Genomic DNA, 144,179 nt, shown 5'->3' with positions numbered 1-144,179 from the left:
CAATGGTGGCGGGAGGACTCAGTTGGCCCTTTTTCGATCTTTTTTCACTCCTCCATGAGATATTTCTTCCATTGCTTTCCAGTTCATCCCCTAAAGTGTGAGACACAGAATCAGAAGGTTAGGGTCCTGGATGTCTATGAGGAATCTCAGGGGGAAACCAGGTAGGGATCCTAGACTAGGTCTTTTTTCTCTGGAGCCCATGATCTCATTCCCATTTCCCTGGGGTGTGGGGAATAGAATGCCCCATTCACTTTATCTGAATAGAGAGAGGCACAGTTGTAGAAGAGAGAATGCCCACAGCCTGGCCCTTGGCTCTCAGCACTGGGTTGGGGAATGGAGGAGCCAGGAGATGGGCATGGAGTGGAAATTGACTTGGAAAAAGCACACCCTTCTCCCCACAGGCCATGCCTTCCAGCCATTGCCCCACGTGGGTGAACGGAAAAGCTGAATACCCTGCCACAGGTGGAGGCTCAGCTATTATACACGTCTGGGCAAAAGCAAAATTGGGGCAGAGAATGGACTTTAGGCAGGACTTTCAAAAGGTTTGGTGCCCACGCTGATAGTTTCTGCTGGCACAAACAATGTCTGTTCAGTTGAAACTGAACCTCTCCATAAACTCTGTTTCCTCCTACCCACTTCCCCTGTCTCTCTTTTCTTATACTTTACAGAACAATAAAAAAAAGTACATTTTTTACCCAATTTCTGATGGAAATACACTAGATTCTTGACAGTGGTGTGCTCGAGTCAGCTCATAAGCTGATGGTTCAATTTTTAAAAAATTTTTCAAGTTGGTTGTTAAACACAGCCATTATTAAAAATTAAATTATAGAACTTACAATTAAATAAATTATAGTGAAAACAACAGTAATAAATACTCAAAATTATCACTTCCTAATTATTTTACTACATTTTATCTTTATCTATGCTCTTGAGGTTACTTACGTTCCATCATATCTGTGCAGTGAAAATACTATACAATGGTGTGTAAATATTTTTGTAATTCCATATTCAATGAGCTTATCGTGGTAGCTAGAAAGTGGTCATGGTTGAACGTATTTACACCATGGAAATCTGAAAACATCACAAATCAGGGCTTGATTTATTAATTTGATTGCCTTGACATAAGAGAGTGATGGATAAAATGTTAATAATGTAACTTAACCTAAAAGTGTGCCAGGTCGGTAGCCATTACATTGTGAATAACATACAAATATTGAGGAATGCTATTTTAGTTTCCAAAAACAATTATCTGAATCAGCAAAGAAGTTGCTCATGTCATTGACAAGTGAGATTCCAACACACACCTTCATTATTTCACTTTCATCTTCCTTGTTAACTAAAATGAAAATATCAACTAACATTCATGTCTAAACTACATGCATTGTTCATCCATAGCATTATAGTTTGGCAACAGATGCGAGAGTTTAGCAAAAATCAATGAAGTGTTCTGTGAGAATCAATTGGCTATATGGAATTTACAATAAAGAATGTATTTATATTTTATTATCATTTGTGAATTGTGTACTACACATACTTTAAGTTAGTAAAATTTATAATCAACTATGTACAAATATATATGCAACATATATATTATATATGTTCTCAATATATACTTTTCTCCTCAGAGAGCTGGTTGGGAAATAGTCACCAGCATACTATTGGCTCTTGGGGTCATCACTTGACTGACAGGAAAATGGAGGTTTGTATTAAATGTCACAGTTTGTGACATTGGGTACAGACAGCATTGGGCCCAGAGTAGATACTCTGGTTTAGTGACTTGGAGACTACATCAAGATTCCATAATGTTATTAGATCATATTAAAGTACTCTATCATTTTTATCTACAATGTTTTCTACTGACTTCCTAACACAGTCGTTCACTCCTTATCTCCTAATAAAAATTTCTGACAGTAGTCTTTGACACTGAGGACTCCCAGCAGGATAGAAACGTGGCATGTGTTTGGAGCCAGGGGGGGAGCTCAGAAAGAGGGCGCAGGCTAGGAGCGCTCTCCCTTGACAACTTGGTGTCCCGGGAGGGAGATTCCACGCGAGAACAAACGGTGGACATTTTTAAAAGGCTAGCCTCCTGGCAACCCACTGACACAAATCTATTTTACCTTTACCTGGGTATACACTAAGTGCTCTATAAATGCAGAGTCCACAATGAGTTAACACAAGACATATCAATCAAAAGTAGCTATTATTTATTAAAAGCATGCTCTACGTCTTACTCAGTGCCTGGTGCTTTATAGCCATTAACTTTCACCTTTAAATAGCTCTCCACAGCTATTATTATTATCTGATTCCATTTTACAGGTAAGTAAACTGAGGCGCAAGGATGCTAGATAACTTTTAACTAATATTTGGCAGATCCATTATTAGCTGGTCTTTGTTTATGGGCCTCTCTGATTCCAGTACCTGTCTTCTTGCCTCATACCATCGTGACAGAGGTAGGGAGGTGAGAGCTGGTGCACACGGAGGGAAGGACGTGCCTGTGTATCCATGCCCTGTGGTCTGCATATGAAGGTGAAGATTAGAGTTGGCACTGCTAGAGACTCTTCTTGAAGCATCAGAATGACTTAGAGAAGCTCTGGGAGGAACTGTTTTCCAGGAAGCTTCTCTGTTGGCACAGAAACGGAAGCTCTCAGAGAAGCTCACGTGATCACGATGTGCCTGAATTTGCTAGGATCTGACAAGGGAGGGTTCCAGAGGCCTCCTAAACCACCCACTGCAGCACTGGCTGGAAAGACTAGGGGTGCTTCCCAGTTTGTATCTTCAGTGAACTCTCTGAGGGACCAGAATAAAAACTAAAACAATAACACAAATATTTATGTGGCATTGACCAGGTGCCAGGCGCTATTCCAAGCGCTTCGCAGATATTAAACGAAGGTCACCCTCAGGACACCCTACATCATAGGTCGTTGTGACAGAGACTGTTGGCTCTGATCCATTCTCCTCTTCTTCCTGGGCAACAGCTAAGACTGGACTCCCAGCCTCCCCTGGGTCAGGTGTGGCATGCCTCTCAGCGCTGGTCAATGGAGTGTGAGTGGAAGGGACTAGGGCCTCTTCACGGCCAGGCCATGGAGCTCCTTAGGTCCCCTCCCCCACCCCCCTCCCAGTTCCTCCCCCTCACGGGGTCTTTGGAAACCAACCATTAGCCTGAGTCCTCTGAATTACTGGAACAGAATTCCCTGCTCATCTGAAACTTCTCTGGACTATTTTTGTGAGTGAGAAATAAACTTCTTTTACGTTGAGCTACTGCGAGTGTGAGTATATTTGTTACTACCGCCTAGCTGACTCTAATGAAACTTCATACTATGATTATCATCGTCTCCATTTTACAGATGAGGAAACTGAAGCACAGGCCACTTGCCCAGGGTCACACAACAGGTCACACATCTAGACCGTGGTACAGGTGGAATTTAAACCCAGGCAGTCTGGCTCCAGAGTTCATGCTGTTTTTTTAAACTGTTTTTCAACATCTTTATTGGAGTATAATTGCTTTACAATGGTGTGTTAGTTTCTGCTGTATAACAAAGTGAATCAGCTATACATATACATATATCCCCACATCTCCTCCCTCTTGCGTCTCCCTCACCCCTCCCTATCCCACCCCTCTAGGTGGTCACAAAGCACCGAGCTTATCTCCCTGTGCTATGCGCCTGCTTCCCACTAGCTATCCATTTCACATTTGGTAGCGTACATATGTCAATGCTACTCTCTCACTTCGTCCCAGAGTTCATGCTGTTGATCATCACACTATACATGGGGCTGGGGTGGAGGGGACACAGGACACCAGGTGTTCCCAGGTCCTTTCTGTCCAGCTTGGATGGATGGGTAAACTGAACTGTTGGGAGAAGAGGCTTCCCCAAGGTCCCTCAACAAGATTAGGATTCATGTTTCCTGATTCCCATGTCTCTCGGCTGCACCATTTAGCCTGGCTGCTAAACACACTATAACCATATGTAACCTACAGCACTACAAAGCTGCAGGTACTCCAGCAACATAGCTTTTGTAAAGCTCCTCTTTCACAGATGGGGGAATGGAGTCGTGGGAAATGAACTAGCCTGCTCAAGGTCACCGAGTTAGAAAGTAGAGTAGACCTGAGGTTCAAATCCAGCCTGACTCGGGGCTGTTTCATTAACCAGCCCCACTGTGCCCGAGATACGTGGTATGGAGCGAAGAGCTGAGATACCAACCCTATAAACTTAAAGTAAAATAATGTGTTGTGAAAGGGGCTTTAAATCCAAGCTCAGTGGCCCTCCTTTAAGAGGTAATAACAATGTGCACAGCTGCCGTGCGGTTTCCAGGCATTCCCACCCGCTTTATTCTCCCTAGAGTCCCTCCTCTCACAACACTCTAGAGCCCTGGGCGCGCCTTCTGTCCCTGTTTGGCGCATCCGCGGGCCTCTCCTGGGGCAGGGCTGTCTCACTCACCAGGGAGGTCCCGGAACCCAGCGCTGCTTGTGGGCGTGGGCAGGAGAGCGGGTAAGGTTTGCTGACTGCAGAATCGAACAAGGGTGGTGGGGGTGGGGGAAAGACATCCATGGCCCCATTTCGCAGATGGGGAGACTTAAGCTCATGGCGTTGAAGGGATGTGCCCAGGCCCTATGGCTGTCATGTCCTTTGCAGTCCAGAATCTGTGGCTCAATAATCAATGAACGGGTGGCAGCCAGAGGCATGAAGGGATGGCGAGTGGCACGAAGGGGGGCTTTCCAAAACGCAGCCGCCGCCAGGGCCTTGCATGAAGGAGAGGCTCATGTCACTGCTCTCCAAAGACCCCCTGGCCAGCTCAATTCACCTGCTTCCCTGCAGGGGTGGGTGACAGGCGGGCGGGGGCTGGTGGGGGGACTGGAGCAGCCCCGATTTCCCATCCCACCCCCCTCCCCAGCCCCGCCCGCTCCGTCTCGCCCGGTCCGGGCTCGAGTCGCGCCTCCCTCTCCGAGGAAGCCGGAGGTCCGCATTGCAGGGGTCCCTGCGGGCCCCGGGTCGCCGCGCCCCCGCCGGTTCTTCCTTTGTCCCGGCGCGTCTGCGGCAGCAGCTGAGCTTGGCGGCAGGCGGGGCGGCCGCGCGCTGCCCGGTGCACCAGCACCATCTAGGGGCGATCGGGGTGGCACAGGTGGCGCCCGGAAAGGGGGCAGAGCGCTCCGCCGGCAGCCGTGGATCACCGCGCGCCTCGGGCAAGTCGCTGCTCCAGCGAGGCCTCAGTTCCCCTAATTGGGGTAGAGGCGATAATCAGGCCCACCCCTTTGGGCGCGCCTAAAGGTGTGATGCCATTTCACTCCCCTGATCGCGTTTGATGGTCCCAACAGCCACTGTCAGGCAAGGAGGGCAGCTGAGGCTCTGAGAGGTTGAGTAACCCCAAAGGGCACAGCAGGTCGGAGCAGAACCAAGAATCAAAGCCAGGCACTGTGTGAGCCCCAGATGTGTGCTCTGACCTCCTCTACTGCACTGCAGGGCGCGGGGGCAGTTTCCCCTGATGTCTACGGCTACGGGAAAGCTTCTCTTGCTCGTTCCTTGTCTTCTGCCAGCTACTTCCTGTGTGATCTTGGCCAAGCCACATGACCTCTCTGGTGTGGTAACCTTTCTCCCCAAAGCTTCCTGGAGCCCATCCTGTCTTCCTGAGGCCACAGCCCACTATGCCTGGCTCCTCTGACATCCCTGTATACCTTATTCTCAAAGGGGTCCTGACTATATAGCCTGTGGCTGACAAAAGCAGGTGCAGGACGTATGAAGAGGATTTTGACGCCTCTCCTGCGAGGGCAGGTTTGTTCTGATGTGCAGTGTAGCCCAGGCCTCCCTGGCAACTACCGGGCCCTGTCATTTGTACGGGCTTCCCAACTCCCGTCAGCTCTGAACAATCCCTGTCACTTCCGGTGACCAGAGAGTGTATCTCTTACAACTCAAGAGCCTGACATGCACCTCACAGTGATGTGTCCTTTCTCAGAGCCATGGCCTGGGTGTGACGCTTGTTCTCCAGGCACTGGGACCTCTGGAAGTCCTGGACTGTTCATTTTCTGCCCTGCCTTCCCCACTCCTACCCCAGCACAATGCTGACAATCAGAGAGGAGTTTTCTAGAAACACCATTGAAGTGATAGCACTTTACCCCTTCCTGCCACCTATAGTCACTCCAGGGGCTTCTTGCCGCAGATGTTGGCTGAGGATCTGCTATGTGCCAGGCACTCTGCCCGACCCAGATGACACACTGGCAAAGTCCCCCGACACATCTGTCCAGGCAGATTCATTAACCCCATTACACATGTGACTGGGAAGTACCATTTCATCAGTTTAGGAGTGGATACAGTCACATATTTCTCATTTTTCCAGTTAATCTCCCAAGTCCATTTGCCCAGTTTAGTGCCTTTGACTCTAGATTGCGGCAAGGGGGAAAGGACTCAGGGCTGGTGTCATAAAGACTGAAATGAAAATCCCGACTCTATTTCTTACCACTCGAGTGATCTTAGCCACCATTCTTCGAACCAGAGTGTCATTTCCGGTTCCCAGACGCTAACAAATGTCTTTGTTTCTTGACCTTTGTTGCTTGATGCTAGTTGCACTGTTCATGTCTGTGCGCTGAAATTTCAGTGTCTGTATCTAGACCTGGGGTTTGTTCCGAACCCCCAAGGGGCCTTCCTCTGGAAGCTTTAGTGTAAAGCTTTGGGCCCAGCAGGCACAGAACCCCAGTTGACATTGTTCTGTCTGAGTTTCACTGAACATAGGAGTCTCTTAGTCCTGGTTGCCGATGAGTGGACCAGGACTTTGTTAATTTCCAGATCAAAAGAGGCATATTAGTTGTTCCCTGTAAGACAACCCTTTTGGTCCAAACTTAAGATGGTTGCTCAGCAATAAAAGCTAGCACCTTTTCCATGGCTGCAGTTGCTGCCATTGACCTTTGGGGCCTTCTAGACTCTGACCTACCTGGAGACTATACCCAGGTGGGGTTGAGGGCAACCACAGGTTGCTCACTCAGCGCTAGGTCACCCATCCCTCCAAACATCTTTTTTAAAATTTGTTTTGCAGACCTTCGTCAGTACAAGGGTTGGGCTTATGCATTAGCCAGACAATAAAGAGATTTAAGGCAAATTAGAAGGAAGAACTATACTTTAGCTTGCAGAAAGTAGAGTGAACCAAAGAAGTTAATGAGAGCTAATGATTATTTGTAAATGGACTGTATTGTACACAATTTTTTTAACCTTGCACTTTAAAGTATCTTCAAACATGAGGCTTTCAAAATGTTATATGTAGCTAACTAAAAATATTCCACTTTTTTTTAAAGGAAAGACAAGTGTAAATTCTTTTTTTTTTTTAACATCTTTATTGGAGTATAACTGCTTTACAATGTTGTGTTAGTTGCTGCTGTATAACAAAGTGAATCAGCTATATGTATACATATATCCCCATATCTCCTCCCTCTTGCATCTCCCTCCCACCCTCCCTATCCCACCCTTCTAGGTGGTCACAAAGCACTGAGCTGATCTCCCTATGCTATGCGGCTGCTTCCCACTAGCTATCTATTTTACATTTGGTAGTGTATATATGTCCATGCCACTCTCTCACTTCGTCCCAGCTTACCCTTCCCCCTCCCCGTGTCCTCAAGTCCATTCTCTACGTCTGTCTGCGTCTTTATTGCTGTCCTGCCCCTAGGTTCTTCAGAACCTTTTTTTTTTTTTTAGATTCCATATATATGTGTTAACGTACGGTATTTGTTTTTCTCTTTCTGACTTACCTCTTGTTCTGATCTAAATCTCAAATTAAAGCACGAGCCTTGTAGTTTATAAGGCATATCAGGCAATTAAGGTTCGTGGTTGCTTCTTTATATTGAGCCTGCAAAGATAAGCACCTAAGTTAATTACAGAAATGTCACTAGTTTGTTTATTAAACATCTTCAAATATGATTTTTTAATGGGGATGAAAGGCAGATTCAACTGTATATGAAATACACTAAGCAGGGCCTGTCCCAGGCTGGGTATCAGGAATCAGAGAAGAATAATTGACAATTCATTTATTGAGCCTATATTCATGTTTCCTTGGGGAAGGGTCATCCTTCCTTAAATCAGGTAGAAAGTTTGATGTCTTGATCGTAGGTTGTCAGTATGAGAAAGTCTTGGCTGAGCCCTGGTCCCTCTTGGGCAAGGCAGGGTGTGTGAGCTGCAGATGGACACGTGCCCATCATCTTACTCCCTCTATTGATTGTCCAGAAGTGAGTTTAATGAAGACAGAATGTCTCCTGTAAACACATCATTATCCCTGATCAAGGAAGTGTAAACAGAACCTGGCCTGGGAAGCAGGCTCTTTGTCTCTCCCTACCACAGACATGAAAATGCCCGGGCTCCAGGGATTTGCCGGAGTCTGGAGTCAGTAAGGAAACTTCCTGGAGCATAGGGGGAGGACCCAGAAACCAGACATGCCAAGAGCTCCGACAGTGTCTTCAACATCAGATCTTATTCCAAAAGTTGGAAAGATGGAATTAAAGCATGAATAGGTGAGCCTTATCAAAAAGAATTCAAATAATCTTAAATGCTTAAAACGATGATATAGAAGGAATGGAAATATATCACAGAAGCATTTGCTATAAGAATACTTTGAATGATAGGAACTAGAGTGGGATTCCGTTTACCTGATCTTACTAAAATCAACATTTATCTCTCAGTGTCCTCAAAAAAATCATTAGGGCTTCTTTTTTTTTTTTTTAAGTTTAATTTTTATTTATTTATGGCTCTGTTGGGTCTTCATTTCTGTGTGAGAGCTTTCTCTAGTTGTGGCAAGTGGGGGCCACTCTTCACCGCGGTGCGCAGGCCTCTCATTATCGCGGCCTCTCCTGTTGCGGAGCACAGGCTCCAGACGCGCAGGCTCAGTAGTTGTGGCTCACGGGCCTAGTTGCTCCGCGGCATGTGGGATCTTCCCAGACCAGGGCTCGAACCCGTGTCCCCTGCATTGGCAGGCAGATTCTCAACCACTGTGCCACCTGGGAAGCCCCTCATTAGAGCTTCTTGATTCTTCATTTATAATATGTAATCCATCTACTTCGTATTTATAATATATACTCTAAACTTTGGTGAATTTGCTTTTTTTTTTGATGAAGGTAAAGCTGCTTAGACAACTATAAAGTGCCAGGTAAATATAAGGGGTTATATTTATACAATGTCTAGCACATCAGCCCTTAATAGGTGGTTGCTCTTATACTTGTTATTATAATTATCATGATCTCCATCATTCGCACCATTTAATTACCTCTGTGTAAAGTGAAGGGTGTAAGTATGTTTTAATTAATAATGTAATAATGGATACCTCTTATTGATTGTAAACTATGTGCCAAGTCCTACACTAGGTGCTTTGCATACAAATTAACATTTTAGTTATTGCAGAGACCCGGAGACAACGACATTATGAGCATCATTTTACTGAGGCTTGGGGAAGTCAGGCATCTTGTAGACAGTCCACAGGGTCTATTTGGAGGAGCATTGGTTCAAAGCCAGATCTGCCTGACTCCACACACCTTGCTTGTCCTGCCATCTCGTGCTCCCTGTTTTGAAGAGATGGACAACGCATTTTAGAATTATTTCAGGTTGGTTTTTTTCCCCCTCTAAATATATGTCAACTGTAAAACCACCTGAAATATAGGCTGATCCTCCTTCCTGAAAGACAATGCAAGCCTAGAGAAGTCCCTTGGAAGGTGAAGATCACTCTCCCCGTTTCATCAACCTCGTCCTGATTGTTGCTGTTCTCATAGGCACGGACTCCAGCTTCGTTCCATTAGCGTCTCCTGCGCACCATCCCTGCTCCAGCTATTTGTGGGCATTTTACATTGTAAACCTGCCTTCCCACCCTAGACCAGCCCACCGATTGCTTGAAAGCGGTCCTGTGGCTCTAGTGTCTCCCTGCGGTCATAATTAGCCAGGACCACAGGCGGGATAGAGCAGAGATGCTTTCTGTGTCCTGCACTTTCTCCCCAAACCCACAGAGTGGCTGCATATCAGTTACGCTCAGCAAAGTGCTCTTTAGATACACTTGATCACCTCCAGTAACAAGAAGCTCACTACCTTCCAAGGAAGCCCATTCAATTATTGAAAAGCTCTGGTGATTTGGAGATTGGATACAGGCATTTCTTCTTCTTTTTAAATTGATATATAATGGACATACAACATTGTGTCAGTTTTAGATGTGCAACATAATGATTCGACACAGGACATAGGCATTTGTGTAAAAAAATAAAGGAACACAAATTGGTACACACTTTCTAGGTACAATTTATCAATAGGTATCAAGAGCTTTAAAATTGTTCTTTCTTTTCAATCTGCTGATTCTAATTCAATCAGCTAATTTTCTTCCTCGAAATTCACGTTACCAAAAGAAACCAAGATGGTGGAAGAACTGTTGTAGTTTTAGATGTCAGCATTATATTATTTATAATAGTTTAATGAATACATGCAATAATTAAGGATTTCAGTGATCTTAACTCTTACTCAGACAGCATGGCGTGTAGATCCTGAAAGATGACTTACAAGAGGAATGGTACTTCACCGTAATTCCTCACTAGAATGTCCCAGACCAATTAAATGAGAAACTTTAGGAATAAATCCAGACATTAGTCTTTTTTTCTTAAGGTACCCTAGTGATTCTCATTGTGTAGCCAAGGTCAAGAACCTTTCTTCTAGAAGTTATATAGTCATCAAAATGGCTTGTTAAAGTCGCTAAAGCTCCTAGTTTTGAGAAAGGGAAGCAGGTGAGAAAGCAGGCCACCCGCTTTCTACTGCTGTGGTAGGGAATCACTGTTTGGCCCTGCTACCCCAGGGGCTAAGGGGTTCAGCACTTGGACCTTCCCATTGCATCATACTCACATCCAACCATCCAAGGGCCCTCATGAGCCCCTCATCCAGATGAGGCTGCAGCCCTGCTGGGAGGTCCAGACAATTTTGAAGAGAGAAGGCTCCGATGTGACAGGCAGGCTGGGTCTTTTTAACTTGGTTTACCATCATGATCATGCATATGTCACTTCGAAACTCTGGGTTTCCATTTCTTTTGTAAAATGAAGATAATGACTCCTGCCTTACAGAGGGCTGTGAGGTTGGAAGCAGAGAGTGGGGATGGAGCCATTCTATGCTCTGGACCAGATGAAGTACCCACACCGCCAGAAGTCAGCTGTGTGGAGGAGGAGAGAGAGCGCTTCACATGCACCTGAGTGTGGGAAGCGGACAGGACAGACTGAGCTCACCTGGGGGGCTTTACTGAGATCAGCCCCTCCCCGCCCCCCCCCTTCGCCTGTGAGACCCCTGTGCCTGCCCATTTCCTCCAGGAAACTGACCAATGGTGGTTTCTGTGCTAGTCAGCCAGCCTTCCTGGTCCTTCACTGCCATCTGCATTCCTTAGAGGTACTGGCCTCTCTTTTAAATGCCATCCAGGGGGACCAACATTCCCACTTTTATCCCCTCTGGTGATTTCTTTTGCACAAATTGGAAAAAGCATCAAAAAAAAAAAAAAAGAAAAGAAAAGAAAAAGAAATCCACCAATCAAACAGCTCTTTCTTTCTCTTCAAAAATAGCTCTTCTGGTCCCATACCACAGGTAGGGGTGTAATTCACAGCTTCTGTTCTTTTAGCGTCTATGTCCCTCAAAGTGGCAGGTTAAGGCCAGTGTGAGATATTTGGAAGGATTTCTCTGAGAACCAGTATTTAGATCCTCCAGATCTGGTTCATTTGTTTGTTGTTTGTTTACTCATTCATTCATGTATTGAGAATAAAAAATGTTACCATACCTTGCAGAGGGCAGCATTCTTGGACAGACACTTTCCTGAAGTCAGAGGCCAGGCACTTGGGAAGTAGACAGCAACATACATCCAGAATCCGACCATTCCTCAGCACTGCCACCACACTTCCCCTGGTCCCAGCCACCGCCACCTCTTCTCTGGTTGACCGTGGTAGCCTGCTAACTCCTCTCTCCATTCTCTCCTTTTCTCCTGCCCACCTCATGGGCCAGTCTCAAAAAAAGTCAGAGCACCCTTTTTTTGTAACCATTTTTAAAAATTGAAGTATAGTTAACTTATAATGTTGTTAGTTTCAGGATGCTCTATTTAAAATGCAATTTAAAGTATGTCGCTTCTCTGCTCAGAATTCTACAGTGACTCACCATTTCGCTCAGAGTGGAAGCCCAAATCCTTACTATGACCTGGCAGGTCACTGGATCTTGCCCTGCCCCGGGACGGCTCTTAGCTCTCTGGCCACTGTCCTCATGCCCACCCACTCCAGCCACGTGGCTCCTCGCTCACCCCCCCATCACCTCGGGTGTAAGTCTGGGGGTGCTGTGCACTGCCACCCCTTCACTCTTTTCTTGCAATCCCAATTCAGTGCCCTTGATGTGCAGTCTATTTCAGAATGCTGAGTTCCCTGCAGCCTCAGCACAGGAGACAGCAGGGCGGTCTGGAGTTTGGACATGTTCAGAAACACTAGTCTCTTCATTAAGGATTTCCTCGTCTGCTTCTACCTGAAGCCAAACATCTGGATGGAATATGCAAAAGCCAGACCACATGTCTGGGGGTTCTTCACATGCTAACAGAACACAGACCATCTGGGGACTGTTGCTGTTTCACTCTTTATCCTTGTTAAGGTTCAGTTACTTTAAGTTCAACAAACGTTTGTTTACTCCAGCTTTTTGCTTTTTTTTTTTTTTTTTAATCTTTTCAATAGAGAGATGAACAAGTCCCACCATGAAGGAACTGGCAGGCTAGAGGAATGGGTGACAGGTCACAGGTGATTCTACCCAGTTCTACCCAGTGCCACATGAAGGTCCCAGATCTGGATCCAGCGGCTGCTTCATGGAGGGACGCCCGAAAGACAAATCAGAGGCCATCAGTGAGCTGGAACCTCGGAAGTTGTAGTCTGTCAAGGCGATGAAACTGAGCTCAAAGCTCAGTTGTTGCCTCTGTAGAATGAGGGGAACACCTTTGGGTTGTCCAAGGCTGGAGTGGACAGTAAGGAAAAGAATTTGAGGTCATGGTATAGGGACACTGCTGCCCTTATCAGCAAACAGGGGAGATGCGCATGTAATTTAAAAGTTCTCTGACTTTAAAAGTACAGTTTAACCCACGGGCTAATCAAACAGAGGGGTGTTACCACTTTTGAAAGTGGATCCTCCCTTGCTGTCTTTACTGGGTAAACATTTACTCATCACTTAAGAGGCAGCGTAATTGCCCTCACTCTCCTGGAGAAGTCTTCTCAACTGTGAGTACACTGGCCACCTTTGTCTGTCTGTGGCCACCTCTCACCAGGCTAAGCTCTGCCATGCTTTCGACCCCACCATGTTCTCACTGTTTATGTCTGGGACCTGACACAGACCAGATGGAAGGGAATGCACGTCCCCCTCCCTGGATACTTCAGGGCTGAGCATCTTTTGCACTCCAGTATGGCACCTTCTCCAGACACTCTCCAGGGAGCCAGTCCTGAAGGGATGATGGGGAAGGGACAGAAGGACCCTGCATGGCTGAGATGGGAGGTATAGGAAGACAGGGACAGTGCCCAGGGGCACACGTGGCCAAGCCCTCGGGCTTTCTCTCTGCACAGAGGATGTTTCTGGACATGCACCGCTCTGCCATGGGTAGATATGGGACATCTGGGGTGCTCCTTCCTTTGTTTTCCAAGCCTTCCATGACACGTGCACTATTTTTTTAACTGTTTATTTTGTATTGGAGGAGTATAGTTGATTAACAATGCACCATTTATGATGATAGTTTTAAAAGACACGAGACAAAATTATGATGCTCCCAGACACATAGATTATTGTTCTTTGGTCTTGCAGGAAACCATTCTCCCTAGTATCAGCGTCTCTATTCCTGAGAAGGCAGTCGAATAATCAATTTCCTATAAGGTTGCTTTGCACAGGAAAAAGAACTTGATTGAAAACCAAAGCAGATGATTCTATCTCCCATCTGCTCTGAGCAGGCTTTTCTTCCTGGTCCTTTGGAGTCTTTGGCCAGGATGGCTTCTTGGTAGCCAGGGTCCATCTCTATGCTGGGAATGGCGAAAGGCAAGTTCCTATGCTGATGCCAGATCTTTTCCTACCCCAAATGCTGCCATGTAACATCTCAGAAAGTTTCTCCTCTTGTTCTGTCTAGATTTAGAGACTGGTTTCAGCTGCTGATGTGGTGCTTCTACTGTCTGCCCAATCTGGATGTTGAGTGTGGTCAAACCCAGCTGTGTTGATGGGTCAAGTCTGCTCAGTCACAGGGAAGGGGGTGATTGGACCAATCTGTCACTTCAGTGCTTTTCCCTGAGGGCATTCTATGCACTGAGGCTTGTGCTAGGAGCCTGGGGGAAACAGAGAGGGACATGACTGAGTCCCTCCACGTGGGAGCTGGGGGTGGCAGAAATAACATAACTCAGGCTGAACATGTTCAAAAGCAAGATGCATTTGTTTTGCCTACAAACTCACTCCTATTTTGTAAATGATCCTGCCCCGTGACCCACTCACTCACTCATACCAGAGACCTGACGTTCATCCTGGATTTTTCCCTCTCTCTTCCCCCCACAAAATGATCCTAAATTCTCTAGATTCTTTTTCTGTTCCTCCTTTTCCATCTCATGAGCTCTGCCTCCATCCAGCCATTTCTTTGATCTCCCTGAATCTCTCATGCCATCCCTTCTAGATGACAGCTCATGACAATTTCCATTTAAAAACTTGCCAGTGACTTTCCATTTCCTTCTGGGTCAAGCCTGTCCAGGCATTTGAAAACCAGGTGACCTCCATGATGCAGCTCCATGGGACATTTCCCATCTCATTTCTCCCTCTTCTCTTTTGGGAGTCAAAGCAAGTTCTTTACACCCTCCAGGATTCAGTTCGCTTTCCCAATGCCTCCCCCTTTCTTTGGTGACTTTCATTCTGTCTAGAATGTATCTCTTTTTGTCCAAATACTACCTGTCACACCTAGCTCAAATGCCACTTCCTACAGGAAGCCTTCCCTGATCTTCCAATCCGAGGGCATCTTTCTCTCCTCCAAATCTCTTGAAGACTTTGAAACTGAGCAGGACCCTGTGAGGCCCTCCCGGGTACGAAAGCCTTTCCGTGTCCCCTGTTTCTTAATTACAGGATAAAGGCTTCAGCCTCCTAGACCTTCCCTGAGTTCCAAAGAGCAGATTCAAACAGTTGCTAATCAGGGAAAGGAGGGAACACAGAAACAAAGGAGGAATAATTAAGAACCTATAGTGCAGCGATTAAAGCAGGATCCTGGTTTCTTCTCAGGGAATATACATAATACCTTTGAGTTCTTCTGCAGGAACTAAGGCCCCCCACCCAGGTGGAGGATGGCAACTTCAAGTTGAGCACAAGATCCCTGGAGCACCACCCTGTTACCTCACTACCAAGCAGTCAGAAGAAAGTCACACATCCTGCAGCCCTCACCCCAAATTTTGCCTACAAAAACTTCTCCCTGAAAACCATCGGGGAGTTGGGGGTTTTTTCGAGCATGAGCCACCCCTTCTCCTTGCTTGGTCCTGCAATAACCCTTTCTGTGCTCCAGACTCTGACATTTCAGTTTGTTGGCCTCACTGTGTGTCGGGTACACAAACTTATGTTTGGTGACAACTGTTTGCAGAAGCATTGTAACTAGAGCAGAAGCTTGAGATAAAACGAGCTTGGGCTGGAAATTTAATTAAGCCACCGAATAAGCAGGTGCTCTTAGGGAGTTAACCTCTCTAAGCCTCAGTTTTTTTACCCATGAAATGGAGAATCCTCATGCTTCCTACATTTGTTGTGAGGGTGAGAGATGATATATGCAAAACACTTAGTGCAATGTCCATTAGTAGGTGTTTGCTAAAGGGTGAGTATTGTTATTATTATTCGAGGCCATAATTATGCACTCACTCTCTTTAAGTTATGTGGGTATTGGCCAAGTCTCCTGCCCGAGACTTGAGTGCTTCTCAAGGGGTGAGGGGTGGCTGTTCCAGGGTCGGCCTGGTGGGTGATGAACCGCTGGGGACATGGCAGGGGGGCTCTGCTCTGGGGCTGCTGAGGGCACAGAGCAGTCGCAGAGAACAGCAGGCTCAGGGCTCACACTATCAAAGGCCTGAGGCCCCAGAAGGACCAGCTTGTTTCATTAAAACAAAGAGAAGGGTTTCCTTGAAAATCCCACTTCTTCCCAGATTTCCCTCTCGGCTGCTTCTGTGGTCACACATGTTTCCGATGAATCCACATTCAAGTGAATTTCGGTCGACAAATAACTCGATACAGCTCTTTGGTGGGAGAGAATTCCTTCGGGATGAGGTCATGGTTTGGCTACAGTAAAATTAAAAATAACCCAGAACCCCCCGCCGCCCGGGCTGGCATCAACCCAGGACAGTGCATTTGGGAACCATTATCGGGTTTATCGGGGTAACGTATCGCAGAAAACCTGCTTCTGTTTATAGACCATTTTATTATTCCGTTTTGACATTTCCCTTTTTTCTTCAACCTTTTTCCCCCTTAAGCAAATATCTATTAGACTGAGTTGAAATGTGAGCCAACCAAATATACTCTTTTTCAACTTCAGGCTAAAGCAGGTCTGACTAGAAGCAGAAATGCTTAAATGAAAAGTTATGATTTACTTTCTTCCTAAAGGGAAACAGTGTCAGAAAGAGAATTTTATGTGACAAGGGAACATTCGGAGCACAGAATGACAGCTGGCAGCTGACGCAGGCCTTGCCTGGGAAAGGAGTGACACTTAGAAGGCTGGACGTGATCGCACCCGGCACCTCCCACCCCCAGGCAGAACGGGAGCCATGCACAGGCAGAACCTCAGTTACTTCCAAAATGCAAAGCTCCCAGATTGGATTGTAGGCATAACGACGGTCAGATCAGGAAGAGAACTTCGCAGTAACACGCCAGTCTTTGTCCCCATTATCTTACTATTGGATAAACTGAGGCCCACAAGGCGGCAGTGACTTGCCCAAGGTAACTCCACTGAGGTATGGTATTAACGGGGTTGGGTCTTAGGCCAGAGCTCAGATGGCATGAGCTTGAGGACCAGCTCTGCCCCGTGATCTTAGGCAAGAGACTTGACTTTATTGTGCCTCCAGTCTATTGACTGACTGTAAAATGGGATAATAATTTCTGTCTTGTTTGTATCATACAGCTATGGAAGATCCAAAGAAGACCCAGCTAGTATAGCAAATATTTACCAAGTGCTTTCTATGTGCTCTGCAACTGTTCTAAGCCTTCACAAAACCCACTTACCACTCACAGCAATCGCACCAGTTAGATACCAGAGTGATGCCCATCCTGGGGATGAGGGAGCTGAGTGAGACTCAGAGAAGTTCAGTTACATGACCAAGGTTACGTCGCTGGAGGATGATAGAGGCTTGATTTGAACCTGGAGCGTCCCACACCAGAGCCTGTGCTCTTGACTCCAACCAATTGGTCTCTGGGACCTATTAACTCAGAGCCCAAATGCAAAGGTGAAAGACCAGGATTCCTGCCTCCTGCTGCATGTCCTTTACCAGGACCCTGAACTGCCCCAACTTCTGGAGGGGGAGATGGTCAGGCTACTTTCCTACCCTTTCTCTCAGGCCTGGAGCAACAGATTAAATGATGACATGGAAAGATGGTTTGAATTCTCTTTGCATGCATCTGAGTACAGACCTGAAAGGAATGTGTGCTGGTGAGGGTTGGGAGTTCGAGAGGCGGGCCTTTCCTGAAGGAGGGCCCCCCTCCACCCCCCCAACCGTGGCTGCTGAATCGGGCTCTGCCCTTGCGTTTGCTCCCCTCCCCTCTTCCTCTTTCATTTCGATTTATTGCTCCCAGGCCTGACTACCTCCTGGCTTGCCTCTTCACAAGCCCCTGGATTCTTGGATGATCTGATGACCTGGCCCCCAACTTCCTCTTTAATCTCCACCTTCCTCTCCCTTTCGCCCTCTGGGGGTGTGTGTGTGTGTGTGTGTGTGTGTGACCAGTTCTTGAATGCATCAAGTTCTCCCCCCACCTAGGAGCTGTTACCTCTGCCCAGAATGTCCCACACCCAACACTTCACCCTTCTGACCCTGGTCCAAATAGCTTTCCTCAGACACAACTTCCTTGACCCTCAGTCTTAATTAATCTCCCCCAACATCTCCGTACTTCTCTCATAGAACCATTTCTTTTCCTTTGTGCCCTTCTTACCCTTTGCACTCATACATGTATTTTTTAAATCTATCTCTTTATTTAGACCAGGGATCTACAAACTCTCTATTACTGTCATAAACTTTTAATTACAACCCACATGGCCTACGAGTTAAAAAAAAAGATTTTTACATTATAAATGGCTATGTAAGCACCTACATAGTATCTTTGATTTTGCTTCTTCACCTTGCAAAACCTGAAATATTTTTATTTATATTTATCTTTTAAGATGAAGCTTGCTAACCTGTTCTAGACTGTGAGCCCATTACAGCAGAGACTGGATGTCTATTCTGCATATCCAGTAGCTGACCCAGTGCCTGGCATGTAGTGGATGTTCAATAAATATTGGTGTCCTGAAATTATCAATGGATTCTTCCTTCCTTCCAGCTCCCCCCAGGGGGAGGCAAGAAGTTCAGTAGGAAGAATTCATGCTGCATCCAAAATCTCATTTGAACTCCAAATTTGAACTCTGCTGTTTACTAGCTGTGGGACTCGATAAGTCAATGTCTTTGAACCTCAAACCTATTATCCTTTAAGTGAAGTTAGTAATTGGAAGGATGCTATAAGGTGATAAATGTAAAGATCACTTAACAAAATGTAAAGACCATATAAAATATTAATTACTGTCATAATAATTTATGTTATTGTGCCAAATGTCAATTTATCACCTCTCAGCTCCCGAGCACTTTTCATTGCTTGCTCTGTGATAATGGAGAAGGACCCTGTAAATATTTTCTCTTTGCCAGTTCACACAGCGCTTAGTTCTCTCAGTACAGGGTGCTCAAGAGACACGTCAGAAGGAAGGGGCTCCTCCTCTTGCTTCTGATGTGCTGCTTCTTGCTCCTGTCATTCTGCTGCCAGCATCACATTTGGGGACGTTCACCAGTGCTTACCCCCAGCAACATTTGGTTGTACCTCTACGGACAATTTCCCTTTGATTTTCAGTGGTAGCTCTGTGGGCAGATCCCCACTGAGTCCCCCAAGACGTCCAGTGGCCAGCTTCCCAGCCTGGTCCACACACAGTAGGTTTCCAGCTTTCCAGTCATGGCTGTGGGTCCCCACCCATCTGTTTCAACCTACCTGTTCCTAGACGGGGTATTTCCTCTTGGCCACTTTCAGCTGAAGTTCCCTACTCACCAGCCTCAGCCTAGTGTCTGTGGACCAGCGTTGACTTGGGGTAAAACAGTGAACTTCCCTGACATCCAGCAGAGTATAAACGGCACCTTCCCCAGTGAGGTGAACCCCATCCCTGGAGAGGGCCTCTGCCTTCCAAGTTTATTTCTTCCTTAGGTGCTCTCCATCAACCTTAGGGAATTCTTTAGAGTACTCTTTACTCCTTTATAGATTAATTATAACTGTTATAGTTAATAATTCCTTATATTTTTTCTGTTCAAATAACTTTATGCCATCTATCTCCTGATTCAACCTTGACTGAGACAGAATTGTTATCGGGAATGATCTCAGGAGATAGACACACAAAGTTGGGGTTCAGGGATTGGCTTGGTTGTGTCTTTGAACTTGAGTGTAGTGCTATTTTTTTTTTGCCAATAGGAAATGAGGTGCTAGCAATCCATGGCATGCAGTGGCATCACCATTAGTCCAGCTGTCGCCTGTGGTTGAATGTGATAAAGTGCCAACTGAAGACATGCCTTGGAAGCCCATGGCCTTTGCGGCAGTAATGATGACAATTGGGACTGTGGTGTGGGAGGATTCTTCAGAGTGCACTTGAGCAATTATAGAAAGAAAGTGACAAACTCTAGTCCTTTCACTGTCAGCTCAAATCACAGATTGAGGAGCAGAGAGCTTCCAAGACGGTTCTAAAATATGTTCTCATTTCTTACAGCTTCAGGGCTGATATTGTGGAAAAAATCAACAAAAAATTTATTATGCAAGTTACTGAGTTACAATAACAGTTGAATTCAGAGCCTTGCCAAGTTTCTCATGCGAAAGTGAGGACACTTATTAGGAAAGATTAGGAGACTAAAACTAGAATTGAGAACATCTGGTTGGCCGCAGATGAAACTGACAATCTTAAGCCTCCAAATCACTCTGGATTTCCCTTGGCACTGAAATTAGCTTGTTCTCCTGTACGCTGAAGTTAGACTCACATTCCTGTACCTGAAAACCTTATTATTTAATTTTACCTGGGGTAGATGACTTAATAGTGGACCATCAGTCTCTTTAAAATCTACCACAATCGTCCTCTGTTGCCAACAGACCCATAGTTAGAGTCACATCTTTTTATGCCCCAGAGATAAGTACATATTAAGGCCCAGGTGGAAACAGCTTACACCCAGAAGAATGGAAGTTGTGCTACTATATTGGCAGAAACTTGGGGAACGTGAGTAGGAATGAATTTTATGGGTGTTCAACCAGGGAGGGTAGACTATAGCAATAGATTGGATCAAATTCATTGGTACTACTGGAAGTTCCACGTAGCACGTTAACTCATGCATCCAGGGGTAGCTCTAACAGCTTACTTGGGAGCTGTGAGCCAGCAGGAGAGGTGGGGTTTGTACAGTGAAGAGATACAGAGAATTTCTGATCTCATCTCCACCCTCCAAAAATCCATGACTCTGCTGGGGAAAAAAAACACATAGATCCATGTGAAAACGAATCAAAAATAATCTCTCAGCCACCTTGAAACAGCAGGAAAATAAGCAGCATCAACAGTCAGAATTGTGGTGCTCAGGGAAGAGGAACTCTTACAGGCTGCAGGACTGTTCCATGGAAGGAAGGAAAGGGCTTTTTTGGGAGCTGGAGATGCCTAGGTTTGAGGAGGCCAGGAGAATAGTGGTAAGTGAGAGGGAGAGGCAGGTTGTTAGATCAAGACTGAAAGTGTGGCCACAGACCAGGGCTCATGAGATCTGTGGAGCTCAACAAATATCCCATAGATGCTTAGGGCAACTCAAGGCCCCAACAGGGCACTGACTCCTAATGTGTAAAGCGCACCCTATGAGCTCAGCATCTTCAACCTGTGCCCAGGGCTGTAATGCCTCCTCTCCAGATCCTAACACGTTAGGCATGAACTTTACACTTTCCTCCCAGAGCCCATACATCCGGGCATTTACTATCATCAGTGTCTGGATCCAAGAGCGTTCGGGCTCTGAAGAGTAGGAGTCACCACAGCTGTGTGTTAACCTTCTTGTTGATTCTAGTTTCCTGTCTGAGGAACAGACCTCTTTCCTGAGGTGGCTGGATGGAAAGTCTGCTCTTTTTAGGAGACATGCTGCTCCTATCCTAGAAGTGTGGCCAACACTCATAGCAATGTCTGACGATCACAGTAATTGGATTTTGACAAGATACAGTAGACCTCTCAGAAGAGGTTACCCACATATCATCAGCATGGAAAACAAAAAATCAGTGGACTTTCTTCGTTCTGCCTTTTGGACACTGATGTTCACGGTATTGTCTTGCTTTAGCCTTCTGAGCATTTGTCATGGTTGGCTAGTCAAAAATGCCACTAAAGGAACTAAAACCCTCCCAGGGCAAGGTGCCTGGCAAAGAGGAGGATACGCGCTGTGTCTGGCTCCAGACTGGGGTGTGTTAAAACCTGCTACCGCCTGATGCTGGACCTTCTCTCCGGAAACTGAGCAGCTCTCCAGCTGGAGACAGTCGGATCAGCGCGAGGGGAGAGTGACTCAGTGGGGCAGGTGGGGTCAGAAAGTCCAGCTGACCTTCCCCACAAGGAGATTCTCCTTCCATTCTTGTCTTGGATGATCTGATTTATATCTTTGATGTTGAAGGAAGTTCCCAATACAGGCATGTTGTGTTGGAGACAGCAGAAAACAGGCAGGGATCTAGCCTTCACCAGTGGGTTGGTCACCATCACAAACTGAAGGAGAAAGACCAGGAGGTGAAGGAGTTGGACAACAGGGCGCATGAAGGAGAGCCGAAGAAATGGGGGGAAGTAGAGAAATGTAGAAAGGGCTTAGTCAGTGTCTCCGGACCTCTGGGAACTGGGGGTAAATGCACTTTGTTTGGTTTCAGTTTCTATCCATTCCATTCCTTCCAAAGGAATGTAATGGAGAGTAAATACGTGTTTGAATAATGAATGAAGATCCAAAAACTAGATCCAGAATCAAGTGAATGTAAGGTAAAACCAAGATATATTTTAGTTGAATATAAAGAATGCATTAAAAATCAATGTCAGCTAGCTAATTGAGCAGTGTTCCTTTGGAGGTATAAGCTCCTCACCACTGGGGTGTGCAGGCATGAGCAGAATGGCCCTTTCCTAGGAGTGCCATGAAAAGGCATTCTGAATGGCATAGCACCCAGGGACACAGGCGAAGCTGTCGCCCTCTGGATTTATGCTGGTCAAGCTGTGAGATACACAGGTGAGGCGGTCACTTGGGGTTGCCAGACTCCACAGACCACAGCAGGGAAAGGAGGGCTTCCCTTGTTCATGGATATTAACAACCCTGATTGATCAGTATCTCAAGCTTTTCTCTTAAGTAAAGCACAGACCTGTAAAAAGAAACAAGAGAAGACACAGAAAGCTGGGTGACTGCCACAAGGCTAAATTGGATATGCCATGAATAATAAAATAAAGATGAAATATGCCTTATTATTTGCAAATTTTAACTAAATCTATTAGAAATATTTAATTGCAGCTATAAAAGTTGCCATCAAAATGGCCTACTCTAATGTGAACATAAAAAGGGTAGACAATGAAATCTTCATTAGTTAATTAAAATTTCTTAATTGAATGAAGTGTCATCCTGATAGATTAAGTTATATAAATATGGTTTGCTCTGTAGTTTACAAATGAAACCCTGAAAATAAAAATGGTTCAAAAGAATAGCATTCTGTCTGTGTTTTGCTCATTCATTCATTCCATGCCCTCACTATAGTTCCTGCAACACACAAGCTGTCAAATGTCAGCGCCGGAAGGACCCATGGCAATGCGTGAGACTCAGTAAACATATCTACATGCACAGATGATTATCAATGCTCAACCATGGCTCATTCAGAGGAAGAAACACTGGGGACCAAAAGCACTTGCACTTTATTAAGGATACAAAATTTCATCTACAAGGATCTTGCTTTAATGACAGCATTACTGTCATTATCTGTCCTCACTGGGGGAACTGCTCAGTGTAGATGCCAGTGACTGTGTTAAATTGAACATGGGGTGAAAGAATGAGGATGATTGGTTGCCTGTCTCTCCCACGACTGCATGGCACTCATTCCTCACAGATCTCAAAGTGAGTTTAGAAACTTCATGAACTGATAAAAGTCCCAGCACAGGACTTGCTGCACTCAAATGCCATAACATCGGCCCCGGTGAAAAGGTGGACCAACCCCAACAACCCAGCAGGTGGCATTATTCCGACCTTAGGACATGGGCTGTGTTAACCAGCTGGTGTGTCCAGATCCACTTGGTTAAGGATTCCCTTTCCCCTCCCATCACACCTCTACTTTGATTGAGTGATAGTCATGCACACCATCTGAGCTGAAATCGATCCTGGATCTAGATCTAGTCTTCAGAGATTGACTGACATCATCATTTCTCAACCCTCCATTCATATCCCCTCACCACCTCATGAAGCTGTGTCTTCCCTAGCTCTGAAACATATCGGTCCCTAGATTGTGGAGTCCCCAAGGCCCAAGATCCAACTTTGACTTTACTTAGGGCCATAGCAACTGGCAAGAGCTGGCATGTAGAGAAGAACCCCACAAGATGATGAGAGCCACGCACGCTGATGGAGAAGCAGGGTGACCCAATCCCTCACTTCTCATCCACACCATGGTGATTTATCACTGAGCCTGGCTCACTGCAGGACACTTCAACCTTTAAACCTTCATACATATTAGCTGTGCAGACACCCATGTTCAAAATATCGCCCACGTTTCCAGGCCCGGTTTATGTGTGTGATCACAGGCGCTGGGGAGGTGGCCCTGATGACCCCATCTTCACATCATCTATGTTCCCATTCTTTAGGGAGTCAGAACCATAGAGCTCCTGGGAAGCTGCCATAACCTCTGAACCAGTAGTTTTCAAAGTGTGAAGTTCAGTGTCTTCGTTCTTTAGTGCTCCACAGAGATCAGGCAGAGATCACACCTGCCCAGGTAGGTGTCCCGACCCATCACCCCCGCCGTGTCAACAAGCGTGACTTATGCTTGTTTACCGGCTGGGATTCTAGTTAAGTTTTTATTTGAACAAAGGGGTTTTTAGGCAAAAATATGGAAATCCGAAGGTCTAAATCAGTGTTTCTTAAAATAAATCACATAGATGCATATGGAAAATGAAGATTTCTTGGCTCCTTGCAAAGAAATTCTGATTCAGTAGGTCTGAAATAGAAGCCAGAAAACTGCTTTGCAGAAAATTGTCCAGGAGGTTTTGACACTGACGTTTCAAGGACTGGGGAACGTGCAAGCCCTCTTCCATAGAACTTTCGGCCATGTAATTCCTCTTCAGTAGAACTTTCTGCCATGATGGAAATGCTCTCTCTCTCTGTGTCACTACAGTAGTCATTATATGTGGCTACTGAGCATTTGAAATGTGGCTGGTAAGACTGAGGAACTAAATTTTAAAATTTACTTAATTTTACCTAATTTAAATTTAAGTAGTTACATGTGGTTAGTAGTTACCACCTGGATGGTACAATACTGATGTTCTCCCTGTGAAAAAGTCTGCCCTGGAACATCCTTAACGGTTAGACATACATTTTGTTTTTTCAAAGACCCCTTTGCCTACGACGAAACATTTTCGGGTTGGGGTGCATTAATTAAGTTGCTTATCTCCTATTTAATATGTATCTGGAATATATGGATAAACAAATTAGTGTCCCTTTCTTCAAAAAGCTCAGAATCTAGTGAGGAAGATTTTAGTCAGGGAAATCAGCAAGTCCAGTCACATCAAAAGAAGTAAAGAGATTCCAATCTTGGCAGACTGATTTTAATTCATTCTGAATCCTTCAGTTTCTAACATCCACGAGGGCTTTATATCAGGTAAGTTTCTGCTTCAATAGTTAGAGCCACTATGGAACTCCAGCAATCACCTGCTGATGGGGAGGACCACGGCAATTAAAGGCATAGGCTCTGGAATGAGACAGCTTGGGTCCTAATCTTCCATCTGACCTTTATTAGCTGTGTGCCCTTGGGAAACTTATCCAACCTCTCTGTGCCTCAGTTTTCTCATCTGTAAAATGGGGATAGTACTATCACCTACCCACAGCTATTGCTATGAAGAGTAATTGGGATAAAGTATGCTAAGTGCTGAACCCACTGCCTATACACACACACAGTGAGAGCCCATAATCGGGCAAGTTTCTATAGCACAGTGATTGACAGCATGAACTCTGGAACTCGGCTGCCTGGTTTAGAATCCCAGACCTGCCACTTACAGCTCTGAGAACCTGGAGCATTTACTTTACTTCTTTGTTCCTCAATTTTCTCCTCTGTAAAAATGGGATTTATTAAATGGCAGGGATCGTGTAGAGAGGTTAATATGCATAATTAACTTATGGGCTAGCTCCTGGTGCAATGCATAAGCATTTATATTTATTTGTACCCTTACTACTAATTGTTGGTTTTCTCTCTTCAGTCTATATTTTCCAAGTCATCCTCCCACACATCAGTCAGAATAATCTCTGAAAGGCAGAAATTTGACCGTGTCATGTTTCAGTTTAAAGTCTTTCCATATCTTCCTATCACCCTCATAGCCTTTCACTTTCTTGTTTGGCCTCACCTCTCATTGGGTTCCCATCTTTTATCTCCCACCTTCATGAAAAACAAAACCCATACGCTCCATCCATATAAAGCCCCTGATGGTGTTATGGCCTCTTGCCTTTGCACGTGATGCTATTTCTATCTGAAACAGTTGCCCTCTATCCCTTGCCCCTCTGCGGGGTATCAAAGCTCTTCTGGTCTTCAAAGCTCAGCTGCCTTTGCCAAGATAACCTCCTTGACTTCCCCCCAACCAGGCTAGGTTAGGTTTCCCATGTCCTTCCTGTCACATGACTTTGTGTTTATCTCTATCATAATACTTATCGAATTGAATCATATTTATGTCCCCCCAGTAGAATGTGAATTCTCTGACTTTCATCACCATATCATTGGCAATTAGCACGTGGGCTTTATACTCAGTGTAAGTCAGTCAGTAAGTGAGAAATAAAAAAAAAAGGGGGGGGACCGAGTTCTGGGCAAGAAATAAAGGATATTTTCGTAGAGAACTTCCTCCTTTTTATCCCTGGGTCAATGATCTTCACTTATCACCACAAGAATTCAGAGATGTTAATTTGACACCCCTTTGAAAAAACTGTACATGTGAAACTATAATTCCACAGGTACAGTCTAATTATCCTGAGGTTGCAAAATGAGCTAATAACAGGTAGTTTAAATCAACATACCATGCATGGCTGCTTCTCAAACAGCCCAACTCTGTCTAAGGCTAGAAGGGGACATTTATTAAAAACACTGGCAAAGTCTGTCAGAGTGAGACCTTTCATGTCCATAATTCCTACCATCTGTAACATCTTATGTTACATAAGATCCCAAATTACCAGTAGTAGTGTTAATCCATCATCTGTCCTAAATATTTTTAGATGTTCTTTATATACTCTACTTAGCTCCCCTTTCTGTTTTTATAAATGTATGTACTTTACTTGCCACAATTAATTTTATGCTGACTTTATCATATCATGGGACAATCCAAAATCCTTTGGGATGATTTTTCAGAAGTAGTATAAGGTATGAAAACAATTTATATTGAAACCAAAGAAAAAATTCCAAGCCTCTTAACTAAAAAGAGGCATTCAAGTTTTCTCCTCCCACCATAAAGTATTACAAATATAATTTCCTACAGGGTTATTATTTCTATCTAGATAAGAAGTTGCTCTATAAAATCTGTGTTATTATTTGTAATAAAAGGAAAAAATACACTTCCAGTAAATTATTAATGCTAACCATTTCATATTGCATCTATTCTATGTTCTTAATCTGCATGAGAGTTACTTACTCTTCAAGTTACACTTTGACATAAAGAAACTCTTAGTCAAATAAATATGGGCTATTATTTACCAACTGATAAATAAGAAGGTTCTACACCTGGGCATCTCTATGTCTTTTGTAATGGTAATACGATCTCATATTCCTGAATAGAATTGTCTGCCTTGTGAAGTACTGAGCTACTCTTTGATACAAATTTAGAAGCAAAGGCTGGAAATTATACCCCAAAGAGCCTTAAAAAAATAAAACCTTATCACTGGCACACTTTACAAATGGATGGAGATGATTTTGTGTGTAACATACAAGATGGGTTCCCACACCAGATCCCCTAGGCCTATCCAAGATGTCACGGGCAGCTTCAGTGGGCAGTTCCCATACGCATTGTCAGTGGCCTGCCAGAGGTTGGACTATCTCTCTCCACTTTTCTGTTTCCTGGCTTTCTCTGAAATGAAGGAAGGTTGCTCAGTCCATTCACAGGTGCAGCCCAGGAGGCTGGCAAACTGTGGATGGATGCTCCAGAATCCAGTCTTCAAGGAGATGATATTTAGGAGTTTCTGTACAGTTCCTTAGAGAGTTTTCAGAAGGATTGGGCCCTACTTGTCCTCAGAAGTAACTTGCTCAACAGTGCATCTGTTATTGGGTCCTTCTCCTGCCCTGTCTCTTTCTCTCTGTTCTCCTGCCCCTGCTCCCTGGGTTCATCTCCTAAATAAACTACTTGTGACTAAGTCCTAGCATGAGGCTCTGCTTCTGGGGGGAATTCAAACTAAGATATCAGGCTACAAAGAAAACCTCGATTAATTCCAAAATGACAGCAATGGTATAGGTCACACATTCTGATCATGATACAATAATACTAACATTAATGACAAAAATTGGAGTACAAAACCCAATAAAATCCTTAACTCTTTAGATATTTAAAATTACTCCTAAATTATGCATAAATGGAAGAAAAATTACACTCAGAGTATAAAATAACCTAGTAAAAATGATAATGAGGTGAAGCTAAAGGTATTATCATAGAAAAATGCATTTCCTAAAAGAGTTTTTTCATGAACAGAGGAAAAAAAAAACCACTAAATATTCCACATAAGACATTATAAAAATAAGAAAGGTAAAAAATAAAATACGGAACTTTAACAAAGTGGGAAATAATGAAGATAAAAAATTACTACAATAGACAATAAATATGACTAACGATTGGTCACTAGGTGCAAGGCCCTTTGTCACATTTTTATAATTAACATAATTTCACAGATGATAAAATTGAGGCACAGGGCCTCCCTGGTGGCGCAGTGGTTGAGAGTCCGCCTGCCAACGCAGGGGACACTGGTTCGAGCCCTGGTCTGGGAAGATCCCACATGCCGTGGAGAAACTGGGCCCGTGAGCCACAATTGCTGAGCCTGCACGTCTGGAGCCTGTGCTCCACAACAAGAGAGGCCGCGACAGTGAGAGGCCCGCGCACTGCAATGAAGAGTGGCCCCCGCTTGCCACAACTGGAGAAAGCCCTCGCACAGAAACGAAGACCCAACACACCCAAAAATAAATAAAGAAATAAATTTAAAAAAAAAAAATTGAGGCACAAATAAAGTTGCCCAAGATTACACATTTAGTAAGTTATGTGACCTGAATGAAAACCTAGGCTGCTGTTTGGACTTTGAGTGCCTTCCCTCTCTTAAATCGTGAACTGCTATTCAATAGCTACTTCTTACAACATACACACACATGCACGTGTGCATACATGTATACACAAACATGAACAGATAAATCATGTATTTGTCTAGTCAAGGTAAAAAAATAGAAACACAAATTCAAAAATGTTAATTCTAAGGAAGTAGATGTAACCACAGGTAAAGAGAAAATAATAAAATAATGAATAATTTCTAAAAGGTTTTGCTAAATATTTTTAAATGTGGATAAAATGTACCATTTTCTATGAAAATGCAAACTACTTAAATCAAAAGAAATGTATAGAGTACATGAACAAACCTCACAAATATGGAAAAATTCAACACTATTTACTGAGAATACCTGCCTAAAAATGTCAGTTGAGATGGTTTCTTAAGTGACTAGTGACTAGTTTTAGATCTTCAAATGGTACATAATTATTATTTTTTAAATTACAGAGTTGATTGAAAAAAAAATAGATTCTTTTAAAGAAGTCTCAGATGTGGATTACTATTTCTATGACATATTTGGGCAAGAGAAAAAATGAGACCTAAGCACAGCTGTTCACCACTAGTCTCTCTGGTACTACCTAAATCTGAGACTGGTACAATGGAGATGGGAACATGGTAACATGCAGGAAAGAGTAACTAACTTCGCTTGGGTAAAGCATGGAAAGAGTCAAAGAAGAAGAGCCATTTGAGCAATGTCTTAAAGGATGAACAGGATTTCACAAGACAAATTAGGGGAAGTAGAATTTCAGGCAGAAGGAACAGTGTTATTAGCAATGTTATAAAAATGAAGAAAATAGATGTTATATCAGAAAACTATGAATGTTTTTTATAGCATGGAAAAATGGGATGCATGTTTGATAGAAGGTAAGTGAGATGGGAAAATTAAGTTGTTAGGTTTGATTAAGCAGTGTTTCTGCAGAATGCTAATGTCCATGAGAAATCATAGATGTTCTGTGAAATATGAATTCTGTAGACAAATACATTTGAGAATTTCTACATATCACATGCTCTACCCTCCTGTGGAGATTTACAATGAATAAAAAATTCTAGTAGAAAAAAGAATAAGTAAATAAAATAATCTGTTTAACCTGTTTCACAAGTACTTGAAAATTGATTTTCTTTTCATGGAACACCAATTAACATCTCCAAGACTATACTTCAGGGAACTTGCTAAAGGCAATAGTATGGCACAACATTGTCAAACATATGTCACAGAAAGGTGTGTTTGTTAGCTGTATGCAGAATGGATTAGAGGAGGGAGAAAGTAAAGGCTGAGTGATCTTCTAAAGAAGAGATGGTAAAGCTTGGAGTAAATAAAGCAAAATGAACTGAGGAGAATTTGACAGATTTTGAGAGCTCTTTAAAAAGGATATTTGTTAGGTCTTAATAATCAGCTGGAGGAATAGGGGTAAAGAAGAGGAGAGATTTATTTTTATGAGTTTGGTTTGAATTTTAAAATATTGTGAATATGAAAACGCAAGATGATATATGGGCCTTTCCAAAACTACTTCCTGCCCATCTTATGCGATATTCAGAAGTCCCAATACAAAGAAAAATGCTTTTCCAGCTACCGTGAAACTTTAATTTTATGAGGAACATATTGTCATGATAACCAGAGTTCTAGAGACAAAGTTGAACCGACGAATAGGACTTATGGATTCCAGGGTACATGGCAGTGGACGGTCAGGGCGACAGGCCTAGATTGCTGTCCAAGGTGCTGAATTGATTGGTCAAGTTATTGGAAATTGCTTCACTTGCATTTCTGCCTCTGCCTCAAGGTCAACTCTCTGACGGAGTAGCAGCCTAGCACCAGACCAAGCAAAACTTCATCCAACTAGCATGTCTGCCCGTGCCAGAACTAGCTGACTCTGACTTCTGATCAAGACAACAGCTTGATTTCTCAACTGGACTCCTGGCAGATCTGCTGCAAGCTGCAAACTCTGTGTCCACAGAGGTTAAAAATACCCTGACAGGTAGGTAAATATTTCCTCCACGAATAAAGTTGACCAGTCAGAGGAGCTGGTAGTTTGTGGCTGTGAGCTGTAGAAATTAATTATCAGGGTCTCATTTCAGCACACTCAAGTTTCAGGACCCTGAAATTTTCTCTTTGCAGGCAGCTTCTATTGGCCACTGGCCTATGTTGAGCTTGACACTCTGTAGGTCACATTTTCTGCCCACAGGAACTTACACATCTAATGGACAAACCAAACACATAATTTAAAGTACTGTGCAGTGGCCTATATTTAACATCAAATAAATTAAATGCATTAGGAGCCAAAAGGAGAGGATTAGCATGGACTGGGTTAGTTAGGTAAAGCTTCATGGAGGAAGTGGATCATAAAGTTTACTTGAAGCCCAAGTAAACTTCAGATAGACAGTGAGGAAGAGGGTGTGCGTTAAAGACAGCATCACGGGAGTGGAAATGCCCATGGAACATTTTGGAGATAGTAAATACTCACCTGGTTCAGCCTAGAGCTCCCTATCCTTTCATCCTCCCCACCCATATTCACATGTAACACCACCACCTTTATAACTTCTCCCAATAGTGATCGCATTATTTCTATCACACAAAAGGAATAAAAAAATCCTTTCAAACCTATTGAAATTTGGAGGGAGGTAATTTTGTAGCCTCCTCCAAGTACTTTTGATATTTTCTAGAGACAAGCTTCTTCAAGGTTTAAGAAGCCTTTTAGAACTACCAGTCCTCAAGTCACAACATTGAAGACTTTAGCTCTTGGGTGGCTTAGGAATGTTAATAAACTATAGCTTCTGACTTGAGAAAAAGCCTGTTATGGGGCAAACAAGGACAATTTAAAATGAACCGAAAGTGCAGGCAGAGAGAAAGAGGAATCTGGAAATGTGCAATTTGATAGTGAAAACTAGAAGATCTTATAGAGAAAAGACTATTTTGAGTTTACAAGAACTTTCAGCCTAAAAGACACTTTCTAAATTCTGGGACATCAGGCAAGGGAAGAGCTAGAGTAATAAAAATACAGTCGCAGGAACTTGATGTGACCAGGGCAGAAAAATTCCCTTCTTTGGAGTTTGACCTGTGAGCTGGAGCAGACAGAATGGCCAAGACCTTTCTATTTACTGAGTAAGAGGTACATGTAGGATGTGCTCAGTCAGGGTGGAGGTTACTAGTAGCGACCAGGATTTTGGTATTGGATAGATCAATGTGCTTAATGAATATGAACAGTTTAAATAATTAATCAACATTATACAGTATTATTTAATTGGTCATTTACATTGTGATGACTAATTATCCTACACACCTTTCAAACAGCAAACATCTAGAAATTCTGTCTGCTTACTGATAACTTAAAGCACGAAATCAGGTGTGACTACAGATTGCAAATAATCACCAGGTTTCAGGAATGTGCCATCTGAGCTCTTCTTTACCATCCTTCCAAGAGAACTCTGATTAACAACCAAATTTCTGGTTGGTATGAAGGATATTCAGTTCCTCACCAGCTGTGCTCCTCTTGACAATTACACTTATGCTTACTCATTTCTTTTTCATGTCTTTTGACTCTCATCACTTATTTAATTAGGGTCTCTCTCTCCCCTTCTTCTCTCTCTCTCAAAGGCCCCTTTCATTTTCTCTCTTTCCAGCTTTTGTCCGTTTATAATTTGTCTGTGTCAATGTACAGAAAATTTACCATTCCTATTCATTTCCCTTTGTGTTTTGTATATGGCATCATGGAAGGTCTCTGCTGGGGACTCTGACCCACTGAGAGCACACACAGTTAGGTCTTAGGTGATTAGCTTAAAAGGTTCAGGGATTAAAAGTAATGCTCTAGAAAAGTTTCAGTGTTTAATAGTTAAGAGAATTGCTTTAGAGTTTAAGTTGCCTGAAAAATGAACTTTTGTGGAATAGGCTCTTTGCTAATTTTGCCAAATCCATAAAGTGCTACTGTACTCAAGAGAAAAAATAAAAGAGCAAATAAGTGCTCTTTTATTTCTTAGCATCCTTGAATAAGTAGGTCTCATGCAACTCTAGATATCAGTCACGTATCTCCGTATTTTATGCCTTTTTAAAAAAATAATGGGGGTCTTTGCTGAAATGAATAAATACAGCTGGTACCAAGACTAGTTCATTTTGGGTATTTCAGATTTGGGGTATATGAAGTAATTGAGGCATAGAGAGGTGAAGGGCGGTTGGTGTGATTTCCTGGTCCGCAGAGCCGGTGTTTAGCAAATATCTATGTTTAGCAAGTATCTGTGATCATGTGCTTATTACCCACTTAACCTTGAACATCATATAAAAGAGGTGTATTTTTAAATATATGTACCAAACTTTAATTTTCATTTCACACTCAAAACTTCTGTACAAAAAAGAGGCAAAGCAGGCAAAAAAAATTACAGGGACTTCAGCAAACAATATACAACAACTTTTAAACAGCTTTGTGTATGCAACAGCCTTTATAGATGTAGTGGGGAAATTGGATTCCAAAGTTTTTGTTTCTTTAAGATAAAATTCCAATGTTTATTATTAACATCTAGAAAAATCTGTTATCTGTCTGGGATACAAGATTGAATGAGAAGTTTCTGATGTCTTCTGCACCATTAGATTCCAAGATTGAGTGAGCTTCATTTTTCTTTTGAGAAAGCATGAAATTGCTGTTATTTAAATGTGATGATGTATCAAAAACCTCAGTCTACCATTAATAACTTGATACAATGGTGATGACTAAGAGCAAACACCCATGAAGCATGATATTAACTAATAGTTAAAGGATAGTATCCAGGATTTTCTTTCTGGTTGTTAATTAATACTCCAGCCCCAATGGGTCACCACAATTCAAAACATTCATTGTCACTTTGTTTTACTAATTCCTAGTGGCACATAAAAGGTTTCCGAGAACAAAGTTATAATGCCAAAGTAGCAGTGCATCTGAGAAATGTAATTTTCACCTTGTTGCTTGCCCCAAAATAAATATGAGTAATGGAAAACACTTTTATTTGAAAACCATGAGACATCGAATATGAAATACAGTTGACATTGACGTGGAAACTGTGGCTTGCACTTTCCCCTGAACCACTCACAGGGTGTGGACACATGTGCATGCAGCACAAAAAGCTGTGATTTTTCAAGGATGTCTGATGCCTGGCGGACAGTCTGTTAAAAGAATTTGTCTCCCACATTAGCTCCGGAGTGGACCCAAGGCCCATCACCTGTTAGTGATCACAGACATTCGGTTAACCGTCCTCCTGATAGTCAGAGGCAATAGTTCAGGTCCTGGGTTTTTGAGAATCCACGTACTAGTGAATCTTGGCTTTGAAACAAGGTGGCTTGGCTAAATCGGGGCAGGCCAGCAACCTCTCCCATATGTTTGGTCCCATTTGATAGAAAGTCTAATTAAAAATTATAAACGTGCTCAACTATTTACTCTGCAAGTCCTTTCCCCTCTCCAAGACTTAATCTCCTTCCCTGATATGGGAGGAAAGTAAACCCAGTGACGATAAACATTGAGTGCATCTATATTTCTAGTCTTGACAGTTGTTTCCCAAAGATAACATGGGGCTGCCAAGTAAAAGAACATTTCTTAAGCTGAATATTTAATGAATTTGTTTACCCAGTGTTATCCTAATTTCTGGCTTCCTCTAGGGTTTTAGAATGCCTAGGTTTGGAAAGGTCTTGAAAGCCATCTAATGCATTTCTGTTCTGATGAGAGAACCCTCATCCAAGCAGCTGTACTTGTTCAGCTTGAAAAGCTCCAAGGAAAAGGGCCTTTCCTCTCCTTGTTGACTGACATTTAGATACAGACTGGGTAATCTGTTCTGTCACTTGAATGGATTTCTTTGTTAAAAATAAACAAAACCAAAGTATGTCTCTCCTCTTCTTGGAGGACTCAAGGGAATGCCAGCTGGCCACCAAAGTCAGGAAAGTAATGGTGTGACAGCTCATTCCTTGGGACATTGTCACAATGGAACATTGTGAATGACACCAAACCCTGATATAACCAAACCCAACTTTGGGAATTACCATTCCCTGGGCAACTCTTTCCTTCCATCAGAAATAGGCAAGCAATTATATGGTTCAGGCTGAGGGTTGATTTAAAAGCGTCCAGTATCACCCCCATAGTATGTATGCACAGGCCACGTGGTGAAAAAGAAAGGGCATGGAGTCAGGAATGAGGCAGCCTGGGTTCTAGTCCTACATGGGGGTGATTCTGTTAGACTTCATCCTCTGTCTCATTTTTCCACTGGAGACCAGAATAGAAGATTTCCAAGATTCCATTCTAAGCTCTGTCTGCAGACAGAATGACCCTTGTCATAATGCTAAGCATCAAGGCAAGGTGGGGTGATGCTTACTGGATTCTACTTACAAAGGAAGGATGGTGAGAGTCAGTCTTTCTATTGACTCATAGTCTTGTAGGACTATTGGAAATTATCTGTTTTATTTGCCCATTTTATAGATGAGGAAAGTGAGACACAGAGAACTTAAGTGAATTTCCCAAGATCCCTCTGTGAATCAACAGGGCTAGGACTTAATCCAGGTACTCAAGTCAGAGTTTATACATTGCAACAAGCTAGCCGTTGGGTCGTGAAGGAGCTGCCATTTAAATATTAGATAACCAGAAAACGAAAATCTCCCCTCTAAGTTCCTCTCGTTTTCTGGTAACTAATTAAGTGTCTAGGTCTCTGCTGCCACAGGGATGGTCCCCAGAGGACAGGGCTCCTATTAGGAGGGGCTGTGTATCCAGCGCTCCACAGACAACAGGAACGTTAGCAACCTTACCCACAATTTTAGCCAGAGCTCCATTTCCCTGTCCCTGGAGACAGAGGGCTGAAGCAGAGAGATGACCGTCCAGTTGCCTGGGTGCCCTTCCTCCCCACCTGTGCCCCACTTCCACCACAGCCACCGACCCATCCACAACAGCACATCTATCTCTTCTTGCTTCTCTCCCATGAACTGATGCAAACACACTGATTTTTCCTCTTGCAAAATGGAAAGGGAACATTAGAGGGTATAAATCAAAACAGGAAGAGAGTATGCTGATAAAATACGTGCAACAAAAAAGTTGCACGTGTGCTGCGCTGTCTGAGGAAAGAGAGGGGGTGTGCTGAATTCCAAACACTTGGCTTTGTGTCTCCACGTGCATTTTTCTTTTCTGGGATCCCTCTCTCTCTGTCAGGATAACAGTTGTGTTTCTTGTAGTTGAGCTGACCCAGGAAATCAAATACTTCGTGTTTCTATAACTATACTTCCCAGAGAGATTACACATCTAGAATTAAAACATGACCACAAGCTATTAGGAATTTCTGATTGTTAAAGGTGTGAGGAACTCCAGTAGCAAAGATCAATGTCTCTAAAATTTTCCTTTTGGAGAAGGGGTTTTCGTCTCAGACATCGAAGATAAGGCTCTCCAGTCAATTTATGCTCTGCTGGGTTGAGTCAGTCAGGATACAAATTAAGGTCCATATATTTCAGGGACAAGAAGGAAACGGTTATGTAAATACACGAGTATTAACATCAATCTGTATTAAATTATGTAAACATATACATCTTCTGAGGTCAGTTCAAAGATCCTCTTCACTGAGCAAAGCTTTACTGAAGCATTGCTCGAATCTGTTTGGAAGTCGATTCATCATTCAAGTGTTTTGTAGTGAACCTGGATGGAGAGAAAATGATGGCGGTCAGTGTGCAAACAGCACTCTGAGAAAGCTTCGATCGTGACTCTCCAGCTCATCTTTACCTTGGGAGACATAACTGATATTTAGAAATCAAACTTGGCATTGGTTCTTTAGACAAAAGAGCCACACTTCAATGCCCAGAGTAGTCTCAGATTTAATATTTGCTCCTTCCTTCCAAAGGAGTTTTATGTTACGGTTATTAAACAAGCAGATCTTCCACCTAATCAAATAATTTCACGGAGGAGACACAAGCAATCTCATGTTCCAGGGAGGCAGACTTCACGTGCTTGAGTGCAGGATCTTGGCCATCTAGGCCACCCCTGCTGAGTCACAAATATTAAAATATGGGTTTGCATATAACAACATTACCCAACACTTAAACTGTTAGGGTTTTTTACTTTTATGGGAATGCTTGTCCTCATTGCCACCACAAGGGGGCACGAAGGCAGGTCCATATACTGAAGAAAACTGGTGTCATTTGTCTCCTCACATTAACTGGTGTAGAAATAGTTCATGAAAAGAAAGGAAAAGAGAAGTAACATGTAATAAAATCTTAACCGCGTCCCAAGCACTCCATGGAAGTTTTTATTTCACTCACACTAACTCTTTGTAGGACAGGTTATTGCCTCCATTTTACAGATGTGCAAACTGAGATTTAGAGACATTAAAAGACCCATTCTAGATGACAAATATAATGATGTATGATTTGTAAACAATTTGTGATTTCTGATTTGGATCCAGGTCTGCCTGCCTCAAAAACCTGTGTTCTTTGACTTCCTCACAGTGTCTACAGGAGACACCAAATGCCGAGATTTGGATGGAACTCACAGCCTACCGCAGTGCCCTGCTCTCGAAGCTCTGCTTGATTGAATGATGCTGGAAAGCAAAACAAACAAACAAACAACAGAAGCCAAAGTCTTCTTACTGAGTGTGGAAAGCCAGCCTTTTGTGAAATGGGCACCAATGGAGAAAACCTTGGTTTACCCACAGAATCTGGAAGGCTCTTGGGTTAAAGCTACATCTGTTCTGAAGAATGATGACTTAGCAGCTTCATGAAAAAGGATTAGCCTCAGTGTATAATTATTCATTTCATGTGCATCTCAGTTTCTTCATTTATTAGATGGGGTAATAGATCTTATCACTCTGACTTGTGATGATTAAATGAGAGCACGAAACGTATGTGTTGTACGTGCATAGAGGATCACTGCTCCATTTCACTTATACTTATGGAACATTTACTACATGCACGAAGTTGAGAGGAACTGAGGGAAATCAAAGATGAATGAGACAGCAGGGACCATGAACTTTCCAGATTGCCATCCCGAGTGGCATGATTCAACAAACTCCTGTGGCTATGTCACAGCTGAGAAACAAGAATACCTCCCCTGAAGTGGATTAAGTGAATGTGCCCTTGGGAAGACAGCAGGTGCTCGGGCATGACTCGTTGGCACTAGCCAACTACAAGGGCATCCAGACAGGGGAGAGCGGGGTTTTCAGTGTTGGCAGCTGCACGTATGACTCACCCAGGGACCTTCAGAGCAAACCCACAAATGCAAAATGGATGCCTGAGGCCCTACCCCAGCGATCCGAACTCATTTGGCCTGGGTTGGACCCTGAGCATCAGTGTTTTCAAAAGCTACCCACATAATTCTCCTGTGCAGCCAGGTTTGGGAACCACAGGTGCAGGGGGAAGTGAGACCGGGGAAGCTTCTTCTTCTGCAAGTCCCCACCAACCACAAAGCATTGTGGCTGGGAGTCAGGCCTTTGACCTGCGGGGTCACCCAGGCCTGGGTTTAGATCCTGGCTCAGCCATCTGCTGTGTGACTTTTGCCAAGTGAGCTGACTTCTCTAAATTTCAGTTTCTTCCATCTGTAAAAAGGGGATGATAAAGATGGGGCTGATCTCAACAGGCAGTTGGGAAGATGACATGTATTAACAGATGCAAAGGGGTTAAGCCTGGTGTTCTAGCCCTCGGACCCAAACAGCATCTACATTTGCAATGGTTCAGAAGGGTCGGCTGCCCCACAGGGCCGAGGCTCACCTGAGGGCGTTCAGCAGCCCCTCCACACTGTCTGGGGCCTGTTCCTTCAACACCTTTATACAGCCTTTCATCTAGAAGAAGGCACAAGAGTTTGTTAATACCCCAGTAATTCCATCATAGTATCTGTCCATAACAACATCTGTTCATAATAATATCACAGTATTTCTTCCCATAGAAATCAAACTCAGAAATGTCCAACAGACCTTCCTACCCCCTCAGGCCAGTGAGTTGTTTCTCTGGGCTTCTAGAAGGTTCTGTGCCAGTTTTCATATTATACTGCAATCGAACATTTTATGTGTCTGACTTTTGGGGACAAAGACCTGAGACTTTGATTTTCTTGTCTTGGATTCCAGAGCCAAGGGGAGAGCTCCTCCTCTAGCCTGTGCTCAGTTGAGACTGACTGAATGAATTGCAAACCTGATCATTTTATGTCATCTCTCTGCCCAGAATGCTTTTCCTCCTTCAGCTGTTTGACTGGTAAACTCAACAACTTAACAAATTTTTTCTTTTTCTTTTTTTGTGAAGGAAGAATCTTTCTGGAAAGAACACCATCACTCATTTTAAGCTCAGATGTTCATGCACTGATTTGGGTATACTGTACTAAGGGCCTCTTTTATAGAGGTCACTTATAAAAATGTTCTTGTATGTTGAAAGTTTTTTCCTAAAGGCCTGATAAACCCTGTTGGATTGATGGGGGCAGCCAGAAGCCCAGGGTTGAGAATCATTTGGGGGCATGTTGAGGCTCATCCAAAAAGAATGTCGTGGTCAATCAGAGATGCCTGTCATGGGTGCAGGATGGGATCAAGCTCAGAATGAAGAGATTTGGTCCCTCTCCCAAAAGAGCTCATAGTCTAGTGGGAGAAGAGAGACAAATAGCTCATTATCATCCTGTGATATGTGTTCTTGTAAAAAGTGCCCAAGGAGAAATGGGGACATAGATTAGAGAAGAGGCAGAAAGAGCAGTGGATACTCTTTGGGAATTTCGAGTTCTATTTCAGGCGGATGAAAGCCTTGAGTGTGAATAACAGGATGCAGTCAGAGGTATAGTCAGGGCCAGATTCAATGTGGGTTTAACAGCATGTTCGGGAGTTGGGGGCCTTTACCTGTGGAAAACACCCTTGATAGGTGTTAAACAATCTAGTAATGTGATTCATACTGCAAGGGATGGGAGGAAGCGCGACTGGAGACGGGAGGGCCAGTGGGAGCCCCTGAGGGTGAGGGTGTGAGATCAGCAGTGGGCACGGAGGATCAGGGCAAGACGGGGGGGGGGGTGCATCCGAGGTCCAGTTCACAGGACTCGGTGACTGAGAAGGCGTGAAGGTGAAGAGGGAAGAAGACAGTGCCTAGGTTCTGAGGGACAATCCCAGGTTTCTGGCTTTGAGACTGAGTTGGAAGAAGGTGAAATACCTGAGACAGGAACCCAGGAGGAGGAGGAGCAGGTCTGTGGGGGAAAGGATAACCTTTGATTTGAGGCCGGCCACGTCTCAGGTGTCTGAAGGAGGGGGGGGTCTGGAATTCTGGGTGAGGTTTGGGCTGGGGACCACGGTTTAGGAGTGATTCTGTGTTGAATCATTCCATACAATTTGAAGGACATCAGTTGAAAATGCCATCTCACTCCAGCCTGCTCTCCTGGCGCCCACGAATAGCATCAGTTCCCTAAATGATGCATATCCCTCTGGGCCTCGATGACTTGGCTCTGATGATTCCCTCCGCCTGGAGTACCCTTCCTTCTCTCGGTCCATTTGGTAAAATCCTCAAGATACACCTGAAACGTCACCCTCTGTCTCTGCCTCTACGCAGAATGAGTTTCTCCCTCATCTGGGTTTCTAGAGCTCAGTACCTCCATTTTGGACTACAGAACACATTCTTTGTAAGTGCAGGTAACAGGATCTATTTCAATATTTGCCTTTTCACAGTTGATGCTGATACCCTAAGTATTTATAAAACAGTGCAAGAAGCTGCTGGCTTAGAAGCAGACTGGCATCTGGAAAGAAACCCTTATGCCATCAAAGAAAAATGGCCCATCATACACGTGTGCTCCGTAAACCTGAAACTTTCTTAGAGACACATACAAACTTCTATGAACAAACCTTCTTAGTGAGACATACATGAGCAAATGGACTTCATCAAAACTGGGTAGGGATAGATCTAATATTATATAACGTTTATAGCCTCAGCAGAAAGACTCAGTAAATGACAAGCAAGGACAAGCTTTTTAAAGGTTAGGGCTACAAGACATAATGGTACCCAGTGTATTTTTAATTATTGACTCTGTGACAAGTTAACAAAAGACTGTGGTAAATGAGAATGTCCTATGAGTACTAGGTAATAAATTCAATCCATATTCAGATGATATTCATGGGTTATTAATAGAGCTATTTATACTTAATCTATAGCATAAAAATGTTAAAGCCTCACAAAGAATACAGTAAAAATATTTATTGGTATGAAAAAACTTCCATAATATACTGTTATGCAAATGAAATATGTTTTAAGATAGAAATTATGGCAGGGTGCTAATCTGTTAAGTATATACACACATACGCACAAACATCTATACAAAATGAAGGGACATATATATGTGACATATTGACGGTGGTCATCTGTCCATGGTGAGGTTACCACTGATAAATTTAATTTTCTGTATTTTGGGTTTGTTTGTTTTTTTTTTGGCTGCCCCGTGCAGCATGCGGGGTCTTAGTTCCCTGACCAGGGATCGAACCCGCGCCCCCTGCAGTAGAAGCATGGAGTCTTAACCACTGGGGCACCAGGGAAGTCCCAATTTTCTGTATTTTGATTTCCTGTATTTTCCCAAAACTTTTATATAAGTATTTATGTAAGTATATTTATAAGTATTTATATAAGTATTTATATAAGTATATAAGTATATATAAGTATATAAGTATTTATATAAGTATTTATATAAGTATCTTGATAAATAGAAATAATTACATTAAAAATAATGAAGAACCATGGCTAGATATGCTAGGGAGCCAAAACCTCAAAATGAGTAATCCAAGTTGCATTACTAATTGATACATTTTCTTACAATCCTTAGATTCATGGCCCCTCTGGGCACATGGACCTTCTGTCTGCACAGAACTAGAGCATCAGAGATGCTGGTCTGTGAGGATGAACGAGCGTACAGTGTGCACGCCCCGACTCAGCCGCGTCAGAATAAGTTGGTACCAAGAGGTCCTATTCCGTACTTAAAAGGCTTTACATTAATACAGGGTTACACTGCTGGGTGCCACTGCCTGCAAACACTGGGCTGAGAGGAACCTGTTTTATCCCACAAGCAACAGGAAGTCACCTGCACACCACAATCATTTGTTTTCCAACCATGTCCATTCATTCAGCAAAAACTCTAAGGAGTACCTAGTGAGCGCCGTGCTGTATGCACCAAGGACACTGCCAGGCAATGAAGCAGACATTAGGTGTATAGATCTTGGTCTCTGCCCTTGTCAACAAACTCAGAGGCCATGAGGGAGTCAGAAAATCCAAAATGGTAGGCGCTCCGGGCCCGGAGGAGAAGCAGGCCTCTGTTCCTTGCAGGGCACAGGAGACGTGCTCCCAATGAGGTGACGTGTGAGGAGGGCCTTAAAAGAATCCCCCCATCAGAGAAGAGGGAGGGCGCTCTGGGCAGAGTAAAGAGCTCAAGCATATTCCAAGGACAAGAAAAGGCATGGGAATCAGGTAGAGCCATCTGCAGGGATGGTGGGAGAGGAAGCTGGAACGTTGTTTGGGATTTGACCGCGGTGCCTTGTAATCTAGGATGAGACACATATAACATATAAAAAATATATATTTATATGGCACACTGGGTAAGCTGAAGGGGCAGCTTGTAGCTCAGGGATTGTTTACCTCTCAGCTCCTCTACAGGCTGAAGGCATCAGCACCTCCATGTTCCTGCTATGTCTTTGAGGTTGGATGTGTTTGCTGCAAGCATCATATGAACAGGAATGGACTTCTTGCTACAAGAGCTGCCACGATGGGGCTCGCATCTGGGAGAGTTCACTCCCGGGCCGGGGGGTAGGGGGTGTGGGGGGGAGGGAGAGAGGGAAGCAAGGTCTGTTTGATGACATTTATGAGCTCTTATTGGGAAATCACAGTTCGTAACTATTCTTACATCGATCTTGGACGTCTTGCAGAAAGCTCCCACAGGGTGGACGTGGTCGTAGAGGATGATGACCCCCACCATCACCCTCATGCAGAACATCAGCGTTTCTTCGCTTGTAAACCTACTCCTGTACTCCCTGGAAGAGAGGACAAGTGGCAGAGATGTTACGTCCGTGACGGAGCACGTTCATCTCCGGCTCCACAAATAGCTACTTCAGCCTCCTCCGAGCCTCCCTGGAGAACAATTCCAGACCTGCAGAACCAGCTTAGTAAGCTCTTACAGAAGCCAGCGATGGTAATCCTCCTTGAATCTATCTGACCACTGTGAAAACAAGGTAAATTAGAGGGCAGTAAATTCTCTTCTGCCCTCAGCGAGGCAGCTCATCGTGTACATAAGTCCCCCGCCCATCAATCTTGAATATTTTATAGCAGGTCTCTCTGGCTGTCCTAGATTATAGAGAATAATGGCTTCATTATGGAGAAAACGAATCAAGTTCATTTCTATAGAGCAGCTACCGTGTCTCCAGTCTGGGTAACTTCCTTTGTTAAGATACAGGCTGCAGATTGAATTACGTTGGCAAAGGTACCTACCAGAAATTACATACCATTCATTGGGCTGAGAGTATTTGTGGAGTTTGAATTTTGTTCACCTACCTTGACAGGGTCGCTGATGATTCAGATAATTCAAGCCAGTTCTAGAGGCTTTCTTTTTTTTTTTTTTTAATTTTTTAATTTAATTTAATTTAATTTAATTTATTTATTTATGGTTGTGTTGGGTGTTCATTTCTGTGCGAGGGCTTTCTCTAATTGCGGCAAGTGGGGGCCACTCTTCATCGTGGTGCACGGGCCTCTCACTATCGCGGCCTCTCTTGTTGCGGAGCACAGGCTCCAGACGCGCAGGCTCAGTAGCTGTGGCTCACGGGCCTAGCCGCTCCGCGGCATGTGGGATCTTCCCAGACCAGGGCTCGAACCCGTGTCCCCTGCATTGGCAGGCAGATTCTCAACCACTGCGCCACCAGGGAAGCCCCTAGAGGCTTTCTTAACATCTACTTCATTATGGATTGTCCCCACAATGATGATGATTACTACTTCCATCTTGGAATAAATCTTAACTTAAATATAAATGAACTATCTGAAATTAACACCATCTTACATTTGAACAGAGCATCAAATTTTATAAGGCACTCTTGATGCCTTTGGCCCTCCCAAACTCTCTGCATCATAGATGGTATTATGGGAACCTTATCAGATGAGGAAACCAAGGTCCAGGCAGGTCAGACCACTTGTTTATGGGCACAAAAGGGGCTACAGACATATGTGGAATAAGTGGAACCCTGACATTGGAGTGCAGGTTTTCTCATTACCATACTGACTCATCCTCAACAACCTCAACCATTTTTTTAAATCTAGCAAGTAATTTAAGTGCAAGGAAACTGCTGCATGCATGAGAGAGAGAGAGAGAGAGAAAGAGATCTTCATTATCATTTTTGCAATAGCCTTACCACTTCCACTCTTGGTTCTAAATCTTCTCTCAAATCTTTTCTCCAATATATTTATAACATACCCAGTCATTTAACCCAATCTTCCATTTGATCCTTATACAACTTCTCCTGTATCTTTGATTCGACTTTTGATTCTGCCATCTAACAAGCTATGCAATCTTTGGGAAGAAGTCAGTTAATCAATTTAGGCCTCATCTTCCTCAGCTCTAAAATGGGGATACTACACCTCTCACCCAGAATTCTTTATGAAATTAATTCAGTTAATATATAAGTAAATGTTAATATGCTGACCCAAATGTTAGATGTTGTCACCACCATCACCATCATCACAGAGATAGGTGAACTCTTGACCATGAATACACCTCTGATTTAACTTACGGAGTTTCCAGCATGACTTTACAAACGCTCGTCATCGTACTGAGGCAGTCTGTGGTATTCTCTATTGGCAGCGTTTTGTTCTAAATGGGAGACACAAATGGGTATTAGCCCTGTTAGCAGATTTTACATGCAATCGGACAAAAGGCACCTCATTTCTCAACGTCGCTTACTTCGGAGACAAAGTGCATGGTGGCGTTGCTGAGGGTTTTCAACATCGGCGTGGCTTCTGCATAGAAGAGGGACATTCGGTTGGCCATCTCATTGTTGACTTCATTCTCAATGTCTAGCTGATGAAAAGAAGATGAGAGGATGCGGTTGATAAAGAGACGGTCAACATCTCAAAACAGTGTCCTCTGGAAATTGAATTACAGACAAAGGCTCTGTCTTCTCCCCGTGCCCCTCCCGATGACTGGAGCATGGGTGTGTCAACCTGGTAGCTCCGGGGACTCACATGCATGTTGTTGATGCGGTTACGACTGATGGTCCTTCTGTAGTAGCTGAAGTCATTCTGAATAGCCGGGTTCCTCATCTGAAATTCAGAAGGGAGGAAAGCAGGTCATCTCTCAGCATCAGGTACGGGATATGCACCAGAAGCCCGGACACTAGATTCTGCACAGATACCAGGACTTCTCTTTGTTACCCAAGAGTCAAAGCAACTTCCGGTTAAAAATAAATACTCAAAGCTTCACTATTTAAAAATATGCCCTGGTTTTACCCTAGGCTAGATTTCAGGGAAAGTATACTTGTTCCCAAAGAGGAAGAGACATCTGAAATGTTTTTTTCTGGTTGCATTTGGCAGATTTTGAATTTCCATGTAGAAACCACCATCTTAAATCACTTTGACCACAAGGAGTTCAAATTCTCACCACATGACACGTCTCTCTAGGGAAGGAGCTACAGCTCACTCATCTCTCTTCCCCCCCAACCCCACACAGCACTGCAGAGCACCTGGACACCTAGGTGCTCAGTAGGAATCTGTTAATCCAAGCACACGCGGTCTAACCTTTAGCTCATCAAATCGAAGGGTGAAATGCAGAATTTCCGCGAACTCCTTTGCCAGGGCCTGCTCCCGCTCCAGGTGTTGGGTTGGTGTGTAGGGCGGACAGGTCAGAGATTCCAATAAACTCTGAAGAGCTTTTTCTGAAAGTCGAAGTGATACAGACATATTTGAGGTGGCTCACAGAGATCTTCTCAAAAAGCACAATTTGCAGCCCCAGTTGACATTCTCAGAGATAACCTGCTTGAGTCTTTCCACTCCACCTTTTCCCCCAGAACTGTGTGAAATGTGACATGTGTGGGTGAGGAGGAAAAGGAGCCCCCCACGCTCTGCCTCCACTGGAGAAGAGCCCCGTGGCCACACAGTCTTGTAAATGTCTCCCAAAGCTCAGCTGGACCCTCACATGTCCTGTCATCCCAATTCCTCACGCTGTTAGAAAACCACAAATAGGTGATTTTGGATCATGTGCATGAGATTAGCATTCACAATCCAGGAGGAGATGAGGTGGCCCTGAATGCATGGGTTAAATAACCTGCTTTGCAGGGAGAGACTTCTGGTCTATTCCAGCTCTTCTCTGCATTTACACTCTCAGCAAATCCCAGGAAGATTTTTCTACAAACCCACTGCCATATCTACCTCCATTATTGTCCTGAAAAGAGTCTCATTACTCCCATTTCTCTGTTTCTAAAACTTCCTTCCAGTTTTTCCTTCCATGTATTTCTCCTAGCACCGAGTCATTTAACTAGTCCTCTAGAGCAGGGGTAGGAAAACTATGGCCCACAGTCAATTTTTGCAAATAAAGTATTATCAAAACACAGCCATGCTTTATTTTTATTCCCCTAGGGATTGACTATGGCTACTTTTGTGCTACAATGGCAGGGTTGAGTGGCTGCAACGAAAATAGGATGGCCCACAAGCCTAAAATATTTATTATCTGGCTCTTCACAGAAGAGTGCACCAGCGCCTGCTCTATCATCCCTAGAGTCCTTTAACAGTTTCTTTCCAAGGACACCGCTAGCATTTTCTGTCTGTGGGAACAAACTGTCTTCTGAGGCAGCTCGCTTGACCTTGGCCTGCTCTGATAGGTGGATTTTTCCTGTCTGCTGTGCTGAAAGTTGGCTCCTTAGGATTTCAGTTCATTGGATCTAGACACACACTTGGAGGAAACAGAGAAGTTGATTCCTCTTCAACCTGAGTGTCTTCAGAAGCTCTCTCTTCTTGAAAAACTGGTTCAGTTCATTGAACTCTTTCCTTTGAGTCTTAGCTTCAAGTTCTCTCAACATCATGGCTATTATTCCCCCAGCGTACTTCAGTTTCTCTGTTTAACTCTTAAAATGTGGCACTCACTTACGGCAGAAGTAGAGTAAAACATGACCACACGCTTCCTCGTTCTAGATGTATTATATTAACCAGGGAAACCTCAGACAGCTTTACTGTTCGGGGAGGGGTTGTATCATATCGGTGGTCACATAGAGCCTACTGTCAACCAGACTTGATTTTCCTCTTGCTTCTGCAAAGCCATGCTGTGCCTGCACAGATTTTTTTAAGCTTAAGGATAGAATGTTATGTTTGTCTTCCTTGTATTTTACTATATTAAACTTAACACATGATTCCAGCCAACCAACTTCTTTTTGGGTTAGCAGGTAACCTGTATTTTCTCTGTCCTTCGGAAATGTGATCAGACATGGTAAACCTGTTAAGAGTCAGACTTAGCTGAGAAGAAAACCAAAGGGACACCCACTAGGAAAGACACTCTAAATGCACCAATAAATGCAGGGGAAGAAACTCTGAGGTGGATTGACAGAAATGGACATGGCAGGTGTTTTTGTACAAGTGGCCTCTGATGATGCACAGCGACGGACGTGGGGTAGTTTCCAACGCCCTGAACCTTTCCTGCTACTTTCTCAAACGCCGTAACAGAATCACACGTAAGACGTGAAAACCGTAAACACGTACTCACCTAGCCTGATAGAAAACTCATAAAATCTCTTTAGCCTCACGACCAAAGGACACACTGCATTCCAAGCTTTTTCTTGAAGCTGAATGTCATTGGGATTTTGAATGGCCTGCCAAAACATTATGGAATTGTCTGTTTAAAAAGAAGCAGTAAGCTCCACATCAAAACGACTTAAGATTGAGAAAGAATTTGAGTTAAAAAGATACGATTCCTGCTGTACTTTGCTAATGTGTATTTCTTCAATGGACATTAGTTCATCAGAGTGCCGTCCAAGATGCTCAATTAGGATGGTGATTTTAGCACTTGAACATAATGTAAATGGCTTGACAATTAGACACCATGTCATCTTACTTGTTTCTCTTATCTTCAATGCAAAAAAAATGCATGTCTAATTGGAAGGAATTCAGTCCTCCTCCATCACCATTTGATTCTTCTAAAGTAGAGCTAGTGCTCATTGGGAAATGCAGATTCTGTGGATACTTTCCTTTCTTTATAATATGTATTACATTCCTGCCAGTCTGTGATGGTACCTAAATTACCTCAATTAAACGGTGACCCCTAAGTAGAAAAATAACCTCTTAATAGGCTGTTAGTTTCTTCGAAATGCTGTTTTGTCTGGGTTTCAGCAGCTCCAGGATTATGACGCTAGCAGTGTTTTTGTTGTTGTTTTTGTTATGTTTTGGTTTTTTTCAGAAAATGGTGGTGGCAGTATGTATGTGTGTGCTGATACTTCCACAAAACTATTTCAAACAAAAGGACTACTTAAAGCGAGATCTTTTATGACTCTTGTTTGTGATACTAGTAGAACCTGCCAAAATTCTTACAATTTTTGTAAAGTTCATATAAACCCAGACTACGACTCATATTTCAATTGTTGTTCGTAGATTTCATATGTATGTTTCCCTTATATGAAGTAACATACTGACAAATTATTGTTTAAATGTGAGTCCTGCAATATCAAATGTATGTTGGAGAAGAGAATGGCTAACACTCTACACAGTCTACAGCACTGTGTGCTCAGATCAGCGTACTAGAATAAAAAGGACCATTCATACATTTTTTAAGGACACATTACCCTCCTTGTTCTTCCTAGTACGCTAGGAAACACTAGGGCTATTACTTAATCTTGCTGTGTGTGTGCGTGCATGGGTTTCCTTTCTCCACCAAGGGTGCTGTCAGCTCAGTATTATTATTGGCATACGTCTCGGATCTCTGGCCCCGCGCCCTTGTAAGCCTGCAGGTCTGCGAGGATGCTCTCGGAATCCTGGAGGACGGCGCTGATCTGGTTCCATATTTCCCTCTCTCCTTCTGTGGGCTGGGCATCTAAGCAGATGGGAAACCGAAAGACACAGAGGGCTTGTGTTTATAAACAGCCTGAGAAGAGGCTCGGCATTCAGTTCTACCTGCTAGACAATCCTATTTTAACTCCTGCAGGCTTGGTATTTACTCTTTAACATAACAAGGTGCTAAGAAAGGAAAACTAACAGAAATTCTGCCCATTACTCAGTTCAAAATAGTCATCGATATTTCACACACGTTAAGCAAAGCGTGTTGGAATCATTGCAGGCACTCCTTTATTTGTATAGGTCACACTTTTTGCATACCTACTACGTGCCAAGTGGTACAGTGGGTGATAGGAAGAATAAACATTATCTTTTGGGGTCCACTTTTAATAGAAGCTATTGAATATTTCTGTTATGATTGAAAGTCTGTGAATCTGAGTATAGATAGGAAAATAGTCTCCCTTATATTTCCATACTACAAAAGCTTAAAATATTAGAAAATGAATCCTTCAGATCCATGACAGAGATGTATCTTTCCGGAACACAATGATCTGTAGAACGCCTTGGGGTTTCTCTTTGAACATGAACCCAAGAAATGGCAGGAGTTCATTTTAAAGGCTCCTGTACTGTTCATCTTTGGTATTAACCATGAAATTTATCCACAAAAAAAAGTAACACATTTAAGCTTAAATGATGAAGAACGTATTCAAACAGCCACAGAAACATCCCCTTAGCCCCTCAGTGAATTCCTACTTGTTTACATTCCTGGAGCCAAAGTTTGCTCTTGTCTGCAGGAGTATTTTGTGGGGGGCTAGTGGGTGGAAGTTGAATGGTGGTAAAGATTGGGTTTTATTTATCTCACAATGCCTATAAAATAGGTTTCTTGCCCAGGCTAGTTAGGAAATTAATCTCCATCTAAAACGAAGGCACTGCTAACAGAGAAAGGGGAGAGATGTCATCTCCTAAAAATCTGTTTTCAAAAATCCAAGTCCTAAGGCTCTGAATTCTCCCAGCGGACCTCACCAATGAAAGGTGGGATGGAGTCATACCTGGTCGAGCATTACCCCGATCAGATCCCAGTTTTGACTAATCTTGGTGGGGGTTAGAAAAAACAGAAGTCACAAAACAGGTGATTTTTAAGTGAGGCATTGACCATGCCAACTGGGTCTTCAGAAAGGCTGAGTATCAGAGTAGAAGCTGGGCCAGATGCAGCTGCTCCAGCTTCAGTCACCGTCTGCTGGACCTCTACTAATGCAAGGCCAGACCTCCGACAAGTGATGCCCATGGAGATTTTAAGATCACTGTATTTCTCAGATCCTGCTAAGACCTAAGAAATTGGTGGAGTTACCTGGGAAACGAAGGGTGAAATTCACCAATGTATAGTAATTCTCTTTAAAAGAAAAGAAATCATAGGCCCTCAGAGATTACCCAGAAACCCTGCAACCTGTTCCTTCTACAAATGAGACGGATTTCAACTAGCGGATGAAGAGGGACTAAAGTACACGTGCACCAGGGTGCAGAGAAGGGAGAGATGAGTGTGGTCTGGGAGAAGCGGAAACTGCTCCATGTAAGGGCTGGGACCGGAGCTGGCTGGCTGGAAGCCCCAGGGGAGGGCATCCACGAAGCGCAGGAGCAAGACTTGGCAGGTGGCCAAAGGACGGCTGGACTTGAAAGAGGAAAGGGACCTGCCAGGTTACATTGTTGAATCCAGCCTGGGAAGCAGAGGAGAGAAAGAAACATGTTTCTCCTTTATCCTTTGCTACCCTTCTCCTGCTTCCCGCAAACACTTGGTAAGTTGTCTCAGGTAAAATGTTTGTCACAATACACTATATATTTCATCTTTTCCTGTTTTCCCAAACTTTTCTCAAAGCGATATGGCATCTTAAACAGAAACCTAAAACCCACAAGCTAGGAAGCCTGTAACTGAGGAACACGTTTCAATGAACAGAATTCCAGGGTAAGGCTGGCAATTCCCAAGTAAGAAGAAAGTCAGGGAAGAAAACATATGACAAAAATGTAAAGATCCTAGAGAACAAAAAATCAAACACTCTTGACTCAAATCCTTTCTCCTTTGGATGAACGTATAGAAAACTCACAAGCTAAGCACAAAGACAATTTCCTATAGAGATTTATATTTGAGAAGGAAAAGAAAAAGAGAGTCTGGGACCGAGATTCTGAGAGGTAAGTCTATTTGAATATAAATACAAAGAAGTATGGGAGAGGAAGGCACTTGGAGAACAGAAAAGGCTCCTAATCTTGGCTGTCACATGACTCCATCTTAGCAAGTCACCACTTGATAAGTTTTAAACAAAACAGAATTAAAGCTAAGTGGTCTAGAAGAGGAGCATTGGAAAAACAAAAACAAAAAGCCCCCATTCTTTTGATGGTTACTGAAACACCAAAAGAGAAAGATTTCAAACTCAGTTTTTTAAAACAGAGGCCTTTCTTAAGTGCTTCAAAAGTAAGACAGTTTCCAGTAGAGTGGCCTAAAAGTGGTACTGGCCACAGATAGGCAAGCATCTCTCCGTCCCAGGCGAAGTGACACTTTCTAATACAAATTCACACTGACATTGATGTGACCACAAAGAGCTGGATGAGTGACATGGAGGACGATACCACTTCTCTCCCAGAGGTGGCAGAGTAGGGGGCTCTGGTGAATCCCTTCCGGCCTGCAGTAACTCCCTCCTGCTAGCCAGAGTGATCTGTGAAGCAGGACCCTCAGTCCCCAGCCTCCCTCTCTGGGAAAACACTTCTTTTGGCAGATATAATAGTGTCCTATTGGAAATGTTTCTCATGTGGCCCCATTCGACACGGATGGGGTGGGGAGGGGTGGGAGAAATCCAAGCCATCATTCCTTCTTTGGGAATGATTCTGACTTAGAAAGCGTTGGCTCATTTTCTTCCATAATTTGTTAGGCTTATTGCAAGCCCTAGTTTTTTCCTCTCTCCTCTGTCATGGAACTGAAGTCACCTTTTCTTCCAGCTAATAATTAAGCCCTTGGTGCCAGCAGCACAGTCTCTGTCTTCTGGGCCAGGCAGCTGTAAGAGTCTCAGGGGACTCAAATCACAAGTGGCATCAACTTTTGAGGTAGAGAGTACCAACTGGAAGAAGCCCTAATCTGTCTTCTTCTTTTTTCAAATGGGAAAAGGACTGTGTAACCCTAAGTGACATTTGGTATTGGTCCAAATCCCTAAGTTCATGATTCATCCCACTTTGATGCCCCAGCTAAATGATCAGACACTTAGGACTAATTAGTGAGAATCTGATCTTTTAGCCTGTAAGACTCAGGCCTTATTTGTTTCATTTGATATTGTACCTCCAGGACCTACCACAGTGCCTGGCACGCAGTAGATGCTGGTAGAAAAATGTGCTGAATAGTTGAAACATATGATTTAAATATACTTCTCACATTGTTTTGTGATGGTTTTTCTGCTTGTCTTTGAATTCTGAGATCTCTGGAGACAGGGTCTGAATTCTTGTCCTTAGTGCTCCCATATGCCCTACCCATTGGAGACACTCACTAAACATGTCATGACTCAATGAATAAATGAGGAAATTGACCAGGTGACAGAGAACGTGGGTTGTGGGAAGCAGCAAAAGAAATGAAGATCTTATTGCTTCTAGATCCTCTCTTCTGTCTTGTCTCTCTAAATGGCTTTAACAGTGTTGCATGTCTCTCTATTACCATGAAGATAATATGCATTCACCTACCATCAGATTGGCTATTCACATCTTCATTAACATCGTGTTTTTAAATCTTCCATCATTTATCTACAGCATCAATGTTTCCTCAGTGTGGTTAACACATTAATAGAATATTTGATGAGTGAAAAACTGCATTTAATGCTTATTCTCCCAATTCTAAGGCTGTTATCATTTTGGAGTAGTCCTTTGAGAGGCTTTGGGGTCTATACTTTTGGCATTCTCCAGATTCAGATTCAGTCGGTTACCATGCTTTTAAAATGTATTGTGTCTTCGGATGTCAAGGAGAGACATCTTGAAAAAGACCTTGAAGAATTAGTGATTGAAAAGGTTACTATATTTAACCTGTCAGCAACCTCCTAAAGCATTTGCTGAGTGAACAGGAACTCTGAATTATGGGTTGTTTTTCTATTTTTAACACAAAGATTGACCTTTAGTCAAAGGTATACACACACACACGCACACACAAATGCACACCAATAATATTAATGATGGAAATGGGTCGTTATTTCCAGTTGCAGTCAGTGAATTAATTGGTGATATTTTTTCTAAGAATCACATTCTAAATTTCTAATCATCACCAGTTATTTCATCAAAATTAAGGAGGATGGTTACAGAAAGCTGGGCTGCTCCTGTCTAACGATGAAGCTGTTAAAAACCCCTGTGATTTACACAGGCAATTTCAGAAACCAACACTTCTAGGAGCCCGGGAACAAGCCCATCCAGGCTTTTCCCCGGGTGATGATTTAGACCCCTATTCTGGACTTGCTATTGTAGAAAGTATGAAAATGTATCATGTGCACTGTGACCTTGAACACATATATTTATTGTCAAGAACTTGCTGAATTCCAAGTGCCTAGAATTTTTAATGGAAAAGTACCATCTTATCAATTAAGAAAGTTAAACAGTATTCGTGCTGTTTACAGGGGATCTATTTATCCTCCTTTGGCTCAATTTGCTAGTGACAGTGGATATTCACTGTCAGCATTTTGGAGTCACCAGGGTCAGGAAGAGGTTTCACAGTGGAGGATCGTGATATTTACTGAAAGCAGAATGCTTGGCATTCCACTGTGCTGATGGAGAGGAAGGTGGCCATGGGCTTTGTTTGTCAGGAACGAACATCTTTGGTGAACATACCCCAGGGCAAGGCAGCAGGGTTCAACCCGGAGCAGGGCTGTCAAATCAAAGGGTTCTTATCTCTGTAAATCAGCCAAGGACGAGCCCTGTCTCTACAAGCACTGGGAACCCACACACCTTTTCCTAACAACCTATTCGGTACTGTGTGGAAAAGCTGACAGAGAATCAAACAAATTAACCAGAGATAATGTGAGAAGAAGACACAATTTATTTGGAGATGTCTTTGGCTTCGAAGGAAGCCCTGGCATTTCATCAACAGGATACATCCCTATCTCTGTACCCCACTGGTTGCTGTATAAACACAGAAGAAAGGTACAGCAGAAAGAATTTGCCAAAGCCATAAATTAAATCTATGGCTCTTCTTCCCCACCAACTTCTCCACACCTCGCCCCTTCAGGATAAACTAAGAAACAAAACTATCTAATATTAAAATTTGGGGATGTAAAATGGAAATGATTTATAGCACAATACTAACTGCTTACAGAAACAACGTAAAATTGTGAAGGTCCATTGGAAGATGTAAGTAAGTGTGACTGGTTGACATATTTATTTGTACAGGAGCATTAGTCATCATATGCCAGAGCCCTTTCCCAAGGAACAATCAGATGAGAGACTGCAAAGAACAGGGAGGGTTAAGATACTTGAAGGCTTGTTTATTTCATTCACATGCTGTGAGATCCCTGTGATGTCGTGGGGGAAGGGGGAGCTCCAAGGATATAGTTTTGGAGACCCAGATCCTACCACCAGTTTTACCACTCACTAAACATGAGACCTCAGGGAAAGCCTATTAATCTCTCTGGGTCTCATATTATTTCTTGGTAAAGGGAGGGAAGCTAACAAGAGCCCCGTCTCCTCCCTGTATGTTCCTGTGGGGTCTATGACCTGTAGGATCGTAATGAGGATGTTGACAGATGAAAAGCGCTTAAAAAGCAAAAGTGCTAGAAACTGAAAGAATCTTTGTGAATGAATCCCTACGATGGCATAAACAAATTCCTTCCCAGGTCTGTTCTGTTCCTTTGCTTTTTGTTTGTGTTGTTTCATTTGTAAAGTGACCAAAAACATTCTTTATTTTCCTCCTTTACTCTTCTAAGATTACCTAGCCTCCTGTGAACAACCTCAGCAGATGTGAGGGTACCAGAGAGGGAGAGATGAAAGAAGAGATCAGTAGCAGCAGGAAATGGCCTGAGTCAACAAAGAAAGCCCAGATGATCGCCCACTCTGACAGCGCCCCCTCCCTTGCTCTAAAGAGTAGGAGACTGTAGTTCTAACAGGTCAAAATATTCAGAGCCTTTCTGAGAAGACAGTGGCTTGGAAGCTTTAGAATTTCCCTCTTAACCCCACCTCTTTCCCCATCAACCACCATTATTGTTTTGGCATGCCTATTATGCTCATAAAGGTTGGTTTTTCTTATAAGAAAATCATTTTTCAGTTGCTATATTCTAAGAAACACATCTTCGGCCCAGCCTAGAACCTGTACTTCTTTTGGCCAGCCCATCACTTGCTCTCCGTTCTACTTATTACAGACTTCTCTGCTACCTGCCCTACTGTCTCTTCAATGTGTTTGCATCTGATCTCCCCAATAAAGTTATATACTCCTTGAAAAAAAGTTCACGTTCTTCTAATGTTCCTATATTTACGTGCTCTATGTCTTTCCCCCCATGTCTCTCTGCTCCACTAAGACACCACCCCCACTTCTCCTGGTCCTTCTTAATGCTAGGATGCAGGAGATGTTCTGCAGATAGTTACTGAATTAGCATCAGTGAAGAAATCAAAATTCCTAAGCTTATACTTCATGCCCAGGTCTATGCCAGATACTGAATAAGTCACATATGATATAAGCACACGGTGCCTTCCAAATCCTTTCCACGGGGAAGTGAAATAATACCAAAGAGACCTAGTTATGTCAGAAGGAATGGAGAACACTGGAATAAGAAAATGTGTGAGAAAATATAAAAGATCTATTAAGATTACAAATACAAACACATACACGTTTAAGAGACTATTGCAAGTTTAAAGTTAAAAAAAGACATTGTAATGAGGAGTTTATAACATATGTACATAGAAGCAAAACATATAGCAAGAGCACAAGGGTGGAAGGGTGGTGATTGGATGTGTACTGTGATAAGTTTCTTAAATTCTTCATGAAGTAAACAATACATTTTGAAGACAGATGGCAATAAGTTACAAATGTATATAATAATCTCTAAAGTAAGCACCAAGAAGCATAACTAAAAAGTCAACGTAAAAGACAAAAGAGAATAGTAAAAATTATTTGATTTAATCGGAAGGGAGGAAAACACTGAGAAACAAAGAGCAGAAATGGAACAAATGGAAACAACACCAGGATACACTCAAATACAAACAGTAATTAAATGTACATACAGTAATTAAATGTAAATGGGCTAAACATGCCAATAAAAAGGTAGATATTACCTTTTGGATAATATCCAAAAGGATGAAAAAAATTGGATGAAAAAAATTGGGCCAACTATGTGTTGTTTATGAGAAACACGCTATAAAGATAAAGGCAGACAGAATGGGGAAATATATACCATTGCAAACACTAAGCATAAGAAAGCTGTTATGGTCAAAATATGGCATGCTTAAAGGTATATTTAACAAAAGATATGTGGGACCTCTAAAAACTATAAAACACTGCTGAATGCAATTAAAGAATATCTAAACAAATGAAAAGATAGACCATATTCATAGGTGGGAAGAATCAATATTACCTAGATGTCAATTCTCTCCAAATTGATCCCTAGATTTTATGTAATTATAATCAATAACCCAGCAAGATTTTCTGTAGACATTAAAAGCCTATAAAAGATAAATAAAATTATTTAGAAAAGTGAAGGAGCTAGAATACTCAAAACATCTTGAGAAAGAACAAAGTTGAAGGGCTTACTCTTCCTGACTTTAAGACTTATTAGTTGTTACGTTTTGGTATTAATTGGTGAAAGGGATCAATAAAGCAATGAGAGAGAATAAAAGGTCCAGAAGTAGCCCGATACATATTATAGTTAACTAAACTATGATAAGGGCATTAAAGCAATCTCCCTTTGCTAGAGTAATTTTATATCACATGAAAAAAAAAATAAACCCAACACCTCTCTCATAACATATACAAAAATTAGTTCAGGATTGATCATTGACCTAAATGTAAAGCTTAAAATTCTAAAACTTTCATAAGGAAATGTAGTAGGATATCTTTATGACCGTGGAATAGGCATGATTTCTTAAAGAAGGTACAGCATGAACTTAGTAAAGAAGGAAAAAAATGATAAAATCACACTTCATCAAAATGTAAAACTTCTGTTCATGGAAAGAAAAAAGTAGTGGGATGAAAAAACAATAAAAAGATGTTAAGTGATTGTGTAGAAATGTGACCATAAACTGTAAAACCCGCTGCAAAGGTCAAAAAATTTAAATCAGATCTACACAACTGGAAAACCTAAGGACAGATGTGTCTAATTTTGTATTATATTTTGACCCAACCTAATTATATCTATTTGACCCAGTTCAACTATATTCCATCAGTGACTTCAAAAAGAATGTTCAACACTCAAAGTAGAGGTGCCAAATGCCTTTGAGCTGTTGCCTGCCGTATACTGTTCAGCCTTCCTTCCTCTTTCTACTTCTTACTCCTTAACTCTTTTGTAATCCAGCCTCTGTACTCAAAGTAATAAATCCCGAATCTGTTGGGCAGTTAACTGCCCAATCTGTCATCCCCTTTTCAAGCTCTATCCTTCTTGACCACTCTTAGCATTTGAATCCATTTACACTCCCTCCTACTTGAATGTCTGTGTCTCCTGGCTGCCTGATCTAGCCTGTTCTATTCTGTTTCTTCACATGGCCAGCATCTGTTACTCAGGCTCATTCATTGTCCAATAGTCCAGGCTCAATGCGGGCTGAGTGCTGGGTCGCCAAACCGGGTGGGGCCCAAGCCCTGCCATCAGGAATCTCAACTGAGTAAGATGAGGTTCCTCCTCAGTGTGGCCTTTCTCTCCTGGATCCTCTAACTACTCAACCTCCCTTTAAGTATAAGCACACCTGAAGTTCCCATCCCCTCAAGCTCTTGCCTGCTCTAGTTTTCCCTCAGGGATTTCAACTATTCTCTTTGGAAAAGTCTTCTAGATCTGTAGAAAAAACACTCATTGTTTTAAGTCCATTCCAAATGCCACCTTTGCAAGCAGACTTCTCCAATTCCTTCTGTAGTCATCCATTTCCTGAAACTTGATGTATGCTTTCTTCCTCTACTCCCAGGCCAAACCGTGCCTCTCCTAAGCCCCTTATTTTACTTTGTCTTGAACTGTGTGCCTGTATTGTCCTCCACACCTGCCTGGGGCTTCATTAGGCAAAGGCTGCTCTTGTTTAGCTCTGTCTCCCTGATGGCACCCTGGCTTACACGAAGGCTCATAACCATTCTCAATATACTGTTACCGTATTGAGCTGAAATCTATACACTCAAGGAAAAATCATGACCACAGCCCACCTCCCCCACCCTTCCTGTCCATCATCCTTTTTTCTTGAAAGCCAACTTTAGGAAATATGATTTGCAGGATCAAGAAACCAATTTTTTTTTTTTTCATGAGACATCTTAGTTTGTAGATGATTAAGACTTCCCCCTCTAATCAGGAACAGAATGATGGCTGTAGCACTTCCTGGAAGCTGTCTGTGATGAGCACTTAAGGGAATCAGAGCAGAGGGAGGAAGAAAGCCAAAGACATCTGTGTTACCATCTCAGTCCCCAATCATCCCCTGTGTGACTTCAGCCCAGTGATTTATCTTCTCAGTCTCAGTGAAATAATGTTACTCTTTTTGGTATTGAGGGGGAAATAAACAAGATTTTATATATTTCTATAAATTTATAGTTTTATATTTTCCTTAAATACTATAGTTCTAATCCTAGTAGTGAGCCACCAGACATGGAAATCCATTCCACACTTCCCCCTCTTGGAGAAATTATAGTATATCTACAAATGGAATTTTGGTACCATAAGCTGTTATCAAAATTCAAGATATTTAAATGTTCTCTTCAGCCACCATGACCTTCCCGTAAATAACATATTAAGAAAATGTCCAAAGTACAAGACTGAGCAGATCAGTGTCCTTGGGTTGTAGCAGAGAGGAAGTGAGGCCCCTTTGCTATGGTGGTGGGGAAGGGGATCCCCTGAGATGTCGCCTCAGAATACTGCTGCTCTAGAGAACATCAGTTGAAAACTACTGCTTTAAATTCCTGTAGATTTTACTTTTATCACTTTAAAGGATTTTGATATTAGACTTGACAAAGGACTCAACCCTAATCTATGTGGAAGCATGGAAAGCCAAAATTCAAGAACAGCGAAATAGGCAAATGGGGTCACTCTGGTAGTCGTTGTGAGAAGCACGCACACATGCACGTGGACTTTAGAGCTTCCAAAAAAGAACAGGCATGTAACTCCCCTAGGTGTTTTTATATCCCTGAAGTTGTGAGTGAATGGGGTGTTTTACCACCATTTGGGCCTCTGTGCATGCTGAATGAAACAGTGTAAAGTGCATATGAAAAGAAGTGGAAGGGGTCAATTAAAAATGCAAGTAGTAAAATTAGGGTGTTGGAATAATAGGTAATTTATTTTGTAACAATTCTTTAAAGTTATTAATAAATCTTCCTGTAACAACAACAACAAAGATATGTGTATTACAGAGGAGTAGCAAAAGTCACACAAGTAAAAAAAGCCCACTCTTTTTGAACTATCAAATCAATCTGGCTCTTGAGTTCCCAGCTGCACCTCTTACCAAACCCAACCAAACCCAGCCAAACCCAACCAAATCCAACCAAACCCAACCAAATCCAACCAAATCCAACTAAACCCAACCAAGCCCAACCAAAACCAACCACACCCAATCAAATCCAGCCAAACCCAGTCAAATATCAAGAACAACAGCAAACCGAGTTAAATCAGAAGTGAGATCTCTTTCGTTGAATATAATCTACAGTAAAAATCTTTTTCAGAATGCAAGAGCTTTGGGGACACTTTTCCTTTTCAAGTAGGTATTTTAGACATACCAAAGATTTTTAAAAGATAAATCCAAGGAGCTTTCATCATTTGGTTTGCTGTATCTTAGAAGGGTCTTCTAGCATTTACTTAGAAAATCTCTGTTAGAAGGTTTAATGTATATGTAAGGAAGTTCCAATTTATTTTTAATATAAATAAAATACTTGAAATATTACAGTTTAAAGCAGATTAAAGTTTGTAACAGATGACTACTGGACAAAGGACATTTAACTATGCTTAGCATTGTGGAACTGCAATTCAAAAAGAGGAGAACACAAGAGTGAGTGTAGAAATGTGAGCCTAGTTGATTAAACATGAATGTGTCATTCATTTATAAATATATTGAATCAAAAAATAAACAAGGGGCTTCCCTGGTGGCGCAGTGGTTGAGAATCTGCCTGCCAATGCAGGGGACACGGGTTCGAGCCCTGGTCTGGGAAGATCCCACATGCCATGGAGCAACTGGGCCCATGAGCCACAATTACTGAGCCTGCGCGTCTAGAGCCTGTGCTCCGCAACAAGAGAGGCCGCGATAATGAGAGGCCCGTGCACCGTGATGAAGAGTGGCCCCCGCTTGCCACAACCAGAGAAAGCCCTCGCACAGAAACGAAGACCCAACACAGCCATAAAATAAAAATAAATAAATAAATAAATAAGCAAATATGGTTAAGAAAAATATATATATAAAAAAAATAAACAAGATAAGAAAGAATCTCTGTATGTATTTAGTCATGATTCATGAGCCATTTTGCCTTAGGAAAAAATTTAAAGTTTTTGATAAAAGAAAAATAGCCTTTCAAATGAAAGTTATATCTTAAACTCCTGAAACAGTTTTGTATTATCAAATAATATAAAAGAACAGATAGAGATGACTCAAAAATACAAAATCTGTAAGCCTCATTTCTTGTATATATCACTTTTTCTTTCACGTCTAGTGACATTTGTTCTATATTAATCTGTGTCAATTACTATGTATACTATTTTTCTTTGGAATATGACATAAAAAATCTTGAAAATTATTAGGAAAATACATGTTGATGATTTATGTTAGGCCTACAATAACTGATTGCTTCTAAAATCAAAGAAAAGCCTGGGCATATTAAAAAGATATTTTTTAGGGTGTTTTTAAAAATGTATGAAAAGAAGGAAGGAAATGATCTTTGAAGACTCAGAGAAACGCAGAGTGACATTTGGATGTGGTTTAAGTATCACACACAATCTTTATCTTATAACTTCCCTATCAACAAGCTATAAAGAAAGTGAAAAGTTTTCATCATAATCTTTTAATTTTTGGAACTTACTTTCAAAATCCAGGAAAAAGTGTGGGTAGTTTTCAATTTCCCTGGTAAGGACTTTGAGCAGGTTTCCCATCCCAGCAAACCTAGGAGAGGCAACACAAAACCAAATACCATTAGCAGTATAAAAAACAAGCTTCTTAAAAGATTGGACATTTTTTAATAACTTGCATAAATACCACTGAACCCTTATAACTACATCAGAAGGCCCAATAGAAAGTATCTTTATACCAGGTGATGAGTGATAACTTAGCAACTATTTTTTATTCAAAGAATTAGGTATCTTAGTCATAGGAGGCAGAGTTTAGGTACATTCTACAAATTTCTTCCCTTTCCCCTTCACTAATCCCCTGAATCCTTACGCTTAATATCTCAGCTTCGCTTTGTTTCTGTTCCATTGATGTGGGAACATACCATGTCAATGGACAAGCAGAACAGAGAGGGCATTATTAAAATACCTATCCAAAAAGGTAAGTTTCTTAAAGTTCCGGAGGAAAACAGTTTAGAAAACAGATTTATACTCCCAGGAACCCCTCTTAGCCTGTACAGGAGGTCATGTTTCCCAGGCAAGTCAGAGGCTCTTGCAATTTGACATTTCAATGGTAACGAAATTAGGTACTTCATGAAGTGTAGAAACGGAAAGGTATAACATCCAAAAAGTTTTCTCAATGAAACTGCAGCCTGAGACATTTGCAAGGGTGAATCAAGTCTATAGAGAAATGCAAATTGGTTACATATCTGCAATCCCAACCTGAAAAAATAGGGAAAATGTAGTTATTATTTAAGTAAATAGCAAAATTTCTACTGCTCTCAGCTCTAGACATTAAACCATCTTCTTCAGGAGGCCATTGCCCATTCATTTATTCTACACATATTTACGGAGCCGCGATTTGATGCTAGGTGCTGTGCTCTTTGGAAGGCATTTTTCTAACTCATGATTCAGACACCTCAGCTTGTGAAGGATCAACGTGAAAAATCACTGGACCAGTAAAAGGAAACTGCAGGGATGTAATTTTCTATCCACATGGCTTCTGACAGTATTTATGTTGCTACAGGCATTTAAAAAGATATGCCACTCTAAGAAAGATGTGGTGAAAGAGGAATATATGAAAAGGATGATGTTGTGCATGAAAATACATAGCAAGCAGTTCCCTTAAGTGCAGAAGGTGGTATAATCTAGTCTCCATAATCCCCCCTTCTGAGAAAATAACTCATACACTTGCAGACATCATTCACGGTATAAGTCACTAACGTGAAGCTAGAAAAGAGTCTGCTTAGGGAGGGCTGTTTGCAATCCTAACTCTGTTTCCTGTTAGCTCTGTTATCCAAGGCAAGGTACTTTACTGTCTAAGCCTCAGTTTTTTCATCTGTAAAAAGAATTTGTGAAATGTATCTATTTCATCAATCATGAATATTAATGAACAAAAATATAAAGTGTTTAGCACCGTACTTACAGGAAGTGCTCAAGGCATATTACATGATAATTACCACCGTCATCATCATGATAATTATCTTAACAGCCTTCAAATACTTACTTAGAATTCCCCTATGGAAAACGAATGAGGTAGGTTGTATGTGGCTCTAGGGAAGAGAACTAGAAGCAATGAGGAAATAATGAGGAAGATCTTCATTCAGTGTCGTGAAAAAATTTCTAACCATTAGGGTTGTCGGCATATTGGGCGATTTGCCCTGTGAAATAGTGTTTCCTGTCACTGGTGGTGTTTAATTAGAAATATGGTGTATTACTCCTGAAAAATATTGTAAAAATGAGTTGGGCAGAAGGTTGGAATAGATACCTCTTAGACCTTGCCCATCTTGACACACACACACACACACAATAGGAGGCAAACACCATGCTTCTCTCTTCCAAAAGGATCGTCCCTATTCTTTCTGTCATTTTCTTCCTCCCTTGCCTTTATGCACATGTTCTTTTAAGGTATTTTTGAGCAAAGCCCTGTATGAGACAGGTTCTGCCAGATTAAAACTCAGAACTGGTATAGCCCATCCCTGCCACTGGGCAACATTCACAAATCCTCCTGGGTCTCTAGGAAATAATCTGTTCCCAATTTAATGAACAATTCCAGCTCAGACCCGGAGGCGCTTCTTGTAGGAAGATGATTCTACTGTTTAGTAGCAGCCCTGACTTTCACATAAAATGCCTTAATGGAAGTTAAATATTCTTAATTTCCCTAGCTTTGTGCTATTAACATGTCACAAGAGACCTGAATGGATTTAGCTTCCTCCTAAAAGTCTGACTTGTGTAGGATTTTACTGTCAGAGTGCCTGGGTGGGAGATACATTAAGCCTTTAAAATTAGTAACAGACTGAAATAAACACACGTGGAAATACATCCAAATACTAGCTGGCTGCAGAGTTCTATCTGTTCAAAACGTTACTTAAGCTGCTTGGCTGATGCAGTCCAATATTTTGAAGCATGATTCTAACAACAGTCCAGGTCAACTAACTGGAAATAGTCTAGATGTACTCTAGATGTTTCACATCCCAAACAGGAACTGTCTGGAAGAATAATTGATAATTATGGGATATTATGTAGTATTAGGGGTCAAGTCCAGTCCTATGGAACCTAGAGGCCATGCATTTCAATACAAGCTCCTTGAATAAACACAGAAATAGTTCATCTCCTTCATGGGAAAAAAAAATGATGCTTATCGCTCCCCTCCAATGGGACAAGAATTCATAGAAGTATATTCTGGTTCAAGGTCTGCAAAGTGAGCTAGCATCACGCAGATGGGCACTGGGTAGAGACCATGGTTATTTTTTATTAGACCTCGGACTCCACTTGGGAAGACCCTCACCCAAAGAGCTTTTACCACACCCCCAGCTACATTCTTCATGACAGAGCCTCTCCAATCTTCAAACAGCTCCTAAGTGCATACAAAATACATTTCTATGAACCATGTTACTAGTGAGATGGCTTAGTTAATCACTGTGAGGATTATTTTTTAATATTTGATCTTGTTCAATAAAAGAATTTAAGACAAGTTATTATACACTATTAGAAAATGCAAATGCTTACATAATGAAAGTGAGGGGAAGAGGAAAATAAAAGGAGAATAGTAAGATGAAGGTAGAGAGGCAAGTAGTACATGAACCACAGGTCATCCAGGCAATAAGATCTTCATATTTGTTGGAGATCAATTTGGATCTAAGCTTCTGAGTGCCAAAGCAAAGGGAAAAAAAAGTCTCTTTCAAGATTTGGTGTCCAGAAAATAAAGACAAACAGGTTACACTGGAGAAGTACAGCTTTTAAAAAAAAAAAAATGAAATAGTGATCATGGCTAAGAGAGAGTTGACACAAAGAGAAATCTCCTCCAGCTAAGAGCAGACTGACACTTATACCTGAGGATGAGCAGAGTCTTAGAGCTCCCATGGGTACAGCAGTGTTTTCACAGCTAAAAGCAGGGGAGAGAAGCCTGGTTGGCAGTCCAGGACCGTATTTAGGGAAGTCGGGGACTCTGGTTTCCATGTTCTGTCTGGTAATTCCATGCCTACACTCCTAATGTGACCTGCTGCTGGGTCAGTCCCAAGGAACTTGCCAGCTCCTTGCCACTCTCCACTACGGATTGGGAGCTCATGTCAGAGAGAATAAGGCAATCCAGCAGGTGATGATTCCAGGCAGTTTCTACAGGTAAAGAAGCTGCTTATTAAGTTCAAGGGATAGGAAAGGTCTCCCCAATAATAAAGGAGGAGATGGAGAACCAATATGAAGGAAGAGAGAAGTACAGCAAAAAATACAGATGTGAAAGTACTAAAATACTAGGAATAGAATTCATAAAGGAAGACGCTAAGGATTCCAGGCCTAAGAGAGCTCAAGCAATAATTTATAAAGCATGTTTATTATTTAAAACTAGTATGCTGTCTATATTATAAAGTTTAGGCTTATTTTAACACACACACACACACACACACACAAACACACAATGTCTCCCTTGACATCTTCAGAGATCATCTTAAAGTGAAACCTCCCTGGGACACGACACAGTTTGCAGTGGTGCCTGTGAGTGTTGTGAGATCTGAATTCACTCCCTCCAGGAGGGTCTGGTAGGGGCAGAGCAAGGGAAGATCACGAGATTTGGTTTCCCAGATGAAGACGGAGGGAAGGAGATGCCAGTTGGATACGTACTCACGAGGTGATGGGCCTTGCAAACATTCTTTCTGGCTCTTACTTGGGATGTTTCCTGCTTTGGAGACTGGCATTGGAAGGTGGTCCTCTTTCCATCTGTGGCCACTCCGGATGGCCTTTTGCTCTTAGAGACACCTGTCTTCCTCCATGACCGGGTTCTCCAGGACTGTCCCTTTTCTACCAAAGTGAAGGTGTGTGGGCGTCTGGCATGACGGCTTTGGCTATTTGCTGGGCTTGTTTTCCCAGAGCATTGCAGGTTGGGACTTACTGATAAAGAATAAGACACAGTCTTGAGGATCTGTAGCACAGAGTAGGCTAAAATAAAAATGTGGCCTACTGATATTATCAGAAGATGCATAGTGTAAGTGATAAATGATGAGCTCCTAGGGAAGAGTTTGAAAGAGCTGCACAAATATGAAGCACCGTCTCACTCCCCCATTATGCTAGAGCAAGTCATTGTAGCTCTGAGTCTTGGTTCTTCACCTACAACAACAATAATATAATAATCTCTTCTACGTGAGATTCTTGCAAAGACTACTGAAATGAGTGTAAAACTGCTATGTAAAATACTATAAAATACTGCGCAAATATTAGCTATAATTATTCAGCATTACAACTCGTTTCATGGTTTAAGTTATTCATGGAATCAAAGAAGTATTACATCCCCAGAATCATATAAGTTGCATGTTTCTTGATATTTCAGGTTTGGTCTCCCAAAATCCATGACTCTTTATGTAAACTGCTTTAACGTCAAGCTATAATCAGGTAAATATTTAAAGGTATTAATAGCTAGCACCGCAAGAGATTTTCCTACATGTCAGACTGTATTTTAGATACCTTTTCTTACTTTATCTTCAAAATATATCTAAGAGGAAGATATGTTTTTTAGGGATTAGAAAACTTAAATGTATTAAAATTAAATACAGAAGCTAATTTTAAAAATATAAATCTTTATGAAAGAAAACTAAATTTTCAAGAGAACAATATTTACATGTGTGTGACAGTTAGAGGCTGGGGTCTTCAGATAACTCTATACAAGTTAATTCCCATTTCCAACACGAAAATCCCAAGCAGAAACAAATGCTTTTGAAAATAGCAGTAAGGAGATCACCCTTTTAATAAATACTCAAAAAATCATCAAAAACTGCAATTTTTAACCAAATGGTTGTGTCTATGTTTACCCCTTTTCATAAATATAGCATAAAGTCCAAGGAAAACACAAATATCTAATGAAGAAAACCCTGCCAAAGGGACTCATGAAATATCTCTACTGAAAAGGAATGAAATGCTAAAGGGCAAAGGGGCAACACAGATTTTCCAACAGTCAAAAGAGGGGGTCGGTCAGGATCACTGCCCACTCAGGTCCCAGGAGACCTGGTTTATCTTCCTCAACACTGACTCTCTTGGTGACAGTGATCTATCTTAATAAAAGGAAAAATCAAACTCCTATCCTCCCTAAAGGGAATCTGGTAACAGTTTGATGGGAAGTTTCTTCTTTTCCCTTTGGTTTTCTAATAAAAACACCACCTTGAATAATTGCCCTGAGGGAACTAGTCAATCACTGGTTGAATACCCTGAATACCTGCGGCCTGTGGGAGTGGGGTTTTCAATGACAGAAGCCATGGCTGCAGTGCTCAAGTGATACACATGCTATTTAGGGAGACAGCACAAGTTCAAATTAAGAATGTAGTCGACCTGGAAGCACATAACAAGCTTCTGATAAGTGGTAAGGGCTCAAAAATGTTAACTGAATGTGAAAGTAGTAGTATTAATACTTACTTAGTAGTAGTACCTGATAACACAGTAAGTACCAACCAGAGTGATGATGATGATGATGATGAAGAAGATGACGACGACATATGAGAGGGACAAGAACATGCACATTTTACTGAGGGTCCACTGTGTGCCTGGCACTGTGCTTGGAGCTTTCACACACTTAAGTTCACTCAAACCTTACAGCAATCCTTCAGGTAGCTATCGTTCTCTTCATGTATTGGAAGAAGAAGAAATTTAGTTGGTTAAGCATCTTTCTGAAGACTACAGGAAAATAAAAGATAGAGCTTGAGCATCTAGGAACTCAAAGCCCATGCTCTTTTCCCCATAGGAGGAGACCTGGGATTCCAGACCCCACGGAGGCCCCGTCTGGGGACGCTGAGAGTCCGTGGTCTGTGGCAAGTGCGTGCTAGATAATGTATTATTGTACGTATATGCTCCTTTCTCTGGGGAGAGAGTCTATAGTTTCTGTTAGATTCCAAAGCGGCCTGCTCTACACTGGTAGTCCCCCAAGGCATGTACAGTGAAAGACATATTTCTCTAGGAATTCAGAGAAGACAGAAAACCATGCGGGGTGGAATCTTCCAGAAAAATTAGCGTCATAGAAGAAGTGAACTCCACCCAGGCGTGAAGGACCCTGGGAATCTGTATTGGCAGAGAGGACGCCTCCAGCTGGGGGACCTAGAGTGAGAAGGGAACAAAAGACACTAGTTGGGTGACTGGTGAAGCCTTCCCAATACAGAAGGCTTATTCCTCAAGGTTCATGTACAGCAATACAATTTTGAAATGGATCCTTTCACATTTTTTTCCAAATTGTCTAGAAGGAGGGCGTTTCTCTAGTCACTGTAGGAGTGTTAATAGTGCCTTTAAAGACTGCCCGCATGTCCCTGCCAAGGGAGGCTCTCATCTCCCAGGGGTGACGATTTGGGATGTATGCATGGTATTTTCTATGACTACTTTCTTGGCTCTGAGCTCAAAACCACTTCCATGGGAGCTGGCTCTGAGGCTGCTCAGTAGAAAATGATGACTCTCCTAAAGAAATCGTTCTCTGCTAACATTTCAGTTCCAAAAAAGAGAAGGGGATAAAAGCGCGCACACACACACACACACGCGCACAGACACGCACATGCACATTTTTTTTTCCTATTTAGAACTCAGTTCTTGTTTGGAAGAAAAAAAATAATAAGATTAGTTGTATTCCCAGAGTGTAAAACCAAATAAAATCAACTAGAAGTGACTTTGAAAAGATGTGGCTATAGTTGGTGAGGAAATGTATTTGTTTACTATAAGTAAGACATAACAAAGGACTCAGGCCCAGGGTGTGGGCATTGTGAATTCTGACCTTTGCCTGTGTACAACAAGATTACCGTGCCCAATTTTCATGATTAGAGAACAAGCACTTAGAAAATTTCTTTTGTAGCTATAACTATCGGAAAGGAGACTTTCTAAGCCAATACCACCTTTTATCAATACAGAACAGAAAGTGAGAAAAAATAGAACAGCAGCCCTACATGGTTCTATTTGCTAATATTTTTCTTAAGGTCTAAGGTGATAAATACTCAATGCCTTTACCAGAAGGGATGGGTTTTCTTAGCACTCTGAATGAGGCAATACCTTTCAGAATCTAAAATGTTTAGCATCCCTGGTACAAAGACTTTGGAAATCAAAGACTTAGATTTTTTTATCTATAACTCCATATTTTGGGGATTAAGAAGTCCTGGTTGAACCTAATATTTTTCTGCAACATAGTTAGCACATAAGCCCCAGACCATGAATACAACAATGACGTATATTTATATAACATCACATCTTTGTCAAAGATGTGTCTGGCCTCATTTATCCTCAACATGAGCATGTGTCAAAGGTAGGGAAGGTGATATTGGACCCATTTTACAGATCAGAACATGTGGGTCAGTTATAGTAAGTGTCCTTCCCAGGGTCTTCCAGATGGAAGTCCCAAATGTCCTCAGAATACATTCCATATTAGAACTGGGGTCATCTTTTTAAAGCTCTTATTTACAAAAAAGCACTTGCCCAAGGACCCAAAATACATTAGGGCCAAAGAAGGAGCCAGAAGGAAGGTGTCCTGGCTGTCAATCTCTTGCTCTGTCCATTAACACAAAAAGTAAATGGGACACATTCATTTTTTTTAAGACATTAAAACATAAGATTGGGGCTTCCCTGGTGGCACAGTGGTTAAGAATCTGCCTGCCAATGCAGGGGACATGGGTTTGAGCCCTGGTCCAGGAAGATCCCACATGCCGCCGAGCAACTAAGCCCGTGTGCCGCAACTACTGAGCCTGCACTCTAGAGCCTGCGAGCCACAACTACTGAGCCCGCATGCCACACTACTGAAGTCCGCGTGCCTAGAGCCCATGCTCTGCAACAAGAGAAGCCACCGCAATGAGAAGCCTGCGCACCACAACGAAGAGTAGCCCCCGCTTGCCGCAGCTAGAGAAAGCTCACGTGCAGCAACGAAGACCCAACGCAGCCAAAAATAAATAAATAAAATACATAAATTTAAAAAAAAAACATAAGGTGCATATGGTAGTTCTAATTTTAGTTTTTTAAGGACCCTCCATACTGTTCTCCATAATGGCTGAATCAATTTACATTCCCACCAACAGTGCGAGAGGGTTCCCTTTTCTCCACACCCTCTCCAGCATTTGTTGTTTGTAGATTTTCTGATGATGCCCATTCTAACTGGTGTGAGGTGATACCTCGTAGTAGTTTTGATTTGCATTTCTCTAATAATTAGTGATGTTGAGCATCTTTTCATGTGCCTCTTGGCCATCTGTATGTCTTTCTTGGTGAAATGTCTATTTAGGTCTTCCACCCATTTTTTAACTGGATTGTTTGTTTTTTTGATATTGAGCTCCATGAGCTGTTTATATATTTTGGAGATTAAAGCTTTGTCTGTTGTTTCATTTGCAAATATTTTCTCCCATTCTGAGGGTTGTTTTTTGGTCTTGTTTATGGTTTCCTTTGCTGTGCAAAAGCTTTTAAGTTTAATTAAGTCCCATTTGTTTATTTTTGTTTTTATTTCTGTTACTCTAGGAAGTGGGTCAAAAAAGATCTTGCTGTGGTTTATGTCAAAGAGTGTTTTTCCTATGTTTTCCTCTAAAAGTTTTATAGTGTCTGGTCTTACATTTAAGTCTTTAATCCATTTGGAGTCTATTTTTGTGTATGGTGTTAGGTAGTCCTCTAATGTCATTCCTTTACATGTAGCTGTCCAGTTTTCCTAGCAATCCCACTACTGGGCATATACCCTGAGAAAACCATAGTTTAGAAAGAGACATGCACCACAATGTTCATTGCAGCACTATTTATAATAGCCAGGACATGGAACCAACCTAAATGTCCATCGACAGATGAATGGATAAAGAAGATGTGGCACATATATACAATGGAATATTACTCAGCCATAAAAAGAAACGAAATTGAGATATTTGTAGTGAGGTGGATGGACTTAGAGTCTGTCATACAGAGTGAAGTAAGTCAGAAAGAGAAAAACAAATACCGTATGCTAACGCATATATATGGAATCTAAAAAAAAAAAAAAATGGTACTGATGAACCTAGTTGCAGGGCAGAAATAAAGGGGCAGACATAGAGAAAGGACTTGATGACATGGGGCGGGAGGGCGAAGGTGAGGCGAAGTGAGAGTAGCATTGACATATACACACTACCGAATGTAAAATAGTTCGCTGGTGGGAAGCAGCAGCATAGCACAGGGAGATCGGCTAGGAGCTTTGCGATGACCTAGAGGGATGGGATAGAGAGGATGGGAGGGAGGCTCAAGAGGGAGGGGACATGGGGACATGTGTATGCATATGGCTGATTTGCTTTGTGTGCAACAGAAACTAACACAGTATTGTGAAGCAATTATACTCCAATAAAGATTTATTAAATAATTTAAAAAAACAACATAAGGTGCAACGTATCACTGCCAGTGGAGGGTTTCTGCTCCATGGTAGTACGGTCTCCCTAGAACATGCTAAACAGCTTGTTAAACAGGACATCCTCACTGGTGGTTCATAACATCGTGTGCACTTCTCTCCGTCCCCACCCTGATTATCCTAATTCAGACCCTCAGCAGAGCTTGCCGGCATCCTGCAAAGAGCCCCCAAGCTGATCCTCCTGATTCCAATTTTGTCTCCTGCCCATTCGTTTCCAGCTTTCTAAACACAAATCTGACAATGTTACTTCCCTGCTTAGTATGCTTCCATGGCTCTCCACGGCCCGCAGGATGGAACGCATACCAATGTGCGCACTGGATCCAGAAAACCTGGCCTCCAGCCCCTGCCGGTCTCCTCTGTCCCCTCTCTTCCTCCGCACCCCTGGGCCCTACACTCATCACGCCCTGCACTTCTCTAAAGCAGCCCGCTCTTTGTTGCCTCAGGGCCCTTGCACATGCTGCTCCTTCTGTTTACAATTATAATGACAGCTAACACTTTGTAATGATCTGCAGGCCGTAGGGATGAGAGATTTTCATGTAGTATCATATGTTAATTTTCACAACCACCTTATGAGGTAGGAGCTCTTATTATCCCAACTTTAGAGATAAAGAAATAATCTTAGAGATTTTAAAAGTTTCTCAAGCCCACAAGCGGCAGAGCTGGGTCTGGAATCCAATTCCATCTGACGTCTAAGCACTGGCTCTCGGCCACTGCCTCCCCAGAATCCCCTTTCAAGTATGAGTTTGGAAATCAGGGCCTTCAGAAGGACCCCCCCCCTAAATCTTTCCTCCTCTTCGACTCTACCTCAAATAAAACAAAACCCACTCCCTTGGGTAAGCTCGGCTTCTCTTTGCTCACCTAACTTGCTGTGTTTACTGTGTCAAAGTGCCTACAGTGTGGACCATAATTACACACTTTCCCCCCATCTCTGAATATAAAGTCTTCTTGGGCAGGGCTGTTTTTACACCTCCTTGTATTCCCAGCACTTAGCACAGGGCCTGGTACCCAGTTAGTACTGGCAAAGAAATCCTTAAGACTGTTCTGTCCAGTGGTACCAAAGCATCGACCAGTCCAAGGCAAAATGAGAAATTAAGGCTATGGCATGAGCCTTGCATTTCTGCTAAAGTTATGCAAACATCTCTATGCTACAGTGTTTTTTATTTATTTTACAAAATGATAGTGATAGCTGCATCCTAAGTCCACAAAGTTTATTTTGAAATTTTATCGTTTTGTGAAATTCCGAAGTCTAGGAGTCACTAATCTGGTCAGTTACTCGGCCCAGCTTGGGAGCAGAGCTGCTGGTCTCCGCTCTGAGGCTGGTGCCTCCAGCTGCACCCTGTGACCTGTCTCATTTAGTTTTATGATAAGTCTGATCTCCTAACTACAACGGAGCCCTGAGATTTCCCCAACAGAGTGGAGGAAAGAAGTCCAGTTCTGGATTTAGGAGTGTTTCTGGCGACTGGATGTGATTGTAGGAGGGCTATTAAGACAATCTGCCCTTCAACCTGATCAACAAGGTTCAGATTTGGAGAAATCCTGATGGCAGCCAGGTTGGCAGCTGCTGTCAGCGACGAAAGAGGCTTGCAGGCTCCCCACACCGTCCCCCAAAAGCAAGTGACCCCTCTGGCTTGCCTCCCATGAACCATCCAGGGAGCTGTCCGAGCGGGGAGGGTACAACCTTGATACGTCTGGTATTCACACCACCCAGAGACACTTTCTCCTAGTAATCATACAACTCATCATACCTCATTTATACTCCTTGATTGTTCTGAATGATAAGCAAAACCGGTTGACCATCAGCCTGTAATATATCAGATACAAAATAGGTGGCTTAAAAAAATACTTCTCAACAAAAGGAAAGGTACATTCCTTAAATGATAGAAGCACCTGCTTTTCTTTGGGGGGGGGGGGGAAATGCATTGATGGAATGAAGTAGCTCAGCCTATAAATTCCAGGAGCCTGAATCTGCAAAACCAGGTGAGCGATTTTAGATAGTTGGGCTGGGCTGGAATTCCCTGCCCCAGCTGCCGCTTCTGCAATGAAGTCATAAGGTTCTCTGTTCGGTTGCCGAAAGTCGTGCCAAGAATCCAACAGATGATTTCATTCCAAGACGAAGGAGGGAAACTAGAGTGTCTATTAAGCACTTTCATCTGACAATAAAAATGAGTTAATGGCTAAAATGTGTTTCCAAAACGTTTTAACACTACAAGTAATGGCACTCAAATGGGAAAATGCCTTGAATATCCTCATCCATCATTAATACCACGGTGTCCCTCAAAAGGGCTGGGTGTTCCCGGTGGAATACAAGCTGCTAGAGTCGAGTTGTAAGGCAATCCATGGGAATTCTCAAAAAAATACCGAGAGACCATTACAGAGCTGAACGATTAAGTGCAGGTTTAAAATAGTCCTTTCAATATCTGAGTTCAGTTTTCTAAAATAGACTATTACCTCATCATAGCTAATTTCCCCATAAACATCAATATTACAGCAGCAAAAAGTCTCCAAGAAATGAGAGCGAAATTAGGTTCTTTTTTAGGGAATGAAAGTCAATGTGCCCCCCGCCCCAATTTCCAATACCAGTGAATATGGAAACGATCAAACTGAGACTCTGTTCTGGACCAGTCCACTGCTGGGAAATCATCAGTGACTTTGTTCCCTTCCACTTGTGAAATCAAGAACACGGTGAGGAGGAAACTGCTTGATAAGCCTGCCCCTTCCCTAGAAGGAGGGCTGACGGTCACAGCCCACCCAGGCCACTTCTGCCCGATTTCTAAGGGAGAGTGACCCCTGCAGGGCAGCAGTCTTGGAAATGCCTTCCGCTTACTGAGTAGTGTTGGGAAAGCTGTTTATTCCACCTCTCTCCGATGGCCTCGCTTCAGTCTAGAACCTGAACGGGAACACGGAGAAGTCGCCCAAAGTTTGGGCTGTTCTGACCATCAGTGATTTAGATTAAACAGACTTTCATTTCTCTTGGATTACAGATCTCCTTTTTCCAGAATTGATTCTCGGGTATTTAAACCGACAGAAGCCAGGCTCCTCTTGCTCTGAACGAGGGGCTGCAGAGGAGTCTAGCCCTGCGTGCTGTTGGCCAAGCCCTCCCCCGCCGAGATGCTGGAGGGCCTCCTTGCTGCCTCCTCATCTCTCTGAATGGTCCTTCTTAAGACTCCGCTTCCTCCATCTAACCTTTAAGTGTCCGTCTCCAATGTTCATTCTTCACAACTTGTCTCCCCGTCCCACTCTAGCCCCAAATTGGATCTCCCTCCTCAACTCCTGGCCGGTAACTCTAAGTGAATTTCCTGCAAGCATAGCAATTTGGGGAAGATCTTAATAGCCTTAAGTTCTGCCCTTCCCAAATGTCCTCCTCCTTCCTTGTTCACAGAAAGACATCACATCCATTAAATTATGAGCCAGAAACCTGAGTGTCCCCTGAGATTTCTGCACCTGCTTCCCCCCCCTTAGACCTGGTGTCTCCCCAAACTCTATCCAGGTACCTTCCATGTCTCCCCTGGCCGTGACTTCTCTCTAAGCCCTTCTCCTGGCCGCAGTCTCTCCCCATCACCTCCAGCCATTATCTTGGGCTCTCTCTCGCCTCCCCCAATCCGACACCAGATACCCCAAGCACCTTGGATCACACAGCAGACTCTGACCGCACATTACAGGAAATGTCCTGTGTAAAGTGAACGCTGGTGAATTAAATCTCTTCTATATCTGTTATCTCACAAGATAACCTAAAAAAAAAAAAAAGAGGAAAAAAAAGAAAAAGGCTTTTCCCCAGTCCCTGCCTGGCTCTCATCCCTGGCAGCTGCTCTGCACATCTGTGCCTGAGGTCTCTCCGCTTCCAGAGTTCACTGTCAAGTGGTGAAATATGACCTGGCAGGTCAAGGCACCGGGAGGCACGGTGCCCGCGGATGGAGTACTTCTGGGAAGCGAAAGCCCCCTGAAGAACCCCACCCGCCCCAGTGCCAGGGACTGACTTATTTGTAAGTCTAGGTTTTCAGACACTGAGTTTTCTTAAACGGAGGTCCACCTGTGCACCAAAGGAGGCTCTGGAATTGATGGACGTGTCAAAGCATTAGGTATATTACTTCCCATTTCAAATTTATTTGGGGGGGGGTATGTCAAAATTATAGAAGTACCAAAAAGACCACCAAAAGCCATTTCACATACTGAAAACCTAAAGAATTTGAAGCCAAGGGAGGTTGGCGTGGTCCATTACATCTCACGTGTCAAGGTCGGCCAAAGGGCGGAAAACATCCCTTGAAATCTCAGAGGCAGGAGGGGCTTTGCTTTGGTCTCCAGTTTCTGAAAGGAGCAAATGCCTTGATTTCAAAGTACGCTTCATCGCAAACCAAAGTAACGCTTTAAAATAAAACCCCTAGCTTGAATCCCCAAGCAAGCACTGAAGACCGTCACCAGTAAGCTGGGACGGGAAAGGCGGGGGTGGGGGTGGGGGAGGTGGGAGCGTGCTGAGTGCCGGAGGCCGGCTCTCCTGCAGGGAGCTGCTTTCTGAGGCAACTCCCTGGCCCAGCGCGATGTGGAGTTGCTGGGTGGAAGGAAAAATGCATGTTTCAGTGTAAACGCTTCCCAAGCTGGCTATCAAATTAAGATGGGTGCAATTTTTCCCATGGTATTCAGATCCTAAAACCTGACCCAAAGCTCTCTTTCAAGTTTCAGCTCCTCTGAACACTCTGTACTTTGGTCACACCAGGGTATGGACAGTGCCAACAGCTCTGGCCTCGTTCTTGCTTCTGTTTTTGTGCTCATGCCGTTCCCTCTGCTTGGAATGCCCTCCCTCTCGCCTCTGCCTCTGGACGGCCTATCTTTCAAGGCCCAAATCAGATTGCACTTGCTCCCAGAAACCTCCTCCCTGACCCCCAGGCGGAATGAACAACCTCTCTTCCTTGCTGTGGATTCTTTAAAGGGCTGTGTCTTCATTTCCAGAATGTTACCCATTTCAACTACCCCCCCCGCAACCCTCCCCAGCCAAGCTCCAAGCACAGGTCCAGCACGCAGCCTCTTCACTGATGGCCACTGGAATGGAATGGAAGATCCGGTAAGCAGTCACTGCATAGCAATGACAGTAAGATTGTCAACTGCAAACAAGCCGAACAGAGGAAGGGTCGTTGGGAAGAGAAATAGGTTGGAGAAAATAAACATTTCCCAAAATAGAGATATTCTGTTGTTTTATGATCATAGATGACCTTGAGAATCTGATGAATATCAGCCTTCTTAGAAAAATGCACCCATGCACAGACCCACATGTTTTTGCATATCATTCCAGGAGGTGCAATACACACACTGACACCCAAGAATGGAAATCCCTCATTTATTTTAAAATCGCTAATTGAGTGGATGGACAGCCAGGCAGGATGAGGGAGGCATTTCCAAGTGCGTGGACCGTGGACCACGCTGAAGGAGAAAAGTTGTTCTTTAGTGGCAACAGCACAGGCTGCGGAGACCTTGGGCAAGTCTTCGGCTCTTCTGAATTTGAGTTTTCCTCGTCTGTGAAATGCGAATCATAATACTTCCTCAGCAGTGTCGTTACTGAGTAAATAAAATAATGCAGGGAAAGCACCCAGTGTAATATCTGGCTTGCAGGCACCCTCCAGCAACAAATGCTAGTTTTCTGCACCTCCTGTCTCGCGTGTAAAAAACTGCAAGCACAATGCAAACAAGTCATTTCCCTTTTAGCAATAAATTCTGCACGGCCGCTTTGGAGCGAGGGAAGAAAGCGACTGAGACCACCGCCTCGGCGAAGAGGTGAAGCCGGTGCTGCGCGGCTACTGCGGGCGCGTTCGCGTGGCTATTAATCATACAAGAGCCCATTTATGACAAACACAGGTCACTCCCTTTGCATGACAAGCCCTATGGGTCCACAGAGGCCCATTATCCAAAAAAAACAGAGCATTGTGGGCGACGCGGGCGAAGCCGAGTGCACACACACAAGCGGACATTGTGAGGCTGTTTGCACAACCCCGCGGTGCTCCTCGCGGATTTCCTGCCAGGGAGACATTTCCATCTCGCGGAGGCGGCTGCAGACATTTGCTCATTCAACATGGCTTCGGGCCGCGGGCTGCGAGAGCCAGGGGCGCGGCGCCCTCTGCCGGCCGTCTCCAGACCGCAGGCGGGGATGGGCGGAGGATAACGCAGGCCGCTCTCAGCATCCCAGCCTTCTCTCTCCTTCCCCTTCTAAAGGAAAGCGGTGCAACAGGCTTGAGCTCTGGGGTCTGGAAAGCCTGTAACATGTGTTGGCTGCAGGTCCTTGGACGAGCCACGTCACTCCTCAGGTCTTGCTTTCCTAGGTGGAGCCCCCAGCACTCGTTTGTTTGCAGCAAGCCCTGAAGGAGACGACAGCTACACCGCCCGGGTCCTGCCCCTCCGCCAGTGTGGAATAAATCCCTGTCTTCCCCTTCTCCACCTGTCTCCAGTAGGGTGGGGATTGTCATCTGCCCTCTGAAACTAGGAAAGGAAATCAACCAGCACCTATGGGTAATGTCTTGGCTTAAACTGTAGCCAGTGTTCAGAGCAGATGTGTGACTTTATCTTCCTGTGTCATCTCTTTTTTTCAGATTGTTCTCTCTTGCTTTACAGTGTGTGTTCTGTGTGGGCAAGGGCAGCCCCGACATGCAGTATTTCACCCAGCATCCGAAACGCCCGACCTTCAGGACAGGCTCAGTTGAAGGTGGCGGGTGAGCTGGCAGAAATTCTCAGCTAAGTTGTCTTTCTCAGAGATAAAAGAAAGACCACCCTATGGAACTTCTTAAACTGAGCTGTGATGTTTAGCATAGCAACAAGAACATGAACTTGGGTTTGAATCACAGCTTAGCTATTTATTAGCTGGGTGGTCTCAATCAACATATTTAACAACATTTACTTAACCTCCCAGAGTCTAAGTTTCAATATGAGTAAAACGGAGATGTATTCAACCTCTTCAAGGCTGGTTTTTAGAGACAATGACACAACATATGTAAGTAGCCAGATGCATAAATGGTAGTTGCCATAATCATGATTACTACTGTTATTTTTCTTGTTCCACTCACTGGTCTTAATTCTGTCCTCCTGGCCATTAAGAAGAGTCCCCTTTCTTTTTTTTTTGAAAATTAACTTTTTATTTCTAATATGGCCAAGAAGATACATGGAAACTCAAAACCATCAACAAGAGATGCACACAGAAATATACAGACATGACTTGAGTGCAGGCAGTATTTTTTTTTAACATCTTTATTGGAGTATAATTGCTTTACAATGGTGTGTTAGTTTCTGCTTCATGACAAAGTGAATCAGCTGTACGTATACGTGTATCCCCATGTACCCTCCCTCTTGTGTCTCCCTCCCACCCTCCCTATCCCACCCCTCTAGGTGGACACAAAGCACCGAGCTGATCTCCCTGTGCTATGCGGCTGCTTCGCACTAGCTATCTATTTTACATGTGGTAGTGTATATATGTCCATGCCACTCTCTCACTTCGTCCCAGCTTACCCTTCCCCCTCCCCGTGTCCCTTTTCTGACACAACTACTAATATCTATTAAATACCATCTTAGAGGATGTATGCTGATGACTTCCAAATTTATAACTGTCACCTTGATCCCCTCGCTTGAACTCCAGACTCATTTATCCCATTGACTGCTTGACTTCTAACAGACACCTCAAACTCCACATATCCAAAATTAAAGTTTTGGGTTTTTTTCCTAGAAATCTGCCCCTTCTGCAGCCTTTCTTCTCTCTGTAAATGGCAATTCCGTGTTTCCAGACACTCCGGCTAAAAATGCCAGTGTCATCCTCGGCTGTCCTTTCTCTCACACCCCCTATCTAAGCTAACAAACCCTTCAGCTCTCCTTTGAGGATGCAGCTTGAATTTGATCGTTTCCCAGACATGGAGGCATACTTGGAGCCCCAGACCAACCCGCAAGCCATCCGATCTCTTGCCAAGAGTATCATACTCACTTCCTCAACAGATTTCCCAGTTCCCAATCACTCAGTCAATTACCTATCTGGCAGCTCTAATGATGTTTTAAAAGTTTCAGCATGTCACTCCTCCGGTTAAATCCCTTCAGTGGTTTCCTGTGTCACTTAGAGTAAAATACAAGATTCTTATCACAGTCTACAAGGCCCTAGGTGACGTTACCCCAAGGTAGTTCATCTCATACAACTCCCCTCCATCGCTGGGCTACTCACGGCTTCTGGCCTTTCCCCTTTCTTCGTTCTTGAACTTATCACATGTGTTTCTGCCACAGGACCGTTGCTAGTCCTTAGGCCTAGAATGCTTTCCCCCAATATATCTGCATGGTTTTTCTTTAGGCCTCTGTTCAGGGTTTACTTTTCAGTGGAGCCCAACCTAACCACCCTCTCCAACATCATACTTCACCCTACTCCCCGCTCACTGTCTTTATTTTTCTTTTTAATCTCTATCGCCATTAACATATATACCCGCAGATCCCAGACTAGGGCCTGACACACAGTAGGAACTCCATACATACAGGTGGAATGAATGAAGTCATCTGTTCATAAACATGACTCCCATGATCCCCTGGAGCTTCTCTTCCATCCAAACATAAGATTCTTCCTCCAGGCGCATGGGAGGAGAGGCTCTCAGGCCACCTGTTATTTTGGTCAGACACTCTTATTTGGGTAAGAAAAGGGGAGAAGTAGTCATTTCACGGGATGGGCAAGTGCATGGTCAGTGAACCTGGTCCTAATGAGGAACAGCATGAACCTCTAAAATAGAAAGTGTGTTTTGGGGGTGAAAGTAGAGGGAGAGACGGTCAGGAGAATCTACTGAAGATTGATTATATAGGAACTTTGAATCCAGAAAGCAGAAGCAAGGAAACTCCAGGGCAGAAATGCAGTTCGGTGTCTTGGGCAGGTCAGACAGTTGCTGTGTAACCCCGGGGCCTGAAGGTCACGGAAGCTACCGCGACTGTAAGGCCTCTGTAATGCCACCAAATGCACGGGGAGTCACTGTCTCTTGTCCTAATCTGCTTCCAGCCACTTGTTTGCTACAAGACCTTGGGGAAGGTCACTCCCCCCGCTCTGAGTCTCATCCTTATCATCTGTAACCCACCAGGACTGGCTAGATGACCTGGGCAACTCCTCTCCGTTCCAACATCCTGAGGTTTTAATGCAATGAGAATGTCCAACAATTTCCAGAAATGTATTCAGGCAACCTAAAGCCACACCAGGAGCTAAGGTAATTAGAAACGGGATGAGACTTCCATTTAAGAAACAGAACTGCGCCTTGACAGCACTTTCACACAGCATCCCTGGCTTGTTCCTTGAAGCCCTTTGGATTTCCAGCTATTTGGGAAGGACGGTGGTGATAGATTCCCAGCACCATGCTATCTCAAAATTGGCCACTGCTGCAATCAGGGAGTACTCCAGAGTTTACCTCTGTGAAAAAGCAGTAATTCAGAAATCAGGTAGAACACTTAAACTATTAAAGAGAAATTGTTCTCAAGCTCTTTTGTACTTCCGAAGCATCAAACATCATGAAATACGCAGATAGGCTAACTACAACTAATTTTCATATATTTGATAAAGCGGGTCCCAAAGTACCTGTATTAGGCAATGCTTGGGCAGCCAGCTTTCATCTATCACGTGTATTCAAAGGTCTAATATGACGTTCTCTAATTCAGACTCTTTTCCTTTGGAATTCCAGAAGCAATTGAAAAGCTGCCGCAGTCCCAGCCCTCGGAGCCCAAATCAGATCTCACTGCAGTTACGATAATAATAAAATTGTAACATTAAGGCACTAGGTTGGGGATAATTTGCAAACACCAAAGCTATGTCCACTGGCTTTCAAAACAATTCCAAGAGATGGTGAAATGATGCTGTTAATTCCCAAGGCTTTGAAAGTCTACTTACTTTGTCCAGGAAATGGCAGCATTCAGTTGAAATAAGTAATAAATTCTTTCAACATTTCTAGAAATTACACTGAAGATTCTGTTCAGTTGGCAAAACTCTGTTGGCTCTGCCGGGTGATCTATCCACCTACATTTCACTTTATGTGTGATTTGATTCAGCTGATCCCCACCTCCGCCCAAATCCAACACCCCTCCTCTCCCTTGCCACTAGCTCCCAAGTTAGAACTGGCCTCTTCCTTCTTATGGCCCTAATATATACACCCTGTGTATCCTGTATATATTTCTAACAAAAGTATAATATTCATATGTGTCTGCTCAGCTTCCTGAACGCAGGTCTTAATCATTGGTCCGGCCTCCATACCCAGCACAGTCCTTAACAGAGTACAGGAAAGTTGGTGCATAGTCAAAGGAGCAACTGCATGAACACTTCCCCATTTCAGAAACCAGAGCTACGTAAGACACGGTGCCTGCACCATCCAGTGAGGGTGAGAGGCTATGTTTAAAGACAGCTGTAACGAGTGGAAGATTCTAGTGAGGACTGGTACCTGGGAAGAGGGGGCAAGAGAGGAGAGGAATCCTGCGGCTGGAAGGATCTGGGAGGGTTTCATGCAGGAGGGGGGCTGTGGAGTGGGCGGGAGGCCAGGGAGAAACTGTCAGCGAGGCCTGGGGCTGGGACGAAGGGAACCCCAGGCCCCCACGGCTGAGATCACGCTCTCGGTGGGTGGAGGTGAGAGGCCTCTGGAGGGACAGCTGTCACAGGCCTGGCCGTGAGACCTGTCGGCATGATCCCAGTCTCCTGGTTATGATGAAGTGGTGGAACCGGTTTTCCTAGGTGGCTTCTAAACCCACTATAAAGGTGGTTCTCTGCCAGGCAAACTTACATCCACCACCAGCCTGGGGCCTGCTGCGCTCCCGGAGCCTGTCCTGGGGGGACACGCTGCCCTCAGCTCCTCCCCCCACAGCCCCGGGAGCCCTCTCCCAGCCCCTCCCCACGGTCCCGTCACCCCTGCTTATCTGCCTGCGTCTCCTCTTAAAGGATAAATACCCCCAGCACCGGAACTGGGACTGGATTATGTTTGAATCCAAAGTAGGCTGTTCAGGGAATATGTTTCCGAATAAATGAGAAAGTGAGTGGGCAAGAGATGGCGTGGATGCCAAAATCTATATCCAAGGACCTCTTGTCAGAGTGCCAATCATCAGCTTAGAGCAAGAGGGAAGGAAAGAGGAGGGGCTGGTGGGAGAGGAGGAAAAAGTGAGAGAGAAGGAGGAATGAAAGAAAGGGAGAAAGGGATGAAGGAAAAAAGAAAGAAGAAAGGAAAGAAGAAAGAAAGGAAAGAGGGAAGGCAGATCGTTTCCCCACTTTCACATCTCGTTTGATAAAGATGTAACCAGCTTCAGGCACATGAAGAAACAGACTCATAGGGGTCTCATCCTATGCTTGACAATTAAAAGAAAACTTGAGTCATCAGAAAAGCAAAATACGGCCTCAAGGATGCCCACATTAACTTCTGAAAAAGACATCTCCCGCCACGAGGAGTCACTTTCCCAAAGGGTGGCCTGTGGAGACTTCTGAGTGTCCGGAGGCTGAGCTGGGAGAAGTCCAAGGTCAGGGGCAGGCGTGGCAAAGGGACAGTGCCTCCTCATCAAGTGCAGGTGGAATAGCATTGTGTGGATGTTCTCTTCAACCCAAATTCCTGCACGGTGAGGAGGCCTGTATTCCGAAGTGGTCGTCACTGCTTTCCGCCTCGGGGCAGTGGGTCCTGCCCCAGGTAAGTCCTGTCCACTACTCTTCACTCACCTTTCCTGATACGTCACAGCGTGGGCACAGAGGGCCCTGAAGCTGAAATCCTGAAGACTCCAAAAATGACGTCACTCGTCACTCAACCCCCGGCTTCCCAAACCCTCATTCTCAGGTAAGCGTGATAACAGCAGCTGCTGATTGTCATTCCTGCACTCAAGGCCATTTTCAGGGCTGCCCACAAATTATCTCATTTAATTCTCACAATAACCCTCCAACGTAGACAAGTAGTTTGGCTTTAAGGGTTACTGAAGCGATATATTTCTGTAAAAACCGAGAGCTTTTCTTTGGGCAAATGTAAGAGCTTGCAGTTAAGTACTTTCTCCACTAAGGGGCGTGCTCATCTCACGTTAAAAACGCCAGACCCGGTCAGGGTAGGTACTTAGTACAAAAGCAGAAGTTTGGAAAAAGGACAAAGCAGGGGGCTCAATTTCAATGCCCTGAATATATTCTTAGTAGTAAAAAGGGTTCAAATTCACAGCTGTGGTACCCAGTGCTTACTTAACACACTCACTCACTTCATTCCTGCTCAAGGTCATTTCAAAAGCATTGATCTTGACCACTTTGCTGGCAATGGAGCCATGACATTTGGGAAAGAAAAATTAATAGATTCAGCCATTTGGCTTAGTAATCATCTTCCCCTGCCTCGTCCCCTCTTTTTTTTTTTTTTTTTTTTAAGTATTTGTTTATTTATTTAATTTTGGCTGTGTTGGGTCTTCGTTTCTGTGCGAGGGCTTTCTCTAGTTGCAGCAAGCGGGGGCTACTCTTCATCGCGGTGCACGGGCCTCTCACCATCGTGGCCTCTCTTGTTGCGGAGCACAGGCTCCAGACGCGCAGGCTCAGTAGTTGTGGCTCACGGGCCCAGCCGCTCCGTGGCATGTGGGATCTTCCCAGACCAGGGCTCGAACCCGTGTCCCCTGCATTGGCAGACAGATTCTCAACCACTGCACCACCAGGGAAGCCCTCTTCCCCTAATTTCTTAAATCACATTTTCCACCCGGGGAAACATCTGTCTGGTGGCTGAATCAACTTGACTCCAGTTGCAAAATGTAAAGAGTAAAAGAAAGAAAGAAAATGCTGAAATCTTATCCAAGCTTATCAAAATGAATTATGACAGCTCATTTTGGTGAAATGTTCACTTAAAATTGTATTTTGGATCTGGAAAACACTCTGGAAGTGTAAATTAGGAGAGCGGGAGATCCTCCGCTAGCGATCGGTAACCCCACCCTGTATTTATAGACAGAGAGGCGTGCAGAAGTACAGCATTGCTTTCGCAGAGGATGCTCCTGCAGGAAACTCAACATACACAGAGAAGGCAGCAGAGGCACAGTGGAACGTCCCTGTTTGGATCGATCCAGCGAGACCACAATCAAACCAAACAAACAACCTTACCAAGTTTATCTCCAGATTTACGTTCAAACCCGGCCATGCTCTTGATGACTCAACCATGCGCTACCCTGGTTTCAACTTTACCCTGCAGCCGGGGTTTCCTGGCGGGTGTCTGTGGCCACAAATGACTAAATTTGAAAGCTGTGCCCTGCATCTGCCAGAGGGCTCCCAGTCCTCCCAGACAGATCAAGTACTGTTTAGGCTATTTCTAAATTCCACTTGAAGGCAGCAAATTGTTACTCAAGCACCAGGTCTGGGACTGCTCCGCAGTTCCTACCAGCTGAGAATCCAGCTAACCAAAGTAATCCCAGGTCATCTGATGAAGTGGAGTATGGAGTGTGGGAAACACGCTGAAGAGACAGTGGAGACGCGGGCTCCCCTTTCACTTACTAGCCTATGGCCTTGGCCATGAGCTTGAGAACATTGCACTAGACTAAGGATGTGAAGTTCCGGTGTCAAATCCCCTTTTCTTCCTGTATCTCACAAGTCAACGGTTGTTTTAGGATTGATTGTTTTCAGATAAATGAAACTAGGGCTTCCCCTTGGACTGGTTTCATATTCATTTTGTTTTACGAGTGAGTTCATTTATTGACCCCATCTGGCACAAATCAAAGCTCAAAAAGTAAGCAGGGATAGCACTGAGTAAGCCCTCACTAGGGACCAGGTCTTATGCTGAGTACTTGTCACACAGGATCCGAATCCTGGGTGCCTATAAAAGCTTTACTCCTGTCTCCCATTCATCTGAAAAAAGGATCAGACAGACTGAGGAGCAGGTGATCTCACAGATCCCTCTAAACAGTAAGCTTTTATGAAATTTCCAAGGCAGAACTCACTATAAATCTTTGTTAAAATAGAAAACCCAGGTGTTTAAATGCAATACTTACTTAAGCTAAAACACACACACACACACACACACACACAGAAAACAATCCACCCACTGTACGCAGCAGTTAAGTAATGTGACTCACTAATATTTTGTCCGTCACTGGCCAGGCGGCTAGCATGTCTCGGAACCAATACGAGCAGCTCCCGTTCGGCTCCAACCAGGATGCCCGAAGCTCAGGGCTGTCGCTGCCGGGCTGTGACCTGGAAGATGTGCAGGGCGCACACGGCAGGCGCCCTCCTCTTCCTACCCTCGGCCAGGGGAGCGGGTTGGCATGGTGACGCCTGAGACAGCTTTCACTTGATTCCTCCCTTCCCTTTCACTCTATTATCACTGTGTGAGATCTTGCCCCAGAAGAACAGAGAAATCCTGAGGGCGAGGTCTGATGTCAGGGGAGAACAAGCAAGTCTTTGTCAGGCCCTTCAAGGAGGAGGCCCGGCCAGGGCTCTCGGGCCGCACACAGAGGGGCCTGTGCTCGCTCTGCCGGGAGCAGAGGGGCCTTCTCCATCCTGTGCGATGGGGGCCCTTTGTTGGCGCATCCTGAGCCGTCTTCCTCCACTGACACAGGAGCTGGGCAAAGTGGATGTATCCCCACCTGCTGGCCCCAGGCACTTCACACCAAAAAGGCTTAAAGCAGAGCTTACCGGCCACACCACCACCAGAAAACCACTCTCAAGAAGTCCACCCTCTTTAGCTCTGCCCCCAGTCTCCCACTCAGAATGGCACCCCTCCCTCATCATCCTTAGTCAACTCCTCCATCCTTCTCTCAACCCCCTGTCCAGCCCTCGGCTCAGGCCTCCATCTCCTCCTCGCCACCCCCTTCACTCCAGGCCCCCCAGCTCCTCTGAGAAGCCGCCTGGCTCAGGGAACTCTCCAGACTCTCTCTGGTCTCCTACAAGGCTTCACTTGTCCCAATGGCAAAGAAGGAGTGATGTCCCACTGTGTTTATCATGTTGCCGACTCCAGCTTTGAAACGCCATCATCTAGGACGAGTTCTGCACCAAGGAGATGCTTAATAAACAGCCAGTAAACGATTGAACCCACAGCACAGCCCAGAAACGGAATAGAATATTCAAGTGAGGCTTTAGATCAAAAGAAAAATCAGCGAACACTCATTGAGCCCTGACTATGGGCCAGGTACCACTCTGCACCCTTACGTGCATGAACTCACATCTCTGATCAGCCTCGTGTGGCAGGTCCTGTGGGCTCTCGTTCTGCAGATGAGGACAAGCTGCGTGAGATGTCCGGTCAGCCCGAGCTCACCAGCTGCAAGCGGCGGAGGAGGGTCCCAGCCTGGGCTGTCCAGCTGCAGTCTGTGCTACTAACCACGGCAGGACACATCTCACGACAACCCCAGTGAAAGCAAATCTCACCCAAAGCCCACTCGGATGTACACCGTGCCATGTGGCCTCCCTTAAAACCAGGGACACGGGCCTTTGCAAGTGTCATCACATGTCCAGCTCCTTGTATCCACATTATGGTAACTGAAGAAAATTGGTAGATTGCCATTGCCCTACTTCCTTGGCTAGCAGCAGAGTCAGGGCAGAAAGAGCTGACACGTGGGGAAAGGGGTCCTGCGGGGCACTGATGGCCAAGCCTGCGATCACATGAACGATTCTGCAGGACTCTTCTCTCTGCCAGTTTGCAGCGGGCTCCTGAGCCCTGGCTTCCCTCCTGCTTTCCAGGTCAGGCGCGGTCTCCCTCCTGCTTTCCAGGTCAGGCGCGGTCTCCCTCCTGCTTTCCAGGTCAGGCGCGGTCTCCCTCCTGCTTTCCAGGTCAGGCGCGGTCTCCCTCCTGGGACTTCTGGACCGGCAGCTTACAAGTCCCCAAGAGAGAAAGGAAGCTCGCCATCAGGGCCAAGCGCAGCACTGCAAGCTGATTCTCCTCTTTTCCAACCCTTCTCTGGGCTGGAAGGCAGAGCTGCAAGGAGGCCGGAGGGCTGGAAGAGGGGATTGAACAAGGGCAGCAGCTACACCGGGGGCTCCCAGCAGAGGGCTGGGAGGATGAGGTATAGCCCAGCCGTCCTTTTACTCTGTACTGGCTCAGCGGTTCTGTTTCCAGGGCTGGTGGAGGCCCGGCCGTCCATGAGGAGGTGAGGGCCTTGGTTTCTCACCTTCGAGAGCTTCCTGGGGGTGATGATGCGAATTCGGGTCCTACACTGGGGTCCCCCGGCACTACGTGGGGAGTCAGCAGGATTCAAGGACTCTCCTTGGGGACAAGTTCAGAAGTGGAAGTTGGACAATCAAGCCCAGCACCCTCCTAGTGACGATGGAGAAGGGAAGGGGGATCCAAGGGCAAAGGTGAGGCAGTGCCAGGCCTGGACCAGAACCCAAGTTAACCCTGATGCCAGGCATTCCCTCCCTCCCTCCCTCCCTCCCTTCTTGCCTCCCTTTGCCCTGCCCTGCAGGCCGAGGCGTAGTGTGTTTGCCAGCACCAGAGGGATCTACAGAGGATTTCCGGGCACGTGCATCCCTGACGCCGCTGAGTTGCCATGGCTCCTCCCAGCTCTGCAGTCTGAAGCCCTAGTTGAGGGACCCTTCCAAGGGCGAGTCTTAGTTGTAGAATCTCCCCCTTGGCTTACCGGAAGCTTCACCTATTTATAGGTAGGGTGATGCATAGCATATACAGTGGAAGAGGGACAGTTAGAAGAGGGTTTGAATCCTGACCACCTAATAGCTGTGGGCCTTGGGCAAGATGCTTCGTCATTCTGAGCTGCAGTCTCCTCTTCTGTAGGCGACACCGAAACTCCCTCCTGCTGTGCTTGTGAACATCCAATGCCGTGACCTTTAGAGACCTTGGCACATCTGGGGACGTGTGCAGGTCAGCAAGGTCAATTCTAAACCACACATCCATCTCCAACCAGCAAGTGTGCCTGGAGGTCATGGGCACCAGGCTCTGTGCTGGGTTAGAATAAATTCTATATAATATAAATGTGCATATACATGTATATATGCACTTACATATATATCATGCACGTATACACATGAGAATGTGCATATACAAAACATATATATATATATATATCCACCTATATATTTTTTTTCTAAGAGAAAGGTAGAAGGACAGATACAGTTTTTAAAATCTCTTGCAGTTTTCACTGTGAAGAAGCAGACCCGGGTCTCTGTAAAGTTGAACTTTGCCACCAGGCAGCTATGCTGTTCAATCAGTGTTTCTGGATGATGGAAATGGATTCCTCCTTCTCCTCTTTCTACTTCTTTTCTTGCCCCCCAACCCTTATCCTATTCTGCTCACTAACACCTCCATAGCGTCAGAGAAGAGATGAACTCAAATTAGTCAGTTTGATTATTTTCAGTCACCGCTGGGAACGAGGTGGGAGGATGGCGACTAACGGATTTTTAAAAGCAGAGCTGAGGCATTATCTGTGCATGACGATGCCTCTGGCTATTTCCTCCCCACCACCATCACAGAGAACTGAGTTCATGAGAGTGGTGTTCTGTACTCTCTCCCAGATCCCAACTCCTACTCATCCTTCAGTGCCCAGCTCACATGGCCCCTGTTGGAAGCCTTCCCTGACTTGCCTGGGCAGAGGGCAGGTTCCCTCTCTGCACCCACATCACTTTGCTCACGTCGGGGCTCTTGCCCACCACCTGCTCCCATGACTGTTGGCTCCTCTGTCTTCGTCATGAGCTTAGGAACTCCTCGAGGGGCTGACTGGGCTTGATTTGTCTTGATGCTTCCAGGCCTAGCACAGTGTCTGGGGCATGGTGAGGGCTCAGGTATTATCTGTTTAATGAATGTGCACATTTTTAAAGAGAACACTCGTATTTTAGTGTTCAACAGAGAGAGGGTTTCAGAAATGGGTATTAGTTTTCTGACCAGAAAAAAACAGATCAAGATCTAAATGCCATCATTTCTACTAGAATAGCATGGACTGTTGCCAGCCACTTTCTCTCATCAGAAAAAAGGCTCCTGTTCTAACCATTCACCAGCAATTTGTGCAACAAGATGCACGTGAAGGGCTGTCAGCACTTACCACTCCCCAGGGCCCTGGGGGTGGAAAGGCCATGTATCTACCCTCACAACCTCCCATTCGGCTGATCCGTATGAACCCATTTTACAGCTGAGGAAACTGTTATAATATTACAAGGAGTAGATATAAAATATGCACTTTAGAGAACAGGGAGTCAAATAAAATTCGGCCCTTTGCTTTGTAAGACTGCAACTTTATCAGGCCATCCATCTTTGCTTAAAGCTCTGTTACCAGCTCTGAGCTGTCCTCAGAGTGGACTCAACCCTCTCAGCTCGACATTCAAGGTCCTGGGTTAATCCTCCCAGCTTTTGTCTCCGAGTGAGTCCCTCTCTCTCAGACTCACCTCACCTCATCACCTCACCTGCACAGCCACAGCGAGTGACAGTGCCACAGTCCCTCCAAGAGGCAGCCCCCGTGTATGCTTCTCCTCTACCTGGAGACCTTCCCTGAAGTTTCTCACCCTCCCCGATATTCACCTAGCAGACCACCCCTCATCTCTAGGACGGAGTGGAGACAACGTGTCCCCAGGAAGCTTCCCCGGCTCTGCCCCTCACTCTGCTCACATGCTCCCAAGGACGGGGAGCTCACTACCTCAAGCGCCCCACCTCTTGGTCCCTCACACCCGCTCTGATCAGAACACTGATAACTGGGGTGCTGTCTCGTCACTAGCAGGCCTCCTAGTGAAACCATAAACAACTTGAGGGCAGGAGCTGAATCTCAGCATCCTTTTCCCCGGTGTCTAGCACTGGCGCTGACACAGAACAGGCACTCACATGTTTGCTGAATGGATTGGTCCTCCCTCTACCCAGAAGGCCAGACTTGGCAATAGTCTAGGTGGATGAATTCCAAGAGAATTGGTGCCAGTGACCTGTGGGAGGTCCCAGGGGAAATTCCTACTCTAGCAAATTGGTACCACGATGACCAAATTAGGACAACTGCTCACTAGGACCTGATTTATCGATGCATCTTCTCCAAGCAGCCTTGAACCAGTGCCAGGCCATGGGCTCCTAGGACGGGGAAGCCAAGTCTCATTTACCTCCAGAGTGTCAGTACGTAGTATCCAGTATGGGTTTTGGAATGAATGGCAAATACTCTACTGGGCAAGAACATCCATCTTTATTTCTATTTCAGGATGTTTTAGGGATGAAGCCTTTGAGACTCTCTGGGGAAGAGGGAGGAAGGGTAGAGGATTCTCTGGAGAAGCCAACCAGAACATAAAAGCCCAAGTCTTCACGGTGGCTCATGAGGCCTGCACCACGCCTCTCTGTCCTCACCTCCTTCCATTGTCCCTCGTTCCTTCTGTTCCAATCCTATTGGCCACTTGCAGTTCCTTGAAGCCCAAGCACATCCCCACCCGACAGCCTTTGTTCCCTTTTCCCTTCAAGCCTCCCTCCCTCACTTTGTTCGGGTCCTGCTCCAATGACACCTAATCAGGGGGGCCTTCCCTGGTATCCTGCCTAAAACAGCAATGCCTGTTCCCCCAACTTCCTCTCTCTCTCTGACTTGGCTTTATTATCATTATTTTTGCTTTATTTTTTCCATAACACTTAATACTACCTGGTATAATATATGCTTATTTATTTATTGACACTCCCCTGACCCCACTAGAATGCAAGCTTGAAGAGAACAGAAATTTTGTTTGTTTTTTGTTTTGTGCGGATCCCTAACACCAAGAATACCCCTGCTGCGTAGGACATGCTCCATACATATTTGTGGAATGCATGGATGGCTGGATAAATGAATGCCCCACAAGAGCTAACAGTCCACAGTCAAGGAAGAAAGCCAGTGCTGTGGGCCTGGACGAACACGTGCTTGAAACTTAACTGTCTCGCTGAGGGGCCAGGACACCTGCTCCCGAATCAGCTGACTCCAACTGTGAGGACATTCCTTTGGGTCTTGGAAGTATGCTGGTTTGAAGTGAATAAGCTGCTGGGGGTGAGTTAGTTTTCAGCTACTATCCAATGGGACAAAGGATGGACTCAACAGGCCGGGAGGGTGGTGAGACCTGAGGTTGGATGTAACAGGGCAAACCTTCAAATGGCCGAACCACAGAGGGCGATCTGGCCAAGGCGAGGTGAGGGCAGGCCGCTATTGAAGAGGAACTCTGAAATCAAGATTAACAGCTCTTACCTTCCTTAACTGTGTGTGTAGACAAGATCTGTCCCTAGACTTTAGGCACAGGTTCAAATGCAACCCAATGACGGCTCAAAGCTGTACTGAAATACCTCTGATTAAGCTGACATTTTTTGAGGTTTACTATAAGCAACAAACTATGCTAACGCATTATCGTCTCTTTTGAGCCTCACCACAAGCTTACCACACAGGGAGGACTGTCCCCATCTTACGGATGGGGAAACAGAAGCTCAGGAGTTTACAACGATCTACGCAAAATCACTCAACCAATAAATAGCAGAACTGAGATTTGAAGTCAGGTCTGTCTAATTTCAAAAGCTCTTCTCCTTCCTCTGAAGTATGCTATAGCTCAGGGACCCCTCTGGGGAAAGAAACCATAAGAGGAAGAAAGGAAGGGAGCACCAGATAAATCTGTTCCCCTCAAGAATGAGAATCTGGTATAAGGACCAAGTCTGGGATAAAATAATCCCAGGAATTCAGAATTGGAAAATACCTGAGAAATCACCTGGTCTTACTTTCTCAGCTTTATGAAATGCTTCTGGTTTTAGTTTTGAGGGAAAATCAGGATATCTAAATGCAAAAGAAGAGCTTTAGGAGAGGACAGCAGAAGGTAACAGCAGCAACCACTGAAAGAGTAACAGGTGTGAGATTATCTCAGTGTACTGTCACTTCCTTCGTGACTCCTGACCTTGGATGTGTGGGTGCCCTGGGCCAGCTTAAAGGAGATGTGCTAATACAACCAAGTCCAAGGAGCTGAAATCAGCAGACCTTGAGTCATTGGAGAGGGATGTCAGCCCGTGTCAGGTCCAAGTTCAATGATGAAGTTCAAGTAGGTGTGGCCCTCTCCTTCCAGATAAGAAGAAAAGTGCCCATAGCTGGGAGAAGGTGAAAGAGGGAGAAAACCAACGTGCTGGCGGTGAGGGAAGAGGGCAAGGGGAGTGGTGATCTGAGGCTGGTGCACCGCAGTGCCGAATTTACCTCTAAATTCAGCTGCATTTACCTCTAAAAATGTTATAGCAAGTGAGATGCCAGCCAGACTTCCGGCATGAGACCTAAATTCCATGCCAGGTGGGCTACTTCTCTCCCTGCTGGTCTCAATCTGGATGGCAAGAAAGAAGCCCTCAAATGCATTCCGCAGGGACAAAGCGACCTCCAGCAACAGCTCTAATCTGCTCTCCCCCTGCATGTAGTTCTAAGCAACTCTGTTTCCTGCCTAAACACTAAAAAGACTCAAGATAGCAACGGCTCCCACTCAGAATGCAGTTATAGAACCCAGGGACATTTAAGCACTTCAAAATTACAGCTACTTTGAAGTGCACATCAATTCTTCATTATGTCCTTGTTTTTTTTTTTTTTTTTTTTTTTTCCTTGTACATGTATGTGGTGTTAGGAAGCATGGCTTCCAATCAGAGATGACAAATCTGGTGGAAGGACCATCCTCAATACTTCCAGGTATCCTGTAAGCCTGCATATCGCAGATTCTCTGCACTACAATGTTGGTCATCACCGTGCTGCTGGCTATAAGCAAAGACAGTTGATTCTTACCTGGAGATCTCCCTTGTGACTCAGATTCACCAATCCAGGCTGATGGAACGAACCAGATGAGCTGTTTGGCCAAGACAAGTCTGGCTCCCTAAATCAGGGATATGGTCCCCGAGAGTCCTGTGCTTTCTCTGTCCTTGGTGAGTGATAACCTGCAGAAAGGGAATGCAAGTCATGTTACTAGGAGAGGCCGTTTCCTCTTCTCCTCTCGTCATAATACATTCTTTTAAGGAGAGCAGAGAGTCCCAGAATCACAGATTACTAGGGCCGGAAGAAATGCAATAACCTTGTCTAATGCTTCTGTAGTTGAGGAAACTGAGGCTCAGAGAAGAAAAGAACTTCATTCAAGGGTTTAGCCGCTCGGGATGAGATTCCAGATTAGAATGTGTCTCTGACTCTCTGCTCTCTGGAATTTTTTTAAAAAGCAGCCACATGATCGGGCTGACTTATCAAACAAGTGGTCACTGACCCTGAATAGAAGTCTTTTCTTTTATTTAATGGATTTTCAAAACGAGAGGTGGCACTTTTTTCCACATTGCTGTTTTTGTAGTTTTACCCCTGGGAGCTCACTGAGTAAAAGAGTCCACCTCAGGCATGAGGTTGGGAGGGTTCTCCCTTTTTCTCATTAGACAAATATTGTTATGGAATAGTGGGACCTGTGGGCACAGCAGTGGGTAGACTTGGTCTTTTAATGATAGATGTATGTGCACCCAGCCTCTAGGTCTCCTGGTCTCTCTCTGTCTCTGTCTCTATCTCTCTGTCTCTTTCTGTCTGTCTGTCTCTCTCTCCATGTTTCAGAAAAACACAGGAACAGACATGGATTTTCCTCCCATGAGTATCATTTATTATGTGATTTTTCTTTTTTTTATTTTTATTAAAGTCTAGTTGATTTACAACGTTGTATTACTTTCTGGTGTACAGCAAAGTGATTCAGTTATACATATACACACACACATATATGTTCTTTTTCAGATTCTTTTCCATTATGGTTTATTACAGGATATTGAATATAGTTCCCTGTACTACACAGTAGGACCTTGTTGTTTTATTATGTGATTTTTCTGAACACCGAACATTTGAACAGCCACTCCTCGAGGCCAAAAACCAAAACCAAAGAAGGGATCTCACATTTGTTAAGCAAATAACGTCTAACAAGCACATCCGGTGAATCTTGCATTTTCCTAATTTGTCCTCAAAAATTCTGCTAAAGGTACCAGAAACTCCATTTTTCCAAAGGGTTAGGGAACCGAGCTAGAGAGAACTAGAATGCCCTGAAGAGTCGTAAAGAAAATTCGGTGCAGAACTCATGGTGAAAATTCGGTGCAGGCATGAACTCATATCTAACTCCCAAATTGATGTTTTGTCCATCTAAACCGGACTAGAGCTATTAGGCCAAAACGCTAGGAGTTGTCTTATTCTTCCAGTGTGTTAGCTGGAAGGCAGGAGAAAGTTCTTTGGCAGCTGTTAACGTTGTAAGGACGTGAAGGGTTATTCTCGTTAGATTCTCATTCAGACAGGAGGCTCTAAAGGCCCCGGCTTCCTGCATGCTGCCGGCCAGGGCTCATGTGCCCCAGAGAAGCCAGGCTGGCCCTGGCTCTGGGCAACCAGAGGGCCCGTCAGGAAATCGTGATCATCAACGCTGGGCCTCTGTTCCTGTTCTGGGACAGGGCTGGAGAGATGGGGTGGGGATGGAGAAAGAGGAAGAGAAAACAGGAAGTTGGGGGGAAGGGAAGGAAATGATAGAGAAAACACAGCGACTTTAGCCTGATGAGAAAGTGATTTCTGAGCGCTGCATTTTGGGAAACCAGGTCACAGTGGTAGTAGTGGCGGAGAGGAGTTCTGTTTCCTCTGAACTTGGGGTTGTGCCTGTGAATTCCCATCACAGCACAGCCTGAGGAAGAGGGTGCCTGCCACAGGTGCTGTCTCCCAGGGGCACCCGAGTGCAGACACTGGAGAAGGTGAATTTCTAAAGAAGAATCCCCAGGTGAGACCACCTCTCTCACCTCTCGGCTGTAGTTGAGGCCAGATGAGTCATAAAAGGACCTGGAAACAAGAAAAGCTTTCGAGGTGGTCAGGCATCACGGGCGCTATCCCATCCCCACCGCTTTCCTTCTCAAATGCTCTCAAAATTATAACTCATTTTCAGTGTATTTGATTAGGACTTGATTCCCCCAGTGGGCCAGGAAGAATCCCGCTTTCTCCTACCGCAAAACTAAGAGGGTCAGGCCAGCAGAACGCTGAGTCTCCTCCAGACCATGACTCTAATAAGATACTTCCAGAATCTTTCCCTACCATTTTGTCCACTCTACTTAATTATAGGCACTACAAAAGTTCCCCAGCTCCCAATGTGCATCATGAAGGCTGGCAGTCACCTGGTAAGTTGAACACCACACAAATAGACAACCCTAATAATAATCTAATCACACTGTAATACCAATACTAATAATACTCTACAGTTTCCCGATGGGTACTAGAAGGTGGGCAGGGAACACAGAGCCCCCTAACAGGCAAGCCCTCAGATACCAATTCCACCCACTCCAGTGGTTCCCCAAACTGGTTGTGCAACTGGAGAAGCTAAAAAGAAAAAAGTACCATCCCAACCTGGAGTAGAGAGAGGCCAAGCTTCTGGAGAGTTTTATGTCACCAATTGGCTCTGGTCCACGGACCAGCATTTAGATACCTTGGCTCCTAACCCAGCCCTCACCAGGTCCCACCTCCTCCCATCGTACTGATTCAATCACGGAGACCCTACTGTGGAGGAGCTCGCTCCAGGGATCTGTCCTTGACTCTCTAAACTACTCCCCCACCATCCAAATAAACACAGAGCAATAAAAAGTAAGCCTATCTTTGAGAGGATTCCAAGCTTTTTGAAGAGATGGCTGGTGGTTTCCTGTCTGAGTCACTCACAGGCCAGAGGTCCCTCAGGGAGGACAGAGATCGAGCAGGGAAAGACACTTACAACCCCCATCTAGGTCCCCACCAGCAGCCCAACCTCACATAACATCCACAAGTCCGCTTCTGTTGCCAGTGGTTATGAATGACCAGAGCGGCTGCCAGCGCCACTCTGCTCCGTGAAGGACACTGACACCACCTGAGACTGTCAGGAGGTGGCACTTCGGCACACCTGGCAGCCAGCAAAACACTTTTCTTGTCTTCTTTGGTCATTTTAAGAGAGGGACGAAGCATGGGATCATAAGCACATTTTAAAAATGGGGAAGCTGAAATCTAGAGACATAAAATGACTTCTCCCGGGTCACACAACAGAACCGAAACTAGAACAGGCATCTCCTGACCTCCAGTCCAGTGACCTGTGACCTTTTCACTACCCCCTGTGCTCCCCTTACCCCCCCACGCCCCCATTCACGGGAGGGGCTGACAACAGCTATGTGTCTTCCGCTTTTGCATGGTTCTGGAAGTGACAGGGCTGGGCAGGGGGCAAACTGAGAGAAGGCGATGCATACGGATGGTGAGGGGCCTGGAGGGCCTGGAAGACCACCCCCCTGCCCTCCAGGCTGAGCAGACACGGAATCTAAAGCTCGGGTGGGAGCCTGCTTGTTCAAGCCCCAAGTTAACCAGCAGCGGAGCCTATCCTGAGTCAGGGAACCTCATTACGGCCTCTCCCACAGCACCAGGAGCCCTGGCCAACGAGAAGAATTACAAACGGGTAGGTTTTTTGTTTGTTTGTTTGTTTGTTTTTTAATCTTTATTAGAGTATAATTGCTTTACAATGGTGTGTTAGTTTCTGCTTCATAACAAAGTGAATCAGCTATATGTATACATATATCCCCATATCCCCTCCCTCTTGTGTCTCCCTCCCACCATCCCTATCCCACCCCTCTAGGTGGTCTCAAAGCACCAAGCTGATCTCCCTGTGCTATGCGGCTGCTTCCCACTAGCTATCTATTTTACATTCGGTAGTGTATATATGTCCATGCCACTCTCTCACTTCTTCCCAGCTTACCCTTCCCCCTCCCCTTGTCCTCAAGTCCATTCTTTACATCTGTGTCTTTATTCCTGTCCTGCCCCTAGGTTCTTCAGAACCTTTTTTTTTTTTTTTTTAGATTCCATATATATGTGTAAGCATACAGTATCTGTTTTTCTCTTTCTGACTTACTTCACTCTGTATGACAGACTCTAGGTCCATTCACCTCACTACAAATAACTCAATTTCGTTTCTTTTTATGGCTGAGTAATATTCCATTGTATATATGTGACACATCTTCTTTATCCATTTCTCTGTCAATGGACACTTAGGTTGCTTCCGTGTCCTGGCTATTGTCAATAGAGCCACAATGAACATTGTGGTACACAACTCTTTTCGAATTATGGTTTTCTCAGGGTATACGCCCAGTAGTGGGATTGCTGGGTCATATGGTAGTTCTATTTTTAGTTTTTTAAGGAACCTCCATACTGTTCTCCATAGTGGCTGTATCAATTTACATTCCAACCAACAGTGCAAGAGGGTTCCCTTTTCTCCACACCTTCTCCAGCATTAATTGTTTGTAGATTTTTTTATGATGGCCATTCTGACTGGTGTGACATGATACCTCATTGTAGTTTTGATTTGCATTTCTCTAATATTAGTGATGTTGAGCAGCTTTTCATGTGCTTCTTGGTCATCTGTATATCTTCTTTGGAGAAATGTCTGTTTAGGTCTTCTGCCCATTTTTGGATTGGGTTGTTTGTTTTTTTGATATTGAGCTGCATGAGTTTTTTGTAAATTTTGGAGAATAATCCTCTGTCAGTTGCTTCACTTGCAAATATTTTCCCCCATTCTGAAGGTTGTCTTTTTGTCTTGTTTATGGTTTCCTTTGCTGTGCAAAACCTTTTAACTTTCATTAGGTCCAATTTGTTTATTTTTGTTTTTATTTCCATTTCTCTAGGAGGTGGGTCAGAAAGGATCTTGCTGTGATTTATGTCACAGACTGTTCTATGTTCTCCTCTAAGAGTTTTATAGTGTCTGGCCTTACATTTAGGTCTTTAATCCATTTATTTTATTTTTGTGTATGGTGTCAGGGAGTGTTCTAATTTCATTCTTTTACATGTAGCTGTCCAGTTTTCCCAGCACCACTAATTGAAGAGGCTGTCTTATCTCCATTGTATATTCTTGCCTCCTTTATCAAAAATAAGGTGGCCATATGTGCGTGGGTTTATCTCTGGGCTTTCTAACCTGTTCCATTGATCTATATTTCTGTTTTTGTGCCAGTACCATACTGTCATGATTACTGTAGCTTTGTGGTATAGTCTGAAGTCTGGGGGCCTGATTCCTCCAGCTCCGTTTTTCTTTCTCAAGATTGCTTTGGCTATTCGGGGTCTTTTGTGTTTCCATACAAATGTGAAATTTTTTGTTCTAGTTCTGTGAAAAATGCCATTGGTAGTTTGATAGGGATTGCATTGAATCTGTAGATTGCTTTGGGTAGTATAGTCATTTTCACAATGTTGATTCTTCCAATCCAAGAACATGGTATATCTCACCATCTGTTTGTATCATTTTTAATTTCTTTCATCAGTATCTTATAGTTTTCTGAACACAGGTCTTTTGTCTCCTTAGGTAGGTTTATTCCTAGGTATTTTATTCTTTTTGTTGCAATCGTAAATGGTTGTGTTTCCTTAATTTCTCTATCAGATTTTTTATCATTAGTGTATAGGAATGCAAGAGATTTCTGTGCATTAATTTTGTATCCTGCTACTTTACCAACTTCATTGATTAGCTCTAGTAGTTTTCTGGTAGCACCTTTAGGATTCTCTATGTATAGTATCATGTCATCTGCAAACAGTGACAGCTTTACTTCTTCTTTTCTGATTCGGATTCCTTTTATTTCTTTTTCTTCTCTGACTGCTGTGGCTAAAACTTCCAAAACTATGTTGAGTAATAGTGGTGAGAGTGGACAATCTTGTCTTGTTCCTGATCTTAGAGGAAATGGTTTCAATTTTTCACCATTGAGAATGATGTTGGCTGTGGGTTTGTCATATATGGCCTTTATTATGTTGAGGTAAGTTCCCTCTATGCTTACTTTCTGGAGGGTTTTTATCATACATGGGTGTTGAATTTTGTTGAAAGCTTTTTCTGCATCTTTTGAGATGATCATATGGTTTTTCTCCTTCAATTTGTTAATATGGTTTATCACACTGATAGATTTCTGTATACTGAAGAATCCTTGCATTCCCGGGATAAACCCACTTGATCATGGTGTATGATCCTTTTTTTTTTTTTTTAATCAAGCCAAATTCCTTCCTCAATGGATTCTCACTGAGCCCTTTTTTTTTTTTTAATTAATTAATTAATTTATTTATTTTTTTGGCTGTGTTGGGTTTTCGTTCCTGTGCGAGGGCTTTCTCTAGTTGCAGTGAGCGGGGACCACTCTTCATTGTGGTGTGCGGGCCTCTCACTGTCGCGGCCTCTCTTGTTGCAGAGCACAGGCCCCAGACGCGCAGGCTCAGTAGTTGTGGCTCACGGGCCTAGTTGCTCCGTGGCATGTGGGATCTTCCCAGACCAGGACTCGAACCTGTGTCCCCTGCATTGGCAGGCAGATTCTCAACCACTGCGCCACCAGGGAAGCCCTGTATGATCCTTTTAATGTGCTGTTGGATTCTGTTTGCTAGTATTTTGTTGAGGATTTTTGCCTCTATGTTCATCAGTGATATTGGCCTGTAGTTTTCTTTCTTTGTGACATCTTTGTCTGGTTTTGGTATCAGGGTGATGGTGGCCTCATAGAATGAGTTTGGGAGTGTTCCTCCCTCTGCTATATTTTGGAAGAGTTTGAGAAGGATAGGTGTTAGCTCTTCTCTAAATGTTTGATAGGATTCGCCTGTGAAGCCATCTGGTCCTGGGCTTTTGTTTGTGGAAGATGTTTAATCACAGTCTCAATTTCAGTGCTTGTGAATGGTTTGTTTATATTTTCTATTTCTTCCTGGTTCAGTCTCCGAAGGTTGTGCTTTTCTAAGAATTTGTCCATTTCTCCCTGGTTGTCCATTTTATTTGCATACAGTTGCTTGTAATAATCTCTCATGATCCTTTGTATTTCTGCAGTGTCAGTTGTTACTTCTCCTTTTTCATTTCTAATTCTATTGATTTGAGTCTTTTCCCTTTTTTTCTTGATGAGTCTGGCTAACGGTTTATCAATTTTGTTTATCTTCTCAAAGAACCAGCTTTTAGTTTTATTGATCTTTGCTATCGTTTCCTTCATTTCTTTTTCATTTACTTCTGATCTGATCTTTATGATTTCTTTCCTTCTGCTAACTTTGGGGTTTTTTCGTTCTTCTTTCTCTAATTGCTTTAGGTGTAAGGTTAGGTTGTTTATTTGAGGTATTTCTTGTATCTTGAGGTAGGATTGTATTGCTATAAACTTCCCTCTTAGAACTGCTTTTGCTGCATCCCATAGGTTTTGGGTCATCGTGTTTTCATTGTCATTTGTTTCTAGGTATTTTTTGATTTCCCCTTTGATTTCTTCAGTGATCTCTTGGTTATTTAGTAGTGTATTGTTTAGCCTCCATGTGTTTGTATTTTTTACAGATTTTTTCCTGTAATTCATATCTAGTCTCATAGCGTTGTGGTCGGAAAAGATACTTGATACAATTTCAATTTTCTTAAATTTACCAAGGCTTGATTTGTGACCCAAGATATGATCTCTCCTGGAGAATTTTCCATGAGCACTTGAGAAGAAAGTGTATTCTGTTGTTTTTGGATGGAATGTTCTATAAATATCAATTAAGTCCATCTTGTTTAATGTACCATTTAAAGCTTGTGTTTCCTTATTTATTTTCATTTTGGATGATCTATCCATTGGTGAAAGTGGGGTGTTAAAGTCCCCTACTCTGATTGTGTTACTGTTGATTTCCCCTTTTATGGCTGTTAGCATTTGCCTTATGGATTGAGGTGCTCCTCTGTTGGGTGCATAAATATTTACAATTGTTATATCTTCTGGATTGATCCCTTAATCATTATGTAGTGTCCTTCTTTGTCTCTTGTAATAGTCTTTATTTTTAAGTCTATTTTGTCTGATATTAGAATTGCTACTCCAGCTTTCTTCTGATTTCCATTTGCATGGAATATCTTTTTCCATCCCCTCACTTTCAGTCTGTATGTGTCCCTAGGTCTGAAGTGGGTCTCTTGTAGACAGCATATATATGGGTCTTCTTTTTGTATCCATTCAGGCAGTTTGTCTTTTTGTTGGAGCATTTAATGCATTTACATTTAAAGTAGTTATCGATATGTATGTTCCTATTACCATTTTCTTAATTGTTTTGAGTTTGTTATTGTAGGCCTTTTCCTTCTCTTGTGTTTCCTTTAGCTGTTGTTGTAAAGTTGGTTTGGTGGTGCTGAATTCTCTTAGCTTTTGTTTGTCTGTAAAGGTTTTAATTTCTCCGTCGAATCTGAATGAGATCCTTGCTGGGTAAAGTAATCAGGGTTGTAGGTTTTTCCCTTTCATTTTTTTTCCCTTTAAATATGTCCTGCCACTCCCTTCTGGCTTGTGGAATTTCTGCTGAAAGATCAGCTGTTAACTTTATGGGGATTCCCTTGTATGTTATTTGTTTTTTTTCCCTTGCTGCTTTTAATATTTTTTCTTTGTATTTAATTTTTGATAGTTTGATTAATATGTGTCTTGGCGTGTTTCTCCTTGGCTTTATCCTGTATGGGACTCTCTGTGCTTTCTGGACTTGATTGACTATTTCCTTTCCCATATTAGGGAAGTTTTCAACTATAATCTCTTCAAATATTTTCTCAGTCCCTTTCTTTTTCTATTCTTCTTCTGGGACCCTTATAATTCGAATGTTGGTGCATTTAATGTTGTTCCAGAGGTCTGTCTGTTGTTCCATAAGACTGTCCTCAGTTCTTTACATTCTTTTTTCTTTATTCTGCTCTGCAGTAGTTATTTCCACTATTTTACCTTCCAGGTCACTTATCCGTTCTTCTGCTATTGATTCCTTCTAGAGAACTTTTAATTTCATTTATTGTGTTGTTCATCATTGTTTGCTCTTTATTTCTTCTAGGTCCTTTTTAAACGTTTCTTGTATTTTCTCCATTCTATTTCCAAGATTTTGGGTCATCTTTACTATCATTACTCTGAACTCTTTTTCAGGTAGACTGCCTATTTCCCCTCTTCATTTGTTTGGTCTAGTGGGTTTTTACCTTGCTCCTTCATCTGCTGTGTATTTCTCTGTCTTCTCATTTTGCTTAACTTACTGTGTTTGGGGTTTCCTTTTCGCAGGCTGCAGGTTCGTAGTTCCCATTGTTTTTGGTGTCTGCCCCCAGTGGCTAAGGTTGGTTCAGTGGGTTGTGTAGGCTTCCTGGTGGAGGGGACTGGTGCCTGTGTTCTGGTGGATGAAGCTGGATCTTGTCTTTCTGGTGGGCAGGACCATGTCCTGTGGTGTGTTTTGGGGTGTCTGTGACCTTATTATGATTTTAGGCAGCCTCTCTGCTAATGGGTGGGGTTGTGTTCCTGTGTTGCTAGTTGTTTGGTATAGGGTGTCCAGCACTGTTGCTCGCTGGTCATTGAGTGGAGCTGGGTCTTAGCATTGAGATGGAGATCTCCAGGAGAGCTTCTGCCGTTTGATATTACGTGGGGCTGGGAGGTCTCTGGTGGATGAATGTCCTAAACTCGGCTCTCCCACCTCAGAGGCACAGGCCTGACACCTGGCCGCAGCACCAAGAGCCTGTCAGCCCCATGGCTCAGAAGAAAAGGGAGAAAAAAAGAAAGAACGAACGAATGAAAGAAAGAAAGAAAAGAAAAGAAAATTTTAAAGTTGTTAAAATAAAAAATTTTTAAAAATTATTAAAAATAAAAAAATTTAAAAGTAATAAAAAAAAGAAAGAAGAGAGCAACCAAACCAAAAAACAAATCCACCAATGATAACAAGCACTAAAACTGTACTAAAAAAAAAAAGAAGGGACAGACAGAACCCTAGGACAAATGGTAAAAGCAAAGCTATACAGACAAAATCACACAAAGCAGCATACACATTCACACTCACAAAAAGAGAAAAAGGAAAACTATATATATGTATCTTTTGGGAAGTCTGAATTCTTCTGCCAGCACTCAGTAGGTGTTCTGTAGGAGTTGTTCCACATGTAGATGTATTTCTGATGTATTTGTGGGGAGCAAGGTGATCTCCAAGTCTCACTCCTCCACCATCTTGAAGGTCTCTCCCAAACGGGTCGGTTTGTAGATAACAAATATGACTCCTGTTCATTAGGGACCTGTGGCGCATCAGGCGTCATTTAATGCTGGACACCTGGTGACTCCCTGAAACCTCTCAGCAGCCACACTAGATAGATGGGCGTTACTCTTGCCCACTTTTACAGACGAGGAAACTGAGGCACTTGCCCAAGGGATCTGGCTTTTGAGTGGCAGAGCCAAGATTTGAATTCCTGCAGTCTGGCTCCAATTCCTGCTCTTAACCACTATGTGCTTAATACTCCATCTCAAAGCAGTTGCATTAAAAAAAAAGAAAAAAGGAAAGAAAGGGAGAGGCATGCAGAACAGTCAATTAGTGGAAAGAAACAGGGATAAAGGAAGGGCACTAGGAACAGATAACACCTTCATTCCAAAGGCAGAGGAAAGGAGGAAACTCTCCAGGCGGGGAAATATTGATTGAAAGGTGCTGAACAGGCAGGACCGGGATTCTGGTCCCCAGCCCTTTGTGGGTGGCAGCCCCCCGGTGTCAGCCAGCACCAGTAAATGACTTCCTGGCCTTGGTGCTGACACCACACCCCTCATGGGAGGCGGAAGTGGAGTGGGCTGGGGAGGGGATGGAGGGAGGGCCCAAGATGGGAGAGTCATCAGGGTGGGTGGAAGGGATGATGTTTCGGGAACCCAGCTCCCCTATCACAGAGGGTGGGACCCACTGGGCAGGCTGGCTAGCAAGGCTCTGCCGAGAGTCCCCACCTCAAACGGTGAGTGCATACACTCCCAGGGCCACCCGGTTCTGGGGATGCTGGGTGAGTTCAGCCTCACAAAGACCCGGAGAGCAGGGCAGGACAGGGATCATCCCTCACCGTTTCACAGCCGGGGAGACTAGAGCCGCAGTAATGATAGTCATGACATCATCGCCACCATCATCGTTATCACCATGGTCATCGTCATGGCGGCCACCATTTGTTGGAGCCTGTCACGCACCGGGAAATGAACTAGATGCTTTACATGGGTTACTCAGTAAACATCAACTCTGTGAGGGCCGTAACATTATTCCTAATTTATAGTTGAGACAAGCTAAATAATATCCTAAAGGTCAAAAAGCTAGTTGGCTAGGAGGAAGGATTTGAACTGCTGTCTGACATTTTGGCCCATGGTGTCACCTCTAAGCCACATGTGCCGTGAAATGGTGACAGGCTCTGCCCATGACTGATGGTGCTAACCCGCAGCCAACTTTTGAGCTGTTAAAGCACATGGGTACAGGTCTTTAAACTTCAATATATTATCCACACTCCAACTATACTAAGTGCACATACAAGGTTACATACAATTAAGGTGACTGCGTGATTTATCCTCCAAACCTGGGTACTTCTGAGAGTGAAAAGGGTCTATTAATAATGCTGCTGGGACAACAGGCATAACCCAGGCCTGTCCCAGGCACACGAGGACATAGGGTCATCCTGGTATAACCCACAGTCTCGGGGTGGGTTCTTTTACATCTCGCTGTGTCGGTGGGAAACTCTCCTGAACGATCGATCCCCTGCTTTTCAATCCACCCAAACACTCCTTGGCAACAATTCACTCTCCCTCTGCTCACCAGAAAGTCTTCTAAGTCCATTGGGCTGGCAGGCCTTACGCAAGCTGATCATAAAGCGGGCACGCTATGACTCGGGAAGCAAGGGTGTGACTAGTTTGGCAATATATTTAGAAATGACTGCTGGGTGCCCTGTGCCCTTGCACCCAGAACCTGAATGTGCAGCTGTTCTGATAATCAGCCAGTCCCCCAAACCTGAGGGCCTGATGGCTCCCCCATCTCGTGTGGCCTAAGGTCACGGGACGGGCAACCAGTGTGAGCTGGGCTGCCCAGCCCGCTGGAGAAACTGTCGTCCACTGACAGGACGCAAGACCCCGCTTCCTCGGGGGGCAGCGCACGGCTGGGACAGGTGGCCTGTCTCCATTCCCAGCAGGCACTGACCTCCCCAACCCCCGGAGGGTGTGGGGCTGTAGCCCTCTGGCCAGGGATCTCCCCTTTGATCCCACAGGCCTGGGGAGGATGGAGGCTGCACTTAAAGCTTGCTTTTTGTTTCTTAAGAATCTGCCTTCTTAAGAATCTCTGGTCGAGAGGAAAAAGAATCTGCTGTTCTTTTGAAACCAGGAAATCAGTCTTAAATCAAACTCACACATCAATACAAGTGAAATGCTAACAAGAAAGCAACAGGCATTAGTCCACTCTCTGAAGAGGTGTTTCCTGCATTTATTTAATCAGGGGCATCCCAGGACTTCTGGTCCTGCGATTTTCTGACAGCTCAGGGAAGCTTCGCCATGCTGGGGAGCCCAGAGACCCCTGAAGGGGCTCAGGGCTCTGACCCTGCAATAACACAGCCACCCAGCCTCTTTACCTGTTTTGCATAGAAGTTTTTGCCAGTGATAGTTTTTGGTAATGAGGAAGACCTTTTTTTTTCCCAAATTAGGCCACATTCACAGGTTGTTGGGGGTTAGGGCATGGACTTATCTTTTTGGGGACCACTATTCAACCCACTACTGCTGTCATGATTATTGTTATTACTATTATTAATATTATTATGAATGCTATCCGGGGGACACCTGAAACCTGGGGGTGGTAAGGCACCGCCACCCAGCAATTAGGTGGAAGAGCCAGGACTAGAGTATACTTCTCCCAACTGACTCCTGTTTCCTCTTCCTCAGCACGTGGCCTCTCATGCTAGGGGCCCAGGGTGCAAAGCCCAGAACGGAAAAGGAAGCAGCCTACAGACAGACAGTGACGGAGCCTGGGCTCAGGCAATCCTAGGCTGCCAGGGGGCAACAGAGGATGAGGGTGATGGGACCATCACAACTACAGGAGTGTCACTTTTCTGGAGGGAAAAGGGCACAACGTGACAGGTTTGCGTGCGTGACCATCACCGGTGACACGTGCCTGGACGCCTTGATGTAGCACGAATGCTTTATGGTGGGTCAAGGAAACCTCGGTGTACGCTGAACTTGGCCTTGGCTGGGCTGTGTGACCTTTAGTCCCTCACTACTTCTCTCTGATCTTCAGATGCAAAGTCCGCTCAATGCAGACTTACAGCCATATGCACCAGCAAGCCTCTCTGGGCTACTCTGAAGATCAAACGAGCCTTTGCTTCTAAAGTACCATAGCTATTTATGTTCATGCATTATCTCTGCCATTGGATGGAAAGGTTCTTAAGAGGAGGGGCCCACATCTTACTGATTTTCACAAGCTATTGTAATAGGCTCGAAGCCCTGCACAAACAACAAATACTGACGGTTGAATTGGTACGAGTCAGCTTCCCTGAGGGCAGTGAACGGCTCAGTGTGGCTGGGGAGGGAGGAAGAGGCAGCAGAGATACAGCAGAAATAGGCTGGTTGTCAGGCTATGGCGGACTTTACCTGTGCCCATGCTTTTTGTGACGTCAGACAGCAAGCTAGTCTATCAGATGCTTTTGTAAGTGTCAGTAGGAGGATGGGGCTGTGCAAAGAGCCTGGGGTCTCGTGCCCAACAGTCCTGAACTGTAACTTCTTGGAGCCTTGGCTGCCCTGTCTCTACAATGGGAACGATCACTCCCTTTCAGGCATCTGGGTCACCCAAGATTAAAAGTGACCAGTGCAGTACCTGGCACCCAACTGAACTTCAGCAAATACCCCCTAAATAAGTGGGACAAAACTGACCTGGGCTGTCAGAGTCAATGATTGTCATGGAAGTTCAAGGTCAGTGCTGCCTGGAAGTAACTAAGAAATGGTACCATGGCCAGATTGCACTGAGCACAGCCTGAGAGGCAGTCTGGCTGGAGGGGTTTGTTGTCCAAGTTCCCAACGACCCTGGTGCACTCCAGCACCTCGTGCAAATAGTGGCAGCACTCATGCACCCCAAAGCCACGAGGGTCTCACATGGCAAATACCACCCCAGGACCACAAACCACCTGTGAGCTCCCAGCAGGCCCTGGCCATCGGCTTGTGCTGGGTGTTAAGTGGCTTGTGTTGGGTGTTCTAGAGACCCTGCTCATGCCACAAGGCTCGGTGGGAGGCGAGGCCCTGGGGGCCAAGAAGCCGGTATCTGGGCTCCAGTTTCTGCTCCGACCCTAAATCTCTCTCAGACCCGGGGCACATCACTCACCGCCACCTGTATCGTGAATGAAATGGTCTTTGGAACTTAGGGCTCTCAAGGTCTAGAACAGCCCTTCAGTGGAGTGTTTCTGGAAGAGCTTAGCCTGTGATATATACTGCCCTTTGAGAGAGTGATTTTCCAACAAGCCAGGCCTCTGCTAAAAGCACCGTGCAAGTGGAGGCCCTCCTGCAGAAAGCCCAGGTCAAATGCAGCAGGTTCTACTTCTCACCCCACCGATTCCTGCTGTGCAACCTTGGGTGAGTCACTTTACCCCTCTGAGCCTCAGTTTCCTCGTGTGAGCCTCAGAGATAATGATATCTAGCTCATGCCACGTCCCAGCAAACTCTGGTTTCTAAAACGTCACAGAAAGTACAAATCTCATTTCTCTCGGACGCGACAAGGCTAGCCAGCCTTTACCTTCCAGGACAGAGCCAGACACACCTTCCCAAAGCAGCGACGGGAGAAAACAAGCGCCTTCCATTATTCTCAGTAAGAGGAGAGGGGCCCAGTCAACATGGGGAAGAGTGACTGAGAACTACCTGTGGTGGCAGCTGGGAGCTGGCTTATCTGCACTGATGACAAGACGAGGGTCACTCTGGCCCAGGCAGACAAACACTGGGGATCCTCAGACAATAGCACAGCTGCTCCGGTTCCTGGGCCCCCTGCTGCGAGGCAAATTACGAGTCATTTGATCAACATGCATCGTCAAGATGCAAAGGGATTCTGCCTTTTCCAGTGGCACAGGGATGCAGGGGGCAAATGCATACACACCCCCCATCAGGGTCCTGGGGACCCTATACCTTGCGATGGGGAAAAGAGAAGTGGGAACTGTGGACAGAAAAATGCCTGGGATGAGATCCTCATAGAAACCGACTACAGAAAAATGCACTTTCTCTGTGAGACCCACTAATATCTAACAAAACCCATATTCCTAAGCCTAGTGTTCAGGTCTCTCCACAAACAGGTCCATACTGATTGAGAACCATCCTCATATAAGCTCTCAATTTAAGCCCAGTGTGATTTACCGCAGCTTTGTGTTTTCTTGCCCTGTTCCGCAGCCTAGACTTACCCCTTCATATACCTCCATCCTTTCTACGATCCATCCAAGCAGCAGCGCCCTCACCTCCTCCATGAAGTCTCCTCTGATACTCTTCTGACACCCAGTCCACACTGATCTCTCTTTTGTCTGAACTCTCATAGCACTTTCTGTCTGCACCACTCAGCATTTAGTGCCCGTGGGTTGCTTCATCACTTTTTGACTGGACTCTTACATCAACCTCCTAACCGGCTTCATCCTGCCTGGACTCTGTCCCCACGCTCTGCAGGAAGAGCTCTCTAAAGCACATCTGATGATGTGTCTTCCCTGCTTAAAACTCTGCAAGCACTTCCCACCACTTCTAAGGTCAAATCCAAATGCCACAGCATACTCCCGCCCCTCCCCTGAGCCTGCCCACACTCAAGTCACACCGAAGTACTCCTGAGGTTATATGATGAGGTGCTACCAAAAGTGGAACAAGAACTCAGCTGAGGGTTCTTCCCACAGTCCCAGGTTCTCCCAGGTCTAATGCTGGACCACAGAGAAGATGGCTAGGAGCAAATGGCATTGAACCATGGCCAAGGTGAAAGAAATCAAGACCAACTAAGTCCTTAGTCGTGATAAGCTTACAATATTATGGCAGTCAGCCAATCCACCAACCAACCAAGTGGGAGAGTAGACATCTGAGACTCAGACATAAGATAGTTCATTTGTTCTTTACAACAACAGTGATGAGGAAATTTTCAAAGCTGTGGAAACTGAGGCTTACAGAAGTCACAGCTCGTATCTGGACTAAAACGCCAGCCAAGATCCGACTTTGAGGTTCCAGAATGGTATATCCCATGGCCCAGCGGCCATTACTACATTGTACCTCTAAGCACCTTACACTCAACGTGTCTGATGCCGAACAACAGCACTTAGCTCCTAAGAGTTCATTCTGTCCAGGCGACCCTATTGATGAGTTCCTGCAACTCCTTAGATGGAAAGATTGTGACACTGGATGCTCATTTAACAGAAGAGGGAGAAAATTCCACTCTAACTGTTCTATACTTATCCAAAGACGTGATCAAAAACCCTGACCAGGCTAATGTTTCCTCCATCACACTTCCTAGTAATAATTGTGTGTGTTTATGGGGGAAAGGGTAGAAGAACAAGGTCCAGAAGAGAGCAAGACGAATATTTGGACAGAAGCACGCATGGAACCAATGGGAGCCTGGAGCCAGCTGGCACCAGCTCACCAGAGACAATTATACGCATGACTTCCCAACTTCATATGCAGTGAGATCTTGTAATTAGAAACCAGCCATGTGGGAATGTTTACACCATGGAAATTGGCAAACACTCCTAGTCAGGTTTGTTTTGTTTTCGTTTTTCCCAGAGAATCAGTTATTAAACATTTACCAGCCACCACTCAATGGATCCATGAGAAGCCACTGAGTTGGGATGATGCGGGATTTAAGCTGTAGCCATAGCTGTGCCCCCAACTCACTGTTTGACTTGGGCAAGTATCTTCCCTTCCTGGCCCTCAATGACCTTAACTGTAAAAGCGGAGCAAAGAAATCCTTGCTTTCCTGACACACCACTTTATAAAGTAGGACAGTGGACCTAAGGGCATTTTGGTAAATGTAAAGCTATGAGGACACATTTGGCAATGTCTGCAGACATTTTTGGTTGTCACAACTGGAGTGTGTGTGGTGCTACTAGCATGCCATGTGTAGAGGCCAGGGGTGCTGCTAAACATCCTACAATGCACAGGAGAAGCCCCACAACAAAGACTTATTTTGCCCCAAATGTCAGCAGTGCCAAGGTTGAGAAGCCCTGATCCAAACATATTGAAACATGGTGGCCCGTTCAAGTTCCCTGAACACATCAGCATCCAGGAGAAGAATAAAGGCAACTTGGGTCAATTCGCAGGAACCCTGGACAGTCACTGGGTGCAGAACACTGTGATATGTGCTGCAGAGCGACAGCACAAGGATACAACAGAGTTCCTGCGCTAACACAGTGCCTGGCACACAGTAGGTGCTCAATAATGGTTTGCGGGAAAAGCAATGAGTCTAGCTGGAACCGCAGTGTACTCTCTCTAGCAGATCCACACTCCAGTGTGGGCACACTCCCCCTCACAGTGACTCCAGGCAGAAGAAACTGATAAGAGGGATTTAACCTCCCCTGGGAGGGAGATGGGAAGAAATGGTGTGAAATCCCAGCCCCGGGGACTCAGGTCAGACAAATAATCACTAGCCTGGCAATCACAGCAGCAGTGGTCAGAAGAGCAATTTTATTTAAGTCACTTTCTAATATGAGTTGAAACATCTTGAAAGGTGAGGTTTTCAAACCCTCTCTGCGGAGTCAATTGTTAAAAACACACAGCAGGCAGTCTTGCTTTCCACACATTCAGAAACCGCTTTTTTTTAAGACAATCCTTTTCTCCCTGTACCACTTGGGACTGCAAATGCATTTAGCACAAACCACCCGAAGTGGAAATGGTGTTGGTTAAGAAACACTCCAGGCGCTGTGGCAACCATGGGGGAACCAGGTTGGCACGGCCCAGACACTCACCAGGAAAAAGCGATGACACACCACCCACCGACTCTCCCCACGCCTCTGGGGCCTGGAGTCAGCAGGGCTGTGGGGCGAAGCTTCGCCACAAGCCTTTCCTGGAAGACCCCCCGTGAGACTCTCAGCCCCCCGGCCCTGCGCTGGACTGGGAGAGGCAGTCCATTTCTCAGGGAGTAGATGACAGGACAGGACCTCCCTCCGTGTCTCCCTGACCATAAACCATATGACTCACAAAGCCCTTTAGTTAAAAGCCCAAGGGTTCAGAGCTAATTCTAGATGTAGCGGAAGCCAGCAGCTTCTCTGGCACCAGACCTGTGAGCAGAATAATGGGGGTAATTTGGCCCCTCCTGGTCTATGAGTGACGGCAACTCACTCAACTACAAATTAGACTCACAGGATGCCAGAGCTGGAAGCCACCTGGGCACCTGCCTCTCCTCCCCTACTCCACTTCAGGGATGGGGGCCCCTGGCCCGGGGGGGGGCAGATCTGCCCAGGCCTGCTGTGGAGTTTCTTACCGACTCTTAGTCGAGTGCAGTTTTCTGAGTGCTCAGTGAGTCTTTTTTGTTCAGGTCTCTGAGCTCTGAACCTTAAAGCTTATTTGGAGCTCAGGAATAAGCTAGATACAATCCAGGTAGGACCTGGGGCCACAGGATGGAAGTAAGACAGCTGCAGGGGAAGGCATTTCAGAAGTAACTACTTGGTGAGAACTTGGCTCCATCCTTGGATGAACTTGGCCCCTTCCATCCTCATCTCTCGTTCATTCTTCACGTCCGTGACCCGGAAACATGGGTCTTATTCTGCCCACAATGGAGATAAGGGGACCCAGGCTAAGAGAAGTAAAGAAAGTGCCGAAGCCCAAGCAGCTAGTGAATCCCTTTGATTCTGATGCTCTTGCCTCAAACAAATTCTTTTCTTTTTCATTATAAAGTCCTAATATTGAAAGCAACAATATGATAACTTCTTCAGGAATGGCAAAATCATTTTGCTACATTATTTACATATGTAATTATTATATTTTAATAATAATACATAATATAAATATATTATATTATATAATAATAATTATTATTATTAATAATAATAATTATTAATAATCTCCAGAATTATTGGACGGCAAGCTTGACTTTTTCTCATACTAAAATGGTCAACATTTCTAGATGTGGTGTCAAGGGCCTGGGTCACTGGAGGAGATAAGTAAGATGGCCATCGTGACCTCATCTTGGGGTCTGAATGCAGCCACACACCTGAATGACACACAGGACAGTTATAAAACCCTACCTGGGGCTTCCCTGGTGGCGCAGTTGTTGGGAGTCTGCCTGTTAATGCAGGGGACACGGGTTCGAGCCCTGGTCTGGGAGGATCCCACATGCCACGGAGCGGCTGGGCCCGTGAGCCACAGCTACTGAGCCTGCGCGTCTGGAGCCTGTGCCCTGCAACGGGAGGGGCCGCGATAGTGAGGGGCCCGCGCACCGCGATGAAGAGTGGCCCCCGCTTGCCGCAACTGGAGAAAGCCCTCGCACGAACCGAAGACCCAACACAGCCAAAAATAAATAATAAATAAATAAATAAAGTAGCTATAAAATTAAAAAAAAAAAAAAACCCTACCTGGTGGGTCGAACCCTTGTTTGGGGTGTGTCCAGACAGATGGACAGCAATAAGAAGGATCCCACTGAGGCCCACCCTGCAGCCTATCACTAGCTTCCTGTATTTCTTCCATTTCGGGGACGAAGATTCTGAGAATAAAGTGTGGCACCTCCCTTGTGTTTTCTGGTAGCTCATGAGCTACCAGAAAAGATAAACACATGAAACAACAATTAGAATACAGTTTGGCAGTTGCTGTAACGGGAAGCATAGGCTGAGGTGGAAGCACCAACGATGGGCATCTAACTCCACCCACGTGGTGGGGATCTGGTCGGTTCAGGCTTCATGGAGAGGTCAACGTCTGAGCTACGTCTGGAATCCACACAGGACTTAGCCGAGGCCAACGGGGGGTATGAGAAGGAGAGTGGGGAAGGAGGGCAGAGGTCACAAGGCAATAAAAATGGACAGGAGTGATGGCGTTCCTGATGTAAGGAGCTTTGTTAGTTGGGTATGGCCGGACTGTGAGAAAATGATGGGTCAGGTGGGAGGGAAGCCTGGACTGGACCTGGAGGCCGGGGCTGAGCTGGACCACAGGCGGCCAGCAAAGCCTCGTAAACGAATCCATCCTCCGAATGGGAGCTGGGTCACAGCGTTTACCTTTCACTATCTGGCAGGGACGGGGTGATGTTGTCAGGTTTATACCTTATGGCATATCTGTGTGTGTGTGTGTGTGTGTGTGTGTGTGTGTGTGTGTGTGTGAGCATACTTACTATTCCATCCTGGCTGTCAATTATTTTATCTCTAAAATGGGGAAAACATGATGTGCTCCATATCCCAAAAGTGTTATACGAATGAGATATTTAATAAAAGGTTTATTAAAGATTAAAAAAAGATGAGAAGCCTATACGAAGAATGATTGCTGGCTTCTCTCAAGGAACTCTAATATGAAAATATGCGCCCCAGAAGAATGAACTGGGAGGAGATCATGGCACGCAGAGCAGAGGAGATCACTTCCTGCAGCCGTAGGTATTCTCGTCTGGAAGGCCCTGCCCCATGCCGCATCCAGGGAGCAGCTTGCACCGGGCGCCTGTGTTCAGGACTCACTTTCCGATTCGCAGGACAGATATAAGGAGGCAAAAAACTAAACACCAAACACCCACCTTTCTTATTTATCCAGTTAATGTTCCCAATTTGAGATAAAGTAATTATTTTCACAAAGCCCTGCTTGAATCCTAGAGAATACATAGGTGGGCAGAGCATATTTGCTACTCAGATGAAATGGCAAATCCTTGCCATAAAAGGTGGGCAGAGAACTGCCCAGTTGATTTGTTTCTCCTCTCCGTCAGCCCTGGCTCTTGGGATGTCTGACTGCTGCTGAAATCAGGCAAGACAAAGCCAAAGCAGACTGCCCGCCCCAGTACCTGGAGCCAGGGCCAGTGCGTAGGGGGATAAAAGCTTCCTTCAGAGGGCAGTTGTTTCCAACCGTTCCACAATTACCTTTATTAGCATAACGTCGTGTCCTGCGTTTTGTAAAACACTTTCTTTTTCCATCTCGGGAAGAATGCAGCAAGAGAAATTGCTGCTACTGGGGGAAAAAAAGTCTATAAAATCTAAACCATGGGGCATTTGTTCAAGACTCCTGGGTAATGATGTCTCTTGATATATAATTCATGATAGCCTTAAAGCTTGGCCTGCTTCTGACACAGAGATCATATATTTTGGAGAAGTCAGGTGGGGGGCAGGGAGAAAGAGAAAAATCACTTTTAAATGGTTCTGCTGTGCTTCGCCTTTTGAGTAAAGCCAGACCATATTTTGGACGACTCTTTTCTACCATAAGGGCTTCCCTTAAAGAGCTTTTTTTTTTTTTTTTTTTTCTCTTAAATAGAAGAGGCAGCATATCATCCAGTTTCAGTTTTATCTTCTGTAACACTAGATAAAGATGAGGCTGAACCCATCTGTTAACACATACATACAGGCTGCAAACTGTGTGAAAGAGCACACATACACACACACACACACACACACACAATCCTTGCAAAAAGGGAGAAAAAAATCCACACTTTTAAGAAATTTATCATCAGCAATGCTACCCAATGCCGACTAGATAGCAGCACTTTTATCCTTTTATGGGCAGATTCAGGAGGAAGCCAGCCTCGCCACAAAGGCTGCACCCCCTACGCTGCCACGTGAATTGGGATCCTGGGACTGGCTGCGGGCCAGGCCCTTCCCCTATAGCCTGGGGTTCCAACCTCATCAAACTCAGCGATGATCCCCCTGGGCACCATTACCTGCCATGTCTCAGTGCACTCGAGCTGATGCTAAAAGAATCGCAGAGCAGAGGGAGGGTTTCCACCCTCTGGTGCAAAGGCCATGCTCCCGTGGCTGGATTTTCTGGGGAAAAGGAGCAGGCAGGCTGCCTGGACCCCATCTGGTCACCTGGCATTTCCTAGGGCACTGCTGGTGAGGGAGGCACTGTGGATTACCCTCTCTAGGCTTTTCTTTTTTAATCTTTAGTTATTTGTTTTTTGGTTGCACCGCACTGTATGTGGGGATCTTAGTTCCCAGACCAGGGATCGAACCCTCGCCTGTCCCCTGCAGTGGGAGCGCAGACTGCTTAACCACCAGACTGCCGGGGAAGTCCCACCCTCTCGAGGCTTTGAAAACTGCTTCTGCTCAACAATTCCTGAAAACGCTGTATGCAACTGATCAGATCAGATGCAACAGATCAGAGACTGGAGGTCGGAGGTGACCTGGATGGGCCCTCGCCAGAGCTGGCATTGCTCATATGTCCACAGTTAACCTCTTTCAAGTGGGCACCGTGCAGTGGAGAGTCCTGAAATGCACAGAGTTCTTTTGTTTCTTAAACGCAGAAACCCTGTGAATCAGAGAGTTCCAAAGATAAGCAAACTTCATTTCATTAATGAGGTGGAGCTTGAGCCCTCACAGTTCGGAAGAGGATGGGGGTGGAGGTGATAAGCACGAGCAATCGCCTAGGCCACTGCACTTGAAGAGGCTTACACGGTCTCTAGGGAGGGCCCAGAGCCCAAGCTACAATCCACGCACCCTGCAGTCTCCAACGCTAGGTCCTGGGGATTCACGCTTCTGTGGTGTCTCACATCGCCCCTCCCCCCTCCCCCCACTGCTGCTGCCCTAATTTCGGTGCTGATTATCTTTCTCCTGGATGGTTTTGCACATGCGGCCAGATGACTCTTCCTGAAGGAGCACAGCTATCATTGCGTCACTCCATGGCTCAGAAACCTTTAATGATTTCTCCATTGACTAAGAAACAAAGCCCAGCTTCTAATTTTCAAGGCCTTCTTCAGTAGGTCCCGGCCAAAATTCTAGCCTCACCTTCTTTTTCTCCTTCCCATACCCTACCCTCCAGCTCAGTGTCACCTTTCCAGCTGTCCCACCTGTATGCCCTTGCTCTTATATTTCCCTCTGTCTAAAATAGTTTTCTCTCTGCTCCATCTCCTGAATCCTATTCATCCTTCAAGACCAAATTCAAAGGCTACTTCCACCATGGTCTCATACTTGACCCCCAGGGAAAATTTCTCTGTCCTCTGACCTCCCATAGTTTTACCATCTCAATCGCATTCTTTTGCGAAGAAAACAGATTCTGTAAGTGTTGCTTTACTCCTTAGGCTGTAAGGTGAGGGCAGAGGACTGCTCGATTGACTTAGCAGGTTTATCCTATCTCGATCGGTCCTGGCACATAGGAGGCGCTCATTTATGTTAAATAAGTGACTCACGCATGGTGAGGAAGGCTGCAAGATTGCAGACGTGCAGCTCTTTTGTGGGAGCACAGCTATCTAAAGAGATCAAATGAGTGCAGTGTACATGTGCATCATTAAAGCACCCTAAGGTATGCAGGGGAGGCAAGCTGGGTGGGCTGGGGTCAGAGGCGGATGATGTTAATGACCTCCATCGTGATAAATCCAATGGTCAATTCTCAGTCTCCGTCTTCACCAGACCATCAGCAATTCTGCGCAATTGAGTCCTCATCCCTTCTAGAAAGTCTTAGGAGAGCACAGTCTCCTATTTTTCCTCCTAGTTAATGTCTGCTCCCTCCCAGTCTCCTTAGCTGGTTCCTTTTCTTTTTTTCCAAAACTCTTGACATTGGCATTCCTTAGGGCTCAGATCTTCAGTCTCTCTCTTCCCTATCAGGACTTAACACCTTTGGTGATCTCACCCGGCGTCATGGCTATAATATCACCTATATTTTGATAAATCTCAAATGCCTATTTCCAGCTTTGAACTCTCCCTTGCTTGCACTAATCACAGCCTGCTCAAAATCCACACTTGGATGCCGAACTCAAACTCAGAGTGGCCCCAAACTGAACTCCTCCCTCATCTCTGCTCCCAATCCTACTTCATCCACAGTCTCTCTCATCTCAGCTAATGACAATTCCATCCTTCCAGTTTCTTAGCACAAAATATTGAGTCATCTTAGCCTCCTCTTTATTTCAGATCCCACATCAAATCCTTCAGGAAATTCTTCTGGCCTTACCCTTAGAATATATCCAGCACACATCCAAATGTATCCCCTTACTCTCCTTCATTTTGTCCCATGCTCTTTTGACCTTCTGATAAACTAGAAAGCAATAAACATTATTCTATTACCTTTGCCTGAGTTATAATAACTTTATTATCTGCTTTTTCTCACTAATGTCTCATACGCCCAGTGCCTAGAGCAATGCATGGCACAAAGTAGGCATTCAACAAATATTTGTCAAATGCATGAACGAATGACTTTAGCTGATGACCTCTGAACTGTAGCTTAAACAATAAGTAGCATTTAGCCTCAAAGAAAGGCAACCACAGCTGAAAGGCATCTGTAGGTAGGGGGATTGGAGGAGCAAGGCCCTAGAGATACATAGAACCTTCTTCAACCTCTTCAGATGCAACCGTGTCGCGAAAGCCTGCCTGCAGGATACAAAACCATGAAAGAAGCCGGACCTGAGCAGTTTCCAGCTTGTCTGTACCCGCCAAGAACGTTTTCAAGGGACTTCAATGGACAGCTATTTTTTTTTGGTGAAAAAGACAATCAAAATGGAAATGAAAGACACAAAAGTTGGTGAATAATTGTGTGGAAACACCCCCTGTACAATTTTATTTACATTACACATTATTTCGCACCTTTTTTTCCCCCTAAAATATTACAAAGACATTAGCCCTGGTTCTATCCGTTTTCACCCATAATTAGACATCCTGTAAGTCAGTCCATGTTCAGGGCCAGGCCCATGTCAATCCTGCTCCCTGTCACACCTCTGTGCCCACCCAGGCACAGTAAGTGTTTTAAAATTATTTGTTCAATGAATGAAGACATGAATAAACGCCTTCTGACTGTCTCCTGCCAGGACCAGCGCCACGATGTAAGAATATATTCTGAGAAAGAATGGAACGCACCTTGAGACTTGTCCTCAAGGCAGAAAATACATCAGTCCTCACTTCCGCCCAGCCCCTTACCCAAGTGCCTGGTTTCCAGCAGACATTCGAGAAGGATTCAGTGCCTAGAAGTCAAGTTCATCTACAGTAAGTCCTCTACATATGAACCTTCCAGTTTCAAACTTTCAAAGATGCGAATGTGCGTTCACATGTCCAATCATGTAAGTACATCCTCTACAAGTGGTTGTGCTTTTGTGTACTTTACTGTACAGTACTGTATAGAGTACAGGAGTACAGTATCTTTATTTCAAGCCCAGGATGTCTGGAAACAAGCATAATAGCAGTAGTGATGTAGCTGGTACTACTGTACTTTTCAAGGTACTGTACTGTAAGATTAAAAATGTTTTCTTGGGGCTTCCCTGGTGGCGCAGTGGTTGAGAATCTGCCTGCCAATGCAGGGGACACGGGTTCGAGCCCTGGTCTGGGAAGATCCCACATGCCGCGGAGCAACTAGGCCCGTGAGCCACAATTACTGAGCCTGCGCGTCTGGAGCCTGTGCTCCGCAACAAGAGAGGCCGCGATAGTGAGAGGCCCGCGCACCGCAATGAAGAGTGGTCCCCGCTCGCTGCAACTAGAGAAAGCCCTCGCACAGAAACGAAGACCCAACACAGCCATACATAAATAAATAAATAAATAAAATTTTTAAAAAAATGTTTTCTTTATTTTTTGTGTGTGTTTGTTTTTTATGTATTATTTATGTGAAAAGTGTTATAAACCTATTACAGTACAGTACTATATAGCCGATTGTGTGAGTTGGGTACCTAGGCTAACTTTGTTGGACTTACGAACAAATTGGACTTACGAAAGCGCTCTCAGAATGGAACTCCTTTGCATGTAGGGGACTTACTGTACATGCAGACCTGGAAGTGGGAAAGGGCGCTAACGTACATCCATCTTCTTGACCCTGTGCTAGCATCTCAGCATCTCTACTCTCTTACTGGGATTTGATCCAGGGTAGAGAGCTGGTGTGAAGCACTTGGGTGTGGTGTCCACCCTGCCATCCAGGGAGGTTATGGCTGGAATCAGAAAGGCTCTACTCTACAATGAGTCCTTTTAGTGGATGGGCTGAGTCACAGAAGCCTCAGTGTTTGCATCTGTAAAAAGGGAATTATCACATCAGCGGGCCACACGAGGATTGGTAAGCCCCTTGGAAGATTGACCTCACTGAGTTGTAGCCTTGGATGACCATTTCTTCTCCGGGGGCTCCCTGCCATGTCCCCCAGGGAGATGGGGCTTTTCGTGCTATTCAAGATGCCTCTGTCCAGCACATGCTGTGGCTTAGCTACTGTTGTCCAACAGAAGCTTCCCCTAGGCATGTTTTCTTCACAGATGTTTGTGAAGACACTTGTCGTTACCAAACTCATAAGCATGATTAGGGGCTTCTGGGCTCTGAATAGAGTCAGGAATTAATGGGGCTGAAGAAGTGACTTCCTTGGAGACCACACTTAGATAATCACATGGAAGATGAATCCGGCATCGCTGTGCAAGCTTTCTTCTACCTTTGGGGGGGGTCTTTAACGTGGAAGGGGGTCAATGATTGCCATGGGAAATAAGGGAAAAGTAGAGCAGAAAAATAAAGCAGGATGTTCACAGCCCTGCTGCCCATACACACACACACACACACACACACACACACACACACACACAGAGCCACTAAGCCTCCTGGAGGTCGCAGCTGCTCAGATTCACCTCATCTATCAAAGAAACTGATTATCAAGGAAACTGATTAACAGCAAAACGAAAAAGTAGAAATTCCCATTTTCATTGTGGTAGAAATCAGGGAAGAAAGACCTGGGTCAGAACATTCTTTCATCTGAAAGTCATATTTCAATTGAACTTGCAAATGTTCTGGGGACCACTGGCAGGAGAGTGGAACACATTCATGAGAACCAACATTCCTTTCATTTGTTTTCCAACACGAGGGTACTCTCACGGCCACTAAGAAGAATCACACAAGCCTTATGCCCGGCATTTATGAGCCTCTACACTAATGAACTTCCCTCTTCTTGGTTTGTATGTCTATTCAACAAACATTAGCTGAGGTGAGCAAGGACATGTCCTGGGTGGTGCAAAGGGTGTGGGATTTGGTCTATGCAAGGGGAACTAGGGCTCTGGGCATAGCCCTGGCAGGTGAGCTCTGGCCTCCCTGCAAGACCAAAGAAGGCCCATAAAGTGTTGAAGCCTCCTCATTGTAATGTTCCGTTTTCTTTAATTGGTTTTATATTTTTAAAAATGGTCTCTGTGATGGCTAATATTGTGTGTCAGCATGCTGGATGACAGGGTGCCCAAATATTTGGTTAAACATGATTCTGGGTGTGTCTCTGAGGACGTTTCTGGATGAGATTAACATCTGAATCCGTAGGCTGAGTAAAGCAGATTGCCCTCTCCAATGTGGGTGGGCCTCATCCATTAAAGGCCTGGATAGAGCAGGAGGCCGAGTAGAGGAGAATTCACTCTCTGTCTGTCTTTGAGCTGCTACATTGCTTTTCTCCTGCCTTCTGACTTGAATCATCAACTCCCCTGGTTCTCAGGCCTTTGGACTCAGACTAAAACTATACCATTGGCTCTTCTGGGGCTCCAGCCTTTAGACTGCAGGTCTCGGACTTCTTGGAGATATATATTATACATTTATATATAGTATACGTCTATTGGTCCTGTTTTTCTGGAGAACTCACACTAACACATACCAGGTAACAGGGGATGCTAATTTGCTCAAGAAGTGAAATCACATCTGGTACAATTTCCCTTCCAAAAAGATGTTTTATAGTTACTAAATGTATTAATGTAAATTAGTGACTAGACATTGAGCCTTCCTGTGTCATCACAGTTGATATGAAGCAGAGAAATGAACACATATATTCAAATACTAAATTAACAAATGTGTAAATTTGAAGTAGGTCTGGGAAGTGCTCTGAAATCCAAAAGACCTTGTCTAAATGCTGGTTTTGACATTTGTGAGCTGCCTGACTGCAGATAAATAAGCATCTCAGTTTTCTCACCTGTAACACCAGTACAGATACTCTTGTCAAGTTATTATAAAGCTTAGAGGCAGCTCAGAGCTTAGTGCACAATGGGTGTTCAGTAAATGTCAGCTTCCTGTCTCCCGTTAAAAACCCATCATCCTACAAGGCCCTACGGATGCAGTCTGGCCTCCACCTCGCCCCTCCCCACTGCCCGCTTCACTTATTCCCCCAGACAGACCGCAGGCCCTCTTTTCTCTGATTAGGCAAAGCACACTCTCACCTCGGGGTGGCCCCCCTTTCCCTTTCTTCTGCCTGTACAATCCACGCTCTTCCTGCAGATGTGGACGTGCCTCCCCTCCCACTTCTCTCAGGCGTCTGCTAATCAGACTGCCTGCTCTGAACCACCCATATCAACATGAGCCTCTTCACTCTCTACCTGCTTTTCCCGGATGTACTTCTCCTCATAACTCTCACCACCGCCTAACAGTGTGTGTGTGTGTGTGTGTGTGTGTGTGTGTCTGTGTGTGTGCATGTGCGTGTGTGTGTGTGTATGCATGCATAAAAGCTAACAGCAGGGCCTTTGTATTGTTCGGTCCAGCAACATAGTAGGTGCTCAATAAATGTCTGTTGACAGAATGGAATGAGGGAATGAAGGAGTCAGGCTCAGTCATCACAGCCCCGCTGCCACCGCACACGTGCAGAAGTACAAAAGCAAGACGTTCAGTCTTGGATAGAAGCTGATGACAGGGTATGGGGAGCCCCAGCTGGCTTAATTAACCCTGAGCTCTCCTCGCTCTCCACGGCTGGGTGGAGAGGGCCTCTGTACAGGGGACCACCTCTCCTGACCACGAGGACCACCCTCACACAAACACTTAGAGCCACACTGGAAAGGTTTTCATAAACACACATCCTCACCCTCCTCGGCCTAAGCAGCTAGGGAGATAATGTGCCCTCAGAAAGCTTGGTCCAATCATCACACAACTGACCACTATCCTATGCAGTGCCAAAAACACACGCTCTGAGTCAGACACACCTGGGTTCAAGTCCTGGCCGCTCCATTTACCAGCTATTATAACCTGAGCCAAGTGCTCCTATGAGGCCCTGAGCCTTAGTTTCCTCTTCCATAAAATGGGCATAAGTAATAAGGTGTGCTTTCTAGGAAGAGTAAGGGAGACCACGCAGGTGGGAAACCGAAAATCCATGTCTTTTAACTTGAATGACACATATCGGAGCTGCACACAGAACGTCTTCCCCCACTAACGCCCACGGAAAGGAAAATGATTAAGATGTCAATAAGGCCTATATTTTCCCTGTTATTACTAAAACACAGCATTCTAAATGAGCTGTTTTGTCTTGCGAAAACCTGTTAATGCTGGTGACGAAAGGGTTAGATGCTGAAGTGGATTTTGAAATTCCTGGACGCTCAGGATGAAATTATTTACATTAAAGGCGTTAGAGAAAAGGTAAATTTCAATTACAGAATAAAAAGCAAAACGATGTTTTATTATTTGCAAGTGAAAAATGCAGTTTACACTGGCCTCTCAGAAGTTGCCTTCTCGAGGTCTGAGGGGAAAAACAGACGATGATGGTTTGCCAGGACCCCCAGAGGATGTTATACGCGTGAGAAGCGTCTCCTACTGTGTGTGGCGGTCATCTGTGTTTTAACCGCCCCCTGGGGTCCAGTGGGTCCCCTCTTGCCTGCGATTGGCTCGCAGTGTGTTTCTTGAGCTGCATCTCACGCATAGAGGCCCCATGCCTTCGACAGGCTGGCCCGGCACGGCGTCAGCGAGACACGATCAGGGGCCCCGGACAAACGTCCCTTTGAATGTCCCTTGTGCCTCCAGTGAGCATTGCTTTGGGAAGTTCCTGCCTGAGTCACCACCGCAGCAGGTTGAGGCCCCTGACCGGAACTGACGAGAAGTCCTGCCCACCAGGAAGCCCAGCGGGCCCCTGACCACCCAGGCTCAGGTACAGCAGGGGCGAGGGCCCTGAAGACTCTCCCACTCTCTGCACCACATCAGGACAGGAGCGCGGCCATGTCCCTGCCTTCTCACCGTCCCTGAAGTCCCACACCCCGGCCTCAATCCAAGGCCTCCCCGCTACCTGTGCTCTCCCTTCTCAAAGACCAGCGACACGGAGGACGGTGCCCCAGGAGCACACGGCTGCTCTTTGCTTGCCGCTCTCCCTCCTGTGCCCAGAGCTAAAAACGAAAACGGACCCTGAGTGCACTGAGCACCCACTATGTGCCAAGCGTGGCTCCGAATGCTCCACAGGCATCGCCCCATTAAATCGCCACAGCACCTCCAGGAGGAAGATGGAGTTCTTACCATCCGTATTTTGCAGATGTGAACAACGAGGCACAGAGAGGCTGAGTAACTAGCGCAAGGTCACACAGCTGCGGAGGGGAGGAGTGGTGGTCCAGACCTCCTGCTTGGCCTTTGGCCCTGCCCTCACATCTTCGTGCCTTGGTTTTTGTTTCTTTAAATTTAAGAGACTACCATTGCTCCCAGCAAGACAGGGAAGGTACAATAACAACAACAAAATAAATGTTTTGGAAAGCTCCAAAGAGAGACACAACAACAGTCAAAAGTGAGGTTACTACTGTCCCTCACAAGGACAGTGACCATCGACAATACTGGGGACCTTGAGTTACGTTTGCACCCTGAGAGTTCTTTGATGTCACGATGTGAGTTCCAGTGTGAGGGGCAAAAAGGCTTCAGAAATGTGATTATATTTGAATTTAAGAACTAAATTGATAAACCTGTTTATCTAGCATACAGTTAAAATACATGCTTTGCCAAATGTTCTCATCTTAAATAGACTGGAAACCTTAATTGTATTTGACTCTTGGGCTCCCAGAGTACTGGAGCAGCTGTGACCTCATGGAGTTATTCAGAACAGCTAGTATGTATCCAATACCTACTATTTGCCAGGTACACTGCTAGGTTTTACCCCTAGCGTAGGTAAATGACCCCAGATTTCTTCCATCCTGGAGAAGCTACGTTCGAATGTAATTGAATGTTGGCTGGTGCAGTGTAGTCTAGTTGACTTAAATATCAACATCAGACATGAGCTCAGTTCCTACTAGGCCATCAAATATTATTTTACTAAGAACATAACATTCACATCCTGTTTAACAGGTTTACAGTGTATGGGTGGTAACAAGAATATACAGCCTTTCTGGCTGCCATGTGACTTGTATGTACCACCTCCCCTCCCGTGGCAGGCAGTCACAATTGATATAGGACTTGGCCATTGGCCCTGTTTAGCAAATGGAATGTGAGTAGAATAAAGCAGAAGTTTCAAGAAGCATCTCAAGTTTCTGCCACCTCGGTCACTCTCTTCCCTGTCATGAGGAGGACACTTTCCAAGAAGCAGCTGCCCCTTCAGCCCAGGTCTCAGAATAAGAAATGTGGGGCAGTACCACGAAGCCAACCAGCAGCCCCTGACATGTGACATAAGTGAGAGGCTTATTGCTACCAACCACTGAAATTTGGGGGTTATTTCTTACTGTGGCAAAACTGACTAATACACCACCTGATGCCATATTAAGTCATTTCATATTCACAGATATTACGTTGAGGTCAGCAAAGAAGGAATCACATCCATTCCATGACTAAGGTCCCAAAGACCTAAGAGCGGTTAAGTGATGGCCCAGAATCAAACAGCAAAGAGATGAAAGCCATGGGAACAAAACTATATACTTTATCATAGCTGATTATAATTAAAAACAAGACTGGCTCACCTTTAGTGTAAAAATCTCTCCTTTTTTTTGCAAACTACAGATCAATTCAAACACTAGCCAATCATAAAGATTTCATTGGTCTCTGGGTCAATTCCTGGTATCAGAAATGATGTAGCAAAAGTACTTGAGACACTTAATAAAATAAATGCAGAACTGAAGGACAGGGCTTCCATCTCTGTTGAACTGACAGGGCCCCTAGCCTCAGGCCTTCTGCCAGTGGCTGAGAGGCTGTTCCCTGGCTGTAGGAAGGCTTCCTGAGCTGGACGGTGTAGCTCTGCAGCGGCTACGTGACAAATATCCCCAGAATGCCCATCACAGGCCTGGGACCTGCCCAGGGAACGGTGTGTTATTTCACCAGGAAATTCAAACATAAAGAGACCCTGACCTTAAAACCTTTATGGGGAGGTATTCATTCAGGACAGAGGCTCACAGGATCTGACATAAGTGACTAATTCAGTTTTCTTGTTTCTATTGTTTTAAATTCAAATCCTATTGTTCTTTGCCTCTGCTTTATTCTCTTCTTTCCCTCTTACTTTCACTTTTTAAAAAAGCTCCTTTCAACACGAATGAGTGAGTGACCTTAATCGTTTATTTAGACACATTTCAGGCTGGCTCAAAGCTCTGTCCCAGCTTGTTGACATATAAGGAAAGCATTCTACATTCTGCAGCAGCTGATCTTTTCACTAGAAAGCTCAATTTTCAACAGCTATTTTTTGTGGGGGGTGTCTGACAGCGCTGGCACCCTGCGTGCTTTTTCATGGTAATTCACACTGCTGGTTTCCTACCCTGACCCATGCAAGGCCAACTTCTGACACCCTCCTCCTATTTTACCCACAGATGCTGTTTTCATACAGCACCCAAGGCCTTCCATATCCTGAGCAACTATCCTGGCCTTTTTCTTCCATTAGTGTAATATCAGCCAAAAAAACAATCAGCCCCATAGTGTTTAGGTGAACACATACATGTGTACATTTTTAAAGCATTGCACTGAACTGAAGAAACCAGACACTAATAAAAAAATCAGGAAAAGCAATTCTGAAAGCTGGAAGAAAGCCCAAACAGGCAGTCAGAGACATACCAGGAGAAGCAAAGTTTAGAAAAATTAAGTTGTGAATCAATGTTAGACTTCATCCAAACCTCTCACCAGTACCACATTGCTAACAGAGGTCCCTCACGGCCATGTAAGTAACACCTTGTAATTCGTACAGCGCTTTTTACTTGTTGGCAAAGCTTGTTATGTTCTAATATCCCTGGGAGGGAGGGCTGAAGATCAAGTCCTTTGGTGGGTGAGGAGATGAAGGCCCAGAAAGACTGTCACTTGCTTTACACAGGTCATTGACAGGTACAGAAGTAACTCTCCATCCTTTAAAAATCAGGTACTGTGACTTTTTATTTCCCCACCTTTAAATCTTTGCAACATGCACTTGCAGCCAGGTCATTCAAGGGATCTTATTCCATGTGCTTTGAAGTATGGTTTTTCATAAGGGCTGTGCTGATCTGTGTCTATACAAGCATCCAGCTCAGTGCCTGTGCACAGCCCATCGTCAAAAGAGAGTTGTTGAATAATGGCAAGACAAATCTTTGCTTTTTCCTTTTTTTATTTTTAAACCAACCCATCACCTGACACACCAGTGGAAAAGGAATCACTTCCCTCCCCATCTCTCCTTAATGGACACTCCATCATTTTATAACTATGTCATACACACTTTGACACACACATACCTCTGGCTGGGAACCCAGTTTCATCACTGCCTTGTTGAAATGCCCTAATGGCTTCCCAAGGACTTCAGAATGTTTTCCAGCCTCAAGATCCACGAATTGCTACCCCTTCCCCCAGGGCTCCGACTCTACTGAGCTACTTGGACCAACTGCTCTGAGTTGGGACAGAAGGTGTGAGCCTCCATTTGTCCTGAGGATGCAGGATTCGGATTGGGAGCAGATATGAAGGCGGGAGCTGACAGCCAGAGGAGGTCCCTGACCTTGACGAGTCACACGGGAGGTCAAACGTGTCTGCTCCGCCCTCTTCGCGCCCCCGCTTTAGCTGATCTGCATTTCCTAGGCTCTTTCCCTGCCTCAGAAGAAGCCCAGGCCTCTGAGACCAGTATTCAGCTCTGCGAGGGAAACTCCCCACCAGGGAGAACGCTCTTTTCTTTCCTGAAAGGTCTCTAGAGACAAGGCCTTCCAGGTCCCTCTGAGTCAGCAAAGTGGTGAGTGGAAAGTCCTGGCTGGACTCCCGACACACTGAGGGTTTCCCGAGAGCTCCTTGCTACGGCCTGTGGCCACTCTTTTGTAAACACTGATCCCCAGCAGGGATCCCGGCAGCCCCCCTAATGCCGGGCTTTCGGGTGAAGCCCTCTTCCCCCCCCCCCACCCCCCCACCCCCCCGATCCAGTTAACACCCTGCTCACCACAGCTCCCACTTCCAGCTTTCTCCTGGCCCCTCATTCTTTCCCTAGCAACCCTTTGAAGGCTGTCCAAAAAGGAACTTGCTAATTGGAGTTTAGAAGTGGCATGCCTTCAAACTCCCCATGTTATCAAAAGAATCGCAAATAAACTTTCATTAACATTCTTGGCTTAAAAAAAAAAAGAACATGGAAAAGAATATATTAAAAAAAGAATGTATATATATATATGTATAATTGAATCACTTTGCTGTACAGCAGAAAATAACATTGCAAATCTACTACACTTCAATAAAAAAAGTTTTAAACAAAAAAAAAAAGAAAAAAAAAAGGAGCAGAGTTATCATAAATGCTGCACTCTCCCGCCACTCCAGGCCTGGCGCGAGGTGCTGGGGATGTGAAAACTAAGGGTATGCGAGGCCTTCCCTCCAGGGTGCACAGGCCAGTGTGAGGACAGACCAGTGGAAAAGGAGGCTGCAGACATACAGCAAAGGTTCTCAGTCGGAAGCAGCAGGAGAGCACTGAAGTCACTGGCCAGCCCTTGGCTGTGTCCCCGACCTCCCCACCTGCCACTCGTCCACTCAACCACAGCCCTGGCCTCCGTGCTGCTCCTCCCCGGGCCAGGTTTTGAGGTTTTGCACTTGCCGACTCTCCGCCTGGAACACTGTTTCCCCGCCTGGAACACGTTTCCCCCAGCGAGCTGTGTGGTTCACCCTCTCACTCCCTGCAGGCCTTCCCCCCACTGTCATCCTCTCTGAGGACTTCCCTGACCACCCAACCTGAAATAGCAACTCTTTCCCCCCAGACTCCGTCCCCACACCCCTCACTCTGTACACCCATCTCTGCTTCATCTTCCTTCATCAACATGTGACTGTCTAACATCATCTCCATTTTACTTGCTTATATGTCTATGGTCCATCTTTCCCTGATAGATTATAAACTCCATGGGGGCAGGGGGTTTGTCTGTTTGTTTCACGGCTGACTCTCCAGATAGTGACCCAGAGAAGTGCCTGACTCACTGCGGGTGCTCAACAAATACATGTTGAGTAAGTGGCTGGATGATGGATGGATGGATGAGTGAATGGATGGACGGATGAATCTGATGGGGAGTTGGGGGAGGTTTCCAGGAGAATGTAACACCAGAAGTAAATTTCAGAGAATCTGTCTGGGTAAGGAAAGAGCATCTTGGAAAGAGCATGCATAGCTCGTGTGTGATCCTGGGTAAATCACATTACCGCGGTCTCTTCTGTAATATGAAGCTAATGCATAACATTGGTAAGTCTGTGATGAGCCATGGAACTAGAACAGGAGTTGGGGCCAGCTCAAGTAAGCCAAGGATGGTACAGGCTGAAGCACGATGGGAAAAGACAAGAGGAACCATGCCTTTCTCCACAACCACCAGATCAGGTTCTGACCGCAGCAGACAGAGACAATGAGGCAGAAAGCTGGGTGGGTCAGTTGGACTCCATTTCATGATTCCACAAGGGGTGCTTCGGTCCTCAGCCAAAGGCAAAATCCCAAGCCCCCGAAAGAACCATACTCTGAATTGTTAATTCACAAAGCAAGCCACAACCTTCCATGTGCTGTCTGTCTTCAGGTAAACAATTACATCTCTCTGAGACTTAGTTTTGACCTCTATAAAATAAAGTCCACAACATCTCCCATTCAATGAAACATAAAAGTTTCTAGAACAGTGTCTGGCACTTGAGGAGTGCATGGCAAAAGTTTGTTATATGGAATATATTATTTGCATGAAGTTTACATTATGGGAGGGAGAACCATAGGACTCCAGGCTGGAAGGAGGCAAAGAACTCCAGCCATGATTGCATTTTCTGAGGCTTAAGTAGAACCATGGCAGGAAAAAAAAAAGATTTGATTTTCCTAAAAAAAAAATAAAACTGTGGCCTGGAAGCAGTGTGAACTATGTGGTGTGGGAAAGTGTAGGGCTTTGAGAGCCAGACAGACTTGACTCAAAATCCTGGTGCCCCATTTTCAATCCTATGTCCTTAAAGCAAGTTTTTAAAACTGTCTTAGCTTCAGTCTTTATCTGCAAAAGAGAAAGAAATGTATCTACCTTGCAAGGTTGTCTGTAGGGTGAGGGATGTATACAAACAGACTAGCAAAAGAGAACTGATAGGTATTAAAGGCATGTTGAAGATCACAATTCATTGTCATGAACATAACTGAAAATGTGGTATACTTTGAAAAATTAGGGGTCATGTTGGTATTGGGTAACCTGTAAGTAACTATGTAGAAAAAAATAACTCAAGCGCATATACTACGAAATAGCCAGCACACTGTTGCTATTTTAGCTGATAAGAGCTACTCAAATCATTTCCTGAATTTGAGGTGGAACAGATATATCTGCACAACCCACAGCCTTACTAGCGGATTACCGAGTGGACAGCGTGAAAGGGGCCTTCACACACAGGTGGTTTGAAAGGAGGAAACAATAGGGGAGATGCACAGAGCATTTCATCCCCACCAGCAGGAACTTGCACACTCGCCCCCAGTCACGTGGGAGGAAGCCCCCCATCTGCACACACGGACAAGAGAGTTCTCGGCCACAGCAACCGCAGGCCAGGAAACTGAGGCGCAGAGAGAGACAGGATTACAAAAGGTTAGGTGGGTCAGCGAGAGGCCTCAGCTCCCAGGGGGCTCCCTGGACAGTGTGCTGCCCACCACCCCAGAGGTCTCCTTCAGCCTCGGGAGCGTAGCAGGCAAACCGTGCAAGGACCCTCAACGCCCTTCTTCTACCCCGCCTCCTCCCTCCGCTCCAGCCTCCCGACTCTGCTAAGCCCGGCCTGGGTTTGGCCTGGAAGGGTCCAGACCAGGAGACGGGCCCGGCGCCTGTCACAGGGCGAAGGCAGCTCAAACGGTTTCTCTTCTGTGTTTCTCTTTCTCCTTCCATTCCTTTCCACTTTCATCATCCTTTCCTACCTTCCCCCACCCGGCTGTCAAATGCAACTGACCGTATCCCTAGTCCTTTATTTTTTAAAACCCATATTAGGCTTTTCTCTTGTTTATCTTTACTTTTAAAGTCTTATGCTCAAATGACTTATGTCTTTTCAAATATGTATAAAATCAGCTTTGACAGGGTTCTGGGTTTCCAAAGCAGAAGGATTAGATATTTCTCCCTAAGAAAACATAATTTAGTTGTTTCCTGCCAGTTAACCTCCGAATTGCCTTTGTCGGTGGTCACTGGTCTCTGAAAGATTAAAGGGCCTTCAGCCCCGCGGGAGCCGCTAGGTGGTCAGTTCCGTTTGGAGCTACACAAAGGCCGGGGGTCGGGCTGTGGGGAGCCTCGACCAGACAACGCCAGACCCGGGCCTTGGTAGCGCCTCCCAGGATCTGAAAGGATCCCCGAATCCACGCACTCACACCGGCTCACACTCACACACACACCTATGCCGCACACACACCACACATCGTGCACACACCGACACACCGTGCACGCTCACGCACCCACATAGCAGGCATACACCCACACCCACACGCTCACCCACGGGAGTCCAGGCCTCACTAATTTATAGGGACCAGGAACCCCGACAGGTGCCCTCCTCTCAATGTGCCCCTGGTGTTAACCAGATTTACCGCTGCCTGGAGGGTCCCACAGCCTGTGCGAACTGAAGGACCTCAGGATCCTAAATGTCAAGATCACTTCTCCACCGTGGAAACCCACGTCCAAGGTCAGGGGCCCAGTTCCTATCATGAGTTACTGCTAAGTGAACATCTCCGGGGTGGGCAGGGCAGGGGCTCTGAGAGAGACAGAATCACCAACTTTTTAAACCTCGTTAGATTCTCCAGAAACTTTCAACCCGGCAAAAGTCAGAATTATGATACGTTAAGAGTAAATTCCAAAGAGAAAGAAAGAAAGAGAGAGAGAGAGAGAGGGAGGGCGGAGGGAGGGAGGGCGGGAGGGAGGAAGGAATGAAGGAAGGGAGGAAGGAAGGGAGGAAGGGAGAAAATGAGAGGGAGGTAGGTGGGTCCCCAACGCCCTTTACCTAAATGCGCTACATGCCAACCCCTCGCCCACACAGGCCACGGCGGGGACCTATTCCGTCTCCTTGGGCAGAACTTGCAGCGGTCCTGTGCTCTGCACCTGGCAACTCCCACTCTCCTTCCCAACACCCCCTCAGCAGTGCCTAGCAGGGCCTTGACCATAGCCCCAGGGCAACCCTCGGCACTGGCCATCACCAGCAGGGCAGTTTCACCTGCAGTGCTTCGTTAAACATCCTGTGAGCCCTCCCCTGGGCATCAGGGGAGGTGCTGGGGCCATAGTGAATCCCACACAAACCAGCCTACAGTGTCAGAGGGTCGTGCTGTGAGAGCAGGAGAAAGGAAAGACCTGGGGGAGACCAACGAAGAGCACGCGGAAGCTGTTCACCGCCCTCCGGTCTGGCTGGAGGCCAGATGGATGGAAGCTGCGAGAATGCAGCCAGGGGGGCAGCTCAGCGCTTTTCACTCGCTTTGGGGGGTCCCAGCCTCTACTCCTAGACTCTCAGAGACAGAGAGAGAGAGAAAGAATTAAATGACTTCAAAACGGAGTTCCTAGAGCCCAGAGAAGGGAGGCAGCATGCCCAAATCACTCAACAAGTCAAGAACAGACCCAAGATAAGAACCAAGACCTTCTCACGCCTACTCGGGCCTTTTTACTTCCTCATGTTCGCTCTCCAAGCCCTGCTTCCTCCTCACAAGGCTAAAATGATGAGTAGGATTTAAAAATTCCCTTCTACCTTCCCCCCCAAAAGCCAGTTGTGAAACTTGATTATAAGCCACGCTAGATCAAAAATTCCCAGCTTATTTTTAGTTCTATGGAATTTTTTAAAAAATACTTTGTCCCAATGAAACTTAGGAACCCATGCTTTTAAAAGGTTTTCTTATTGCTGTTTTTGTTTTGTTTTTGTGCCAAGCCTGCTCATTTAATTTATTTCCTATTATTTAAATTGAGGAAATAGAAAACTGGCCATGAAGGCTTTTGATGAGTACACGATGAACCATGTCACCCCAGCATTTGGTATCAGGTAGACACTGGGGGGGGGTCCCTCTGGTGCCTCCCCAACGCCCCAATCCCAGGGGTGCTGTGAGTTCCTTTGGGCTTTTAGAAAGGGAGATTCACAAATGCTTCTTTGAAACCCCTTGCTCAGATGTGCTTCCAAATTCAGAATTTTTCAGATTTTAGAAAGGTAATATAGTACAGATAGCATGTTATATGTACCCCCAGCAGGGTCTGAAGCACTCATCCTTCTGATGAAAAACTTGTTCATCCTGAGTGGGATAAATAAAAACTAAAAATAGTCTCATGTACCATCAGGCCAGCTTTTGCCTCCAAATGAGTTATGAAAAAAAAAACCAAACTGCATTTTCAGAGCATTTTGGATTTTGGACTTGAAAATAAGGGAATGTCAGAGAATAGCTTACGGCTCCATTGATTACTTCTGAAGGTACTCAAGGGCACAGATTTCAAACCTCAACAGTTCAGGGGGAAAAAAACATACACGTGCATTTACAAAATATAGGAAAGACAGGGTGGGAGACTGATCATACAGCAGGTGCAATGCTGGATGCCGACTGGAATTCTTATCCTTATTACACTCCAGTAAGCAACACAGCCAGGTTCATTTCAAGTTTAAAATGAAGGCTTACGAGCTAGAAATATAGGTCCAGAAGAGTGGATTTGGGGGGCTTTGTCGGGGCAATTCCAGAATGCGTCTATCAGAGAAAGCAGTTCCCTGTTGCTTCCAACTTAAAACAACAAATAAAACGGAGCCTCAAGGAAGTAGATCGAGAACTTTTCAAACACATTTTCTTAAAATATCAGGCGAAAAGGGAGACTGACAATGTTTAATTCATTTACAGGCACACCTCGGAGATAATGTGGGTTCGTTTTCAGATCACCGCAATAAAGCGAGTCACATGAATTGGTTTCCCAGTGCATATAAAAGTTATGTTTACACTAAACTGTAGACTATTAAGTGTGCAAGAGCATTGTGCCTAAAAATGTACATACCTTAATTTTTTTAATTTAAATTTTATTGCTAAAAAATGCTAACCATCATCTGAGTCTTCAGCAAGTTACAATAGTCACATCAAAGATCATGGATCACAGATGACCAAAACAAATATAATAAAAATGAAAAAGCTTGAAATATTGCCACAATTACCAAAATGTGGCACGGAGACATGAAGTGAGCAAGTTCTGTTGGAAAAATGGCTCAGACTTGATCGACCGAGGCTTGCCACAAACTTTCAATTTGTAAAAAAACGCAATATCTGGGAAGTGCAGTAAAATGAGGTATGCCTGTATTCTTTGCAATATTCCTGGACCACAAATATTATTAACTTCAGTTCAAAAATTAGAAAACTCAGTAAGCCTAAGACATCTGCCCAAGGAAAAAGCCAGGATTCCACCCAGGTCTGTGGGCTTCAGATGCACACTCACCCTGCAGCCCTGGGATGTTCTCACGGAACTTCTAGGTGCACATTTCACCTCTCTGGATCTCAAAGAGTTGGCATCCTCTTTCCTAGGGTGGGTGGTAAGGAGAGACCACGCTTTGAAAGCACACAGACATGGTTTCAGGTGCCAGCTGTGCAACCTTCCTAATGATGTGACATTATTCAAGTTTCTTAACACCTGTGGACCTCAGTTTCCCCATCCACAGAATGGGGATATCTGTTTCTAAAGCTCTTTAGGGGATTGCTAAAAGTGGATATTAAATTTTCATTATTCAGAAGGTTTTGCTGCCACCCACATTTTACACAAGGAAACACAAGACTCAAAGAGATGGCATAACTTGCGAAAGCCCAGGCTGCTTCGAGCGGGTTTTCTCTGTCTCTCTACTCCAGGTGCCAGGCATCCGGCCTCACCATTGCTACTGGAAGAGCCTGAGTTTGGATGCCACTGGGAATGAGAGAGCTTGACGGTGTGTTGAGATAGTTGTGTGTTTGGCACTGTTCCTCACGGTCCTAAAACGATGATGCATTTTAATTTATTCTAAAACCCGGAAATCATCAAACCAAATGATTTTTTAAAACAGACATTAACTTAAAACAGAAGGGCATTCTGCAGTGACCAAAGCGTCTCTGAGGTCAGCCTTCCACATCCCAGGCGGTGGAGACCCTGGAACATGGGAGTGAGCTGGTGACGGTCCTTCCCACCGCTGCTGAGCTCCTGCATCCCTCCTGGCTCTCCCTTTTGTCAACAGCCTTGACTTTCAACTATTTATCTGGATGCTCCATCAGACTTGGCTCCCTTTCTACGAGGGGGCGCAAGGTTTCTCTGTTCTTTGAAAACACCCTCGGCTCTCCCCATCCCAGCTCTGTCTCTGAAACCTTGCTGACTAAGGCTGCCGGGTTTTGCTTCTTCACCTGTCACTTTGGGACAGAAGCCCAAGGGTTTATTAGAATCATCGGCTAGGTGTTGGAAGCACCCTTCTAAGTCACCAAATCCAACCTTCCCATATTACCTACAGTGAAAGTGAAGTACGGTGGTCTCCTCTTATCCTCAGGGGATATGTTCCAAGACCGCCAGTGGAAACTACAGATAGTACTGAACCTTACATATACTATGGTTTTTCCTATACACACATGCCTATGATAAAGTTTAATTTATAAATTAGTCACAGTCAGAGATAACACCAGTAACTAATAAAAAATAGACCCGTTATAACAATACACTGTAATAAAAGTTACGTAAATGTGGCCTCTCTAAGTATCTTATTGTATAAATTTAATGCCTTTTCCATCTTAACTAAACATTCCTTATGTAGCCGTGACCTTTGCCGTATGAGGTGTGACAGCAAAATTAGCATGAATTTCTTACTCTAGATCTTACCAACCTCAGCAAAGATTTTTTTTCTTTATTAAGTTGAGAATTTTCACCTTTTCACTGAAAGGAAGCACTTTACGGCTTCTCTTTGGCGTATCCGAATCGCCAACGTCACCACTCTTGCCCATTATTAAGTAAAATAAGGGTTCCCTGAACCCAAGCAATGTGATACCGCCACAGTCTATCTGATAACCAAGATGGGTGCTAAGTGACTCACAGGAGGGATACGCTGGACAAAGGGATGATTCACATCCCAGGGGGGACGGAGCGGGAAGGTGCTCGATTTCATCACACCCCTCAGAACGGTGCACAATTTAAAACTGATGAGTTGTTTATTTTTGGAATTTTCCACTTCATATTTTCAGACCGAAGTTGACCGTGGGTACGTGAAACCGCGGCGGTGGGGGGACTACCGTGTGTGCTCCTCCTCCTCCACGCAGGCAGCGAGGACGGGGCTGAGAGCAGAGCCGGCTTGTTCGCCGTCCAGGCTTGTACTTTTCTCTTTCAGGCTTCCTCTCCCTGCAACGTGTCAGGTGCACCACAGACAACACCCACGGGGAGGGAGGGGGCGGTGTTGCCATAAGAGGTGAAACAATGACTTCCCCCCTTCCTCCCCGCCCTCCGCACTCTCTCTGACACTCTCCAAGCTCCATTTTAGGTGTGTGTGTCCTGCCTGGAGTGAGAGCTACCTGAGGCCAGGGACAAAGCCATCTCGATCACTGTATTCCATCTAGCGCAGCACAAGGCAAGAGCCTGTCCCGTACACATTTGCTAAGCAAATGAGTGAATGATCTCATTTTTATACTTGACCCATCATAAAACTGCAATTCAACTCTTTGGGGGCATCCCATTTCCCCAGTTTCATTTTTTTTTTTTAAACATCTTTAGTGGAGTATAATTGCTTTACAATGTTGTGTTAGTTTCTGCTACATAACAAAGTGAATCAGCTATACCTATACATATATCCTCATATCCCCAGTTTCATTTTAAAGATTTAATTATCTATGCCATACAGAATTTTTATCAGAAAGTGAAGTCATTAAATAAGCGGACACCAGACTCAGGCCCTGAGATAATTGCAAATAGAAACGGATCTGTCTGCAGAGCTAAGCTGGACCAGGTAAGCACGTTGCTGGCAAACATGGCACCGTTTTCAGGACGATGGGGCTCTCAGACCAGGGAAATTCGGCTTCTAAATTACCCAGGAAAGGCTAGGAGTGCGCCATTCTGTAATCGCTTTTCTGCCTCCATCTTCCTAGACACGACGTACACTGACAGACGCGATCCCAACCACGCCTGCATCTGTAGGGCCACTGGCCCACATTTTCTGACCTTCTTGCTTCTGTTCCTAGATCCTTGGGGTGCACCTGTCATGCTTTCCGTTCATACGTTCAGTTCTAAAATCAATTGAATTTATTTCAGCGACAAACTAGCAACCCATTCTTGGGCAAAGGAAGCCACTTTGAGCATCACCAAACATTTTTTCTGAACTCAGACATGCCAAACTCCTCTTCACCACTTCTAGGAATGAAGCCTCAGCCAACTGCCGAAAGCCTCGTTCATGCTGTGCTGAGAACAAAACCCTAATAAAGTCTCTAAATATTTACTATGGGTCCGAGTTTCAGCCCTGACCGGTTCCACCCCCATTAAAATCTGCTTGCATACTCCAAACACAATTATTTTAAGTCACTGACATGCCAGCCAAGGAGATGACAAGGCTGTGTACGCTAGCACGAAGAGCAAGTCGGGCCCAGTTTTAAATTCTGGCCCTGCCACTTACTAGCTGCCGGACTCTGTGCAAGGGACCTTTCCCAGTTTCCTTTACTGTCAAAAGGGCATAATAATACTAATGTCACAGAGTTGCAGTGATGATTTGAGAAAATGTCTATCCATAGATAGGGTAACTTAAAAAAAATAACAGGAAGCTAAACATGCCCAGAATAAAAAATGTGAAGCATTCATTTTAAAGTATTGTCTGACAGAGGAGCCAGAACATGCAATGGGGAAAGGTCACTCTCTTCAATAAATGGTGTTGGGAAAACAACAGCCACGTGCAAAAGAACCAAACTGGGCCACTATCTTACACCATACACAAAAAGTAACTCAAAAAATAGATTGAATGCAAGACCTAAAACCATAAAACTTCTAGAAGAAAACATAGGTGGTAATCTCCTTGATGTAGGTCTTGGCAATGAATTTTTTGGATTTGACACCAAAAGCAAAGGAAACAAAAGCAAAAATAAGCAAGTGGGACTACATCAAATTAAAGTATTCTCAGAGTAACATGTTTTTGAAACTCAGGGTGTTTGTTGCCATTTCAAATCTGTTCCCCTTTGAGGAAATCAAAGTGTTGCTGATTTGCAGTATCACCATGTTGTAGAACATTATTTATCTGGTGAGAGATAACTCAAAGATTAACCAGCAGTGCTTAGAACCTGAGCATGGGCAATTTTTAACCTTCCCAGATAATGAATGGATCTCTGAAGGCCAGAATCAGTCCAAAGAGCTCCCCACCATGGTTCTAAGAGGACCCAGAGGCCCAGTAACTGAGAACTCTTTTCTAATCAATATAACTGAATAACAGCAAGTGTGAGGTGGGCACCATGCCAGACCCTATAAATACATAAGATCATTCACTTCCTAGAAGGCAGGTCTCATTATTGCCATTTTACAGATACAAGAACTGAGGCTCAGAGAGGTTAGATACTCCCTCAGGATCCCACACTTAGGACACAGTAGTAGTAGAGTTTGAGCTCATGGCTGGTTCCCAAAGACCGCTTTCTTCCCAATCACCATGCTGCCTTGTCAGGTAATTCATGTAGCCTTTGCGAAAGGATTTTGACGAAGATGAAATAGGAGCCAGAGGCTACTATGAGTGGATGAGTCAAGACTCATCAAGGGGACTTCCCTGGTGGCGCAGTGGATGGGAACCCACCTGCCAATGCAGGAGACATGGGTACGAGCTCTGGTCCGGGAAGAACCCACGTGCCGCGGAGCAACTAAGCGCGCGCGCGCCACAACTACTGAGCCTGCGCTCTAGAGCCCGCGAGCCACAACTACTGAAGCCCGCGTGCCTAGAGCCCGTGCTCCGCAACCAGAGAAGCCACCGCCACGAGAAGCCGGCGCACCGCAACGAAGAGCAGCCCCCGCTCGCTGCAACTAGAGAAAGCCCGCGCGCAGCAACGAAGACCCGACGCAGCCAATAAATTAAAAAAAAAAAAATACTCAGCAAGGAAGGCAGGGCTGGCTCCTGCCACATGCCTCTCTCCCGACACTGTTCACAGAGCTGAGGGGCTCGGGACTCATCACCCATCGCTGCGAGGGCCTGACCGAGGGCTTGCCAGGTGGGCGGTGCTAAGAGAGCTGTATTTCAGCCTCAAAGCACAGGCTGCCTGATTCAACCATAAAGGGGTGGGTGGCTAGTCAAGTCACCATCTCTGGGCTCCACATCTCCCTGCCTTTTCCCTGATCACACCACTTCTTCGATGGTATCATAAGGATCTCTTTTCATGACTGTCTTTACCCCCAGACTACATTCTTTGAAAACAGGAATAGTGTTCATGTTTTTTAAATCCCCAGTTCCCCAAAGTGTTATTTGGTACAGAGTAGATGCTCAGTTAATGGAAGGCACAAAAATAAATGGATTGATTCAGCATCAACTCTGGACAAGATGACTAGAGAATGCCTCTACTCCTGAGATTTTACAGCTTAATTATTCCTAAGTCAGTTCTTGATCTCTGGGCAGTGGCTTGGGTTCTCTTTAACACTGAGACCTCCCAACAGGAGGAGAACATTATGGGCCCTTCAGGCTTTCAACTTTGTAAAGCAATCCCTGTAAGCTACTCCATTCCATCCTACAAAAACAAGCAAATGTAACCATTCGGACAGATGCTATCAACCCCATTTGAAAGGTTGAAACTGAGGCCCATGTGAGTGAACTGACTGCCCCAGGGCTGGAATTTGACAATGAGGCTGTTGACTCCCAGGTTTTTTCATGCTACCATGGTGCTTTTCCAGCTCATTACTAACAGGCCTAGAGCACTGGCAATGTGAAGGGAGAAAGGGGAGGGACGGGAAAGAAAAGAGTGTGTAGTGAAGGGAAAAATAAAAGGGAAAAGGGGGGCAGCTTCTCTGGAGAGTGTGGCGGACGGCTGACCGTCCGTGACCCAGGGCCGGACAGCTCTGAACTCCTCGCCCAGGGCTGACTTGGGAAGGTCTCCTGGGCTCTCGGTGTCCCTGACTCACCCGGCTGCATCTAAGCCCTGAGAGTAAAAGCAAACTGAACGCTTCTGGGTGCTGAGCATAAACAGGAAGTCACAAGTGCCTTGACTCTCCTCCCAACTTGAGTCCCCAACAGCAGGGTCAAGGGTGCACGAGGGACCTGACAGGCCGCTCTCTGGCAGTGGCCTGCATGGAGTCCAGCGGGGAAACTGGGGAAAACCCTTCAATGAGTCTCCCAGCACATGGGTTTAGGGGGCTCTGTTGGTCCTCTGGGAGCAGGACCCGGAAGCCCTCGGGGCGGCCAGGCAGTGAGCTGGGCATTTGTGCACCAGCTCCATCACTTTTCCACCCATTCAACAAAATCTCAGCGCCGACTATGTGCTAAAAGCAGAGTGACCTGAGGGAAGTAGCTCACTCTGAGCTTAGTTTTGTCATCTGCAAAGTGGGGACGGCCCCTACCCCACGGAGCTGCCTTGAAGATGAAAGGAAATAACGTTAGCGGGCTTCTCCATCACACTTGGGTCTATTATTAGCACCGAGGCAGCGTGCTAACCACTGTGTGCCCGAGACTGTGATGCCTCTGCCGCCCTCCCAGAGCTGGGGCCAGGAGGGAGTGTGGCCAGGTCTGTCCCCACCTCTTTCCCCTACTCTCCTCTCACAGGAGCCCGGGGCCAGGAAGAGGTGAAGTTCTGCCAGCCCCCAGCCTGGGCCCAGCGCCCATGTTTATGACTGTTTATTTCAGAGCAAATAGAAAGGAGAAATTAGAGCCATAAAAGACAGAACAACAGACCAATAAAAACCAGCTTCCAGAAGAGTCAGAAGAAGGAAGAGAGGCAAAACTGTCACCATAGCAACACAAGACAGTCAGAAGCAGGCAGGAAAAACAGCCCCTGCTCTGCCCCCTCTCTTCACAGCAAAGCAAGCCCTCAGACCCCCTTCGGGGCTCAGTGAAAGCCAACGACCCACCCTAAAGCTCTGGCCCCCGGGCCCAGGCGCCCAGCCTGACCTGGCTAACAGCCACCCTCCTCATGCTGGCCCAGCACACGTCCCAGCCCTTCGTGGTCCCAGCCCAGCTTTCTGTGCCCTGGGGACACAGCGCTGTGCAGATGGCCCAGGCCCAACCAGAGTGATGGTGACCAGCGAAAGAGGGGAAAAGTTTCTAACAGGGAAAGGAAGGAAGGCCAAAGGGCTGGGGGGGAGACCGAGGCCCTGAATCCCAGCTCCACTACTCTGCCCTGGGTTCCCCGGGGAGCAGGCAGCCGGGTAACAAGGGCATGGGAGGGGAGGCCAGGGCCAGGATGGTGGCCCATCAGTGCTGGACCCTGCACTCCCACACAGCAGGGGCGGAATTCTGGGGAACTGGGGGTGGGGTCGGCAAAGGGCTTCGGAGGTCTTAAATGACAAAAGCTCTTGGTCCTGGTCTCTGGGGGCACTGGTCAGCAAGTCAGGGCAGCTTGGAGGAGGACCCAGGGACCCGCTGGCCCGTTTTGCCAGAGACCTGTCGGTCCTTCGACTGGCAGGCAAGACAGGTGTCTCCACCAAATAGCCTGGCTGGTCCAGAATCAGCCTTTTGGGAAGTGGGTCAAATTGTTCCCAAAGCTCAGGATCCCTAAAGTCCCTTTCTTCAGACTGGGATTCTGAGATGGAGGAGAGTGACGGCAAGGAGGCCTGGGTCCGGGGCACAGCAGCTGGCTGGCTGGCTAGGAAGAGTCCCTGGCAGGTGGCAGCAGAAGAGTCCAGGTGTGCAGGCCCTAGGGACGGGGGCCATCTCTGCCTCTGGGGCTGCAGAGAGTGCTGGGGAGCCGGGCCTCTGGTGGTGGGCATGGTGGTGGGCATGGGGAAGCAGAGCCGGGGGTCTTCTGGAAGAATGGCTTTGGAGCTGAAGATACCTGGCGTTGGGGGTTGGGGGAGGAGGTTGAGTGGTTGAGGGGCGAGGGAGGTGCCCTGGAACACAAGCAGGAGGCTGTCCTCGGGAGAAGGGGCAGTGGGGCGCCTAGTCGGACATCTGGACGGCGACCGCTGCAGAAGGGCGAAGGGACTGGGTCCTCGGCTCTCCCTCCCGCCCTCCCCCGAAGGCTGCGTCCGGAGCTGGGGAAGGATGGCAGTGCTCGCCGGGCGCCTCCCGAGCCCGCTTCCCTGCAGGGCCCCCGGCCGCGCTCCCCGCCGCGCCCCCGCCGGGCCCGCGCCCCGCTCACCACGAGCCGCCGCCGCCCTGCTCGGCCGCCGGTCCGCCGCCTGCCCCAGCCGCCGCCGCCGCTGTGGACGCCTCTCCCGCGGCCGCCGCAGCCTGCGAGACGGCCCCGGAGCCCCGCCCCGCCCCGCCTCGCCTCGCCCCGCCCCGCCTCCAGCCCCCGCCCGCTGCGGCCGCCCCGCCCCAGCCCCCGGGAGCCCCACCCCCGCCGTCACCAGGCAGGGTCCCCAGACCCGCGCCAGATCCCTCGTGCTGACCATCTACGCACGCAGAAACCCCTGCCCTTTTCTAGGCCTTGGCCGCTGTCTTTGCCCTCCGGGAGGAAGCCCGGATGTGCCCCTGCTGTTTCTACACACGGAATCCCTCCGTACCCACTATTCCTCTAAAAAAAAAAAAAAAAGACGGGAGAAAGGCCCGCTGATCCATCCCTGGACGCACACCCGCCCTCAAATTACTGCTCATGCACCCAGTCAGACCATCCCAACCTCCACCCCACTCACTAATTAGTCTGCTCCTGAACCCAGCTTTCCGCCCTGTCCTCCCCGCACATACTGTTAACAGATTCCCAGCCCTGGGGGCCGCCGTTATCTGATGGGACCACCAAAAAAAGTTTTTGCAAATACTTAGTCCAAAAAACGTAACTACCCTTAAGAGCAAGTCTGCAAAAACACTTGAAAAAATTCTATGATGCAAGGGAAAGTAGGGTATTACAATGTCATTGTCATGATCATTGTTTTAAAACATCTGCCATTAGAGAGAGAGATTCAGGAAACCAGAGAGGGCTGCGCAGTGCCAAACAGGTTGTGAGTCAGAGCTCCTGTTGAGGGGGCCCTTCTGCAGGCCCAGGCCTCTCCTGCTTCCTTTCCCAGTCAATCATGAAACTTTATCAAACCCCTACAATGGGCCAAGCCATATGCTGGGGGCTGTGTCAGTTGCTGCAGGAATGTGCGGGTTGCGACATACGGCACCCAGGTCCTGGAGTGCAGAAAGCTTCAGGAGACCTTGGCCAAGTCCTTTTACTTTCTGAGCTCCAGGGTCCCCATGCAGGACTTGATGCCATCCCAGCCTCCTCCAGACTCTGACAATCAGTCCGAAGAGCTTCCACGAGCTTCTCAGTGCAGCTCATGCTCTGAATTTTGGCAAGAATTCAGACAAGGGCCAGGAGGGCATGGTCTAGTTAGAATGAAATAGTCTCCCAATGGGTAGAGGTCTTTCGGGTCAGAATGAACACGTCCCCATTTTTTATTTGTGTCAATCAAGGTGCCTGGACCTGGACCAGACCCTGTTGTCAATTCCCACAAAGACGATCCATTTTTTTCTTTGGGTGGCTCTATGGGAAAATCCTTCCTGCTACACCGCCATACATGATAAAGATTACAGTGAAATTAAACTGTCAATGAGGGGGCAAGTAGGTTGAGATTAAATTTCAGTGGTTCTTATTCACAATATACATTTTTAAAAATGAACCTTAATGTCTTAATTAAACTAAATTTAAACCAAACTGTTCTAATTTCAAGGACATCCTTGTCACGTATTTATTTTTTTTAAAGAGATGTCTTGAGCTTGGACAAAGTGCCAGGTACAGTGCTAAATGATGGAATCAGGACACATGTCCCTGGCCTGAGGAGTAGACAAAGTGGTTGCCAGCCCAGTTTATGACAAGGCAGAATAGGAAACAGGCTAAAATAGAGGTATTTGCTCTGTGGGCTCAGGACAAGAAGGAGTTCATTGTGATTGGGGAAAATTGGGTTCAGACCCTTTTAAGCTGAACCTTGAGGGATGATTAGACTTCAGTAGGCAGGAAACGGGGTCAAGGGCACTCCAGGTAGAGGGACAAAGGAGACGCTCAGGTGGGAAGAGGTCCGGTGTGGTCACAGTACCAAGGGCTGGACAAAGTGAGGCTGAGAGTAGAGCCCCTGAACAGCAGCCTGAGAAGGCTGCACTTGATCCTGGGAGCTCCCGGGGACGGGGCAACCTTGACTGGAGCCACAAATAAAGAGACTGACAGGGGGCTGGAGGAAGAAAAGGAGGCAGCAGTGAGAATGATCAGGAGAGAACTACCATCATGAACCAGGGGCTGAGCGCTGCCCTCCATGGACCAGGTTCTGCTCCTTCACATTTGGAAACACATTCTCTGAAGCATCTGCAGTGCTGAGAATGATACTTGGCACAAACTGGTACACGATAATATTTATTGAATGAACAATAAGGTTGCAAATGAAGAGCATCCCCTCTGGAGACAAAACAACAAGGGCTGATCCCATCCAGGGCTCCTCTCCATCCACTGAGATCCATCCTAGGACAGGTGGAACATTCCTTCTAAATCCCTGGACAAATTAGATTTCCCTTTCTCAGCATAGCTCCTCTTCTTCCTTCGAAGGACATTTCTGCTTCTGAACCTTTGCTCATGTGTATAAATATATACGTACCTCGGATGTCTCCCTCCTCCATCTCCAGCTATTAAAGACCACGGGTTCCAATGCTAATGATGCCTTCAGGACAGTGGTGGACTATAGGCTCACACTTCTTTCTTCTGAATTCCTATAAAGTTGACAATCTGAGCCACTTACTCCTCAATTCATCACATATGCAAGTTTCCTGAGGACAAGGACCTTATCTGAGACACAGATAAAACCCCCATTTTATTTGGAGTCAAAGCTGAGCATAAATTCTGATTCTGTCACTCACTAGCTGTGTGAACCCAAGTTACTTAGGCCTTAAGAGTTTCAGTTTTCTCATCTCTAAAATTAGAATAATAAAACTTACCTCAGAAGGTTGATGTGAGGGCTGATGTCAACTCTTTGTAGCTGTGAAAGAAAGAATAGTTGTGTGTGTGTGTGTGTGTGTGTGTGTGTGTGTGTGTGTGTTGCCTCCTAGTGCCTTGAATAATGCTGGCCATACAGTAAGTGCTCATTTCAGACTTGGTGGTTGGTGGGTGGATTCACAGATGAGGACTTGGAGTGGAGGCTGAACCCCCACAGTGCTCTCTGCTTGCTACTCCACGGGAAGGAGTCTTTATTTTGCCCTCCCACTTCACTTGGTTCCCCAGGAATTATATAGTGCTTTCCCTTTGGCATTACTATAATGGCTTCCAAAGGTGGTGGGTTTTCTTGCCAATTACAGGCCAGGGTTCCTTTTTGTAACTAAGGGTTTCTACGGAAACATGGCCCAGACTTCAGAGGGAGCATAATAGAATTGATTATTGAATATGAGCCAATTTTCATCGCTGACACACTGCACACTTCCTTGTTGCAAAAAACTCACAGCCCAGACTATGTAGAGAAACCTGGTAATGGCTGAAAATCCTTGCCTGTGGCTGAATTGGAGCCTATGACTTAACACAGTTGAATTCATCACTTTTTAAATCACTGAGCGTGTCAGGCTCTCTCAGACCTCCCTTTCTTTGCACATGGTTCTCCTCTGCCTTAAATGACCTTCCATCCTGGTTCATTCACTGAGTTTCTATTCAGTTTTACAATCCTGGTTCTAAAGCAACCCCTCTATAATGCCTCCTTCAACTCTCCAAGGCCAAGTCAAATGTTCTTTCTTGTGGGCTTTCATGGTATTGCATTTATACCTTTATCATATCACTCATAAAGCTGTGTGGATCTGATAAATTTTTATGTGGTTGATTTTGTTA

The 144,179-nt window shown here is 45.0% G+C and overlaps 1 protein-coding gene across 2 annotated transcripts; it reads right to left on the bottom strand.

The window, feature by feature from the left end:
• Window positions 1-35,840: 35,840 nt before the first annotated feature.
• Window positions 35,841-140,626, bottom strand: CYRIA (CYFIP related Rac1 interactor A). 2 transcript variants are annotated; one of them, XM_036873892.1, is made up of 12 exons: window positions 140,544-140,626; window positions 92,310-92,458; window positions 60,841-60,920; window positions 48,581-48,702; window positions 47,383-47,488; window positions 45,429-45,565; window positions 44,877-44,954; window positions 44,596-44,712; window positions 44,426-44,505; window positions 42,556-42,682; window positions 38,427-38,497; window positions 35,841-36,363 (listed from the first exon to the last, which is right to left on the bottom strand). In XM_036873892.1, exons 3-12 carry the CDS (start codon window positions 60,908-60,910, stop codon window positions 36,300-36,302), a joined length of 972 nt encoding a protein of 323 aa, XP_036729787.1. In that variant the 5' UTR covers window positions 60,911-60,920; window positions 92,310-92,458; window positions 140,544-140,626; the 3' UTR covers window positions 35,841-36,299. The 2 variants fall into 2 exon arrangements, with proteins under 2 accessions (XP_036729787.1, XP_036729788.1); XM_036873893.1 differs by lacking the exon at window positions 140,544-140,626 and adding an exon at window positions 107,105-107,189.
• Window positions 140,627-144,179: the final 3,553 nt, after the last annotated feature.

Source organism: Balaenoptera musculus, chromosome 13 (genome assembly GCF_009873245.2).
Source record: "Balaenoptera musculus isolate JJ_BM4_2016_0621 chromosome 13, mBalMus1.pri.v3, whole genome shotgun sequence".
In the NCBI taxonomy this organism is placed as follows: Eukaryota; Metazoa; Chordata; class Mammalia; order Artiodactyla; family Balaenopteridae; genus Balaenoptera; species Balaenoptera musculus.
This window is presented reverse-complemented; position numbering and strand designations above follow the sequence as displayed.

What these genes read in the sequence shown, in the direction of transcription:
- CYRIA (XM_036873892.1), bottom strand. Translation starts at nt 60,910, where the DNA reads ATGGGAAACCTGCTCAAAGTCCTTACCAGGGAAATTGAAAACTACCCA. An exon ending in AAAGTCATGCTGGAAACTCC is followed by an intron (nt 42,683 to 44,425) that starts GTAAGTTAAATC and finishes CCTCTCTTCCAG; the next exon opens with GGAGTACAGGAGTAGGTTTA. An exon ending in GGGCTGCTGAACGCCCTCAG is followed by an intron (nt 36,364 to 38,426) that starts GTGAGCCTCGGC and finishes CTCTCCATCCAG; the next exon opens with GTTCACTACAAAACACTTGA.